This window comes from Callithrix jacchus, chromosome 8 (genome assembly GCF_049354715.1).
Source record: "Callithrix jacchus isolate 240 chromosome 8, calJac240_pri, whole genome shotgun sequence".
Lineage (NCBI taxonomy): Eukaryota > Metazoa > Chordata > Mammalia > Primates > Cebidae > Callithrix > Callithrix jacchus.
The window spans coordinates 45,890,146-46,033,509 of record NC_133509.1 but is presented as its reverse complement, the minus strand read 5'-3'; the positions used below and the strand labels follow the sequence as shown (position 1 = coordinate 46,033,509).

Genomic DNA, 143,364 nt, shown 5'->3' with positions numbered 1-143,364 from the left:
AGAAAAAAAAAAAGAAAATGGGAAGTAGGGAAAAGGAAAGCTAGAATCTTGCCTGAATGACAGAAACTCTATTTTCGGGTCCAGAAACATTCTCTTACTGTCTCATAATCTGCACTTTGGGAGAGTGTTTTGGGACTTCATTGCTTTTTTTTTTTATTTAAATTATTGTTTCTGAGGAAGAATAATTTTTGTTTATCATGCAAGGAGAAGAAAAATTTTAGTTTTTCTTTCTTTAAAAAATCTATCCTGAGCCAGGTGCAGTGGTTCACGCCTGTAATCCCAGCACTCTGGGAGGCCGAGGAAGCTGGATCACCTGAGGTCAGAAGTTCAAGGACAGCCTGACCAACGTGGTGAAACCTCGTCTCTACTAAAAACACAAAAAATTAGCCGGGTATGGTAGCACACCTGTAATCCCAGCTACTTGGGAGGCTGAGGCAGGAGAATCACTTGAACCCAGGAGGTAGAGGTTGTAGTGAGCTGCGATTATGCCATAGCACTCCAGCCTGGGTGACAAGAGCAAAAATAAGCCCTCACACACACACACAAAAATCTATCCTGAAAGCCATCAGATGGCCCTGGAGAGGAGTGAGGCCTGGCATCTGAATTCCAGGTGGAAACGGCAGCCTGCAAGTCTGGACCAGGGCTGGATGACCAACATTACTCTGGCTTCCTCTATGTGCCAAGGGGCTACAGAGAGTCACTCTCTGTGTCACATGTATCCTTCTAATAAAAAGCAGTAGGAGGCCGGGGGCAGTGGCTGTAATCCCAGCACTTTGGGAGGCCGAGGTGGGCAGATCATGAGGTCAGGATATCAAGACCATCCTAGCCAACGTGGTGAAACCCTGTCTCTACTAAAAATGCAAAAAAATTAGCTGGGCATGGTGGAACACACCTGTAGTCCCAGCTACTTGGGAGGCTGAAGCAGGATAATTGCCTGAACCCAGGAGGCAGAGATTTCAGTGAGCCGAGATTGCACCACTGCACTATAGCCTGGGTGACAGTGTGAAACTCTGTTTAAAAAAAAAAAAGCAGTAGGAATAAAGCTACTAAATCTACTAATAAAGGTGTTAACTCAGCCAGGGCAACATGGGGAAATCCCATCTCTACAAAAAATATAAAACATTAGCCAGGCATGGCGGTATGCACCTGTAGTCTCCCAGATACGCAGCAGCCTGAGGTAGGATCACTTGAGCCCAGGAGGTCAAAACTGTGGTGAGCTGAGACAATGCCACTGCCCTTCAGCCTGTTCAACAGAGTGAGACCCTGTCTCAAAAAAAAATTAACCATTAGTCAATGAATAGAGAGGAAAGAGCCAGGCATGGTGGCTTGAACCTTCAATCCCAGCACTTTGGAAGGCCACGGTGGGAGGATAGCTTGAGCCCAGAGGTTCAAGACTAACCTGGACAAAATAATGGGGCCCTGTCTCTACAAAAAAAATTTTTTTAATTAACCAGGCATGATGGCACACGCCTATAGTCGTACCTACTCAGGAGAAGCTGAGGCAGAAAGGATTGAGCCTGGGAGGTTGAGGCTGTAGTGAGCCATGATTGTCACTGCATTCCAACTTGGGTGACAGAGTGAGGAGACCTTTGTCTCAAAAAAAAAAAAAAAAAAAGGAAAGTATATCTGAATATTACAATTAAAATATTCATATCACTAAGCAAGTATATGGAACCACCTAGTTGGTTCCTGTGCTTTTGGGCAAGGAAAATACTTGATTTAGAAATGAGCAAACAGTAGTGGGGTGTGGTGGCTTGCACCTGTAATTCTTCCAACTACTTGGGAGGCTGACGCAGGAGGATCACCTGAGCTTAGGAGTTTGAGGTTACAGTGAACTAGATGATTGTACCACTGCACTCCAGCCTGGGCAACAAAGTGAAACCCTGACTCCAAAAAAAAAAAAAAAAAGAGCAAATGTTTTCAGAAGATTTATTTATTTATTTTATTTTTTCTTTTAGCTCCTCTCTGGATCAGATTTTTATAGCCACCCTACTGATCATTAGGGATTTGTAAACTATTACCCAGAAAGAAGGTCCGTGGAGCTAAGGCCTCAGAATCCTACCCTCAGAACACCAAAGTCTGGACTGTCAGAGGACACATGCTAGTAACAGGAGGCTGGCAAAGGTGGCCAGCTCCCATGCCTTGACATGCATGTGTTTTTACCTCCCGCTGCCTGGGAGCATCCCTCTGGGAGGAGTCGTGTTAAGAGCACCACAGACACTGCTATTCCATGGAGAAAAGTTTTACATTGACAACACATACTGAACATGAACAAAATAAACAGGGAGGGAAGCTCGGGCTCAGCCAGGAAAGCTGCCACAAGGAAGACATTTGGAACTATCCAGGGGTAGTGTCAAACACTAACACCATATTTACAAGTCTAATTTGGAACCTGGCCCTTTTTATTTTTTTGAGACAGAGTCTTGTTCTGTTGCCAGGCGCCAGGCTGTAGTGCAGTGGCGCAATCTCAGCTCACTGCAACCTCTGCCCCCTGGGTTCAAGCAATTCTCCTGCCTCAGCCGCCTGAGTAGCTAGGAAGGACTACAGGCGCACCGCACGCCACCACGCCCAGCTAATTTTTGTATTTTTTAGTAGAGACGGGGTTTCACCACATTGGCCAGGATGGTCTTGATCTCTTGATCTCTTGCTGATGGCTACCTTATCTGGCTGGAGCCACTTCTTGAAACGTTCCAAGGTGCTGAAAGGGCACCTTGATCTGCCCGCCTTGGCCTCCCAAAGTGCTGGGATTACAGGTGTGAGCCACTGCACCCAGCCAGAACCTGGCCCTTTTTAAGTGCAGGAGGAAGTTGGAAGAGAAGCCATGCATGAAATAAAAAAATATTCACACAGACATAAACACCCACATTTTCACACTTCTTTTGCTCGTTTTCTCCATGAGGAACAAATGAGAGAAAGAAGCCCAGCCTCTCTCCCTGGAGTCCCTATACTTACTACACATTTGTTAGAGAAGCACCAGATGGGGCTTGGATTCAAGAAGCAGACTTCACTCTTCCTGGCCCCACTCACCCCTGACAGTTCACCAGGGAATGCTTGGGACACAGGCAATAATGTCCAGAAGAGGCAAGAAAAAATATGGCTCACTTAACTTACACATTACACATGAGGGGCCTCAGTTTCTCCAAGTACTTTCACATTCAATCCTTAGCAAGCTTCTAACCTGCAGTGACAGAGCTCAGCCAAGCTGTGAGACACAGAGGAAAATAGCATTTTGATCCAGCGCGCACTGGGTCAGTCACTTCATCCAAGACAGTCACACATGCCAGCCCCAAGTAAATCCCCAGGGGCTTCCATTATTTGTGGAATGGAAACTTGGTATTTTTCTCTCAGTGGATTTCTCCCTGTTTCTGCTGCCAATCTCCACGCTGCTCCCTCTGGACCTGAGACAGCTGCTCGGCATGGGTGTGTGTGTGTGTAATTTACTGTTCTGCTGCTGCTGGCTTGTCCCCAGCTTCTGGCTTGTCCTCAGCCACTGGCTTCTCAACCTGTGACTCTGGAGGAATCAGATACTGGACCTCTTCTGTGCTGATGGCTACTTTATCTGGCTGGAGCCACCTCTTGAAATGTTCCAAGGTGCTGAAAGGGCAGAAGAAAAGGGTGGTAGTGTCAGACCTCACTGATTAATTACTTAGTGATTATCTCAGTTACTCAAACACTACCTTCCCACCAACTACCAATTTCTTCCTACAGTGGTTTTTTACTGCTAACTTGGGGAGTAGAAGGATATTCCTCTGGTAGCTGTGCACCCTGGCAGCTCTGCACATAATTTACCCCATACTGGGCACTTTGGCTACCGGCAGCACCAGGTAGCACCCCTTAAAATGCAAAGCCTCTGAAGGCTTGATGAGAACAGCTAAAGAGTTTATGCCTCAGTCCTAAAGACCTAAAGATAGGTCTTTTTTCACTCAAAACAGGAGAGGAGAGAAATTGTGAAGGAAAAGAAACACTCAGATAAATACCAAATTATGGCCAGGCACAGTGGCTCATGCCTGTAATCCCAGCACTTTGTGAGGCTGAGGCAGGCAGATCACCTGAGGTCAGGAGTTTGAGACCAACCTGACCAACATGGTGAAACCCTGTCTCTACTAAAAAATACAAAAATTAGCTGGGCGTAGTGGTGCGCGCCTGGAATCCCAGCTACTCAGGAGGCTGAGCAGGAAAATTGCTTGAACCCAGGAGGTGGAGGTTGCAGGAAGCTGAGATCACACCATTGCGCTGCAGCCCGGGTGACAAAGCAAGATTCTGTTGCATAAATAAATAAATACCAAATTATTACTGAGGCAGAAATCTGAGCATCTTTTGCTTCTTATAGCTGAGGCAATCTGGGACTCCATTATACTTATACCACTTTTTTGTGGGTTTATTTTGTTTATTTCATCCTATAGCAAGTCCCTAAGATAAAAACATCTGAGCAGCAAATATCCCCCACAAGGGAATGACTACTATGCCAGAGGCCTCTCTTTTTGTCTGGATCTGTAGAGAGAGGGGAGATGTAATTGTCAAGCTCAAGGTCCCCTACCCACCTTCCTTACAGGACCATATGCCCTAAAGCTATTAGTCACAGTAAAATATAAGTGACTAGAAATAATGTCAACCTTATTCTATGTTCCTCAATAGCACAGAGTCTTAAGAAAGAATACCATAACAGCTGATTTTAGAATCTCTGAATGTATAGGGGAATTATGTTTTGGACAGTTGGATTTCCCAGCCCATTACTCCCTTGCCAAAAGCACACCGCAGGGAGGGTCATGTACCTGGCCCTCACATACCTGAAGACCTATACAACCCCGTTGCAAAATGGCCTCTGCTTAAAAGATAAATTTTGAAGTCTGAAAACAAATGCACAGCTAGTGTTTCCTGGTGTTTGTTCTGAACAATGATAGAAACATTCCCACAGATGTAGGCTCTGGGGAAAAATCCAAATGTGAGAGGGCAATGAGAGCAGCTGATTGACTCTAGTGCCCACAGCTCAGGGGAATCAGGTGTGACAGAGCATTTCATCTTCATTTACCACACTTTTCATAGAATTGTTCAAATTATTTCCATAGAGAAGGAAAAAAACACATTATTTTACATATTGATAAATCCACAGGAACATGCTGATCTGATTTCAGAGAAAGGATTTCTACTTGAGAATGACACAGGAGAAGTTCTGTCTTTTCTTCTCAGAGCTGTAGAGGAGGGAATTATTCAGCGGGAGAGAGAATATAAGTAAATACCAAATTATCAGTGGGTCAGGAGTCTGCATCTTCAAATCTCCCATGTTTGGAGCAATTTAAGACTTAATTAGGTTGGACCTTTAAAGATAGAAAAGAGCAAAATGGATATGATTTCCTGAACCCTCAGAGGGTAGTTGGCCTGAACTTAGATGCTATGCTGATTTCTGAAGCATCTATAGGCATGCTGATTCAGCATTTGAGATAATGTAAGTGCAAGTATTTTGCAAATTGTAAGTAAATGTGCCTATGAAGTTTTGTTCACATACTGTCCTGATTTCAGCAGCATTACTTCCTCTGACATGATGGGACTCTCAACACCAATCTACCAATCTCCATATGTTACAAACTCAAGTTAAATCACATTTTCCTAAGACCTTTTGTTAACATTCAATTTTTTACTCCTCCATTGATTTTTATTTTGAATAATTTCTTATAAAACTCTAAAATTCTGTTGGGAAGAATAATGTCAGTAATAGTCAACACTTCTGTAGTGCTTACCTTGTGCTAGGCATTATTCCCTTTACAAATAGTAACTCATTTAACCTTCGTAACAACTTATGAGGTAAGAGCTGATTGCTCCCATTTCACAGATCAGGAAACTAATGCACACACAGGTTACTTACCCAAGAACATACAACCAGTAAGTGGCAGAGCCAATTTCCTGAGGGTCAAGCCCCTTTCCTGTGTACTGTGCCAGCAGGCTCTCTCTATCCTTCTGCATCTAAACCACCTGCAGATACTGTTCAAGTCCTGCCTCCCTCTATGGCAAAACACCAAAGCCAGGAGGGAGCTCAGTGGTCTTTCAATTCCCAAAGCATGTTCTGTCACTTCTCAACTGGCCTTCTCTTATTGCTGCCTGGTATTGTTAGGTATCTCTTCATATATATTTGTCAACTGCCCGCAAGTAGTTCTGAGGACAAAACCAAATGGGTCTAAAACTTCCTTATACCATTCCCTCCCTGATGCCCCAAGCACAGTGCTATCACACAGTGGATGCTTCATAAATTCATCATTTAGTCTACATAAATTCATTGAGTGAAGGCCGGGCGCGGTGGCTCAAGCCTGTAATCCCAGCACTTTGGGAGGCCGAGGCGGGTGGATCACGAGGTCAAGAGATCGAGACCATCCTGGTCAACATGGTGAAACCCCATCTCTACTAAAAAAAATACAAAAGATTAGCTGGGCATAGTGGCGCGTGCCTGTAATCCCAGCTATTCAGGAGGCTGAGGCAGGAGAATTGCCTGAACCCAGGAGGCGGAGGTTGCAGTGAGCTGAGATCGCGCCATTGCACTCCAGCTTGGGAACAAGAGTGAAACTCCGTCTCAAAAAAAAAAACAAAAAAAAAAAACATAAATTCATTGAGTGGCTACAATTCGACAACAATTCTGTAAGCCAGGCTGCGCACAATGGCCCACGCCTGAAATCCCAGCACTTTGGGAGGCCGAAGTGGGCAGATCACCTGAGGTCAGAAGTTCAAGACCAACCTGGCCAACATGGTAAAACCCCATCTCTACTAAAAATACAAAAAGTAGCTGGATGTGGTGGCGCACTCCTGTAGTCCCAGCTACTTGGGAAGCTGAGGCACAAAAATCACTGGAACCCAGAAGGCAAAGATTGCAGTCAGCTGAGATCGTGCCACTGCAGTCCAGCCTGGGCAACAGAGTGAGATTCCATCTCAAAAAAAAAAAACAAAAAACAAACAAAAAATCTGTAAGGTGGTGGAAATTCAGAGGTAAGAAGAGATAAAGAGATAGTTCCAGAAAATAATCTGAGGAGCAAATGGTTTTTTCTTTTGTTACAGTGACATGGTTTCCAAACCTCATGAGAAAGAATTCGGCTGGGTGTGGTGGCTCACGCCTGTAATCCCAGCACTTTGGGAGGCCGAGATGGGCAGATCACCTGAGGTCAGAAGTTCGAGACCAGTCTGGCCAACATGGTAAAACCCTGTCTCTAAAAAAAAAAAAAGAGAGAGAGAGAAAAAATTCAAGAAAATAAGAGAGATTGATTGATTACTACTTTCTCAAGTGCATCGTATACTTAAAAATGACCACAGGCCAGGCGTGGTGGCTCAAGCCTGTAATCCCAGCACTTTGGGAGGCCGAGGCAGGTGGATCACGAGGTCAAGAGATTGAGACCATCCTGGTCAACATGGTGAAACCCCGTCTCTACTCAAAATACAAAAAAAAATTAGCTGGGCATGGTGGTGCGTGCCTGTAGTCCCAGCTACTCGGGAGGCTGAGGCAGGAGAATTGCCTGAACCCAGGAGGCGGAGGTTGCAGTGAGCCGAGATCGCGCCATTGCACTCCAGCCTGGGTAACAAAAACTCCGTCTCAAAAAAAAATAAAATAAAACAAATGACCACAATGGTTTATCCTTAACTCTATTCAATCTGTGACCAACATGTAGCTACAGCATTTGCCTTTTGGCAAAAAAGTCTGTTCTTAAAAATCCACTGCTGCGCTAAAAACAAATAGAGCAACTGCATAAAGTATGATTTCAGCTGGAACTAGCCTGGGAATCTATTACCTCTCATCAGAATCAAGTCCATCCACAAAGAACTCTGAGGCTAACTTCTCCTGGAGGAACCGATCCCAGCATTCCTTCTTGGCTTGGGCCAGGGTTCGAAGCATGTCCTTAGAAGTCACTTCCTGATTTAAACCTTTGATTCTTCTTAGCTTTTTCTCTAGAGAGAGAAGTAGGGCTTAATAAGGAAAGTGAGTATGAGATGAAATTTTAACTAAATCTAAAACTGAAAATACCAACTTAAAAATTCTCTCACTGATTAGGACATCCACATTCCCTGCAAAAGAGTTCATTTTTTAAGAACATTATTCTTCTTCCCTTTACAAAGTCCTCACTTTGCATTGTATCAAATAATGTTTAACCCCAGAAAAGGGAAAAGCCATAGGTTCTCATAAATAAATCAATGACATGTTTTCTTTGAAATCACATAAGCCCAGCAGGTATCTCTCTGAGGAATGCTTGCTTTCCCTGGTTTGACATATGTACACTACTGTCTTTTTCAACTCCTTGAAAATAATCTCTCTGAGGAGTAAGTGGTTTTTCTTTTTGTTACAGTAACATGAAGTGGTTTCCAAATGTCATGAGAAAGAATTAGAGAAAATGATGAAAGAAATATATGTGTGAGGCCGGGCGTGATGGCTCATGCCTGTAATCCCAGCACTTTGGGAGGCCGAGGCGGGTGGATCATGAGGTCAAGAGATTGAGACCATCCTGGTCAACATGGTGAAACCCCATCTCTACTAAAAATACAAAAAATTAGCTGGGCATGGTGGCACATGCCTGTAATCCCAGCTACTCGGGAGGCTGAGGCAGGAGAATTGCCTGAACCCAGGAGGCAGAGGTTGTGGTGAGCCGAGATCGCGCCATTGCACTTCAGCCTGGGTAACAAGAGCGAAACTCCGTCTCAAAAAAAGAGTTATGCATAGCATACATTTAAGTCAGATTTTAATTACTGCTCTTATCAGTGGATTCTCTTTGATACAGGTTATTTAGCAACAAAAACTTCATATTGTCTGGCCTCAGTTGTCAAGGTGGAAGGTACTCTTTTGGGCTGGAAAAGATCTTCTCCTCTCTAAGTATGCTGAGTCCCTGATCAGGTGTGATTTCAATAGGGCAAGCAGAGATGGGCGTTAACACGTACCTGTCTGCCACTGTCTCCCAGTTCATGCCATAGGCAATAGAAATGACTCTTATTTCCTTCAAGATGAAAACTTCTTAACTGACTTTAGGAAAGATCAGTTAACTTTCCAAGCCAGTCTTCACTCATGAAAATCATCACTGTCTTCATTAAATTTTTCTTTCTTCTTTCTTTTCTTGTTTTCTTTTCCTTTTTTTTGAGACAGAGTTTCACTCTGTGTCACAAGCTAGGGTGCAGTGGCACGATCTCGGCTCACTGCATCCTCCGCCTCCTGGGTTCAAGTGATTCTCCTGCCTCAGCCTCCCAAGTAGCTTGGATTACAGGTGTATACCACCACAGCTGGCTAATTTTTGTATTTTTAGTAGCGACAGGGTTTTGCCATGTTGGCCAGGATTATCTTGAACTCCTGACCTCATGTGATCTGTCCACCTTGGCCTTCCAAAGTGCTCTCTCTCTTTCCTTCTCTTCCTCTCTCTCTTTTTCTTTTTCTTTTCTTTTCTTTTTTTGAGTTTAAATGCATTTTATTTTTAGAGAACCTACATGACATGTTTTTCTTTTTTTTTAATTTTTTATTGGATTATAGGTTTTGGGGTACATGAGCAGAGCATGCAAGACAGTTGCGTAGGTACACACATGGCAGTGTGCTTTGCTTTTCTTCTCCCCTTCACCCACATTTGGCATTTCTCCCCAGGCTATCCCTCCCCACCTCCCCCGACATGTTTTTCTTAAAAACAATGCCTCCACTCCAAATAAATCACGGTCAAAATAAATGAAGAGCTCAAGATCACATCAATCCCATTTGTCTTAAGTCCTGGTGTGTGGATGACAAGCAGAAGCCAGTTATGACGACAGGCGATAGATCCAAAGTAATTGCCATACTTGTTAACATTTTTCCATTTCTAAACCATCCTTAAAGAAAATCATATATGGGGTCACACCATCCTCACAGTAGTCCAATAGAGCAACCATGCCATCTGGATTCATGTTTTCACCAATAAAGAACTGGTAGTTTTTGAAATTAGCAAGGATGTGCTTGATTTGTTCGGCAGCCCCCGTCATAAAAGGTTTTACTCTTTCTGGTCTCTGTTCTTCAAGTTTGCCTTTGATTGATTTCATGTAATCTTTGATGTACTTCTTGTAGGCTTCTTTTGTGAAACTTGTTTCCTGCAGGTGATGGTTCATGACAATATCGACACCAGTGACTACTGTGCTTTCAGTACCTTCGCCCTCGGGGCCTTCGGCGGAGGCATTTCCACCAATGAGCGAGTCATCAATGTTACCTTCTGTCCTACTGACCATCTTCCCCTCCACCTCCAGGCACAGCCCGTCCGCGATCTCCCGGGTCTTGTAGATGTCAGAGAACATCTCATCGTGGCTGATGAGATCCCGGTAGATAATCATGATGGGGGCTGACAGGAGAGGACGGCGGCGCTAGCTTAGCAGGAGCCCAACACTCGGAACCAGCGCTGTGCAGCCGAAGCGGCGCTAGGCGGGAGGGGGGAACGGGCGGAAAAGCTCTTTTTTTTTTTTTGAGATGGAATCTTGCATTGTCACCTGGGCTGGAGTGCAATGGTGCGATCTTGGCTCACTGTAACCTCTGCCTCCCAGGTTCAAGTGATTCTCCTTGCCTCAGCTTCCTAAGTAGCTGGGATTACAGGCACCCATCACAACACCTGGCTAATTTTTTTTTTGGTATTTTTTACTGTAGATGGGGTTTCACCATACTGGCCATGCTAGTCTCAAACTCCTGACCTTGTGATCTGCCTGCCTCAGCCTCCCAAAGTGCTGGGATTACAGATGTGAGCCACCACGCCTGCCTCTCTCTCTTTTTCAACATGGTCTTGCTCTGTCACCCAAGCTGGAGTGCAATGGCATGATTACAGCTAATTGTAACCTCAAACAACTGCTGGGCTCAAGCAGTCCTCCCACCTCAGCCCCCTGAGTAGCTGGGATTATAGGCATCCACCACTTCAGGCTAATTTAAAAAAATATTTTTATAAAGACAAGTCTCGCTATGTTGCCCAGGCTGGTCTCAAACTCTTGGCCTACATGTGATCCTCCCACGTCAGCCTCTCAGAGTGATGGGATTATAGGTTATGAGCCACCATGCCTGACTTTCATGAACGTTTCTTAGAAGCCCTGAGCATAGAAAACCAACAAGCCAAGGATCTGGTTGTTCAGCTTTCTCAGACTGTTGCTTCTTCTCTTTATCATCATTAAACAGATGATCTTGCTACCACATAGAGAATTTTCATCCCCTAGGCCATGGCTGCAAGCATTACTGTCCTATCCTTGGTGGCTTCCTGGCAAATTTCACATTACTTACTATCTTTCTATCATTCCACCTATGTTTATCTCATATCTTTCTCCTCCAGTATATCATTAACAAAATCCCTTCTGTTTTCCCAAGATATTTCTTAGCTATCATGCAAGCTCTCTTCTGACTCCTCTTTCTGTCTTCCCTCAGAAGTTCCTTCTACCTGAATTGCCTTTCCTTCCTCAAATAATTCTTCCCAGGTTTGCAGCTGATCTTTGACAAAGCATACGACAACATAAATTGGGGAAAGGACACCCTATTTAACAAATGACTCTGGAAAAACTGGCCAGCCACATGTAAAAGAATAAAACTAGATCCCTATCTCTCATACAAAAATCAACTCAAGATGGATATAAAACTTGAAATCTTCAAAATTAGAAAACTCTTCCAGACATTGGCCTAGGCAAAGAATTTATGACAAAGATCCCAAAAGTAAATGCAACAAAAACAAAACAAAAATAAATAAATGGGACCTATTAAACTAAAAAGCTTCTGCACAGCAAAAGAAATAATCATCAGAGCAAACAGACAACCCTCAGAATAGGAGAAAGTATTTGCAAACTATGTATCTAACAAAGGACTAATATCCAGAATCTACAAGGAGCTCAAACAAATCAGAAAGAAAAAAACAAATAATCTCAACAAAAAGTGGGCAAATGACAGAGCAAGACCATAGACATTTCTCAATGGGATTTGAGAAGATATGCAAATGGTTAACAAACCTATAAAAAAATGTTCAACATCACTAATCATCAGGGAAATGCAAGTCAAAACCAGAAGATACCATGTTAACCAGAATGGCCACTATCAAAAAGTTAAAAAACAATAGATGTTGGCATGCATGTGGTACAATGATATTGCTTATACACTGCTGATGCGAATGTAAATCAGTACAACCTCTATGGAAAACATAGGGAGATTTCTCAAAGAACTAAGAGTAGATCTACCATTTGATCAGCAATGTTTACCCAAAGGAAAAGAAGTCATTATATCAAAAAGATACCTGCACGCATGTTTCACAATTCACAATTGCAAAATATAAAACCAATCTAAATGCCCATCAAGCGATGAGTGTTTAAAGAAAATGTGGAATATATATACCATGGAACACTACTCAGCCATAAGAAAGAATAAAATAATGTCTTTTGAAGCAAATTAGATGGAACTGGAGGTCATTATCCTCTAAGTGAAGTAACTCAGGAATGGAAAACCAAATGCTCTATGTTCTCACTTATAAGTGGGAACTAAGCTACAGGTACATACACAAAAGTATACAAAGTGGTATAATGGACTTTGGACATTCAGAGTGGGGAGGTTCTGAAGTGGGGAGGAAACCAAGTTTGATGTAACAGAACTTCAATATGCTTCCCTAGAGCCATCAAACTTACCTAGAGATGCTAAATACACTTCTGAATCCTGCAAGGGAGCCCAAGGTTTTACAGCAGTCTGAGCAGCAAAGTTGGCCACCTCCCTCTGGCATTCACCTTCAGGGCAAGAATCCACAAAGGAGTCGGAGAAGGCATTGTTGGCACCATCATCTTGGTCAGGATTTGGCAGACAGGAACAAATTTCAGCCCAGAGATCCTGGCCAGTTCTTGTGGCTGTAGAGTCAGCACTTTCAAACATTTTCATTTGGAATCTAAGCTATAAAACAGAAACTCAAGTGAGTAAGAACTGGCTTTAAGAATACAGCATAGGCCGGGCGCGGTGGCTCATGCCCCTAATCACAGCACTTTGGGAGGCCAAGGTGGGCAGATCACGAGGTCAAGAGATCGAGACCATCCTGGCCAACATGGTAAAACCCCATCTCTACTAAAAATACAAAAATGAGCCGGGCCTGGTGGCACGCACCTGTGGTCCCAGCTTCTCAGGATGCTGAGGCAGAAGAAACGCTTGAACCCAGGAGGCGGAAGTTGCAGTGAGCCGAGATTGCACCACTGCACTCCAGCCTGGCGACAGAGCAAGGCACTGTCTCGGAAAAAAAAAAAAAAAGGCTGGGCGCCGTGGCTCACGCATGTAATCCCAGCACTCTGGGAGGCCGAGGCGGGTGGATCACGAGGTCAAGAGATTGAGATCATCTCTACTAAAAAAAATTAGCTGGGCATGGTGGTGCGCACCTGTAGTCCCAGCTACTCGGGAGCCTGAGGCAGGAGAATCGCTTGAACCCAGGAGGCGGAGGTTGCAGTGAGCCGAGATCGTGCCATTGCACTCCAGTCTGGGTAACAAGAGCAAAACTCCATCTCAAAAAATAAATAAATAAAATTATAATAATAATACAGCATAAAACAGGGAGAGATGAGTGTAAAAAATAAAAAATAATACAGCATAAGGTTGGGCATGGTATAATCTCAGCCCATAATCCCAGCACAGCACTTTGGGAAGCCAAGGTGGGCAGATCACCAGAGGCCAGTTGTTCGAGACCACCCTGGGAAACATTGCAAAATCCCTAAGTAGTCAAATTCATAGATACACAAAGGACAGTGGAAGCTGGGAGGCAGAAAGAATGGAGAGTTATTGTTGAAGGGGTACAGGATTTCAGTTTGGGAAAATGAAGAAGTTCTAGAGATGGATGGTGGTTATGGTTGTACAACAATGTGAACATCACTGCATCATACACACAAAAATAGTTTAAATGGTCAATTTTATGCTACATATATTTTACCACACACACACACACACACACCCCTAGGGCATTACCAGTGTGGACAACCAGCCTGCACTTTTCTCTAAAAATCTCCAAAATGCAACAGTTCTATCCCCAGTCAATTAAATTCTGTTTTCAACAGAACACAAATTAAAGGTCTTTCACAGTTCCACATACGTGAATATCCTGCTTGGTAAAAAGTGTCACAGAGCACTGTCACAATGCAAGGGCTATGTGCTCAGCGCATGCAGTTCAGCCATATGCCTCATGTTCTTATTTTAATACAAACACTGAAAGATATTTTCATCATGTTACAGATGAAAAAATAAGGCTCAGAAGGGCGACTGCCCCAGGGCATATTACTGATATGTGGGGAATCCTTGACTGGAACCAGATCTGTGCTGCTCCAGAATCCATGTTTTTTTTTTAATTATATCAGCAACTGCATCTGCATAGCATCCATGTTTTTATCAAATACCATCCTGCCTGTTTGGAAAACATAAAGAAAGCAGCCCAAGCAAGGGCAGGTAGGAAAAGCTACGCAAAGAGCCTGGAGGCTTTTGAGGGGACTTAGAGATCTGGAAGGCTGCCTGAGGCAAGGTCTGAATAAGGCCAAGGGACGGAGCCCAGCCAGCGTAAAGGCCCGGAAGTAAAAGGGCCAGATATGCCACAGCGGTCCTGGGTGAATTGATGTCTAGGGCGCCAGTGAACACCCACCCAAAATCGTCTCAAGCCACCCAAAACCAAGACTGCTCACACCAGAGCCCCGCATGCCCCCATACCCCAGCGCAGGGCGTCCAGAACCGCGCAGGAAATTCCGGCGTTCAGACCCCAGGCCTCAGTCGCTCAGATCTCTAGGACTGTCTGGATGGGATGAATCGGGTCCCAAGGCTTCTATGTGGTATTTCGGGGCCGGGCCAGAGTAGGAGATCCAAAACGCTAGGCACCTCAAGCCCAACTCACTCACCACAACAGCTGCCCAGCGAACGCTCGGCTCAGCTCAGTCGCCAGCAGTTCAGAGGAAATTGGGAGGGGCGGAGTCTCCGAGTGACGGAGCCTAGGAGTCCTCCAACTACCTTCCTACCCGACGATGTTCTGTGCGTCGATTGGTCAAGAGGAGCTCGGCGGGTGAAGAAGTGCAGAGCCGCGAGCGGTGGGCGGGGCTCTGGTTGCCCGGAAACGGATTGCCCCTCCCGAGGACCGAGTTGATTCCTTGTAGATCCAAGGTTCCAGCCCCCGCTTGAATAGGGAAGACCAATTTCCAAGATTTTTGACTTCCTGGTCTCCGGAGCCAGTTCACCTCCTTCACAATTATCTCTGCCTGTGTTTGTCTTCCAAAAATTTCACCCCTTCGTTACCCAAGTTAGAGCACTTACGTGGCTTCTTTCCTTACTCTGAGGAGACCCCTGTCTCATCAAATTACGAAGCTTTTCTTCATTCATTTAGTCAATTGACAGCAAACTCCTGCTGTGTTCTAAGCATCGTGTCCATGACGGTTCTAAGCATATGTGTCCATAAGCAAGACACATATGATGTGGTATACGTCCCGGATATCCTTACAGCTTAGTTGTTTAGAACGGGGGTCCGCCATGGAGGCATAAAAGTTTACAAATAACAGTAAAGAGTTACAGACGGCTGGGCGCAATGACTCACGCCTGTAACCCTAGTACTCTGGGAGGGCGAAGCAGGTGGATTACCTGAGATCAAGAGTTCGAGACCAGCCCGGCCAACATGGTGAAACCCCATCTCTACTAAAAATACAAAAATTAGCTGGGCGTGCTGGTGCATGACTATAATCCCTGCTACTCAAGAGACTGACGCAGGAGAATCTCTTGAACACAGGAGGCGGAGTTGCACCACCGCCCCCGGCCTGTAATCTTAACACTTTGGGAAGCCAAGGTGGGTGAATTATGTGAGCCCATTTCGAGACCATCCTAGGCAATGTGGCAAAATCTCGTCTCTACTAAAAATACAAAAATTTAGCCAGTGTGGTGTTTCATGTCTGTAATCTCAGCTACTAGGGAGGCTGTGGTGGGAGGATCACCTGATTTGAGAAGTTGAGGCTGCAGTGAGCCAAGATCATGCCACTGCACTCCAGCCTGGATGATGGGAGTGAGATCTTGTCTCAAATTTTTTTTAACGTTAATTAATTTAAATTTCATTAGCCACATGTAGCTATTGTACAGCACATAGCTAATGGGGACCCTATTGTGTTTTGTTTGTTTTGTTTTGAGATGAAGTCTTGCTCTGTCACACAGGCTGGAGTACAGTGGTGCAATCTCGGCTCACTGGGACTCCGCCCCCCGGGTTCGAGCGTTTCTCCTGCCTCAGCCTCTTGAGTAGCTGGGACTACAGGTGCATGCCACCATGTGTAGGGCTGAGGGCCTCACAGTGTCGTGGGGTGTCCCTTATGCTGTCCTGAGGCACAGGATCCGAGAAATAAAGAGACAGGACACAGAAGTACAAGGAGAACGCAGATGGGCTCAGGGGGGCCATGTCACCTATAATCGAAGTTAAGCGAGGCCCCAAATGTCCAGAAGCGTCAGTATTTATTGTGTTTAGGTTAGGGAGCAGGGCAGTGAGTGAAGCTATCTTTAAGGATAGTGATAGGGTCATGAGCAATAAAACAAGGGGTCCATTCCTATTAGGTCACCTAGGCTAGGAGGTGGACAGTGCGCACCAGCAAGGGCTTCATTCCCATTAGGTTATCAAGGCAAGGAAGTGGGCCGTGTGCAGTAAGGGGTCCACTCCCATTAGGTCACCGAGGCATGGAGGTGGGCTGTGTGCAGTGAAGAGGGTGCAGTGTGCAATACCTCTATCTATTGACAAGCTACTTTAAAAAAAATTTATAGGAGAAGGCTTTAAGTCACACAGCAATAACAAAGCTGTCAGAGTTACCGCCACCTGCTGGCAGCTTCCAATGAGTTATATAGGAAAATGCTTTTCAAGCAGCACAGTAACAAGAGCTAATTAAAGTTCACGGTCACCAAGGTGCAATTATCCAGAAGGGTTTTAAGCCCTCATATGGTCAAAGGATTGCCGGTCTGAAGGCAGCCTTCCACAAAAACTAGAGCAAGGTCCTACAACTCCTTTACCAGGAGAAGTGGTTCTTGCCCCAAGCCTGCCATACGACGGGTATCTTTACCATACTGAACGCTGTCGCTTGGGCCATAGCTTCTTGTCCTGGTATAACTGTTTTTCTCTTAAATCATGCTCTGCACTGTGTCTGTTCCAGACATTCCTCCAACTATATTAAGTAGTTCACAGAACCTCAAGGTGGGTGGAGAGTCAGGCTTTAGGTCTATACAGCCAGGAAGAGTATCTAAACCTCACTGAGATACTGCGCAGGGAACACCCTATGGCCACTGAACATATATAGCTGGCATTATTTGCTGTGGTCACTGGACATGCGAACCTCCCCTACTGTTGGCCTCCCAGATTTGATGTCTCCAATGCTATCTTGTTAGACATAGATTTCTCACTGGGCCCTCTTCCTCGACTGTGTGCCTCGAACCAAAGTCTGCCTGAGAGATGGAGCCCAGGTCGGATGCCTCTGTCCAAGCTGCAACAGTGTGGGAAGGCTCTAGCTTCCACCTCTAGGCGGCAGTAATGTAATGTGAGAAGTTCTGGTGTTCAGAAGATGCTGTTTATAGAATATGACAAATGTCTACTCTACATGGTCTATGCCAGTGCTTCTCAAACTTTCACATGCAGAAAAATCACCTGGGGACCATGTTAAAGTGCAGATTCTCATTTAGTGGGTCAGAAGGGGAGGGGGAACAAGATTCTGCTGTTTTCTGTCTTCACAGTTTTGCCAGGCACTATGCAAAGTATTTTACTCATTTAATTATCCCACCCCAATCCTATGGAGCAGAGAAGCTAGCTAAGAATAAATATTTTTCTATTGGATAAGGTTCTATTCTCACTGTAAATATCTTAATAAGATGACAGACTTGAGGGATGATGTCTTTCCTGTGAAGTAATTTGGTTCTTATATACCCCACAATCAATGGAAAATTCTACCTCTTATTTCTGGAGGGAGTCAGAATCAGGCTTTTCAGCATATGGAGTTCTGCAGCTGTGAGTACCTCAGCTGCAGCCCCTCAATTAGTTTAGTGAGACTGACCACTTGAAGAAGAAATTTAGCTAAAATAGATGTTCCTTTTTCCTCTCTAGAATACAAATGCATAGGATAAGAATTAGACTGTGTCCAGTTTTTTTGTTGTTTTTTTTTAAACTAACATTGAAATGCCTCCTTATTTGGAGGAATCCCACTCTGGATACTAACGGGGGTTAGAGTCTTGGCCAGGTACTGTGGCTCATGCCTGTTGTAAGGCCGATAGCCTTGCTAAGAGCCGGATGAACAACACCCACCCCTCTTTATGCCTGATAACAGTTTATCAGGCAGAACACATTACTCAGCATCTGGCTCCTCCATGCGGGCTCCTCTCACCCACTTCTGCATTCTGCCCCCAGGTCTATATTCAGCACTAGACTATGCACTCTTAGCACCAAGCTATGCATTTGAACCTCAGCACTAAACTATACATCTTAACCCGCGAAAATTGAAGAAATCCCGCTAAGCCTTACCCAATGGCAGCCCACCCCATGCATCCTAGGCCACCCCCCTCTAACCCCCATAAAACCCCCTGCCCTGAGAAGTCAAGCGCGACTTCTCTGGCCCCCTTTCCTTAGGACCACAGAACCTCGCCCAGGAGATAAATAAATTGGCATCTGATTGTTCTTATACTGGCCTCAGTTTCCTCATTTTAAACTTGGCAGTAACCATTACACCTGTAATCCCAGCACTAATAATACAAAAATTAGCTGGGCGTGGTGGCAAGCACCTGTAATCCCAGCTACTTGGGAGGCTGAGGCAGAAGAATCGCTTGAACCCAGGAGGCAAAGGTTGCAGTGAGCCAAGATCAAGCCACTGCACTCCAGCCTGGGCAAGAGCGAGACTCTGTCTCAAAAAAAAGGAGGGATTAAATTCTTCCCCAGGCACCTGGAAGTGAGGGCTCAGGCCAATGAGGTTTGCCTGATGGAAATCCTCCCCTGCAGGACTCTGAACCTTGGGAGAGGGACACAGAGACACAAGGAGATTTATGGGCCTCCAAGGGGTGGCAGGGCTGCAGGAAAAAGGGTCCTTTGGCACAGCATAGTGTCTGGTGTTTACAGCACCCCAACTGGGTTTCTTCCCTGACATCCCTGAAGCCAGGCTTTCAAAAGACTTGGTTTTCCTTGATTTGGCCCGTTTCTGAGCCTATTCTCCAGCTGTCTTGTGAATTCTATGAGGCACTAATATTCTTTCCATAATTCCCTCTCTGATGAAGTTAGCCAGAATTGGTTTATTTTGCAATTAAGAACCTTGCAATATATCCTCTAATCTATTTGCAATTTTAATCTCAGGATGGAACCATATGTGAGAAGAATGGGGATCTCTAATCCTTCTCATGCTGTTAGGGGGAAACACAGGTGTGAACACATTGCTTCTGGGGTGCTTGTGTGTGTGTTGTAAATACATATATAACAATCTTGTTGAGATATGTCACATACTATAATATTGACACTTTTAAAGTATACAATACGGTGGGTTTTAGTATATTCGCAGAATTTAGCAATCTTTATTCTGGTTGTTAGTTTTTGTTTTGTTTTAAATAAAGCTCCTTTCAAGTGTTTCTCCATACCCAAGGGACTAATCGGAATCTACACGACCAACTGCTGCCATGGCCTTTACACAGAGCAATTCCAAGGGTTTCCTTTATAAATAACGTCGTATCTCCTAATAGGAAGACATCTGCGTAAGATCACTTTTGGTGAGACATTTACAGTCTTATCGCCACTTACTCAATTCACCTAATTCAACTCGAGTAACTCACTCATTCGCTCACTCAACGCAGACGCCTCGGGACTGGACCTCTCTGATTCGCTGGGGCCTAGTGACGTCCTCAGATCGCGACCCCGGAGTTGGGGCAGCGTGGTTATGTGGCTGAGCCGCCGCGGATGGCCCGGGGTTCTGGGACTGTGGAGCTACGACCTCCAGCGCTCTAGTTTTGCCAGGACTTGGAGTGGCTATAAGGGCCCAATGGCAGAAACACTGTCTACCCAGGTTGGGACAACGGGCGGGCTAAAGGCTCTGCATCAGCAAAACGGTGACGGTGGTGGCGACGCGATAGTTGGGCCTCCCCCAGAGCTCCCGAAGCTAGCGGGCCAGGAAGTGGAGCCGGCCCCAGTTGGCGGGGAGCATGCCTCGACTGCAGCCCAGGGCCCGGGCAAGCGTAAGAAGCGCCGCGGCGCAACCGGGGAGCGTGTCGTGCCGCCCCCGAAGAAGCGGCGGACCGGGGTGAGCTTCGGCGATGAGCACTTCGCGGAAACCAATTATTACTTCGAGGGCGGCCTGCGTAAGGTGCGGCCCTATTACTTTGACTTCCGGACCTACTGCAAAGGCCGCTGGGTGGGCCACAGCTTGCTGCACGTCTTCAGTACCGAGTTCCGAGCCCAGCCCCTGGCCTACTACGAGGCCGCGATCCGGGCGGGCCGCCTGCATCTCAACGAGGAGCCGGTGCAGGACCTCAACATCGTGCTCAAGGTGGAGTCCTGTTGGGGCTGGCCAGAAGCCGGCGAGGAAAGGGGGTGGTTTTTTGTGTTTGTTTTTGTTTTGGCTCAGTAAAGCATAGGTACTGGATTAAAATCATGGCAACTCTAAAGCTTTCGCGCTTTCATTTGGAACACGCTTTTAGACCCCGTTTTCCACCCTCGAAAGTGGACAGAGTCTCTGTGCTTCAGAACTCAGCCTGTTTAGCCTCTTCTTCAGGGCAGCTTCCTTGTTACCAAAGGACAGAAGTTGGAATTGTCATAATTCCTTTAAACACTGTCTTGTGGCAAGGGCACTGATCACTTTATCCTGCGTTGTAGATCTCGGTGCAAATAGTAATAATAGGGGCTATCATTTATGTCTCTTTACTGTGTGCTGGGCACAAAGTTAACCATTTTATTTCCATTAACGTCTAATTCTAATGACAACCTTGTGAAGTAGGTATTGCCACTCCATTTTACCTATGAGGAAACTAAGGAAACTCAAGGAGTAAGACCAAACAGTGCCACTACCAAAGCCCGTGCTCCTTATAACTAAACCTGTTTAACGTAGAGCCTGATACGTTAATAGAGTTGGGAGATGTCAGGTGTCTTTATGACTAGAATTGTTTAGCCTAGTGCTTTGACTCCTTTCAAATTCCATCACAGGTGTGAGATACCAGACACCCCTGTCAGAAGTTACATTGTTTACCTGTGAGTAACAGTGGTTTACCATGTTGTGAGAGGAGGAAAGCATTTGGGGAATGGATGGTTTTAGAGTAACTTGTCCCATTGATCAAGCTATTTGAGTCAATATATAACAGATTTACTTTGACGAATTCCCTCTCCTATCTCAATTCTAAAAGCACAGTTCTGGTCTAACCCTCACATTCCACAGGAAATGGAGACCCAGGGAAGATAAACGACTTGCCCAAGAGCATGTAGTGAGCCTGTGCCAAATCCTGGTCTAGAGCCCACATCCCTGGACTTAAACCTTAGTTTTGTTTGTTCAAGATAGTGATAAGTGATGATTTACGGAGGTTTTCCTCCATTAAAAAAGTTTTGCCTTACCAGGCGCGGTGGTGCCTGTAATCCCAGCACTTTGAGTGAGAGGCCGAGGTGGGTGGATCATGAGTTCAAGAGATTCAGACCATCGTTGCTAACATGGTGAAACCCCATCTCTACTAAAAAAATACAAAATTTGGCTGGTGGCACATGCCTGTAGTCCCAGCTACTTGGGAGGCTGAGGCAGGAGCATTGCTTGAACCCGGGAGGCGGAGGTTGCAGTGAGCGGAGCTCGAACTATTGCACTCTAGCCTGGTGACAGAGCGAGACTCTGTCTCAAAAAAAGTTTTACCTTTAAGATACCTTCATTGTAGAGAAAATACAATCAGCAAAACCAAAAAAACATTCATAATCGCACCATCAGATATCACAGTTAACATTTTTGTGTATGTTCTTCCAGTAACTTCAATGCCTGTGTCTGTCTGTCTTTTTATAAATTGAGTACCTGTGCACACTGCTCTTTCTGCCTAAGGATGTGCTGTCACCATTTTTCCATGTCAGTAGGGAACATGGGAAGCTGGGTATGGAGTTGACTGATTACAAGCTACTGGTCCCTGGGCTGACTTGTTATCTTTGTCTTTGATAGGACAATGATTTCTTGCGAAACACAGTGCACAGGCATGAGCCACCAGTCACAGCAGAGCCCATTCGCCTGCTAGCTGAGAATGAAGATGTGGTGGTTGTAGACAAGCCTTCCTCCATTCCTGTCCACCCCTGTGGCCGCTTCCGACACAACACAGTTATCTTCATCCTAGGCAAGGAGCACCAACTCAAAGAGCTACACCCATTGCATCGGCTTGACCGCCTTACCTCAGGGGTACTTATGTTTGCGAAGACAGCTGCAGTCTCTGAGAGAATTCACGAGCAGGTTCGGGACCGGCAGGTGAGTCACTTTTTGCCTCCTATGGGCCATTTCTTGTGCTCTCGAATGCTCTGTTTCAAAAGGGCATCACGGAGTTCTGAAGTGGGTCTTTATATTTGACCTTTCTTCTTACCTTAAGGCAAGTCAACGCCTAAAGTGCCAAACGCAGGATATCTCATAATGTTTCCAAAAAAATCTTTAGAGATGACTTACACTGCCTCTCTTAGTAGTTTGCTGTTTTGAAGTTTTAAAATGCCGACAGGGCCAGGCACGGTGGCTCACACCTGTAATCCCAGCATTTGGAGAGGCTGAGACAGGAGGGTGGCTTGAGCCCAGGAGGTTGAGACCAGCTTGGGCAACATAGGGAGACCCTGTCTCTACAAAAAAAAAACAACTTAGCCTGGCATGGTGGTACATGCCTGTGGTTTCTGCTACTTGGGAGACTGGGTAGGAGGATCTCTTGGGCCTGGGAGGTTGAGGCTGCAGTGAGCCATGATCGTGTCACTGATGTCCAGTCTGAGCTATAGAGCAAGAACTTGGTCTCAAAAAAATAAAATAACATAAAAAAATAAAAGGCTGACAGGCTGAGCAAGGCTTTTAAGATTGTTGGGAGAGCCTGCCCTGTGGAAATATTCTAGATGTAGTTGGAAAAAGCTTGATACAGGAGTTTAACGGTAATAAGTGTTGTCTTGAGACTTGTAATTTTGGATCTGAATCGTGATACATTTATTGAATGCATACTGTATACCAGGTTTAGTACCATACACACTAGAGCCGAATTTACTAAATGCTTATCAGAGCCCAATGAGGTAAATGCTTTTCTTTTCCTTTTTTGAGACAGAGTTTCACTCTTTTTTTTTTTTTTTTTTTTGAGACGGAGTTTTGCTCTTGTTACCCAGGCTAGAGTGCAATGGTGCAATCTCTGCTCACCGCAACCTCCGCCTCCTGGGTTCAGACAATTCTCCTGCCTCAGCCTCCTGAGTAGCTGGGATTACAGGCACGCGCCACCATGCCCAGCTAAGTTTTTGTATTTTTAGTAGAGACGGGGTTTCACCATGTTGACCAGGATGGTCTCGATCTCTTGACCTCGTGATCCACTCGCCTCGGCCTCCCAAAGTGCTGGGATTACAGGCTTGAGCCACTGCGCCCAGCCCAGAGTTTTACTCTTGTCGCCCAGGCTGGAGTGCAATGGTGCAGTCTCAGCTCACCGCAACTTCCGCCTCCCGGGTTCAAGCGATTCTCCTGCCTCAGCCTTCCAAGTAGCTGGGATTATAGGTATGAACCACTATGCCTGGCTAATTTTGTATTTTTTAGTAGAGACGGGGGTTTTTCCATGTTGATCAGCCTGGTCTGGAACTCCCAACTTGAGGTGATCCACTCAACTCTGTCTCGCAAAGTGCTGGGATAACAGGCATGGACCACTGCACCCAGCCAGTAAATGCTTTTCTAATTTCACATTTTCTAGATGAGTTAGTAGGATTTAGAGGGTAAGTAATGTAACCAAGATCACAAAACTGGCAAATGATAGAGCTGGAATTGGAATCTTCTGTCTGACAATGGTCCTTATCACCCCACAGAGGGTTTGGACTCCATGAATTTAGGCTTTGTACTGACTTTTTTTCCTCTTTCCTCCTATGTAGCTGGAGAAGGAGTATGTGTGCCGGGTAGAAGGGGAGTTCCCTAACGAGGAAGTGACCTGTAAAGAACCCATCTTAGTGGTGTCTTACAAAGTAGGGGTGTGCCGTGTAGATCCCCAGGGCAAGCCCTGTGAGACAGTGTTCCAGAGGCTCAGCTACAATGGCCACTCCAGTGTGGTACAGTGCCGGCCACTCACAGGCCGCACACACCAGATTCGAGTCCACCTTCAGTTCTTGGGCCATCCCATTCTCAACGACCCCATCTATAACTCAGCTGCCTGGGGTCCCTCCCGAGGCCGGGGTGGCCACATTCCCAAGACAGATGAGGAATTGCTACGGGACCTGGTAGCAGAGCACCAGGCCAAACAGAGCCTGGATGTGCTAGATCTCTGTGAGGGTGACCTGTCCGCAGGACTCACAGACTCTGCGGCCCCCTCCTCAGAGTTGGGCAAGGACAACCTGGAAGAGTTGGCTGCTGCTGCCCAGAAGATGGAGGAAGTAGTTGAGGCAGTGCCTCAGGATTTGGGCACAATAGCATTGGCACCAGAGAAGGCAATTGAAACAGACGTCATGAATCAAGAGACAGACCCACTCTGTGCAGAGTGCCGGCTGGTACGACAGGATCCCTTGCCCCAAGACCTTGTGATGTTCCTACATGCCCTAAGCTATAAAGGGCCAGGCTTTGAGTACTTTTCGCCAATGCCTGCCTGGGCACAGGATGACTGGCAAGAAGACTGAGGGCTGTGGGCATTGGAGAGATTGCTTCTTGGGTTGTGACAAGAATGGGCCATAGGGGCAAGGGCTGACCCCATGGGCTGGTACTTGGGGTTTCTTCGAGGGACCTGCTCCCACTTGCTACCTCCTTCCAACAGGAATTTCGAGACTTTTTGGTTTGTAAATAGATCCCTTTTTCTAACATCTTTTGCGTCTGGTTTTCTTACTTCTGGTTTCTTTTTTATTATGATTGATGTAAAATTCACATAACGTAACATTAACCACTTTAACTGGCCAGGCACTGTGGCTCATGGCTATAATCCTAGGTCTTTGGCCGGGCATAGTGGCTCACGCCTCTAATCCAAGCATTTGGAGGCCAAGGCGGGCGGATCACCTGAGGTTGGGATTTCAAGACCAGCCTGACCAATATGGTTAAACCCCATCTTAAAAAAAAAAAAAATCCTAGGACTTTGAGAGAAAGAAGTAAAAGGATCACTTGAAGCCGGGAGTTCAAGGTTAAAGTCAACTGTGTGCTGCTGCACTCCAGAACCTGGGTAACAGAATGAGACCGTGACCCTTAAAACAAAAAAAACAGCTCCTCGTGCGATCCACAGCCTCTGGTCGTGTTCTACCTCGCCATGACTTCCTACAGCTATTGCCACTCATAAGCCACATCGTCCTTCAGGGGCCTGGGTGACGGCTCCATGTGATCTCCTACCAGGAGGAGGTACACACACTCAAGGTGGCCAGTGGTGAGCTGGAGGTGAAGATCTGCGACTGGTACCAGAAGCAGGGACCCTGGCCTTCCTGTGACTACAGACACTACTACAAGACTATCTAGGACCTGTGGACCATGCCCAGCCGGAATTGTTTTCTTAATTTCATGTTTAGAGTATTTATTCATTGCTACTGTATAGAAATATGATAGATTATTGGTTGGGCACAGTGGCTCATACCTGTAATCCCAGCACTTTGTGAGGCTGAGTGGGGTGGATCACCTGAGGTCAGGAATTCAAGACCAGCCTGGCCAACATGGTGAAACCTCGTCTCTACTAAAACTACAAAAATTGGGGTCCAAAGTGGCTCCCGCCAGATGTCGTGGCACTTGCGAAGGCGAGGTCATGAGTTCAAGGCTAACCTGAGCAACCTTACAAGCTCACACTGATTGGCAAAAAAAAAAACAAAAATTAGCCGGGCATAGTGGCATGCACCTGTAGTCCCAGCTACTCAAGAGGCTGAGACAGGAGAATCACTTGAAGCCAAGAGGTGGAGGTTGCAGTGAGCCAAAATCATGCCACTGCACTCCAGCCTCGGCGAGACTGAGATGCTGCCTCAAAAAAAAAAGACTGATTTTTGTATGTTGATTTTGTACTCTGCAATTTTGCTGAATTTGTTTATTAGCTTTTTTTGTGGATTCTTGAGGGATATAAACGTATTATATAATATATAGATTATACTATGTATAGTATATATATTTTTATACATATATAATCCATGTCATCTGTAAATAGAGATAATGTTACTTCTTCCCTACCCATTTAGATGCCTTTTGTTTCTGTTTCTTGTCTAATTGCTATGGATAGAACTTCCAGTACAATGTTGAATAGAAGTAGCATAGGGAAAGTAGGAGTCTTGCTCCTGATCTTAGGCGGAAAGTTTTCAGTTTTCACCATTGTGTGTGATGTTACCTGTGGGCTTTTCATAAATGCCCGTTACCATATTGAAGATGTTCTTGCCCTGAATTTCTACCTAGACAGCCCTTCAACTTCTGCTCAGGCAGAAACCTTTTCTGTCCTATTCTTTCTGTTGTACATCTGTCATGTATGTTCTGTTTTTTTGGAGTACTCATAAAGAGGACCATGGAGTTTTGTTTTCAGGTAACTACCTTGTGAATAACAAAGGCTTATTCATACCAAATCCATTGTCTTTGACCAGCACATAAGGAGCAGAAGTAGTGTTGGGGAAAGCGATTGTGTTTATATTCTTTTAGTGGTTCATAGTTGTCGTTAACCACCTTCTATATGCCAAACATCATTGCTGGGATACAGAGATAAATGTCGGGCCCCTGCCCTTTTAGAATACACATAATGAAATGTGCAAGTACAAAGGGAACCAGTGGAAATGATATAATTCTGTCTGAAAGTACCAGTACAGATTTCCCAGAGAAAGAGGCATTTCACAGTGACTTAGAATTTGCCTAGTAGAGATATAAGAATTCCCAATAGAGGGGCAATTTGAGAGAATGTAGTCATATTCCAGAACTTGAGAACGCAGAGGAGATACCCAAGGAGAGCATTTAACCCTGGGGTTCCAGTATATGGCTCTATCACTTACTATTTGAAGCCTTTGAGTGACTTTTATATCACAAGGCATAGAAACAACCCCAGAGATACAGGGTTCTCTTTTTAAAAAAATTTTTGCCTTTTGGACCTGAAGAAAGAGATACAGGATTCTCATGGATCTGAATATTTGCTCAGCTTCAAGGAAACTCTGTTTATTCCATGAGCCCACCAACTCCCTTTATCACCGAGACCCTCCATAACTCAGGAGCTATGGAGACTAGGACTGGAAAGAATCAGATACCCAGTAAATTCATCTGGCAGATATTTGAAAGCCAACTATGCTGGATTCATACTAGGCTCCGGGTATATAATGGTGAGTAAGACAGATACGGTCTCTGCTCTAATGAAGTTTGCAGTCTGAATGTCCAGCACAATGTGGTAAAGTAACAAACAATGTGTTAAACGTTCTGTGTAACAAGAGAAGGAGAGAGGCAGAGGCTACCTTCACACCTAGTGCAGTTCCTTCCAGGATCCCAGGGTTCTGAATGGGGGGGCATTAGCATTTGCCCGTTTTCTATCTCATCTCTTCAGTTCTGAATTTTGCCCTCTAGTGCTGTTTATTCCATTCTCATTATTTCAGAAGTTCTTGAGCTAGAGACACATGGATGGACTTGAGAGGATCCCTGGATCTCATGAAATTTTATGTAAAATTTTGTATATGTGTGTACTTTTCTTTCTTTATTTTTTGAGACGAAGTTTTGCTGCTGTTACCCAGACTGGAGTGCAATGGCACAATCTCGGCTCACCGCAACCCCCGCCTCCTGGGTTCAAGCAATTCTCCTGCCTCAGCCTCCTGAGTAGCTGGGATTACAGGCACGCGCCACCACGCCCTGCTAGTTTTATTGTATTTTTAGTAGAGATGGTTTCACCATGTTGACCAGGATGGTCTCGATCTCTTGACCTCGTAATCCACCCGCCTCGGCCTCCCAAAGTGCTGGGATTACAGGTGTGAGCCACCACGCCCAGCCTATATATATATATTTTTTTTTTATGCAGATGGGGTTTCACTATCTTGGCCAGGCTGGTTTTGAACTCTTGACCTCATGATCCACTTGATTTGGCCTCCCAAAGTGCTGGGATTACAGGCGTGAGCCACCATGCCCAGCTGTATTTTTTTTCAGTAGAGAGGGTTTCATCATGTTGGGCCAGGATGTCTCTATCTCCAGACTTCATGATCTGCTCACCTTCGCCTCTGAAAGTGCTGGGATTACAGGTGTAAGCCACCATGCCTGGCCATGTGCATACTTCTCTGAGAAGAGTCTTATATATTAATATTTCAACATTTTTTTTTTTTTTTTAAAGACAAAAGTCTCACTATTGCCAGGCTGGAGTGCATTGGCGCAATCTCTGCTCACTGCAACCTCTGCCTCCCAGGCTCAAGCTATTCTCACTATTGCCTCAACCTCCTGAGTAGCTAGAACTACAGGTGTGCACCACCGTACCCAACTGATTTTTGTATTTTTAGTCAAGACAGGGTTTCACCATGTTGGCCAGGTGGATCTCGAACTCCTGACCTCGGGTGATCTGCCTGCCTCAGCCTCCCAAAGTTCTGGGATTATAGGCATGAGCCACCACGCTCGGCCTTCAGCATATGCTGGCCACATATGGCTATTTAATTAAAAATAAATAAAATTAGCTGGGTGCCATGGCTCACGCCTGTAATCCCAACACTTTGGGAGGCTGAGGTGGACAGATCACAAGGTCAGGGGTTTGAGATCAGCCTGACCAACATGGTGAAAACCCGTCTCTACTTAAAAAATACAAAAATTAGGCCAGGCACGGTGGCTCACGCCTGTAATCCTAGCACTTTGGGAGGCCGAGGCGGGTGGATCACAAGGTCAAGAGATCGAGACCATCCTGGTCAACATGGTGAAACCCTGTTTCTACTAAAAATACAAAAAATTAGCTGGGCATGGTGGCACGTGCCTGTAATCCCAGCTACTTGGGAGGCTGAGGCAGGAGAATTGCCTGAACCCAGGAGGCGGAGGTTGCGGTGAGCTGAGATCGCGCCATTGCACTCCGGCCTGGGCAACAGAGCGAGACTCCATCTAAAAAAATTTTTTTAAATTTAATTTAAAATGCCTGGGAGGCTGAGGCGGGCAGATCACTTGAGTCTAGGAGTTCTAGACCAGCCTGGCCAACATGGCAAAACCCTGTCTCTATTAAAAATACAAAAATTAGGCGTGGTGGCATGTGCCTGTAATCCCAGCTACTCAGGAGGCTGAGGCAGGATAATCACTTGAACCTGGGAGGCGGAGGTTGCAGTGAGCTGAGATCATGCCACTGAAGTCCAGTCTGGGCGACAGAGGAAGACTATCTCGAAAATAAAAATAAATAAAATGCAGTTCTGCTGCTGCATTTGTCCCATTTCCAGTGTTCAAAGCCACTTGGTCTGGTGGCCACCATTAGACAGCACAGATATATAATACTTCCATCACCTTGCAAAGTTCTATTGGGTGGCATTGCTTCAAAGGATTGCTACATGAAACGAGTTCCTGACTACAATTACTTCACTAGCCTGCAGACACCTAAAACACGGGATGTGTTTGTGTGTGTGTGTGTTCTTCCACCTTGCACGTATTAATTGAATAGAGCTGGTCTTTGTGTATTAATTAAATGCTGTGCTAGGATAATACAAAACCTGTGACAAAGGTACTGCCTGTAAGGAGCTCAAGTTGAATCTAGTTGGCCTTTGCTATGGTTAACAGCTGTTCCTTTTTTTTTTTTTAATGGAGACGGATTCTCACTGTCGCCCAGGCTGGAGTGCAGTGGCTCAATCTTGGCTCATTGCCACCTCTGCCTCCCATGTTCAAGTGATTCTCCTGCCTCCGCCTTGTGAGTAGCTGGGACTACAGGTGTGAGCCACTGTGCCTGGCCTACAGTTGGCTGTTCTTGAATGTGTTTTTTACCCTTATAAAATGGTCGCCTTTTAAAACTTTTATTATAGCCCTCTTCCCTTGCCCCTACTCTGGAGGTAACCACTATTAGTAACTAAAGGGTCTCAAAGGGGTGGGGGTGACGCAGGAGAATAGGGTTTAGAGGCAGGGAACCTAAGGCGGTCTCACAGTGACTTCCTAGAACTAAATTGATAGGAAAGCCCTAACTTTCCACTCCTAAGTAACCAAAGGCCCAGAGGTTACTCCCTTTGCAAACCCCCAACTTTTCCCGGCAGATGGGAAATGTAAGAATCTCTGACTGGTTACTTTTTGCAGTCTATCAGATCTTTGCATAGGAGTGTGACCTTTGTAACTTCATTTCAGCCTCTGATTGGTTGCTGTGCAACCAACTTGTTCTGGGCCAAGTCTTCATTTGCATAGAAGTGCAACTTTGTAACTTCACTTTAGCCTCTGACTGGTTGCTTTCTGCAACCAATAGATGTTTGCATAGGAGTGTGACCCCTGTAACTTCACTTCAGCCTCTGATTGCCAGCCACCACTTCATTTACATGAGGTGAACACCAAGTGGCCAATGGGAAACCTCTATGGGTATTTGGATCTGAGAAGATTCTGTATCGTGGACCCTTGAGCCACTGCCCATCCCATTCCCACGCTGCGGAGTATACTCACGTTTTCAATAAATCCCTGCCTTTATTTCGTTTTTTTCGCTGCTTCATTCTTTCCTTGCTTTGCTGTGAGTTTTGTTCAATTATTTGTTAAAAATGCCAAGAACCTGGACAACTTGCAGTCAAAACCAGTAACAGAAGGAGGGGGGAACAATAATGATAAAAATTCAGGGTTCTTCTGCGTGTTTTCTATTCATAGATACACAAATCTACATGTATTTCCTTTAACAAAAATGAGATCGTGACTTACAAATTATTCCACAACTTGATTTTTTTTAATAGCTGCATTGTGTTCCATTGTACTATAATCCTGTTGGTGGAATTATAGGTGTTTGCAGTTTTTCACTATTTTCAGACCATAGTAAACATCCCTATACCCTTCCAGACTTGTAGTGTAGTTTCTATAGTACAGTTTTTTTTAGGGTAATTATGGGGTCAATGGCTTTAAATATAAATAGGTAATAGGAAACTGCCCTCCAAAAAGAATATAACAATTTTCATTCGCTCCAGTTGTGTGAGAGGCTGAGGCAGCTGAATGTAGCAACTGAAAATGCAGCTGGTCCAGCAGCTGCATTATCAAAGTTGGCATTGGTTCCAGCCAGGGGTTGGAACCAGGGGTTTCCCTGAATGTCTGTATCTTTTCGTGGACGACCTAGACTTGCTCCAGTCAATCTTGCCTCCACAGACTTCAGAGAAAATGGACTCATTTCAAAGCCATTTTGAGCTTTGGATTATTGATCCTCAAGACTCACATACTCTAAAACATAGGATTATTGAAAACCAAAGATAGAAGCAGAGCAGCCATGGAATGTGACCAGCTTTTAGGTGGATAAGTTTACTGTGGTCCTGATGAGGTATCAGCAAAGGCACTCCTTCTGCATAGAATACTGTCTTGTACATGGTAAACAATATTGTCTATGTTATGATTATTGTTTTCTTTCCCTCCAAGTCCTCTGTCCCTCTCTTCTTTTCATTTGAAGCTTGTCCTCATTTTCAAAACTGCAATATTATAGTCAACCGTTAACTGTAGTGTTCGCGCCAAGGGCTCGAGACAGCTAGTTGACTTGCCCCAGTTTGGCTGCTGGACCTGTCTGCATTTCCCCACCTCGAGGGCTGTCGAGTGAGACAAAGGGCCACAAGCTGAGTCACTGAAGCAACAATAGAATGCAAGGCAAAGGTCTGCAGTTTATGAGGACATTGTGCTGTCTGCTTCCATGTCCCCATCAGTCTCTATGTAAGCAATAAACTTACTGCAATTGAGATGCCTGAGAGGAGCAGAGACCTCTGCCCATATTTTCCTTGGAGCCAAGCCTTTGTTTTAGCTCCTGGTGAAAAACAGGTTTAACAAGCCACCTAAAGGGTGCCATTGTATCTTTGAAATGTAAAATCTTTGAAATGTAAATTACTACCACAAGCCCCCTTAAACTGCTTTCTGAGCGGATATCAGAAGCCCCTGATAACTATTTCTATGGAGTTTCTATTTCCCTTCTGTTTACCCCTTTTTTTCTTTCTACTGAGATAAAGTAAATGTAAACAAGAAAAAAGGTATAAAAGCTGTAACCCACAAAAATAAATTTGCTGCGTTTTGGCCATAATTTTCATGCAGCCCTCCAGACTCCACTTTTCTATATTCTTTCACTTCCGTGCACTCTCTCTCTCAGGTTGAACGAGACATCTACGTTGGCGGTCTCGGGGACTCCCGCAGGTCGGTAGCCCCCCTACAGACGTGCCGGACCCCAACAATTAACCAGGTCAAAACAGTTAAGAATTGCCGACTAAGGGTGAACATGCCATAACCAACGACTCTACTTCTAGCTATCTACCTACAGAAACATTTCTACACGTGCCCCAAGAGACATATAAAAACAGTCACGGCAGTATTCTGGTAGCAAAAAAGTGGAGATAACAAAAATATCCATCAATAAAAAAATTGATATCTATTTGTATGTTCAGACAATTGTAAACTAAACAGCAGTGAAAATGAATGAATTATGTGGATAAAACAGTGTCGAGTGAAAGAAGTCACAGAAGAATATATTATTTAAGATGAATATATTATATAAAATTCAAAACAGACAAAACATATTTTAGGACTACAAATTTGAATATTTGGTAAGAAAAACAAGATGATTAATATGAAATTCAGAAAAGTAGTTATCTTTTTGGTGGGAGGATGCCTTCAGGAAGGGACACACAGGAATCATCAAAGGTGCTAGTTGGCTGGGCACAGTGGCTCACGCCTGTAATCCCAGCAATTTGGGAGGCTGAGGCGGGTGGATCACAAGGTAAAGAGATCGAGACCATCCTAGCCAACATGATGAAACCTGAAACCCCATCTCTCCTAAAAATACAAAAATTAGCGAGGTGTGAAGGTATATGCTTGTAATCCCAGCTACTTGGGAGGCTGAGGCAGGAGAATCGCTTGAACCTGGGAGGCGGAGGTTGCAGTGAGCCAAGATCATGCCAGTGCACTCCAGCCTGGCAACAGCGAGTCTCTGTCTCAAACAAAAAAAAGAAGGTGCTAGTAATCTGGCAACTGCCAAAAGGTTAGGATAAAATAATAGTAATAATATATTTTTTTGAGTCACAGCCTTGCTCTGTTGCCAGGTTGGAGTGCAATGGTGGCATCTCGCTCACTTCAACCTCCACCTCCTATGTTCAAGTGATTCTCCTGCCTCAGCCTCCCAAGTAGCTGGGATTACAGACACAAGCCACCTCGCCCAGCTAATTTTTGTATTTTAGTAGAGACTAGGTTTTACCATGTTGATCAGGATAAGCTGGTCTCGAACTCCTGACCTCATGATCTGCCTGCCTCGGCCTCCCAAAGTGCAGGGATTACAAGCATGAGCCAACGTTCCCAGCAAATAAAAATCATTAAAAAGAATTAAAAAAAAAGAAACAAAGGGACTGGTAATACTCTATTTCTCAATTTGGGTTGTATATATTTCTCAAGTTGGGTTGCTTTTTCTTTATCTATTTCTTTATTTTATTTTATTTTATTTTATTTTTTGGAGACAAGCCTTGCTCTGTCACCCAGGCTGGAGTGCAGTGGCACGATCACAGCTCACTGTAGTCTTGGCCTCTCAGGTTCAAGTAATCCTCCCACTTCAGCCTTCTGAGTAGCTGGGACAACAGGCACACACCACTAAGCCCAGCTAATTTTTGTATTTTTGGTAGAGACAGGGTTTTTGCCATGTTTCCCAGGGTGGTCTGGAACTCTTGGGCTCCAATGATTCACCCATCTGAGCCTCTTGAGTAGCTGAGAATATAGGTGCATACCACCACACCTGGCTAATTTTAATTTTTTTTTGGAGACAAGGTCTTACTGTTACCCGGGCTGATCTTGAACTACTGGCCTCAAGCAATCCTCCCCCACCTTGACCTCCCAAAATGTTGGGGTTACAGGTGTGAGCCTGTGCATCTGGACTTATTGTTATTTTTAAACTGTACATACATATTACATTATACACGTATGTGTTGTTTCATTGTATAATACTTTAAAGATAAAACTTTTTTCTTTCATTTTTGTTCAAGATAAAACTTTTAAACAACAAACATTAAAATATCTCACCTCTTTTTTTAACCTTTGGTTATCTCTGAAATAATGACTCTCCTCTTTCAGTCCCCCACTGCACAACTCTTTTTTTTGAGACAGAGTCTCACTCTGTTGCCCAGGCTGGAGTGCAGTGGTGTGATCCTGGCTCACGGCAACCTCCGCCTCCCAGGTTCAAGCGTTTCTTCTGCCTAAGCCTCCTGAGTAGTTGGGACTATAGGCTCATGGCACCATGCCCGGCTATGTTTTGTATTTTTAGTAGAGACAGGGTTTCTCCATGTTGGTCAGGCAGGTCTCGAACTCCTGACCTCGTGATTCACCTGCCTCAGCCTCCCAAAGTGCTGGGGTCACAGGCATGAGCCACCATGCCCGGCCAGAACTTGCATTTTCTAACACTTCATTACCAAAGCATCTAGACACAAGATTATTGAAAATGTTTCAGTAATTCAAGTAAATAATAAGCGATGCAATTATTCTGGTTCTTTTTTCTTTCCAACATTCCAAATTTTGAAGTTAAGGTATATTAGAAACTTTAAAAGAAAAGCTTTATATCTCATCTAAATGCCAAATCTTCCAGAAACACAACTGATGCAAAATTGCAAGGATTAGTAATTTTATAAGCCAAGACACACCAGAGACTGCCAATAAACTGCAGAATCCAGGAGAAAGATATGAAATAGATTCTCCCTCTCCCTCCTATGGAAACAACTGTGTTGATACCTTGGTGTCAGACTTCTAGTCTCCAGAACTGGGAGACAATATTCTTGTTTAAGCAAAATTTTTTGTTTTTTATGGTTTTCTTTTTTTGAGACAGAGGCTCATTCTGTCACCCAGGCTGGAGTGAGTGGCATGATCACGGCTCACTGCAGCCTGGAATTCCCGGGCTCAAATGATCCTCCTACCCCAGCCTTCTGATTAGTTGGGACCACAGGTGTGCACAACCATGCCTGGCTAACTTTTTTTTTTTTTTTTTTTTGAGACAGAGTCTCACTCTGTCTCCTAGACAGGAGTGCAATGGCATGATCTTGGCTCACTGCAACCTCCATCTCCTGGGTTCAAGCAATTCTCCTGCCTCAGCCTCCCAAGTCCCTGGGATTACAGGCACATGCCATCACCCCTGACTAATTTTTGTATTCTTTTTTTCTTTTTTTTTTGAGACGGAGTTTCGCTCTTGCTACCCAGGCTGGAGTGCAATGGCGCGATCTCGGCTCACCACAATCTCCGCCTCCTGGGTTCAGGCAATTCTCCTGCCTCAGCCTCCCGAGCAGCTGGGATTACAGGCACGCACCACCGTGCCCAGCTAATTTTTTGTAATTTTAGTAGAGACGGGGTTTCACCATGTTGACCAAGATGGTCTCGATCTGTTGACCTCGTGATCCACCCGTCTTGGCCTCCCAAAGTGCTGGGATTACAGGCTTGAGCCACCGCGCCCGGCCTATTTTTGTATTTTTTAGTAGAGACAGGGTTTCTCTATGTTAGCCAAAATGGTCTCAAACTCCTGACCTCAAGTGATCCGCCTGCCTCAGTCTCCCAAAGTGCTGCGATTACAGGCATGAGCCACCGTGCCCTGCTGCCCAGCTAATTTTTTTAATTTTAATTTTATTTTTTGTAGAGACAGGGTCTCACTGCATTACCCAGGCTGGTCTCGACCTCTTGGCCTCAAGCAATCCTTCTGTCTTTGCCTCTCAACATGCTAGGATTACAGGCATATGCCACAGCACCTTGCCTCAAAAAAGAATTTTAAAGTCTTGCATCTTGGGCTGAAAGAAAGGTCACCTCTGATACTCCTAGGTTATATAAAAAATGACTACTGACAGTCATTGAAAGGAGAGTTGATTGGAAGTGATCTTTTCTGTGACTACCCAGAAACCGACATTAAGGAACAATTCTAGTTTTTTGCTGTTTTGTTTTGTTTTGTTTTGAGACAGAATCTTGCTCATCACCCAGGCTGGAATACAATGGCACAATCGGCTCACTGCAACCTTTGCCTCCTGGGTTCAAGTAATTCTCCTGCCTCAGCCTCCCAAGTAGCTGCAGTTACAGGTGCATGCTGTAGCCGGAGCGGCAGGGAACAAACCTTTTGAACACCGAACAAGGGAAGGAAGTGGCTTTTTATTTGGCCAGGAACTGCAGAGTGCTTCAGCCTTATTTACTGAGCTCCCCAACCTACAACTTCTTTTCCTTTTATAGGCTTACAATACTAACGGGGAAACTGAGGTGAAACTATGTTGTCCATTTGCTGGACGTCTGACCTTACAATCTTTTGGCTTCATTGATTTGCTAATTTATATGCAGCGCAAGCGAGGACCAGCAAGGGAGGGGGGCTTACAGAGACAAGACAAAAGCAACAAGCTGTTTATTGGCAGAGGTGGCACCAGAAGGGAGCAGGAGGGAGCCTGGTCTGTGGAGACATTGGGGCATGAACCAGTGCTGGGCTCCAGCTGGTAGAGATAGCTTTCACTTGCAGCTCTTTCAAGGTTAACAGATAGCAGAGAAGCTGGGAACTAAAGAGGGAGTTATTTTCCCAGCTCTTTGGTATTTTATTTCATTTTTTTTTTCCTTCTTCACTCTCTTTCCCATCTGGAAGGTGGGGGAAGAGGTGAAATTGAAGGAGGTGAAGGGGTCTCCCCTCTCAATGCCACCACACCTGGCTAATTTTTGTATTTCTAGTAGAGACGGGGTTTTGCCAGGTTGGCCAGGCTGGTCTCAAACTCCTAACCAGCTTCGTGATCCGCACTCCTTGGCCTCCCATAGTGCTAGGATTACAGGTATGAGCCACCATGCCTGGCCTGGTTTTTTTTTTAAAGCTAAAACAAAACAAAACACATTTTTTCAGATGTCGAGTTTCTGTGTTATTTAATAATTTAAAAATCCGAATTCTAGGCCACGTACGGTGGCTCACACCTGTAATTCCAGCACATTGGGAGGCCAAGGCGGGTGGATCACCCGAGGTCAGGAGTTTGAGACCATTTTGGCCAACAACCTGGCCAACATGGTGAAACCCTGTTTCTACTAAAAATACAAAAATTAGCTGGGTGTGGTGTACACCTGTAATCCCAGCTACTTTGGAAGCTGAGTTGAGAGCGTCGCTTGAACCTGGGAGGTGGAGGTTGCAGTGTGCTGAGGTTGTGCCACTGCATTCCAGCTTGGGTGACAGAGTGAGACTCCATCTCAAAAAAAAAAAAAAAAAAATCAGAATTCTAAGTCCATAGCTATTATTCGATATCAACAGAAAGTTGACAACTGGCCGGGTGTGGTGGCTCACACCCATAATCCCAGCACTTTGGGAGGCTGAGGCAGGTGGACACAAGGTCAAGAGATCGAGACCATCCTGGTCAACATGGTCAAACCCCGTCTCTACTAAAGATACAACAATTAGCTGGGCATGGTGGCGCATGCCTGTAGTCCCAGCTACTCGGAAGGCTGAGGCGGGAGAATCACTTGAACCCAGGAGGCGGAGGTTGCGGTGAGCCGAGATCGCACCATTACACTCCAGCCTGGGTAACAAGAGCGAAACTCCGTCTCAAAAAAAAAAAAAAGAAAAGAGAAAAAGAAAGTTGACAATTGAGATGACTTGATTTTTTTTATTGGCCTGTTTTAAACAACTGTCTAACTATCCATCACTACCTCACCATGAGATATACCATCAAGTGTTACAGTGTTATTCCCTATTTCCCTGAGTCTTTGGCATTTACTCATTTGTCTTGGCTTTCCTAAACAACGTTACTAAAACTGGATTTCAGTTTTGCTTTACTGTTCTTCAATATGAAAATGCTAGTTTTCAGCTCAGTAGACATTCTTAGAAGCTGTTGTAGTGTTTTCACATGATGGCATGCAGCTCAGGGAATGATTTTAGCAAACAAAAATGTTTTGGGTTGGTGTTGCAGATGCAGAGAAGAATGCCTGGATTCACTATGGAACCTTTCCAGATCATGTCATTACTGTCTTCCCAGAGATGGTTCTCCAGTGAGAGAACCTAATGGTAAGGAACAAACTGACTTCACTCCTGTCATTGACTGCCTGTCAAAACAAGTCTTTGCAACCCTTGGACACTGAGATCTGGGATTTTATTGCAAGAGTTAAGAAATAAACTTTAGACATGTCAAAAAAAAAAAGAGCCAAACCAAACCAAAACAAAGCATTGATTTCAATTCTTCCTTCAGAGCTATATGTCATATAAGGGCTGTTGACACATAACAACCTATCTGGGCTTTGGACCAATTTATTATTTCATAATAAATAATGAATACTGTTTATTATTTCATTATTTCATAATTGATTGGCCATTGATTTCCAGAGAACCTCATTTTCAAAATATAGAATTGATCCTCTTAATGCTGGCCCTAGATAATGAAGTCCCATTCCGGACACTAAGTAGTAAAAGAGCTGCAATATCTTGGTAATATATTTAACTATGCAACAGTCCTTTCTTGTGGCCTTCCAGAGGTTGAGGTGTCTGCAGTAGTTCAGGATAGTACTTGCAAGAAAGAACCTTGGTGTTAGTAGAGAATGGTTTCTTTGAGCTGGGGTTTGTTGAAGAATTTGGGGAGTTAATGGAGATCTCCGTAGATTAGAACATCCATCCATCCTTGTAGATAAGAACATCTTGTCCAAGTTTTGCAGTTGCAGCTGCTCCAGTAGATGGCGCCTCTAACTCTTTTACTGTCAGCTTCTTACAAGTTTCTCTTCCGTTTCTAATTCAAATATTTCTTTCCTTGACTTTTATTTTATTTATTTATTTATTGACACGGGATCTCTCTCTGTTGCCCAGGCTGGAGTGTAGTGGAGTGATCATGGCTTACTGCAGCCTCAACCTCCGGGGCTGAAGCTATCCTACCACCTCAGCCTCCGTAGGACTATGGGCGCTAGCCACCGCACCCGGCTCTTTTTTCTTTCTTTTTCTTTTCGTTCTTTTTTTTTTTAAGTAGAGACGGGTTCTCCCTATGTTGCTTGGGCTGGTCTTGAACTCCGGGACTCAAGCAATCATCCCACATCAGCCTTCCAGAGTGCTGCAGTTACAGGTGTGAGTTACTGTATCCACCCTAAAAAAGTGAGTTTTCAACTCACAATTCTTTCCCTTTTTTTTTTCCTCTAGACTCTGTCAGTACATTTCATTTTCACAACTTCTATAGCTGAAGATTTTCCTTTTATTTTATTTTTCTTTTTTTGGGTGGGGAGGAAGGCAGGAAGGGAGGGAAGAAGGACAGTAGGGAGGAAGGAAGGGAGGAAGGAAGGAAGGAAGGAAGGAAGGAAGGAAGGAAGGAAGGAAGGAAGGAAGGAGGGAAGGGAGGAAGCGGGGAGGGAGGGAGGGAGGAAGGGAGGGAAGGGAAGGAAGGAAATCAAGCAATGAGAAAGACATTGCCGACCTGGATCTAGAGGTTTACAAGTTGATTTCTTTTTTTTTTGAGAGAAGGAAAGAAAAAAAAATAAGTAAAGGAGAGGAAGAAAGAGGAAGAGAAAGAGGGAGAGTAAATGGAAATATTGCTTTATTTTGAAAAAAATTGGGTATTAATGATGGCCAATCAATGTTTCATTTAAGCTTATGGGTAGGTGTGATGTGGTATTGACAAGAATGTATATTTTGTGTATTTGAAGTGGAGAGCTCTATAAATATTTATTACGTTTACTTGTTCCGGATCTGAGTTCAAGTCCTTGATATCCTTATTAATTTTCTGTCTCATTGAATCTAAGTTTCTATGTATCTGGGTGTTAGGATCATTAGCTCTTGTTGTTGCATTGATCCTTTTACCACTATATCTTTGTTGCTTTAAAATCTATTTTATCCGATATGAGAATTGCAACTCCTGCTTTTTATTTATTTATTATTTACTTTTGCTCTCCATTTGGTTGGTAAATCTTTCTTCATCCCTTTGTTTTGAGTCTTTGTGTATCCTTGCATGTGAAACAGGTCTGGATGTAACATGCCATTGGGTTTTGGCTGTGTCTTTTGATTGGGGGATTTAGTCAATTTAAATTCAGGGTTACTGCCATTTGATGTTAACTGGCTGTTTTTTCCATTCGTTGGTGTAAATTCTTCTTTATGTTGGTGCTCTTTACTTTTTGGTGTATTTTTAGAAAGGCTAATACTGGTTGTCTCTTTCTGTGTGTAATGTTTCTTTCAGAAGCTCTTGTAAAGCAGGCCTGGTGGTAATAAAATCTCTGAGTTCTTGCTTGTTCATAAAAGATTTTATTTTTCCTTCAGTTGTGAAGCTTAATTTGGCTGGATATGAAATTCTGGGCTGAAGGTTCTGTTCTTTGAGGATGTTGAATATTGGCCCCCACTCTCTTCTGGCCTGTAGAGTTTCTGCTGAGAGATCTGCTGTAAGTCTGATAGGCTTGCCTTTGTGGGTAACCTGACCTTTCTCTCTGGCTGCCCTTAGTATTTTCTCCTTCGTTTCAACCCTGGTGAATCTAACGATTATGTGCCTTGGGGTTGCTCTTCTTGAGGAATATCTTTGTGGTGTTCTCTGTATTACCTGGGGTTGAATGTTGACCTGCTTTACTAGTTTAGGAAAATTTTCCTGAATAATATCCTGAAGGGTATTTTCCAGCTTGGATTCATTCTCTCCGTCACATTCAGGTACACCTATCAAACGTAAATTTGGTCTTTTCACATAGTCCCACATTTCTTGGAGACTTTGCTCATTCCTTTTTATCCTTTTTTCTCTAATCTTTTCTTCACATTTTATTTCATTAAGTTGGACTTTGACCTCTGATATCCCTTATTCTGCTTGAACAATTCGAGTGTTTAAACCTGTGCATACTTCTCGGAGTTCCTGTATTGTATTCTTCAGTTCCATTAATTCACTCATACTCCTCTCTAAGTTGTCTATTCTCAATAGGATTTCATCAAACCTTTTTTCAAAGTTCCTAGTTTCTTTACGTTGGGCTACAACATGGTCTTTTAACTCACCGAAGTTTGTTATTATCCATTCCTTGAAGAGTGATTCTGTCATCAGGATGCGCTCATTCTCCATCAAGCCTTGTTCCATTGTTGATGTGGAACTGTGATCATCTTTAGAGGGAGAGGCGTTCTGACTTTGAGTGTTCTCAGCTTTTTTACTGTGGTTTCTTCCCGTCATTGTAAATTTATCCTCCTGTCATCTTTGAAATTACCAACTTTCAGATTAAGTCTCTTGAGTGGGCGTCCAGGTTGTTAGTTCCCGGGCCAGAGCAGCGGCGTTAAAACTGATGGTGCTTTTCTGCCCAGGATTCTCCTATCTGGCTTCCTTCTTGTGTCCGTGGTAGGCGACTCTGCCTTCCCAGGGCTCCAAACCTCGGTCAGAGGGGAACCGGTCCCGTTTACTCTGTGCGGAGCGCTGCGCGCGGAGGTGCTGTCGCAGCCGCTTCGCCGGGCTCTGGTGTCCTGCTGGGGACCCGTGCGGGTCCTCCGAACCTGTTTACTCTGCTCAGAGAGCTGCTGCGACGAGGTGCCGGCGGAACCGCTGCGCCAGCCACGATAGTCGCGCTGGCCACCCGTTTTTCCTCCACTGGGGGATCTTCTGCTCCCTGAGCGACCAGAATTTGTCTGAAAGTGTGGCGTCCTCTAGTTCTCCGCACCTTCCCTGAGAGCTGCAATCCTGGGATGTTAGTGATCGGCCATCTTGGATCGTTCCGATTTTCCTTTTAAAAATAATCTTCCCAGTCCATGCAGCATGTCATGCCATCCAGCTTGGCCAACATGGTGAAACCACGTCTCTCCTAAAAATACAAAAATTAACAGGGCATGGTGGCAACACGAAATCTCAGCTACTCGGGAGGCTGAGGCAGGAGAACTGCTTGAACGTGGGAGTTGGAGGTTGCAATGATTGGAGATAGTGCCACTGCACTCCAGCCTGGGTGACAGAACGAGATACTGCCTCATTTAAAAAAAAAAAAAAAAAAAAGTCTGGCGGGGCGTGGTGGCTCACTCCTGTAATCCCAGCACCTTGGGAGGCCAAGGCGGGTGGATCACGAGGTCAGGAGATCGAGACCATCCTGGCTAGCACAGTGAAACCCTATCTTTGCTAATAATACAAAACATTAGCCGAGTGTGGTGGCATGCGCCTGTAGTCCCAGCTACTTGGGAGGCTGAGGCAGGAGAATCATTTGAACCCAGGAGGTGGAGGTTGCGGTGATCCGAGATCATGCCATTGCACTCTAGCCTGGGTGACAGAACAAGACTCTGACTAAAAAAAAAAAAAAATCCACCAGTACTCTGCACAGACATTGATAGACCTATAGTCATCACTCCAAGAAGCTGGCAAACCTCAGGAAATGATGCGGTCGTGGAGTCTTTGTTTTGTTTTGTTTCATACCCAATTCCTGCAGAGCAGTCGTGGATTCTCTAGAGAAGCTGCAGCACTAATGGGCAACATAAATAAAAATGTATTTACAAATGCATTCCTAGTACTTCCCTGGCAAGTGCTGGGAAAAGCCCAGCAGGCTACAGAAGCATCTAGGAGGGTTACAAAGGTGCAGAAGCAAGAAAGAGCACAGGGGCTAATTGAGGGAAATGCAAGAGGGAGCTGTAGGCCACAGGGCTTGTTGATGGGGGTGACCTCTAAGTTGAGATCTGAAGGTGGAGCAGGAGCCAGCCAGGCAGTGACCTGATGGGAAAGAAGAGGGGTGGGTCAGGGGTATGTTGCAGGGAGAGGAGCAGAGACAGTATCTACTGTTGAGAAAAGAGAAAAAGTCCTAGTTCAAGGAAAGGTAAAATCTGTGTCTCCAGGGAATTTTAGAAATTTCTCACCAGGTACAGTGGCTCCTGTCTGTAATCTCGGCTCTTTGGGAGGCCAAGGTGGGCAAACCATCTGAGGTCAGGAGTTCAAGACCAGCCTGATCAACACTGAGAAACGCCATCTCTACTAAAAATACAAAAATTAGCTGGACATGGTGGCACATGCCTGTAATCCCAGGTATTTGGGAGGCTGAGGCAGGAGAATCGCCTGAACCCCGGAGTCAGAGGTTGTAGTGAGCCCAGATCACGCCACTGCATTCCAGCCTGGGTAACAAAGCAAGACTCCATCTGAAAAAAGAAATCTGTTATTTCTATTGGTGACAAAATAATGGATAAGGCTAATATTACTGTAGTTAGTTGCTTACCATTTTTGAAGAATGTGCTTTCAATTAGAGAGTATGGAAATAAGGATGAAATTTTTTTTCTGAACCAAATAACCCACTGAATTCTATCCATGGATCGTTTGGAATGTGTGGAACTGGCAGAAACCCTTCCTAGTAGCAGGGTGAGCAAGGCTAAGGATGGGTATCTCAATGTCCTGAGCCCAAGGAGGTATCAACATTCCCAACGGATTTGGATCTATAACTGGAAGGAGCCACTGGAGCCAGCAGAGAAAGGGCCACTGCCTTCCACACAGTGCCCAAACCTTGCTGAAGCACCTGTCAAGTGCTGGGTTGTGGAGCATGATGTAATGCAGACAGCCTCATGGAGAAGAGAATCTATAAACCATTACTGCAAGAGATTGATAAATACTGATTTTTCTTTTGTTTTCTTTTTTTTTTTTTGAGGCAGAGTCTTGCTCTGTTGCCAGGCGCCAGGCTGGAGTACAGTGGCGCAATCCCGGCGCACTGCAATCTCCGCCTCCTGGGTTCAAGCAATTCTCCTGCCTCGGCCTCCCTAGTAGCTGGGACTACAGGCGCACACCACCGCGCCCAGCTAATTTTTGTATTTTTTAGTAGAGAAGGGGTTTCATCATGTTGGCCAGGATGGTCTTGATCTCTTGACCTCATGATCCACCTGCCTCAGCCTCCCAAAGTGTTGGGATTACAGGCATGAGCCATGGTGCCCGGCCTGATAAATACTGATTATTAATCTACAGCACAGTATAGGTGGGTGATTCAGCCAGTATTCAATAGATTTGGATTACACTGTCCTTCTGCAATTTAGAAGCTGTATAACCTTGGGCAAACTAATGTTTTAGTCTCCTCATCTGTAAAATGGAGTGATAAATATATCTTTCATGATCATAAAACATGTGGTGCCTGTAGATTAAAAATACTAGGTAAAGTGTCTCACGGTAGCTTTTGAAGTGAAACCTGGTATTTCGTAATCAGGACAGGTATTAAACACCCCAGAGTAACAGTCCACAATAATTGAAACTCCTCAGTGAGGAGCTAGGTTAAAGTTGGAACAGAGCAGCATTGAAACATATGGGATGGTAATAATTGTGGAATTCTATGCACTGCTGTTAACTTCATATAAAAAGAAATTAAATCCAGTACATTTTCTGATTCCCCAAATGTCTCTTTCCCTCCCTTTTTTCTTATCTGTGATGTCAGTGTTCCAAATACTGTATTTCAAGCATTTCAGACCTGAGATTGATGTCAGATTAATTGGGCAATAAATAATGAGTGGAATATTTAACATTTTCCACTCTGCTAATTTACATTGATTATAAGCAGGAAAAAAAAAAAAAAAAGCTCACACACCGACGAGGATGGGATTCGAACCCACGCGTGCAGAGCACAATGGATTAGCAGTCCATCGCCTTAACCACTCGGCCACCTCGTCCCGAAAACCTACTGTTTCCTGATTGCTATAGGGAGTAGTATCAAGGGGATGTGACGCAATGTTATGGAAACCGCCATTTTGTACGGAAGCCAAGGTTCAAAAACCGTAGCAAGCAATCGAAAGAAGATGGCGGCTCCCATGATTGTAAGGAAGGTCTGCACTGGGGAGAGGCAAAGGAAATTCGGTCGAAAATGAGATAAACTTGAAGCAAATGAAATTGGCACGGAGGCTGGGAAACTAGTTTGATTTAAGCAGTCTTAGAAATGGGGTTCATCTGGCCCCTAAGGGGCGGAGCCGAAGCGTAGAGCTGCTTTGCGCGTGCGCAACACCTGGGCGGTTAGATTTGAATACTTCACTAAGGCAAGCTGGGCGTTGTGGGCTGACGGCGAGAGGCGGCGGTGACTTTCCGCTCTGAGAAGCGTGTAGACCCCAGACAAGTCTGCGCAAGATTTATCGGGCGTGTGAGCCGCGGCAGGTAAGGAGAGTGACCCTTTAGTTCTGGGCTCCTGGGAAGGCTTCGGGTTTTGTCTGGACCCCCAGAAGTTCCGGCGGTGGGAGGTGGGGGACGCTCCTTCAGCCTGGCGGCCTCTGTGAGCGCCGGGCGAGTAGACCCCTCTGTCCCCGGCCGGGCCTTCGGCTTTCTCCTCTCTTCGGCCTGCACGTCCTGCCGCCTCCCTCTTCCCTAACACTTCTCCGCCCGCACCTGAGCCCCTCCGGCCACCCGGCTCCGGTTTCGTGTCCGTCGCTCTCTCGGCTCCCCTTCCGCTCTGCCCTGCTGTCTTCTGTTAGGGCTCGCGAACTCTTCTTGCACCCCTGCCTCTCTTCCCTAGGGACCTCTCGGCTGTTTGTATTTGTCACTTAAGCTTTTCTTGGCTCTAAATGAAATGACACCAATGAGTGATTTTTAAATTTTCAGCCTTTTGTGGTTTAAGATGTCTGCTCAGAGTGCCGGCAGCACGTAACAGATTTTTCATTTCCTGCAGATATAATAGTATTAACAAATAAAGTAAATATTAGTACGCCGCACATTAGTTTTTAAAAATCCTCCTCTGTTCATTATTCCTCAGGATTTAAGCCCCTATTCTTGATGTTTACTAGAGTTTGAGGGGAGAAAAATATTGCTAATTGTAATTTTACAGATAGGTTTAATAGGCATTAATAGATGAAGGATGTGGATGAAGACCAAAGAAGACTCTTACTTCCAGTCGGGATATGAAGATTGAAGTTTTCACTAACGTTGAATTCCGTAGATATTTATTGCGTTCGTTATCTTGTGATAGGGCTGGGGACATATGATGCAGAGTCCCAAACCTAGAGGGGTTTACAGTCCAGAAAGGAAAATAACTAGTATACACAAATAACTATAATACAAGACAGAACGTAAAAGATAATAGGACATTCTAAAGTGGTGTGGGAGCACAGAAAAGGGAAAGCTTATTTGAGAGCTTATTTGATGCTTTTGGAGATAGATTCTTGGAGAAGTCCATATTTGAGGTGGACCTTGGAGAGATGATTTACAGATAGGAGTTAATATATGATAAAATTTTGGTAATTAACAGTTAGGTTCAATGCAGTATAATTCTGACTTTGAATGGCTGGAAATGTTTACAAGATGATAAATACATGTAAATTAAATTAAAATGTTTAGAATGGTAGAATTATGGATGTGTTCAATGTTAAACAATAGACTGTAAAAAATACTCTAGATATTGACAGTAAAGCAGTGCTGTCCAGTAGGACTTCCTGTGAAAATAGTAATGTTATATCTGCACTCCAACATGGTATCCATTAGCCACATGGGACTATGGAGCACCTGAAATGTGATTTTTGTGATCGGAGAACTGAATTTTAAATTTTAATTTATTACTATTATTTTTTAATAGAGATGGGATTTCACCATGTTGGTGAGGCTGGTCTTGAACTCCCGACTTCAGGTGATTCACTCGTCTCTGCCTTCCAAAGTGCTGGGATTACAAGCATGAGCCACAACCCCCGGCCTATTTTATTTTATTTTAATTAATTTAAATATAAATAACTACTGTATTAGCACAGGTCTATAGTCTATCATTTCACTCTTTTTTTTTTAATTTTTTATTGGATTTTAGGTTTTGGGGTACATGAGCAGAGCATGCAAGACAGTTGCATAGGTACACACATGGAAGTGTGCTTTGCTTTCCTTTTCCCCTTCACCCACATTTGGCATTTCTCCCCAGGCTATCCCTCCCCACCTCCCCCTCCCACTGGCCCTCCCCTTTGCCCCCCAGTAGACCCCAGTGTTTAGTACTCCCCTTTCTGTGTCCTTGTGTTCTCATTTTTCATCACCTGCCTATGAGTGAGAATATGCGGTGTTTCATTTTCTGTTCTTGTGTCAGTTTGCTGAGGATGATGTTCTCCAGATTCATCCATGTCCCTACAAACGACACTGGAAAAATGTGGCACATATACACCATGGAATATTATGCAGCTATCATTTCACTCTTATCCTCCTATAGTCCTGAAAAATACTAACTCTAGATATTGGTTTCATAAATGCAGGAGTGGGGAAAGAGCCAGAGAGTAAATATTTCAGGCTTTGCAGCCTACATGGTTTTTGTCACATATTCTCTGCTTGTTTGAAGATTATTTAGATTAGTGGTTCTCAAACTTTCTTGATGCATGGCACCCTTAGATAAAAAAAGATGTCTAACAGTTCTATTTATTGAGTACAGTGGTTGTTGGGTCCAAACATTAAGTACATATGTCACAAACTTAGTAGCCATTTTAAAAAATACATAAATTGAAGGAAAAGATGATTTTGAAAATTTTATTCCTTTTTTTTTTGAGATGGAGTTTCGCTGTTGTTATCCAGACTGGAGAGTGCAATGGCACGGTCTCGGCTCACCGCAACCTCTTCTGGGTTCAAGCAATTCTCCTGCCTCAGCCTCCTGAGTAGCTGGGATTACAGGCACGCACCACCGTGCCCAGCTAATTTTTGTATTTTTAGTACAGACGGTGTTTCACCTTGTTGACTAGGATGGTCTCGATCTCTCGACCTCGTGATCCACCCACCTCGGCCTCCCAAAGTGCTGGGATTACAGGTGTGAGCCACTGCGCCCGGCCTGAAAATTTTATTCTTAAATAATCACACTTACTCATTGGATACATATGCCTGTTGGACACTGCACAACTTCCCAAACTTTGGAATCAGTTTATACCCTGCCACCCTCATTTCCTGTACCACTTTAATAAAAGTACTTGTTTTTTATCACAGCAACTGTGAACAATTTATCTTTACAGTGATGTTATTAAAACTAATGTAATGCACATGGTACTATTTTGAGATAGTAGTTTATACAGTACCTGACAGATGTTCAGAATTGCTGTGCATCTCTCAATTTTTAAATATCCTAGGACATCACTGTGAGTATGCTGCAGCACCCTTGGGTGCCAGGTACACAGTTTGGAACCAGTAACTTTTTTTTTTTTTTTTTTTGAGATGAAGTCTCACTTACCCTGTTGTCCAGGCTGGAGTACAGTGGTGCCATCTCAACTCACTGCAACCTCTGCCTTCTGGGTTCAAGGTATTCTGTCTCAGCTTCCCAAGTAGCTGCAAGTAGGTGGGATTACAGGAGCATGCTACTACACCCAGCTACATTTTTTGTATTTTTAGTAAAGACAGAGGTTTTGCCATGTTGCCCGGGCTGATCCTGAACTCCTGGCCTCAAATGATCCGCCAGCCTCAGCCTCCCAAAGTGCTGAGATTACAGGCGTGAGCCACTGCACCTGGTCCCTGGAACCAGTAACTTAATGTGTCAATAACTAAGAGTTTGGCCATAACAGTGTTTTATAAATGAAGCTTAATCTATGAGTCTGGAGTCTCCTATTTGTGTTGAAAGTGTAACTTTGGCTGGGCATGGTGGCTCACACCTATAATCCCAGCACTTTGGGAGGCTGAGGTGGGCAGATCACCTGAGGTCAGGAGTTCGAGATCAGCCTGGCCAACATGATGAAACCCTGTCTCTACTAAAAGTACAAAAATTAGCCAAGTGTAGTGGCGTGCGCCTGTAATCCCAGCTACATGGGAGGCTGAGGCAGGAGAAATGCTGGAACCCGGGAGGCAGAGGCTGTAGTGAGCCGAAATTGTGCCGCTGTACTCCAGCCTTGGTGACAGAGCAAGACCTTGTCTCAAAAAAAAAGAAAAGAAAAATAGAACTTAACAGTTATAGAATATTTAAAAAGGGGGACTTCAGTAACCTCTGAATTTCATCAGTTAAGTGCCAACTGATTGGTCTACAGATTGGACAGGAATTATGCTTTTAATGACTATTTTAAACAGCAAAGATCTTTAAGTGATCTTGAGTTGATAGTAGTTAATATTTTTATCTGTGAATTTTGAACATGTACACTGAATTTGAAAATATTTTCAAAGGAGAAAAATGCAAGTTGGTGGTCAAATAATTGTTTCTTTTTTTTTTTTTTGAGATGGAGTTTTCGCTGTTGTTACCCAGACTGGAGTGCAATGGCACGATCTCGGCTCACCGCAACCTCCGCCTTCTGGGTTTAAGCAATTCTCCTGCCTCAGCCTCCCGAGTAGCTGGGACTACAGGCGCACACCACCATGCCCTGCTAATTTTTGTATTTTTAGTAGAGACGGGTGTTCATCTTGTTGACCAGGATGGTCTCGATCTCTTGACCTCGTGATCCACGTGCCTCAGCCTCCCAAAGTGCTGGGATTATAAGGGTGAGCCACCGCGCCAGGCCCAAATAATTGTTTCTTAATTGCTCATTCAGCAAATGTTTATTGAGGCGAGGCCTGCTGGTTTATACTTGTAATCCCAGCACTTTGGGAGGCAGAGCTGGGAGGATCACTTGAGCCCAGGAGTTCATCACAAGCCTGGGCAACCTAGTAGACTCGAACTCTACAAAAAAAGAAAAAAAAAAATTTAGCCAAGCATGGTGGCAGATTCCTGTAACCCCAGCTCCTCAGGAGGCAGGGGCAAGAGGATTACTTGAGCCCAGGACTTTGAGCCTGCAGTAAGCCGAGGTCACACTACTGCACTTCAGCCTGGACAACAAAGCAAGATCCTGTCTCCCTGACCCCCAACAGAAAAAAGAAATGAGTGGATTGGGGATATTGGGAGCATTTATTGGAAATAAAATTACATGAGAAATTGAATAGACGTAAGTGGGTGTCATATTTTTTGGGTCTTAGAGGGAAAGTTTTCAAAGTTTAGCTATTAAGTTGGTCTTTGCTATTAGTTTTTTGAATAGCTACTGTTAATTTACCTTCTATTTGTAGTTTGCTATATTTTTTTAAAGTATTTTTTAAAAATTTGTTTTCAAGACAAGGTATAGCTCTGTGGCCCAGACTGGAATACAGTGGCATGATCATGGGTCACTACAGCATCTACCTCCCAGGCTTAAGCTCTTCTTCTGCCTCACCCTCCCAAGTAGCTGGAACTACAGGTGCGTGCTACCACGCGTGGTTAATTATTTTTATTTTTAGTAGAGACAAGGTCTCACTATCTGGCCACTCTCAAACTCCTGGAGTCAAGTAGTCCTCCCGCCTTGACTTCCCACAGTGCTGGGATTACAGGCATGAGCCACCATGCCTGGCCCATTAAAAGAATTTTTTTTTTTTGCCAGGTGTAGTGGCTGACGCCTATAATCCCAGCATTTTGAAAGGGCGAAGCAGGCAGATCACCTGAGGTCAGGAGTTTGAGACCAGCCTGACCAACATGGTGAAACTCCGTCTCTAATGAAATGCAAAAATTAGCTGCGTGTAGTGGTGGGTGCCTGTAATCTCAGCTGCTTGAGAGGCTGAGGTGGGAGAATTGCTTTAACCCGGGAGGTGGGGATTGCAGTGAGCCGAGATCGCACCACTGCACTCCAGCCTGGACAACAAGAGTGAGACTCCGTCTCAAAAAAAAACAACTATAGCACAACTATAGCTTTGAAAAGAAAGTATTTTTTTTAAAACAGGTAAGGATGTTAAAATTCATTAAGCATCCCCTCCACCTTCCCCCAGAGTCTCTCTGTTGCCCAGGCTGACATCCGGTGGTGTGCTCTCTCTGCTGGCTGCAGCCTCTGCCTTCCAGCCTCAAGCAATCCTCCCACCTCAGCCTCCGGGGTAGCTGGGACTACATGTGGGAGCCACCATGTTTGGCTAATTTTTGTGCTTTTTGTAGAGATGGGGTTTTGCCATTTTGTCCAGGCCCCTCCTGAACTCCTGAGCTCAAGTGATCAGCCTGCCTTGGCTGCCCAAAGTGCAAGGATTACAGGTGTAAGCCACCACACCCAGCCCTAAACTTTTTTCTTCATCTGTTGAGATGATCACATCATTTTTATCTTTTTTTGGGGGGGGCGGGGCAGAGTTTTGCTCTTGTTGCCCAGGCTGGAGTGCAATGGTGCAGTCTTGGCTCACTGCAGCCTTTGCCTCCTGGATTCAAGTGATTCTCCTGCCTCAGCCTCCGGAGTAGCTGGGATTACAGGCATTTACCATCCCACATGGCTAATTCTGTATTTTTAGTAGAGATGGGGTTCCTCCATGTTTATCAGGCTGGTCTTGAACTCCCAACCTCAGGCAATTACCCGCCTTAGCCTCCCAAAGTGCTGGGATTACAGGTGTGAGCCACCATGCCCGGCCCCATTTTTAACTTTTAATCTGTTAGTGTGGTAAATTGCAAGGTTGATTTTCTGATATTAAACAAATTGTGCATTCCTTTTTGGATCTTTTTTTTTTTTTTTTTTTGAAACAGAGTTTCGCTCTTGTGGCCTAGCCTGGCTCAATCTCGGCTCACCACAACCTCTACCTCCCAGGTTCAAGCGATATTCCTGCCTCAGCCTCCCTAGTAGCTGGGATTACAGGCATGAGCCACCATGCCCGGGTAGAGACGGCATTTCTCCATGTTGGATAGGCTGGTCTTGAACTCCTGACCTGAGGTGATACGCCCACCTCAGCCTCCCAAAGTCCTGGGATTACAGGTGTGAGCCACCACACCTGGCCTTTTTTCTTTTTTTAAAGAGACGGGGTCTCACTATGTTGCCAAGGCTGGAGGACAGTAGCTGTTCACAGTTGCCATGATAGTGCACACAGCCTGAACTCCTGGGTTCCAGAGATCCTTCTGCCTCAGCCTCCCAAGTAACTGGCACTGCAGTCACACTGCCCCATATCCGCCCAACCAATTTTGCATTTCTGAAATAAAACCACTTGACCGTGATATATTATCCTTTTTTACAAATTGCTGGATTCTTTTTGCTGATATTTATTTGGGATTTTTATATTTTTAAGAATGGCATGTAATCTTTCCTTGGTATGTGTGTGTATGTATGTCTCCAAGGTGGTTGCAGGAAAGGGAGTTAAATTTTTATCTCCCATGGTGGGAAGACAAACATTTTAATAGCTAAAAGTAGAAAAATAGCTGGCTTAGTGACTTGTGCTTATAATCCCAGCACCAGCACTTTGGGAGGCAGAGGCAGGTAGATCCCTTGAGTCCAGGAGTTTGAGACCAGCCTGGGCATCATAGTGAAACCCGTCTCTACAGAAATTACCCAGGCATATTGGCACATGACTGTGGTCCCAACTACTAGTGGGGCTGAGGCACAAGAATCATTGGAGCCAGAGAGGCAGAGGTTACAGTGAACTGAGATGGTGCCCCTGCATTCCAGCCTCAGCGACAGAGTAAGACCCTGTCTCAAAAATAAATAAATTATATTCAATAAAACTGTAAAAATTGAAAACTAGCAATATAAATGAGTTATCTGTTAACAAGGTAAATGGAAAAATAGTCAGCTAATAGTAAAAGTGGTTGCTTTGGGGAAGGAGGAAATTAGGGTGCAAGAGCTGCTAATTTTTTTTTTTTTTTAGATGAAGTCTCAGCTCTGATGCTAGGCTGGCTGGAGTGTGGTGGCACGATATCAGCTCACTGTAACCTCCACTTCCCAGGTTCAAGTGATTCTCTTGCCTCAGTCTCCCAAGTAGCTGGGACTACAGGCACACGCCACCACGCTCAGCTAATTTTTATATATTTTTTAGTACAGACAGGGTTTCACCGTGTTGGCCAGGATGGTCTCCGTCTTTTGACCTCGTGATCTGCCTGCCTTTGCCTCCCACAGTGCTGGGATTGCTGGCGTGAGCCACCACATCCGGCCGGAGATGCTAATTTAAAAACAGCAACTTAGCCAGTCTTATGTAATCAGCTCCTTATACTGGTACATGAAAGCTAAAATTAAAACTGTTATTTGTGAACAGGAGGTAAGTAAAACCAGAAGAGTGGAAAAGCATACTGAGAAAATGATCAAGAACAAGAGGAGAGGATCAGAGATTAGATCCTAGAACATCATCTTACTTACCTTAGTAGTTGATTGAATTCAGAGATACTAGAAAATAAGCAGGCTTTTATTTCAGTTGGAATTTCAGGTTCACTGTGAAGTACTGTTCCCTAATTTGGCCTTTGTTATATATGACCGAAGCACCTAAAACATCTTCCAGTTACCTGTTTACTTATTGCTAAAACCAAGAACATTGATCCTGTTTATGTGTATTGTATTAATTTAGTGTTGTGGTGGAAATGCTAATATGGTTGAGTCAAAATGTCTAGCTATTCTTTTTTGAAATTTGCAGTTGCATTTTTTTCTTACCCAAGGATGAGGTTCTAAAGTTAATACATAAAGTGAAAATCAAATATAGTTATAGGGAGGCAGAAACTGAGACCAGTTGAGGAAACTTCTCATTATGCCTCTTAGTTCATATTCTTTCCAGGGCAAATACTCACTGAGTGAAATTTAAAGCATTATTAGCTGCACTAATAATATGTTATTTTCATGTCTCAAATTTTTTGGCCAGGTGCGGTGGCTCACCCCTGTAATCTCAGCACTTTGGGAGGCTGAGGTGGGTGGATCACCTGAGGTTAGCAGTTCCAGACCAGCCTGGACAACAAGGTGAAACCTCTTCTCTACTGAAAATACAAAAACTAGCTAGGCATGGTGGTGTGCATCTGTAATCCCTGCTACTCAGGAGGCTGAGGCAGGAGAATTGCGTGAATCCAGGAGGTGGAGGTTGCAGTGAGCCAAGATCGTGTCATTGCACTACAGCCTGGGTAACAGAGGAGACTCTGTCTCAAAAAAATAATAATAATTTTTTTTTTTTTGCTGAGTACTTAAAGTTGACTTTTCCTCAGATAAATATACATATGATGCAAATGCACTGTATTTAGATATCTAATTCAGATGTCCCCAGCCCCCCGGGCCTCAGAACAGTATAGGTCCACTGACTGGGTGGCACAGCAGTAGGTCAGCAGCAGGCAAGCATTAGCGCCTGAGCTCCAGCCTCTGTTGGATAGCAGTCGCATTAGATTCTCACAGGAACACAAACCCAATTGTGAACTGCGCACGCAAAAGATCTAGTTTGTGGGCTCCTATGAGAGTCTAATGCCTGATGACCTGAGGTGGAACAGTTTCATCCTGAAACCATCCCCCACCACACCCTCATGGTCTGTGAAAAAATAGTCTTCCACAAAACCAGTCCCTGGTTCAGGAAAGGCTGGGGACCACTGACCTAATTGCCGTCCTTTTTGGGAGTGAATTATTAGATAATACGCAAACTCTTAGAAGCTAGGCCAAATTTTTATTTGAACCAGTAAAGTCCCTATTATCCTGATCAAAGTTAGTCACTGATTTTATTTTGAGTATGAAAATTTTCCAGCAATATTAATTATAATAGTGATTTAAACTCCTTAAAATGAATCATGTTTTATATCCTCATAAGTATAGTTTTTTCCTTCCCATTTTTTGGTCTTCTCTCAGAAGGTAACTCTGAAGTCACCAACTGTATTCTTTTTTTTTTTTGAGACAGTCTTGTTCTGTCGTCAGGCACCAGGTGCCAGGCTGAAGTGCAGTGGCACGATCTCAGCTTACTGCAACCTCTGCCTCCCGGGTTCAAGCAATTTTCCTGCCTCAGCCCCCGAGTAGCTGGGACTACAGGCGTGTGCCACCACGACCAGCTAATTTTTATATTTTTTTAGAGAGATGGGGTTTCACCATGACCAACTGTACTCTTAATCTCTTCATAGATTGTAGTTGCTCTTCCTTTTTTCTCACCTTTTCTTATATTGTATATTTGTTACAGAAGAGTTTTCTTCAAAAATGGATGGGGTGTCTTCAGAGGCTGGTGAAGAAAAGTAAGTTCATTTAATGTAGCTAAAAATGTTATATTCTATCAGAGAAAGATATTTTTCTAACTAGTAAGACCTGTCCATAACTTCTGAGATCTTTTTCCATTGCGTTGCAAGAAAAAGAAGTAGATGTCCATCCTGGTCAGCATGGTGAAACCCCGTCTCTACTAAAAATACAAAAATTAGCTGCATGTGGTGGCATGAGGGAGGCTGAAGCAGGAGAATCCCTTGAACCGGAGAGGTGGAGTTGCAGTAAGCCAAGATCGTGCCACTGCACTCCAGTCTGGCAATAGAGACTGCCTCTCAAAAAAAAAAAAAAAAAAAGAGGTAGATGTTACAGACTCATAGCTCCCCTTGCCATTACCATCTTTGTATAAACTCATCTACTCTGAGCACCATGGTTTACGCCTGTAATCCCAGCACTTTGAGAGGCTTAGGTGGGAGGATATCTTAAGCTCAGTAATTTGAGACCAGCCTGGGCAACATAGTAAGACACCTCTACCCCATTTCTACAAAAAATTAAAAAAAATTTTTTTGCCCCCCCACTCCCCCCAAAAAATAAAATTTTAAAAATGGAGGGCTTTTGGCTTTACCAGCCAGGGAGGGTGTTTGGCTTTGCCCAGGAAAGAATTCATGGGCCAGCAAGTGGTGCTATATGGTACTTTTATTGAAGTGTTAGTGTAAAGCAGCAGCACAGGTAAAGCTCCTTACAGAGCAGGGCTACCCCATACACAGTGCTCAGAGGCAGTTCTGCACTCATTTACACCCACTTTTAACTATATGCAAATTAAGGGGTGTTTTATGCAGAAATTTTTAGAATGAGGGTGGTAACTTCCAGGTTGTCAGGTTATTGCCATGGAAAGGGCAGGTGACTGCTGGGTTTTTGCTGTAGCAGTGGTAAACTGACAAGGCACACTGGTGGGCATGTCTTGTGGGGAGGTGCTTCTGCCCCAGACCTGTTTAGCTAGTCCTCAATTTGGTCCTGTGTCCTAGCCCTACCTTGGAGTCAAGTTCTGCCTCCTGCATCAAGAGTCTGTCTCAAAAATCATGATCATCCTCATCATCTCATCTAGAGTCAAATCTGAGAGGGATTTTAGACACTACCTCCCATCTCTTTATGTAAGAATGAGAAAATTGAGGACTAGGAAGATAAAATGATTTGTCTAAAATTGCCATTACAATCTGTTGGCTTGTTTGCAGCTTGCAGTCATAAGTTGTTGGCTCACACATAGTATTTTTTGGTCGTTGTTTTTTAAGAGACTGTGTCTTGACCAAGCTAGATTTGGACTCCTGGGCTCAAGTGATTCTCCTGCCACAGCCTCCTGAATAGCTGGAACTATAGATGTGGGGGCAACTGTGGCTGGCTTTGGCCTATACACGTTTTTTAGTTTTTTAATTAGTTGCCAAAATTTCAAAATCTTAAAATTTTGTACAACAATTGGGTTTTCAGCTTCTCTTGAAAAATCAAGCGTGGCATCATTGGGCTCCTATTCTTGTTTGGCAGCAACTAACCACAGCAGAGCAATGACTGACCTTAGGGTGAGAGAGGAATTCTCTAGGTCATTATAATCTCACACTACCTATTTTTCTTACTCCTAAAAAATTATCCGTTTATTAGCCTCATAGGCATTTGAATTTTCAAAACCTGGTCTAAAAATCACAGTAGTAAAACCAAAACTAGAGCCCATTTATCTTATTATTATACCTCTATAAATATGGTAAATTATGTTGTACATGATTATTATTCAGGAGATAGTCTTGTAGTATATATTATGTATTTTAAAACACTCAATTCCTAACTGAATTTAAAGTCTTGTAATATAAATTTTGCTTGCTGGAGTGCTAAGTGAAAGTGGTGACCAGTTTGAAAGCATGTACGGGGTGCTGTGATGATGGCTTTGGGAATTCAGTTTTTTATCAACGTATGTTTAAGTTGTTTTTTTTTTTTTCAGTGGCAATATAGAGAGACCTGTTAGAAGACAGCATTCCTCAGTAAGACTTACTTGAATTAATAATTATCAGTTTTTATTTAATAATAACTATATGTCATGGTAGTTTTGACTGTGGCTTCACCATCCTACCCTAACTGGCTTCCCGTTGCTCTCTGGATAAAGACTCAAATATTTAACATGGTCATACAATTCTGTAAACATACTAAAATTCATACTTTATGAATTTTTTTTAGTAATTTTATGAATTTTATGGTATATAAGTTATACTTCAATAAAGCTGTTTAAAATATATGTTTAACCTGTTGTACAAAGCTGTTGCAAGAGATTAAATCCAACCTAAACTGCTTTTGTTTTTTGAGACAGAGTCTCACTCTGTTGCCCAGGCTGGAGTGCAGTGGCCCAGTCTTGGCTCACTGTAACCTCCACCTCCTGGGTTCAAGCGATTCTCATGTTTCAGCCACCCAAGTAGTTGGAATTACAAGCATGCACCACCACACATGGCTAATTTTTGTATTTTTAGAAGATACAGGGTTTCAACCTGTTGCCCAGGCTGTTCTCAAACTCCTGGCCTCAAGTGATCCTCCCTCCTCAGCCTCCCAAAGTGCTGGGATTACAGGTGTGAGCCACTGCGCCCAGCCCAAACTGCTTTAAGCACAAGATGTATTGGGTTATGATAGTAAAAAATCCAAAGAAGGGATGGCTTTAGGCACAACTTACTGACCAGCAGTTCCAACAGTGACAACAGTACTAGGATTTCCTTTGTCTTTTTCTACTCTTAGTGCTTTCTCTGGGTAATCTTACGCAGATAGATTCTTTTCCCATAATTACTGTGGTATGTTTAGCTATCTTACGTCCAGGCTCAACTCCCATATGAAGAATAGTGAGTATCTTTCCGCAGACAGAAACAACTCAGAATTGAATCATGTTAGCTCGATTATCTTGATGTGGGTCAAGTCCTCATTCCTGAAGCAGTCATCGTTGACAAAAGCATATCAGATTGTTCTAGATAGGGCTGTGTGTTTTAACCTAGAGTTGGTGTGGAGTTCACTCAGACCACATGGGATGAGAGTGGGTAAAATAATAGGGGAGGATGGGCAGGTAGAAGGGAATAGATGTCTATTACTTAAATCTGCCACACAGTATAATATTGAGCAGAATGAATATGAGGAGTTTCAGAGGTTTTTATGAAAATTTTAGCTTTCTATCTATAACTTGAAATAAATGGATTCTAATGCATATGCCAGATTTTTTTTTTAATAATTCTAATTGTTAACCTAGATTTTGAAACCCCCAAGAAGTCCTCTTCAGGACCTCAGAGGTGGGAATGAAACAGTTCAGGTAAGTCTCTAGTGCAAACATTTGATAGATGACTATTTTTAGTGATACTTATAAGTCAGGAACTTCATTAGCTATATGAAGAGGCAATATCATAAATGATTACAAGTTGAATGTGTAAGCATCCCATGGCTTTTAGGTTAAAATCCAAACTTAAATATATTGGCATTCATTATTTTTCTTTTTTTTTTCTAGAAATGGTATCTCCCTCTGTTACCCAGGTTGGAGTGCAATGGCATGATCATAACTCCCTGCAGCCTTGAATTCCTGTGCTCAATCAGTTTCCCCCCCATCAGCCTCCTGAGTGGCTGGGACAATGGCGAATGCCACCATACCTGGCTATTTATTTATTTATTTAGAAATGGGGTCTCACTCTGTTGCCCAGACTGTAGTGCAATGGTGTGATCATGGCTTACTGCAACCTCCTCCTCCTGGGCTCAAGAGATCCTCCCACCTCAACCTCCTGAGTAGCTGGGACTACGGAAATGCACCACCATGCTTGACTAATTTTTGTATATTTTTAGAGACGGGGTTTTGCCATGTTGTCCATGCTGATCTTGAACTCCTGGGCTCAAACAATCCACCCACCTTGGTCTTCGAAAGTGTTGGGATTACAGGTGTGAGCCACTGTGCCCAGCCCTTTAAAACAGTGTTTTTTTAGTAGAGACAGGGTCTTGCTATGTTGACCAGGCTGGTTTTGAACTTCTGGGCTCAAATGATCCTGCCTACGCCTCCCGAAATAGGGGTATTACAGGCATGAGCCACTGTGCCGAGCCTTTCTTTTTTCATGCCAGATGTATAATATGCCAACATTGTAACAAAATTTGAGGAAAGCACATCTCACACATGCATGTAAAAACCCATAATCACACTTATGAACTATGAGAAGATCAGTTTTCTTTTTTTTAGTAAGAAATATATTAGTCTCTGTTAGTCCCAGTATTTTTCCCATGTCAGTATTATAATTGTCTTGTTAAGCTTAAGGCTACTACCTGTAGTGTCTTTCGGGGCTTTAACCAGGTACACTGCTTTCATGCAGAGGTGATACATTCCTGATTCTTTATTATAATAAGACTTATGGTCAGGTATTCAGAATTAACCCAATATAATTCTCTGTGGATTTTGTTTGTTGCTGTCTTTTGGTTTATTACTATTATTTTATGCTTTTACTTAAGCCCGGCAAGCTTAGGCCGGGCGCAGTGGCTCACGCCTATAATCCCAGCACTTTGGGAGGCCAAGGCAGGTAGATCAAGAGGTCAGGAATTCAAGACCAGCCTGGCTAACATGGTGAAACCCCATCTCTACTAAAAACACAAAAAAATTAGGTGGGTGTGGTGGCAGGTGCCTGGTGCCTGTAATCACAGTTAATCGGGAGGCTGAGGTAGAGAATCACTTGAATCCGGGAGGCGGAAGTTGCAGTAAGCCAAGAACATACCAGTGCACTCCAGCCTGGGCAACAGTGAAACTCTGTATCAAAAAAAAAAAAAAAAGCAAGTTCGTCCTTAATGTCTTTTGGCGTTTGTGTGTGCTGTTTATGTGAGTAGAAATGCTTGCTCTTGTTAAGGAAGGTGGGGAAGGAAAGTAAAAATAGTATATTCTAATGAAAATATGCTCAACATCATTGGCCATTAGGGAAATACAAATCAAAACCGCAATGAGATACCACCTCACTACTTCCCATTAGGATAGCTAAAATAAAAAACAGATGGCCAGGCACGGTGACTCACACCTGTAATCCCAGCATTTGGGGATGCCTAGGCAGGTGGATCATGAGGTTAGGAGATTGAGACAAGCCTGACCAACATGGTGAAACCCTGTCTCTACTAAAAATACAAAAGTTAGCCAGGCACAGTGGTACACACCTGTAATCCTAGCTACTTAGGAGGCTGAGGCAGGAGAATTGCTTGAACCCAGGAAGCGGAGGTTGTAGTGACCTGACATCACACCAGTGCACTCTAGCCTGGGTGACAGAGTGAGACTCCCTCTCAAAAAGAAATAAAAGACAATAACAAGTGTTGATGAGGATGCAGAGAAATAGGAACGCTTGTGCTCTGTTGGTGAAGATATAAAATGGTACAGCTGCTATTGAAAACAGTATGGCAATTCTCAAAAATTGGAAATAGAAGTACCATATGATCCAACAATTCCACTTCTGGATATATATCCAAAAGAATTGAAAGGAGGGTTTCAAAGAGATATTTTTACACCCATGTTCAAAGCAGCATTAATCACAGTAGCCAGAAGGTGGAAGCAACTCAAGTGCCCATTGATGGATGAATGGATAAACAAAATGTGGTCATATATACATAAAGTAAAATATTCAGCCTTGAAAAAAAGGAAATTCTGACACATAGTACAACATGTGAAGAAGTAATTCAGAATAAGACTTGATCTCTGGCCAGGGGCAGTTTCTCACTTTGGAAGGGCAAGGTGGAGGATCACTTGAGGTCAGTTAGAGACCAGCCTGGCCCACATGGTGAAACCTTGTGTCTACTAAAAATACAAAAAATTAGCTGGGTATGGTGGCGTACTCTTGTAATCCCAGCTACTTGGGAGGTTGAGACGTGAGAATTGCTTGAACCGGGGAAGCAGAGGTTGCATTGAGCTGAGATTGAGTTCTTGCACTCCAGCCTGGGCGACAGAACAAAACTCTTGTCTCAAGATGAGAAAAAAAAAAGACTTAATCTCTGTCTATAATACTCTGAGATGTAATTCACAGTGATTTTTCTAAGACTTATAGCATATATTCTCTGCCCTCAGGAATCCAATGCTTTGAGAAATAGGAAAAACTCGCGTCGAGTCAGCTTTGCAGATACTATAAAGTAAGTTGAAAGCAGAAGTAACTAAAATATTACAGGTACTACCAGTATTTTACGTGTCAAACCAAATGTATTGGTACTGACTCGATTAATTGTTTTGATTAAACATTAGTTGTTATTTAAAAGGTTATTCAGTATTATGTTTAAAAGAGAAACAATGAAAAAATTGCCTCTAAAGTCAGGAACAAAACAATGATATTCAACTGTTGTTTAACATTGTACTAGGGGCCAGGCGTGGTTATTATTTTTGGCAGATCCCATCTCTGCCAAAAAAATAAAAATTAGCCAGGCATGGTAATTTTTTGCGCCTGTAGTTCTAGATATTGAGGAGGCTGAGGCCACAGGATTGCTTCAGCTTAGGAGTTCCAGGCTGCAGTGAGCCATAATAGTGTCATTGCACTCCAGCCTGGGCAAGAGTGAGACCCTGTCTCAAAAAAGGAAAAAGAATAGCCTCTTTATAGTGAGTGATACTTCATATTGGCAGAATTAGAATTAACTGGTCAAATTCAAGGCATGTGTCAAATGCTCAACAAAGCTTATTCTTATTCATCCTAGTGGAAAGGGATCCTTTCCTGTGGAGTCCATGCTACTGTACCTTAACTGTTAATAACAAAAGCCAGTGAAATAATATTTATAATCACTGTTCCACCTCTGTACTTACAGTGGAAGCCCCTTGAGTCAAGGATCATGTGTTTGTATCCCAAACTCTGGTATAGTACCAGGTATATAGTGAGTGTTTAATAAATACTTGTTGAATTAAATTAATGTTTTAGGTTATTGAAAGAGAAAAAATAATTACTAAGTCAGAGCTCATTTAAAAACTATAACCTCTGCAGTAACAAATGGCCCAGAATCTTAGTTAAAAATTAAAAAATAGGGCCGGGCGCAGTGGCTCATGCCTGTAATCCCAGCACTTTGGGAGGCTGAGGCTGGTGGATTACGAGGTCAGGAGTTCAAGACCAGCCTGGCCAAGATGTTGAAACTCCATCTCTACTAAAAATAGAAAAATTAGCTGGGCATGGTGACATGCACCTGTAATCCCAGCTACTCAGGAGGCTGAGGCAAGAAAATCGCTTGATCCTGGGAGGCAGAGGTTGCAGTGAGCCGAGATCACACCATTGCACTCCAGCCTAGGTGACAGAGTGAGACCCCGTCTCAAAAAATAAAAATAAAAAATAAGGCTGGGGCGGTGGCTCACGCCTGTAATCCCAGCACTTTGGAAGACCGAGGCAGGTGAATCACGAGGTCAAGAGGTCAAGACCATCCTGGCCAACATGGTGAAACCCTGTCTCTACTAAAAACACGAAAATTAGCTGGGCATGGTGCGCCTGTAGTCCCAGCTACTTGGGAGGCTGAGGCAGAAGAATTGCTTGAACCCTGGAGGCAGAGGTTGCAGTGAGCCAATATCCTGCCACTGTACTCCAGCCTGGCACCTGGCGACAGAGCAAGACTCTGTCTCAAAAAATAAATAAATAAAATAAACAAGTAATTATAACAGCCTTGTCTCTACTAAAAATAAAAAAAATAAACCAGGTATGTTGGTGAGGCTATTTGGGAGGTGGAGGTGGGATGATCAGTTTAGCCTGGGAGATTGAGGCTACAGTGAGCTGTGATTGCACCATTGCAATCTAACCTGGGCAACAAAGCGAGACAAAACAAAACTACGATAGATTCTATTGTAGTAAACTAATTTTGGCATTTGAAATATTAAGAGTATATGGTATAGCAAAGAGGCAGCTAAAATCAAAGTATTATCTTTACCTATAAATAAGTGTTAATTTGTAGTCTGTGTTGAGTCAGTGGCTCAAGCCTGTAATGCAGGCAGATCACAAGATCAGGAGTTCGAGACCAGCCTGGCCAACATGGTGAAACCCCATCTTACTAAAAAAAATATAAAACTTAGCCAGACATGGTTGCATGCACCTGTAATCCCAGCTACTTGGGAGGCTGAAGCAGGAAAATTGCTTGAACCTAGAAGGTGGAGGTTGCAGTAAGCCGAAATCATGCCACTGCACTCCATCCTGACTGACAGAGCAAGACTCCGTCTCAAAAAAAAAAAAAAGATTACAAATTGCAGGTTTTTAATAAGCTTTATTTTCTTTTCTAGGGTATTCCAGACAGAGTCTCATATGGAAATAGTGAGAAAGTCAGAAATGGCAGGTAAGTGTGTTACTGTAATTCCTGCTAAGTCTGCTTTCTTTAAAATTCTGCTGTGGCTATCTAACCAGGCAACTGATACAACTTATTGTCTATCTTACTGCTTAAAAAGTATATGATGGGCGACGCATAGTGGCTTACACCTGTGATCCCAACACTTTGGGAGGTTGAGGTGGGAGGATCGCTTGAGCCCAGGAGTTCAAGGTCAACCTGAACAACATGGTGAAACTCCATCTCTACAAAAAATAAAAAATTAGCCAGGTGTGGTGGTACATGCCTGTGGTCCCAGCTACTTGGGGGGCTGAGGTGAGAGGATCACTTGAGCCCAGGAGATTGAGACTGCAGTGATTACACCACTGCACTACAGCCTGGGCAACAAGGCGCAAACCTGTCTCAAAAACAAAAAAAGTATACCTTGAGTCTTGGGGGTATAGAGTAGAGTGGACAGTTAATAATTTTTTTTTTTTTTTTCTGAGACAGAGTCTTTCTCTGTCGCCAGGCTGGAGTGCAGTGGCTTGATCTCAGCCCACTGCAACCTCCACCTCTCGGGTTCAAGCATTTCTTCTGCCTCAGCCTCCTGAGTAGCTGGGCCTACAGGCATGTGCCACTATGCCCAGCTAATTTTTATAGTTTTAGAAGAGATGGGGTTTCACCATGTTGGCCAGGGTGGTCTCGATCTCTTGGCCTCATGATCTGCCTGCCTCATCCTCCTGAAGTGTGGCTGGGATTATAGATGTCAGCCACTGCACCCAGCCCTTTTGTTTTTTTGAGACGGAGTTGCTCTCTTGTCCCCCAGGCTGGAGTACAATGGCAAGATCTTGGCTCACTGCAACCTTCGCCTCCTGGGTTCAATTGATTCTCCTGCCTCAGCTTCCCTGGTACCTGGGATTACAGGCATGCACCACTACACCCAACTGATTTTTGTATTTTTAGTAGAGGTGAGGTTTCACCATGTTGGCCAAGCTGGTCTCTAACTCATGACCTCAAGTCACCCAAAGTGCTAGGATTACAGGTGTGAGCCACCGTGCCTGGCAGTTAATAATTTTTTAAAACATTTTTAATGTCCTTAAGTAATTTTTCTAATGCTTTATCAGTGTGTCCTTGGACAAATTTAATTTTTATTTTATTTTTAGAAACAGAAGCAGGAGAAAGTCTCTCGATACAGTAAGTAATATTCAAATTATATTTAAAAAGTTATGTTAATATTTTTGTGTTTCTTTTATGGAATACCTAGAATTAATTCAGAAAACAAGTGCTTTGCAGAATCTAGTATACTACTATATCTGATTAATATGGCCATTGTACAGTTTATAGTTTTTTTGTTTGTTTTTCCAGACAAATTCTCAACTCTGTTGCCCCGGCTGGAGTACAGTGGCACCATCTCAGCTCACTGTAACCTCCGCCTCCCAAGTTCATGTGCTTCTCCTGCCTTAGCCTCTGGAGTAGCTGGGATTACAGGCACCCGCCACTACACCCAGCTAATTTTTTCTATTTTTAGTAGAGATGGGGTTTCACCATTTGGCCCTGCTGGTTTCAAACTCTTGACCTCGCCGCCTCGGCCTCCTAAAGTAGGGGAATTACAGGCATGAGCCACTGTGCCCAGCCTAGTTTATAGTTTTAATAGTGATGAAACCATATAATACATAAATCCTTATATTTATTAACTAATATAAAACAATAGATAGCAAGTCTTTAGTTTTTGATTAAATTCATTTTTCTTATTATAATATTATTACATAGAAAAGCCAATACCAGTAGCTCTTTAACAAACGAAAAGATGTTTTTTATTTATCATAAGAGAAGTATAAATTTAACTATATTGAGATATTTTTGGCCAGATGTGGTAACTCATGCCTATAATCCAAGCAGTTTGGGAGGCCAAGGCGGGTGGATCACCTGAGGTCAGGAGTTCGAGACCAGCCTGACCAACATGGTGAAACCCTGTCTCTACTTAAAAAATACAAAAAGTTGGCCAGGCATGGTGGCTCACACCTGTAATCCCAGCACTTTGGGAGGCCATGGCAGGTGGATCACGAGGTCAGGAGAATGAGACCATCCTGGCCAACATGGTGAAACTCCGACTCTACTAAAAATGCAAAAATTAGCAGGTTGTGGTGGCGGGCACCTGTAGTCCCAACTACTCATGAGGCTGAGGCAGGAGAATTTCTTGAACCCTAGAGGTGGACGTGAGTTGAGATCACGCCACTGCACTCCAGCCTGGGTGACAGAGCGAGACTCCATCTCAAAAAAAAACAAAATTAGCCAAGTATGGCGGCACTGTGCCTATAATCCCAGCTACTTGGGAGGCTGAGGCATGAGAATCGCTTAAACCCAGGAGGTGGAGGTTGCAGTGAACTGAGATCATGCCACTGCACTACAACCTGGGTGGCAGAGCAAGACTCTGTCTCAAAAAAAAAAAGATACTTTTATCTAATCAGTTAAGGAAATAGGCAAAAAGTCACTCTTTGCTAGTGGGAGTGTAATTTGTAGACAGCAACCTGGTAATATTCAAAATTTTAAATGCACATGTCCTTTGAATTCAGTTTTTTGTCTGAAAATTATCTCACCAATATACTTTTAAATGTTTGAAATGATGAATAGATAAGGTTATTCACTACATTGTTTTTTATAATAGTAAACATTGTGAAAGGTCCTGAAAGTCCAATAAGAGACTGGATAAATAAATTGTACATTTTTCATATAATTGACTACTGTGCAGCCAGAAAAAAAAAATTTATGCTAAATAGAGAAATCTCTAAGCTATATTACCTTTTTTTTTTTGGAGACGGAGTTTCGCTCTCGTTACCCAGGCTGGAGTGCAATGGCGCGATCTCGGCTCACCGCAACCTCCGCCTCCTGGGTTCAGGCAATTCTCCTGCCTCAGCCTCCTGAGTAGCTGGGATTACAGGCACACGCCACCATGTCCAGCTAGTTTTTTTATATTTTTAGTAGAGACGGGGTTTCACCATGTTGACCAGGATGGTCTCGATCTCTTGACCTCGATCCACCCGCCTCGGCCTCCCAAAGTGCTGGGATTACAGGGTTGAGCCACTGCGCCCGGCAAAGGTACAGAATTAAGTCCAACAGAGCTTAGAAGAAAAATATTTTAAAATAAAAACATACGGAAGTGTATACATTGAAAAGTAAACATTATTTCCTCTTTCCCTCTTCTTATTTTTTTTTTTTTTTTGAGACAGGCTGGAGTGTAATGGCACAATCTCAGCTCACTGCAGACTCCGCTTCATGGGTTCAAGTTATTCTCCTGCCTCAACCTCCTGAATAGCTGGGTCTACAGGTGTATACCATTACACCTGGCTAATTTTTTTTTTTTTTTTTTGAGATGAAGTCTTGCTCCGTCGCCCAGGCTGGAGTGCAGTGGCACGATCTCGGCTCACTGCAACCTCCACCTCCTTGGGTTCAAGCGATTCTCCTGCCTCAGGCTCCTGAGTAGCTGGGATTATGGGATTGCAGGCATGTACCACCACACCTGGCTAATTTTTGTATTTTTAGTAGAGAGGGGGTTTCACCATGTTAGCCAGGACAGTCTAGATCTCTTAACCTCATGATCTGCCCACCTTGGCCTCCCAAAGTGCTGGGATTACAGGTGTGAGCCACCACGCCCAGTTGATGAGTCTTTTTAAAAAGGATGTCTTTATCATTTTCTGCATTAGTTAAGTCTTTTTTAAAAAAATGTCTTTATAATTTTTTGCTAGTCATTCTATGAAAGTCTTTTATCTTCCCTACTCTTTCAACTGTTACTAAAAGATTCTTGGTAATTGTTTTGTTTTTTTTTTTTTTTGGTAATTGTTTGGGGTATAGATTATAACAATACTTCTTAATTTCTAGGAATAAGAAATTAGAAGATAACAACTGTGAAATTACTGGTGAGTATGACTAGACTACTATTCTTACAGTAAGATAGTCTCTTTATCTAGGTTCCACAAACCATGAAAATTAAGCAAACTGAGGTTGGGCACAGTGGCTCACGCCTGTAATCCCAGCACTTTGGGAGGCCCCAGGCGGGCAGATCACGAGGTCAGGAGATAGAGACTATCCTAGCCAACATGGTGAAACCTGTCTTTACTAAAATACGAAAAATTAGCTGGGCGTGGTACACACTTGTACTCCCCAGCTACTCAGGAGGCTGAGGCAGGGGAATCTCTTGAACCTGGGAGGCGGAGATTATAGTGAGCTGAGATCATGCCACCGCACTCCAGCCTGGACGACAAAGTGAGACTCTGTCTCAAAAAAAAAAAAAAAAAAAAAGCAAACAGAGCTTTGTTCTTTACACAATGTCTTCACTTTAAAATTTCACAGACTCACTATCATGTCTTTTTTTTTGAGACGAAATTTCACTCTTCTTGCCCAGGCCAGAGCGCAATGGCTCGATCTCGGCTCACCACAGCCTTCGCCTCCCAGGTTCAAGTGATTCTTCTGCTTCAGCCTCTTGAATAGCTGGGATTACAGGCACCTGCTACCACACTTGGCTATTTTTTTGGTATTTTTATTAGAGATGGGGTTTCATCATGTTGGCCAGGCTGGTCTCAAACTCCTGACCTCAGGTGATCGATCCACCCACCTCAGCCCCGCAGAGTGCTGGGATTACAGGAATGAGCCACCACACCTGGACGACTCACTATTCTTTCTTTCAAATCTCTGTTTCTCTTGTTTTTTCTGTCTTGGATTCGCGCTCATTCAGTTATTCACTTAGGAATCAAGAAGTCATCTGGCCTACTTTCTATTTTTGTCTCCTAAATGTCTTGAAAATCTATTACCTGTTCTCTATTCCTTCTGCCACTGCTTTAATTCAAGACCTCATTTTTTCTTGGGCTATTGTATTTCATGTATTATCCTTCCCAATCCATTCTCCATATTTATTTATTTATTTATTTTTTGAGACAGAGTTTCGCTGTTGTTACCCAGACTGGAGTGCAATGGCACGATCTTGGCTCACGCAACCTCCGCCTCCTGGGTTCAGGCAATTTTCCTGCCTCAGCCTCCCAAGTAGCTGGGACTACAGGCGTGTACCACCATGCCCAGCTAATTTTTGTATTTTTAGTAGAGACGAGGTTTCACCTTGTTGACCAGGATGGTCTCGATCTGTTGACCTCGTGAGCCACCACCCCCAGCTATTCTCCATATTTCTAAATTTGATTATATTATCTTCCAGCTTAAAATGATTTGATGACTCTTTTTTGCCTGCAGAATAAAGCCCATGCTCCTTAGCAGTGAGTTAGAATGAACTTGATCGTTTGGCCTGTCTTCTCCCAACTTATCTCCTGCCCTTTATAGGTATCCTATGCTCTAGCCAATGTTGAATTATTTGCAATTCACCATATGAACTCTCTTTCTGCCTATATGCATTTGATTTTTATTTTATTTTATTTTATTTTATTTTTTTGAGACAGAGTCTCACTCTTTCACCCAGGCTAGAATGCATTGGTGCAATCTTGGCTCACTGCAACCTCCACCTCCCGGGTTCAAGTGATTCTCTTGCCTCAGCCTTCCAAGTAGCTGTGATTACAGGTGTGTGCCACCACACCCAGCTACTTTTCTATTTTTAGTAGAGATGGGGTTTCACCATGTTGGCCAGGCTGGTCTCGAACTCCTGACCTCAGATGATCTGCCTGCCTTGGCCTCCCAGAGTGCTGGGATTACAGGCATAAGGTACTGCACCTGGTCCCTATATGCATTTATAAATGCTATTTTCTCTATCTAAAGTGATCTTTCTACCCCTGTTTGCCTGCCAGGCTTTTCATTTTTCACTTCACTTAGTTTAACTTCAATGCTATTCAAAGAAGCCAGTCCACAAATTAACTGCTCAGTCCATGACAGAAAAGGAACTTGCACCATAATGTGCATTAACTGTGGCACTAAGCCACTGTTTTGTTTAGCTTATACTTTTTTTCTAGCAATTATTATTTTATGATTTATGTTTGCCTCAAGTTCCTTATCTCATTATGTATTGGTAATAAGCAGTTCACAGTCTGGCACTATACTTCAAGTAGCACTGGCTTAAATGACAAAAGTAAGGAGTTAGTCACATGTTCTGTGCTTCCATAACACCTCTTTTATTTCTCAATATATTTTAGAATTTATCACATTATATTTTAAGTATTTCTGACTCTCTTACTAAAGAAGCTAAAATTTTTTTGGGGGGTGGGGGAGTACTGCTCCTTGAGGAGCAGGGCTACCCCATAGACAGTGTGCTCGGAATAGCTGAACCACCATCTCTGGGAGTCCAGAAATTTTGTCTTGTTCTTCTTTGTACCTTAGTAGACAGTTGAGGTTTGTATTTTTTTTTTCCCCCATGTAATAGGTTCTGAATCATTATTTGTTGAATGAATGGAAGCCTGACATATAAATAAGGCTCTTTTTTTTTTTTTTTTTTTTTGAGATGGAGTCTCACTCTGTCACCAGGCTGGAGTACAGTGGCTCATGGCAGCCTTGGCCTCCCAGGTTCAAGCAATTCTCCCACCTCAGCCTCTTGAGTAGCTAGGACTGCAGGTGTGGCCACCACGCCCAGCTAATTTTTGTGTTTTTAGTAGAGACGGGGTTTCATCATGTTGGCCAGGATGGTCTTGCTCTCTTGACCTCATGATCTGCCCACCTCAGCCCCCAAAGTGCTGGGATTACAGGTGTGAGTTGCTGTGCCTGGCCTAAAAAAGGCTTTTAGTAAAAAAAAGCTTATAATTATTTCATTGTATGTACTCAAGGTTGCCATAAATTCTTTAATATGTTCTAAAGATTTGCCTTTAAACTTAAGTATTTTAAAATGTATTTTCTGTTTTCATATATCCTTTTCAATCCCTTCCTTATTTACGAAGTCTAATTTGTAGTTCTAAAATAAATCTTGAGTCTAATCCTTTATTCCCTTTTTAGTTGCTCTGTTGCCCTAACATGAACTCGTTTGTTAATCTGAACTATTATAGTAACTTCCCAATTGGTTTATCTTCTCTTGAATCTACTTTCTTCTCCTTATTACTTTTTGCTATTTTTCTAAAACGCATTATATGTTATAAGGGGATTAATTTTATAAAGCGCATATGTCTTATCATGGGAACGTCTAGATGCCTTAACACAGAATAAAAGACCCTTTAGAATCCTCCCCTAACCTTTCAGTCTCATCACCTGATGCTCTTCTCCATGGGACTTCTATCCAGGAAATAAAAATAGAGAAATAAAAAATAATAATTAGTAGTCCAAACTTTCCACCTTTAAAGTCACTGCCACATTATAAAAAGATTTCAACCACACAGAGGATGTATAATAATTATTGATCTCTCTGTCACTAACATAGGACAATTAAAAGTTTTATGAAATTTAAAATGTTCCCAACATAAGAGATAAATGTTTGAGGTGGTGAATATTCCAATTACTCTGATTTGATCATTACACATTGTATACAGATATCAGAATATCACATGTAACACAAATATATGTACAACTATTATATATCAATTTTTAAAAATTAAAAAAATTAATAACATAAATTCTTAAGGGCTTAGTTACCAATAAATTCTTTTAAATACTTGTAACTGATGAAGAACCTAAGAAAGGGAAAATGAGGCTCAGTAATATATTTTCTGACTACAGTTTTTTCTTTTTCTAAATAGGGATGAACACATTGCTTTCTGCTCCCATTCATACCCGGATGCAACAGAAGGAGGTATAAGTTCATGCAAATGCCTTCATATTTTAATGTCTTCTGATTGTTAAAACAGAAAACATAATTCAGTGATAATGGCATAATTTAGGGATGACTTAATAAAATGAATCAGCCTAAACTGGAAACGCGTCCCACCTTTCCAGTTAACTTAAGGATAGTTGAATCACTGCCAGTTTAAATAATGGGAGATACAGTATACCTCTCAAAGTTTAAAGAGCATATGAGTCTTTATTTCTGTTTCCTGAGTGATACTAGTATACAAGTCCATAGGCAGTGTTTTCAGTAGCAAGGAGTTAATCTTGTCCTTGTCAAAAAAAAACTGTTGTAGCATAGAATGTAATATGCATATATGTCTGTGTGTGTGTGTGTGTGTGTATATTTTTTTAAGCTATCTCCTACAGGAAGGATTTTGTTTTTGTTTTTTTTGAGACAGAGTCTTACACTGTTGCCTAGGCTGGAGTGCAGTGGCACAATCTTGGCTCACTGCAACCTCAACCTTCTGGGCTCAAGCACCTCCCACCTCTGCCTCCTGAGTAGCTGGGACTACAGGCATAGGCTACCATGCCTAGCTAATTTTGTTCATTTTTTGTAGAGACAGGATCTCACTATGTTGCCCAGGCTGGTCTTGAACTCCTGGGCCCAAGAGGTCTTTCTGCCTCAGCTTCCCAAAGTGCAGGGATTACAAGTGTGAGCCACCACACCCAGTCTAGAATGTAATATAGATTAGCCACCATGCGCTTAATGCCTTTCCTAGTCTTTTAAAATTTAGGATAAGAATGACCTTCTATTCAGTATAGTAATTAGAATTTTCATTATGTTTACATTTGGTGCTGTCAGTATTTTTCATTTTTTAGTCATTCTAGTGGGTATATAATTAACCTTGAATTTTTAATTTGTCCCCAAACACTAAAAAGTAAATTACTCACAGATTCACAGATTTTAGAATTTTTCTTTTCTTTTTCTAAGAGACTGGATGTTACTCTGTTGCTGAGGTTGGAGTGCAGTGGTGTGATCCTAGCTCACTACAGCTCAAACTCCTAGACTCAAGCAGTCCTCCCACCTCAGCCTTCCTAGCAGCTGGGACTACAGGCATCCACCACTGTGGCTAATATTTAAATGTTTTTTGTATAGACAGGATCTTACTTTGTTATTCCTGGCTTCAGGCAATCCTGCCTTAGCCTCCCAAAGTGCTTAGATTACAGGCCTGAGCCACTGTGCCCAGCCTAGAATAATTTTAAATGGCAAATTTTAGGCAACATACTACTTTATTGATTCAAACAAACTAATGTGTTATGAAACCATCACTGAGGATTTTTTATATAATACATGTTACAAAATACCTTTTTAAAAGTTTGCATTTGTTCTGATCTCTTACATTTTCTTTTCATTATAGTTTTCAGTTATAGAACATAACCATGAAAGGAAACATGCAAATGACCAGACAGTCATCTTTTCAGATGAAAACCAGATGGATCTGACATCAAGTCACACTGTAATGATTACCAAAGGCCTTTTAGATAATCCCAAAAGTGAAAAGTCCACCAAGATAGATACCACATCATTTCTAGCTAATTTAAAGCTTCACACTGAGGACTCAAGAATGAAAAAAGAATTAAATTTTTCCATGGATCGAAACACTTCTTCAGAAAAGAAAATAAATTTCAATGACTTCATAAAAAGATTGAAAACAAGAAAATGTAATGCTTTTCCTAATGGGCCTGATAAAGAAAATTTTGAGATACCTGTTTATTCTGATGAATCACGTAACGCCTTTTCTACACGTCATGTGCATGTATCTCTTAATGAAGATGAGAGTAACAGTAACATTACTAGGATCTTTAGAGAAAAAGATGATGGGATGAATTTCACTCAGTGTCATACAGCGAATATTCAGACATTGATTCCCACATCCAGGGAGACCAACTCACAGGAATCTAAAGGTAATGATATTACAATTTATGGCAGTGACATTATGGACTTGACATTGAACCACACTATACAGATTTTACCCGCAACAGATAATTTTTCTAAAATAGAAAATCAAACTCAGAATGCCATAATGGATGTAACAACAGGTTATGGGACTAAAGCTTCAGGAAAGAAAACAATTTTTAAGAGTAAACAAAATGCTGCTTTTCAAGACCCTTCCATAAACCCTGCAGACAAAATACATATTACCAAAGGTCATATTATGGGAGCGGAAACTCACATAGTCTCACATACTTGTAATCAAGATGCCCCAATATTAGCCAGGACCCCAGAATCTATATGTTCTAATTCAGCTATTCAAGGTTGTAAGACAGTTTTCTATTCCAGTCGTAGTGATACCATGGAAATGACCAAGTGTGTCTCAAGTATGAGAGAAGAGAAAAATTTGCTAAAGCATGACAGTAATTATTCTAAAATATATTGCAATCCAGATGCTATGTTTTGTCTCACAGAGAAAACTATTTATTCTGGAGAGGAGAACATGGATATCACCAAGAGTCACACAGTTGAAATAGATAATCAGATTTTTAAACAAGATCAATCAAATGTGCAGATAGCAGCTGTACTACCACCTGAAAAAGAAATGATGCTCCAAAATCACATGACCATATCAGAAGATGGGAAAACAAATGTAAATTGTAACTCAATTCCTCGTGTATCTAAGGAAAGAATACAGCAGAGCTTGTCAAATATTTTATCTATTTCATTGACTGGTAGAAAGACTGAACTTTTAGCAGGTGAAGATATGGATTTGACTGAAAGTCACACAAGTAACTTAGGAAGTCAGGTTCCTCTTGTAACTTACAGTCCAGCACCGGAGAATACCAGTGAATCTCACTCTCATAGTAAAAGCTGTTCAGATAAATGTCAAAAAATGACCAAAAGTCATACTGAACCATTTCAACAACCAGACATAATATCTAAAAACAGCCTAAGCGATGCCTGTAACAAAGACAAAGAGCAGATTTTGAAGATTTTGCCATACCTTGATAAAGATTTTCCTCAGTCAGCTGATTGTAATCAGGACATAGCAACAAGCCATAATATAGTCTACTCTGGTGGAGTTTTTGATAAACAAGTAGCTAATAGAAATACAATTTCATGTGAACAATCTTTGTTTTCTACTACAAAGCAATTCTCTTCATCAGGACAATCTTCTATGAAAATTCATGATACTACTATTAGTAGTCATACGGTGAAATCTCTACTAGGTCAGAATTCTAAACTGGCTGAGCCACTGAGGAAAAGTTTAAGTAATCCCACACCTGACTATTGTCAGGACAAGATGCTTATGTGTTCCGAGGAAGAGCAAAATATGGATCTAACAAAGAGCCACACTGTTGTCATTGGATTTGGTCCTTTTGAACTACAGAAACTTGGCAAAACTAATTTAGAACACACTATTAGCCAGCTAACAACAGCAAGCAGACAGACAGCTGTAAAAGTTGAAAAATGTGGTAAAAGTCCCATAGAAAGAAGTGGAGTACTTGTATCTAACAGTATTATGGATGTGTTAGAGGATGAAAGTGTACAAAAACCTGAATTTCCTGAGGAAAAGCAAAATGTCAAAATTTGGGGAAGGAAAAGTGTTGGTGGACTAAAAATTGATAAGACTATTGTATTTTCAGAAGATAAGAATGATATGGATATCACTAAGAGTTATACAATGGAAATAAACCATAGACCTTTATTAGATAAACATGATTGTCATTTGGTGCCATTGGCAGGAACTTCTGAAACTATTTTATATACATGTGGGCAAGATGACATGGAAATCACTAGAAGTCACACAACTGCCTTAGGATGTAAAACTGTCTCACCAGACGAAATAACTACTAGGCCTATGGACAAAACTGTATTGTTTGTAGATAATCATGATGAACTAGAAATGACAAAGTCCCATACTGTTTTCATTGACTACCAAGAAAAGGAAAGAACTGTTCTTCCAAACAGTCCTAACTTTGAACTATCCGAAAGGAAAAGCCTAGGAACACCAAAAGTGTTATGTACTCCTATTGAGGAGAGCGTTTTCTTGCCAGAAAATGGTGAAAGTGATGGTCTAGTAGCAAGTGACAGCCAGCTAACACCTCTGGAGGAATGGCCCAATAATAGGGGTCTTGTAGAGGTTGCTGATAACATGGAAGTGTCTAAATCAACCACTTGGAAAAACATCAAAGATGTACAAAATCCTGGATTTCTGAATGAACTTCTATCAGCCAAAAGTCAGAGAAGAAAAAGCCTTAAGCTAAAAAATGACAAGACCATTGTATTTTCTGAGAATGACAAAAATGATATGGATATTACCCAGAGTTGTATGGTGGAAATAGATAACAAAAGTGCCCTGGAGGATCAAGAGGACTTCCATTTGGTGCCTTTGGCAGGGGCTTCTAAAACTGTTTTGTATTCATATGAGCAGGATGACATGGAGATCACTAGAAGTCACACAACTACCTTAGAATATAAAACTGTCTTGCCAAATGAAATAGTTACTAGGCCCATGGACAAAACTGTAATATTCACAGATAATCACAATGATCTGGATGTCACCACATCCCATACTGCTTTTATTGAATGTCAAGCCACAGAGAAAATACTTGAGGAGAACCTTAAATTTGGAATAGCAAAAGGAAAAAACTTGGGTGTTTCCTTTCCTAAGGATAATAGCTGTGTTCAAGAAATCGCTGAAAAACAAGCACTGGGTATAGAAAACAAAATTGTTCTTTACACTGAGCAAAAGCAACAACGCTTTGCTTCTACTAATACATTGTCTGGGAATCAAGGTGAAATGGAAATCATCAAATTCCATAATGCTGCTATGGATGAAAAAGTCATAGGGAAAGTTGTAGACCAGGCCTGTACGTTGGAAAAAGCCCAAATTGAAAGCTGTCAGTTAAATAATAGAGAGAGAAGAAATGTAGATTTTATAAGCAGTCATGCAATTGCTGTTTGTGGATCCAGTGATAATTATTCCTGTTTTCCAAATGTTATTAACTATACTGATAATTTGGAGGGTAGTGCCATGCCCTTATGTGATAAAGATAAGGAAAAAGCCAATAATTGCCCAGTGCAGAATGATCTTGCACCCATATGTGAAAACAAGCCTAAAATGCTCAATAATGAGAAGTGGTTTGCTGCAGCCTATAAAGAAGAACTGAAGGAAAATACTCAAACAACTAACTGTAATTCAGCTCTTGATTTCCACAGTAACTCAGATTTGACTAAGCAAGTCATTCAAACTCATGTGAATGCTGGAAAAGCACCAGATCCTGCAATGACATCTAATATTCACTGTTTTCTTAGAGTCAAACCAAATCTGAATGATTTGAATGGAAAAACTGAAGCTTTTCAAACTGTTCATGTACCACCTCCTCCAGAGCAATTACTTGAATTGGGAAATAAGGCACACAATGGTATGAGTGTAGTGCAAGCTACAGAAATACTTAATATTAACATAATCTCCAGCAATGCTAAAGATAGTAGAGATGAAGAAAATAAAAAGTCTCGTAATGAAGCTGAAACCACCTCTCTACCATTAAAGACAGTTGTTAAAGATAAAGTGAGGAGATGTTCTTTGGGAATCTTTTTGCCTAGATTGCCAAACAAGAGAAATTGCAGTATCACTGGTATTGAAGACCTGGAACAGATTCCAGCATACACAACTGATTTAAATCACATAGAAACTCAGCCAGTCTCTAGCCAAGATTCAGGCATTGGATCTGTTGCAGCTAAACTGAACCTAAGTCCTTCTCAATATATAAATGAGGAAAATCTTCCTATAGATCCTGATGAGATCAGTTCCTCAGACTCTATTAACATAGAAACTGAGGAAAAGGCTTTGATTGAGACATACCAAAAAGAGATTTCACCATATGAAAATAAAATGGAGAAAATTTTCATTAGCCAAAAAAGAACCTGGGTACAAGAAGAAGAAGATACTCAGAAGGAGAAAAAAATCAGAAAAAATGAGATTAAGTTTAGTGATACTGCACAAGATCAGGAGGTAAGCTCTGTCTTGAATCAAGGAATGTTCTTGAGTTTTGGGTTTTTAGTTTTTTTTTTTTAATTGTGGGTATTCTCAAATTTTAATCTGTCTTGGGTGGCAGAAAATGATTATTTCCACTTACAGGGCTGGAGAAATATTCTTTTGTAGAACCTTCAGGAATTAATTGCCTAACAGCTAGACTTCAAAGCAACTTAAAAGTGACAAATAGTCACAAGAAAATTAAATGAAAAATTGTACAGGAAGTGTTAAAGTTGTATGATTTCAAAAGGCAAATATTGTCACCTCTAGTGTTTGTTAATTTGGCTTTATATAAGACTCTCTAGGGAGGGTATATATAGTTTGAAAAGTCATCTTCAGTATTGTTATATTTGGGGAGTAAAAAGCCTTTCTGTTTTGTAAACTGCATGAAATAAAGCTTGACTGAATTTTCTTGGCTGACGAGGACATGTAGAAGTTAAGGGTGAGAGTCCATTTCTTTTTATTTTATTTTATTTATTTATTTTTGAGACGGAATTTTGCTCTTGTTACCTAGGCTGGAGTGCAATGGCACAATCTCGGCTCACCGCAACCTCTGCCTCCGGGGTTCAGGCAATTCTGCCTCAGCCTCCTGAGTAGTTGGGATTACAGGCACACACCACCACACCCAGCTAATTTTTTGTATTTTTAGTAGAGACAGGGTTTCACCATGTTGACCAGGATGGTCTCGATCTGTTGACCTCGTGATCCACCCGCCTCAGCCTCCCAAAGTGCTGGGATTACAGGCGTGATCCACCGCACCCGGCCCCTATTTTATTTTATTTTTAAGACAGAGTCTCTCTCAGTTGCCCAGGCTGGAGTACACTGAAACGATCATGGCTCATTGCAGCCTCCGCCTCCCAGGTTCAAGCGATTTTCCTGCCTCAGTCTCCTAATTAGCTAGGGTTACAGGCGCCCACCACCATACCTGGCTAATTTGTGTGTGTGTGTGTGTGTGTTTTTAGTAGAGATGGGTTTCCCCATGTTGGCCAGGCTGGTCTTAAACTCCTGACCTCAAGTGATCTGCCTGCCTCAGCCTCCCAAAGTGCTGGGAACACAGACATGAGCCACTGTGCCTGGCCTTAGAGAGTCCATTTCTTTAGTGGGCAGGAGAATGCCCAGGTCATTTTGTATGAAAAGAAGCACTATTTTTTTAAGAAGACAAATGTTTTTAAGTCAAGAAGCACATTTCGATAACTTGGGGAGAAAAAAATCTGTCACTTAGATAAAATTTTATAGGTGGAAAAATAAAGATTAGGAAGTATCAGAGGTTCATAGAAAACAAGGCTTCAACTCTGTTCAGTACATAAGTAAGCAGAGAAGGTAATTTGAGTGACTCAATAAGATAATGTCATGAGCCAATGATTAGTCATAAAATTATGAGAAAGTAGTAATATAAAATTTAACAATAGCTTTTATGGAAATTTGCATTCTATTTTTTTTTTGGAGATGGAGTTCTGCTCTTTCCCAGGCTGGAGTGCAATGGTGCCATCTCAGTTTACTGGATCTTCCGCCTCCTGGGTTCAAGGGATTCTCTTGCCTCAGCCTCCTGAGTAGCTGTGATAACAGCGTTACTAAAAATACAAAAATATGTCCAGAGTAGGTAGGATAGAGTCTCTACTAAAAATATAAAAAATAGCCGGATGTGGGTCTACCACCATGCCTGGCTATTTTTTGTACTTTTAGTAGAGACTTGGTTTCAACATGTTGGCCAGGCTGGTCTTGAGCTCCCGACCTCAGATGATCTGCCCACCTCAGCCTCCCAAAGTTCCAGGATTATAGGAGTGAGCCGCTGTGCTTGGCCTGCATTCTATTTTCAGTAAATATATAGAGTATCTGCTATGTCTTTTTTTGTGTTTGTTTTTGTTTTTGAGACAGAGTCTCTGTTACCCAGGCTGGAGTGTTGTGGTACAGTCTTGGCTCACTGCAGCCTCTGCCTCCCGGGTTGAAGCAGTTCTCCTGTCTCAGCATCCTGAGTAGCTGGAACTACCGGCGCTGCTGCCTTGCCCAGATAATTTTTGTATTTTTATTAGAGACGGGGTTTCACCATATTGACCAGGATGGTCTTGATCTCCTGACCTCATGATCCACCCACCTCAGCCTCCCAAAGTGCTGGGATTATGGGTGTCAGCCACCACGCCCAGCTGAGTATCTGCTATGTCTTAGGCACTGTTGTTTTTTTTTTTTTTTTTTTTTTTTTTTTTTTTTTTGAGATGGAGTTTCGCTCTTGTTACCCAGGCTGGAGTGCAATGGCACGATCTCAGCTCACTGCAACCTCCGCCTCCTGGGTTCAAGCAATTCTCCTGCCTCAGCCTCCCGAGTAGCTGGGACTACAGGCGCGTACCACCATGCCCAGCTAATTTTTGTATTTTTAGTAGAGATGGAGTTTCACCTTGTTGACCAGGATGGTCTCGATCTCTTGACCTCGTGATCCACCCGCCTTGGCCTCCCAAAGTGCTGGGATTATAGGCGTGAGCCACTGCACCCAGCCCAGGCACTGTTCTATATGCTAGGAATGCTGACAAAAATCTGCTCTCATGGAGCTTACATAATAACTTTATTTATTTATTTATTTATTTATTTAGAGACAGAGTCTCACTCTGTCGCCCAGGCTGGAGTGCAGTGGTGTGATCTCAGCTCACTGCAACCTCTGCCTCCCAGGTTCAAGCAATTTTCCTGCCTCAGGCTCCTGAGTAGCAGGACTACAGGTGTGTGCCACCACGCCTGGCTATTTTTTTGTATTTTTAGTAGAGACAAAGTTTCCCTGGGTTAGCCAGTATGGTTTCGATATCCTGGCCTCATGATCCACCTCAGCCTCCCAAAGTGCTGGGATTACAGGCGTGAGCCACCACACCTGGCTATTTATTTGTTTTTGAGACTGAGGCTCACTTTATCATCCAGGCTTGAGTGCAGTAGAGTGATCTTGACTCACTGCAACCTCTGACTCCCTGGTTCAAGTGATTCTGATATCTCAGCCTCCCAATTAGCTGGGAGGATGGGTGTATGCCAACACACCCTGCTAATTTTTGTATTTTTGGTAGAGACGAGGTTTCACCATGTTGGCCAGGCTGGTCTCAAACTCCTTGCCTCAAGTGACCCACCCACCTGGGCCTCCCACGGTTCTGGGATTACAGGCATGAGCCACCACAACCAGCCCATAATGGCATTTGTTTATTTATTTGTTTGTTTATTTTTTGCTTGTTTGTTTTGAGATCGAGTCTTGCTCTCTTGCCCAGGCTGGAGTGCAGTGGTGCAATATCAGCTCACTGTAACCTCTGCCTCCCATGTGCAGGAAGTTCTCCTGTCTTAGCCTCCTGAATAGCTGTGATTACAGGCATGCACCACGACACCTGGCTTTTGTATTTTTATTAGAGACAGAGTTTCACAGTGTTGGCCAGGCTGGTCTTAAACTCCTGACCTCAAGAGATCTGCCCTCCTCAGCCTCCCAAAATGCTGGGATTACAGGCCTGAGCCACTGCACCCAGCCCCCATAATAACATTTAGATAATAGAATATATTTTTTCCAAAAAACATGTAAGAAGGTAGATGAAGATGGCATTTAAAGTGGTGAAGTCAAATGGTTAAAATGATAAAAGCAGGACCACGTAACTTATTCAGCCAAAGAAGTCTTGGTCAGCTGGGTAGGAAAGTAGAAGAACTGGGAAATAAGTTTATTGTCTGGATTCTAGCCAAGGCCACCACATGCAGCTGATACTCGAGTCTGGTTTTCTGCAGTGTGGTAGACCTGCTATTGGTGGCTAGTAGTTGAATAACTAGATATGTCAACATTTGGTAGCTTACAGGATCTAATTATAACTTAGATACATAATGAGAAATAATTTGCATACACAGTATAAACCATAAAGTTATTTTCATATATTTTTAATAAAATTACTTTTAAACTATAAAGGCCTAAGATGCTTGTTACTTCTTTACTGAGATTATTTCACATGAATTATAGATAAATTATATGTTAGAAGTAGTATTTCTGTCAGTGTTCATCATAAGTATACAGTGTATACTTTATTCTGATGATATTCCTTAATTGACAATTTCAGATTTTTGATCACCATACTGAAGAGCATATAGATAAAACTGCTAACAGTGTATTGATAAAAAGCCTGAGCAGGACCCCATCTAGTTGCAGCAGCTCTCTGGATTCGATCAAGGCTGATGGGACCTCCCTGGACTTTAGCAGTAAGATCTTCATGAAGGCTAAATAATACCAGCCATCTGCTTACTTGACTAATAATAAATATATCTTAGTTCAGGAAATATTTGAATGTTGTATATGCCATTTTGGGATTATAAAAAGTTGATTAGTAAAATAATATTTGGTTTATTTTTAATTCTTAGTTATTTTAATGCATTGAGAAGTGACATACTGCTGAGAAATAGAGTGATTTCCTTCATGGGCTTATAATTAGTGGATAAACATTGGATTTTAAAACTATGTGTACTTTGCTCTGCTACATGACTTCCTTCCCAGATAGATCACAGTGGGTGGCTTCAGGATTACAAATGATCTGAATGATAACTACAGTTAAGTTCACAGTTACTTTTGACTTGTTCCTCACCAGAATTTCCTTTTCTTTTAGCTTACCGCAGTAGTCAAATGGAATCACAGTTTCTCAGAGATACTATTTGTGAAGAGAGCTTGAGGGAGGTATGTTAAAATTATTATTATTTTTATTTATTTACAAAGAAAAGAAGTTTAAATGTCTCTAATACAAGTAATTTTCTTGGTTTAAATTTTTTTTTAAATTATGAAATATTTTAGATCTACAGAAGACTACTTTTCTTTGTTAAAGATCCAACATAGCAATTAATTAAATGGAGTAGAAGTCATGATTAAAAGGAATTTGTTTTGGCTGGGCATGGTGGTGCATGCCTGTAATCCCAGCAACATGGGAGCCTGAGGCCAGAAAAATCACCTGAGCCCAAGAGTTCAAGGCTGCAGTGAGCCATGATCACACAACTGCTCCCCAGGCTGGGCAATAGAGTAAGACCTTGTCTCAAAACAAGGAAAAAAAGATGTATGTTTTGGGTTTTTGGATTTTTTTTAAACTCTATTGTTATTTTAATAACCTTAAGAAATAATCTTAGATAAAATCTGATTTATAGCCTGCAGATATCTGGATAATATTTTCATAAATATATACAAGGTACTTTAAGCTTTTAGAAACAAAAATGAGCTGGTTATATCAAAGTGAGATCATATTGAATGGTCACGCGAACTTTTTTTTTCTTTTCTCAGAAACTCAAAGATGGGAGAATAACAATAAGAGAGTTCTTTATACTTCTCCAGGTCCACATCTTGATACAGAAACCCCGACAGAGCAATCTTCCAGGCAATGTAAGTTCAGTTTCTTGGCAAACTAGTTATCTCAGTTAAGATATATTGCACTTTTTTTTTTTTGAGATGGAGTTTCGCTCTTGTTCCCCAGGCTGGAGTGCAATGGTGCGATCTCGGCTCACCACAACCTCCACCTCCTGGGTTCAGGCAATTCTCCTGCCTCAGCCTCCCGAGTAACTGGGATTAGAGGCACGCGCTACCACGCCCAGCTAATTTTTTGTATTTTTAGTAGAGACGGGGTTTCACCATGTTGACCAGGATGGTCTCAATCTCTTGACCTCGTGATCCACCCGCCTCGGCCTCCCGAAGTGCTGGAATTACAGGCGTGAGCCACTGTGCCCAGCCAACAAACTCAATTTAATAGAAAAACTTGTATTCCTTATGTGGGAATATTTTTTCTCGTAAGTCTATCAAACATTTCCAAAAGTTAGTTATACTCTTGGCCACAAAGAAAACATTAACACATTGGAAAAAATGGAGGTTTTACAGAGACGACATTTAATCTTGATCCAATAAAATTAAAACTAACAAAAGAACCAAAATATTCTGAGATTCTTAAAAATTAAGAAACACACTATCTTTTAGACGAAGGGTCCTGAAACCCTGGGGTTAGGAACTGGGTCACACAGCAGAAGGTGAATTGTGGTGAGCTAGCAAAGCTGCTATATTTACAGCCACTCCCCATTGCTTGCATTACCACCTGAGCTCTGCCTCCTGTCAGATCAGCAGTGGCATTAGATTCTCATAGGAGTGTGAACCCTGTTGTAAACTGCACATGCAAAGGTCCCATCTAGGGGTGATGAGAGGCACTGACAGATCATCACACATTAGATTCTCATGAGAAGCTGGGACTACAGGCGCCCGCCACCACAGCCTGGAAAACAGAGCAAAACTCTTTCTCAAAAAAAAAAAAAAATTATAATGGAGCTGGAAAATTTCCATTGCCTGGTGACACTGTAATGTAGCACAAGGCATTACTCACATGTTTGTTGTGATGCTAATGTAAACAAACCTGTGCTGCCAGTCCTGTTAAAGGATAGTACATATAATTATGTACAATAACATAATACTTAATAATGATAACAAACCATTAAGTTACTGTATTATGTATTTACTATAGTATACTCTTTATTGTTACATTATTTTATTTTTTTGAGCCAGAATCTCACTTTGTCACCCAGGCTGGTTGGCTCACTGCAGCTTCAACCTCCTGTGCTCAAGTGATTCTCTTGCCTCAGCCTCCCAAGTGGCTAGGATTATACATACAAGCCACTATACCTGGCTACTTTTTAAATGTTTTGTAGAGAGAGGGGGTCTCACTATGTTGACCAGGCTAGTCTCAAATTCCTGGCCTCGAGCAATCCTGTCTTGGCTCTCAAAGTGCTAGGATTGCAGACTCAAGCCACTGTGCCTGGCCTTTATTGTTACTTTAGAATGTAATCCAACTTATAAATAAAACAAGTTAACTATAAAACAGCCTCAGGCAAGTCCTTCAGGAGTTATTTCAAAAGAAGGCATTGTTATCATAGGAGATGATAGCTCCATGGGTGTTATTATTTTTTAAGACCTTCCAGTAGGACAAGAAATGGAGGTGGAAGACAATATTAATGACTTTGACCCTGTGTAGGCCTAGGCTAATATGTGTGTTAGTATCTTAGTTTAAGTTTGAAAAGCTTTAAAAAATTTTAAATTTTAAAATTGAAAAAAGTTTATAGAATAAGGATATAAAGGAAAAATATTTTGTACAGCTGTACAGTGTGTTCATGTTTTAAGCTAAATAGCAATATAAAAGAGTCAAAAAGTTGAAAAGTTTGGAAGTAAAAAGTTATAGTAAACTAAGTGTTAATTTATTCTTAAAGAAATATAAGGCCAGGCATGGTGGCTCATGCCCGTAATCCCAGCACTTTGGGAGGCTGAAGCAGGTGGATCACGAGGTAAGGAGTTCAACACCAGCCTGGCCAAGATGGTGAAACCCTGTCTCTACTAAAAATAGAAAAATTAGCTGGGCGCAGTGACAGGCTAAAATCTACTAAAAATACTACTAACATCTACTAAAAATACAAAAATTAGCTGGGCGTAGTGGCACATGCCTATAACCCCAGCTAATTAGGAGGCTGAGGCAGGAGAATCACTTGAACCCTGGGGGCTGAAGGTTGCAGTGAGTCTAGATCAGGCCACTGCACTCCTGCCTGGGTGACAGAGTGAGACTCCGTCTCAAACAGTAGCCTGAGAATACAGTGTTTATAAAGTCTACAGTAGTGTACAGTAATCTCCTAGCCCTTCACATTCACTCACTGACTCACCTGGAGCAATTTTCAGTCCTGTAAGCTCCATTCATGGAAGTGCCCCATACAAGTGTAAAGTTTTTTTTTTTAAGTCAGGGTCTCCCTCCATCACCCAGGCTGGAGTGCAGTGATGCAATCTCAGCTCACTGCAACCTCCAGCTCCCGGATTCAAGCAATTCTTTTGCCTCAGCCACCCAAGTAGCTGGGATTATAGGTGTGTGCTACTATGCCCAGGTAATTTTTTTATAGTTTTAGTAGAGAAAAGGTTTCATCACATTGGCCAGGCTGTTCTTGAACTCCTGACCTCAAATGTTCCACTCACCTCTACCTCCCAAAGTGCTGGGGTTATAGGTGTGAGCCACCACGCTGGGCCTGTTTTTTTCATTTATACCATACCTTTACCTTTTCTATGTGTAGATATGTTTAGATATACAAATACTTAACGTTATATAACAATTGCCTATAGTATTCAGTATAGGACAGATTTGTAGGCAGTAGGCTATACCGTATAGCCTAGGTGTGTGGTAGGTTGTACAACCTAGGTTTGTGTAAGTATACTCTGAAATCACCTAACAGAGGATTTCTCAGAACTATCCCCATTGTTAAGCAACACAACTGTATACAAATGGTCATTTAACACATTATAATATCTTCAGCATCATGGGCTGGGCACAGTCTTACACCTGTAATCCCAGCACTTTGGTAGGCTGAGGTGGGCAGATCACGAGGTCAAGAGATTGAGACCCTCCTGGCCAACATTGTGAAACCCCATCTCTACTAAAAACACAAAAGTTAGCTGGGCGTGGTGGTGTGTGCCTGTAGTCCCAGCTACTTGGGAGGCTGGGGCAGGAGAATGAATTGCTTGAACCCGGGAGATGGAGGTTGCAGTGAGCCAAGATCACACCACTGCACTCCGGCCTGGTGACAAAGCAAGACTTTGTCTAAAAAAAAAAAAAAAAAATGGCTAATGATGCTGAAGATATATGTCTTCAGCATCACTAGCCATTAGTAAATGGTAGTGAAAACAAGTTACAACTTCATAGCCACTAGGGTGGCTATAATAAAAAAGACAGAAATAACAAGTGTCAGCAACAATATAGAGAAACAGAAACCTGGCCAGGCACAGTGGCTCATGCCTGTAATCCTAGCACTTTGGGAGACCAAGGTGGGCAGATTGCCTGAGCTCAGGAGTTTGAGACCAGCCTGGGCAACACTGTGAAACCCTGTCTTTACTAAAAAAAAATAGCCAGGCATGGTGGTGTGCACCTGTAGTCCCAGCCACTCAGGAGGCTGAGGCTGGACAATCGCTTAAACCCAGGAGGTTGCAGTGAGCCAATATTGTGCCACTGCACTCCAGCCTGGGCAACAGAGCTAGTCTCTGCCTTTAAAAAACAAAAAAAAAGAGAGAGAGAGAGAGAAATGGAAACCTTTATACTTTGCTGGTGAGAATGTAAAATGGTGCAGACACACTGGACAATTCCTCAAAAAGTTAAACATGAAACAGTAATTCCATTTCTAAATATATACCCAAGAGATACGAATAACTAAATTCACTCAAAAAATTGTACACAAACACTCATAGCAGCCAAAATAGCTATCATAGCCAAAAAGTAGACTAATTAGTGATTACTTAGGGCTGGGTTTAGGAATAGAGGAGAATGGAGAGTGGAAGCTAATGGACACAAAGTTTCTTTTGCGGGGAGGAGGGGGATGAAAATGCTTTATAATTAAATTGTGGCCGATGGTTGTACAACCTTATGAATATACTTTAAAATTCATTTAATTGTATTACATTATATGTGAATTATAGCTCCATAAAGCTATTTAGAAACAAATCAATTCCAGGGGAATTATATGTTTGAAAACAAAAGGTAAATTAAGGATAGAAATTAGCAAGATGGACACAGTTCTTTTAGGCCTCAGCCTCATTACCATGACAGCTCCCCCTTCCCAGTAGAGCTTTCTTGCCTCAGCTGTAGCTAGCGAGGAGAAAGGAGCTTAGGTGTGCATCCAGGGTCTGATACTCTTTCTACTTTCCCTTTATAAGAAAAGTAGAAAGAGTATCAGGGGACCAAGAGCAAACAGGAGCGCACCAGGAAAGGATAAGAGTAGAGAGGATGCTGGCAGGGCAAAGGAGGGAGAGGAAGCTCTAGGAATTGATCCTTTACAAACTGATGTTATGAATCTTTCTCTTTCCTCCCAGGTCTTACTGAAGTCAAGAGGGTCAGTGATAGGAAATTATATCTGGGAACAAACCCATAAAAATGGAAAGAAAGTTCATGGTACTTCAGGAAAGAAGTTTGAAAATCCCAAAATAGGAAAAGGCCAAAGAGATTAATTATGAATGGACCACAGGAAATGAGGTTCATGGCGCTGGGCATCTGTTTGAGGATTTGAATGACTGTGGCTCTTTTAGGGTGGAGGAATTGGGGAACGTATTCCTGAGGCAGGGGGAAGATGTGTGCCAGCCCTCATAGACATGTAGTACACAGATCCCATATATATGTCCAGTTGCAGGAACTCAGTTTGCAGCACCAGCAGAAGGTGCTAGTGTAGAGGCCCATAACCCCCTGCATGTTCATGGAGTGACTCAGGCCAAAGCACTATAACTCACATCCCATAGTAAGGTTGAGGAACTATTTTGTTTATTCATTTATTCATTCATTCATTCATTCATTTTGAGATGGAGTCTCCCTCTGTCGCCCAGGCTGGAGTGCAGTAGCATGATCTCAGCTCACTACAACCTTTGCCTCCCAGATTCAAGTGATTCTCCTTGCCTCAGCCTCTCGAAGAGCTGGGATTACAGATGCCCACCACCATGCCTGCCTAATTTTTGTATATTTAGTAAAGACAGGGTTTCACCATGTTGGCCAGGCTGGTCTTGAACTCCTGACCTAAGGTGATACCCCCACCTCGGCCTCCCAAAGTACTGGGATTACAGGCGTGAGCTGTCATGCCCTGCTGGTTGAGGAACTATTGCAGGTGCTCCTTCTAGACTTGAAGTTCTCAGGTGCTGATTATGCGTAAGTTGTATACTACTTAATTGTAATAAGTCCAGTAGAGGATGTTGGCTTTACACATGGTGCTGAATTCAAGGTGCCACAGTTAATCCACCCACTGCATACAGCATGGGCAACTACATCCAATATGTGCCCACTGTGCATGAGCATAATATTCATTGGCATTTTTATTCTTGGCAGATCTCTGGTAACGTGGTCTTGTACTTCACTTTATGTGTTATGAAAGTGTGATGAAACCTCCTTTTTAAAAAAAATTTAGTCTCATAGAAAATTTCAAACATATCCAAAAATAGAGTAGTTTTATTAATCCTCGTGTGTCTGTCACCCAACTTCAAAAATTATCAACTCTTGGCCTGGTGCTGTGGCTCATACCTGTAATCCCAGTACTTTGGGAGGCCTAGGCAGGAGGATCATTTGAGGTCAGAAGTTCGAGACCACCAGCCTGGCCAACATGGTAAAACCTCCCTCTACCAAAAAAGTATAAAAATTAGCTGAGAGTGGTGGTGCATGCCTATAGTCACAGCTACTTGGGAGGCTAAGGTGAGAGAGTCACGTGAACCCAGGAGGTGGAGGCTGCAGTGAGCTGAGACCACTCCAGTGCACTCTAGCCTGAGTAACAGAGTGAGATCTTGTCTCAAAATTTTAAAAACTTATCAACTCCCAAAAAAAAAAGAAACACAGGAAAAAAAATCTACTCTCATTTTTTCTCTACCTAACCTATTTCCCCTCTCCCATTATTGTGAAGCACATCCCAAGCATCATCAATCAATCTGTAAGTATTAAAATATGTATCCCTAAGAAGATGAAGACTCTTATTTTAAAAGCATATCCAATACCATAGTCATACCATAAAATGGTTATTCAGTCAGTGTTTATATTTCCCTGATGATCTTATGCCTTTTTTTGTTTCCAGTTTGTTATCTTGGGATCCAAATGAGATTCAAACATTGCAGTTAGCTGAACTTTCTCTAGTCTTATAATCTCTTAAGGTCCTTTTCCATCTCTCTTTTTCTTCTTTTTCTTATTTTGTATTTAAAATTTTTTTAATCTTTATTTTTTCTTCCTTCCTTCCTTTTAATGAAGAAACCAGATTTTTCCTGTAGAGTTTACCACAGTCTGGATTTTGCTAATTGTCCATACCCAATATTTCTCTGCCCTTGTGTTTTTTGTAAATCGATAGAGGCTTGATCAGATTAAGAGATTTTGGGTTTTTTTTTTTCAAGTTTACTTTATAGTTGTAATTCCATTAGAAGATAGATAATATAATGTCTCGTGATGATATGTATGCAGCCATTAAGTCATTAGGGGTTGTAAAGCAGTGATATGCTCCAGGTTGAGCATCCCTGATCCAAAAAATCAAAAATCTGAAATCACTAAAACTGAAAATTTTTGAGTGCTGACATGATGCCACAAGTGGAAAATTTCATACTTGACCTCATGTAATGGGTTGCTGTCAAAATGTTCTGTGAGTCAGGAATGATGGTGATGCCTAACAACCACAGATAGTCCACATGGGTGGCTGAGATAGTGATACCTTTGCTTTATGATGGTTCAATGTATATAAGCTTTGTTTCATGCAAATTATTTAAAATATTGAATGAAATTACTGTCAGGCTATGTGTATAAGATATATATGAAACATAAATGAATTTAATGTATAGACAGGTTCCATACCCAAGATATCTCATTATGTATATGTAAATATTCCAAAAATTTGAAAAAAATCTAAAATACTTGGCCAGACGTGGTGGCTCATACCTATATTCCCAGCACTTTGGGACGCCAAGGTGGGCGGATTGCCTGAGCTCAGGAGTTTGAGACCAGCTTGGGCAACATAGTGAAACCCCGTCTCTACTAAAAATACAAAAAATTTAGCCAGTGTGGTGGCATGCACCTGTAGTCACAGCTACCCAGGAGGCTGAGACAGGAGAATCGCCTGAACCTGGGAAGCAGCAGTTGCAGTGAGCCAAGATTGCGCCACTGCACTCCAGCATGGGTGACAGAGCAAGACTCTGGCTCCAAAAAAAAAAAAAAAAAAAATCCAAAATACTTCTGGTTCCAGGCATTTTGGATAAGGGATACTCAACCTGTAATTCTGTAATTTCTTATTTATTGTCTAAATACTTCTATAAAGACATATTTCTTCATGAATTGTTTGGTTCCTGTAGGAAAGGCAGTCCATTTCTCCAAGGACTCCTGATTTCTTTTTGTGGGGGAAATGGTATTTAGAAAGCCCAATCTGTCATTTATTTATATTTAGAGATGGCTCACTTCGTCACCATGCCCAGCTAATGTTTAAAGACTTTTTTAAAGACAAGGTCTTTACAGTACAGGGATCTGGGAAATAAAAAAAGATAATAAAAGTAAATAAATAAATAAAGACAAGGTCTTGCTATGTTTCTCAGCCTGGTCTCAAGTTCCTGGCCTCAAGTAATCCTCCCATCTCAACCTCCTGGGATTACAGCATGAGCCACATGCCCAGGTCTGCATCTCTTTTTTTTTTTTTTTTCCCCAGACAGAGTCATGCTCCAGGTGATCTGCCCACCTTGGCCTCCCAAAGTTTTGGGACTATAGCTGTGAGCCTCCGTACCCAGCCACGATTTCTTTTTTAACCAGTACATATAGTTTCAGTTTTTATGTATAATTCTAACCTTAAAAACTTTTTTTTTGCTGGGTGCAGTGGCTCATGCTCATAATCCCAGCACTTTGGGAGACCAGAGCAAGAAAATCACTTGAGCCTAGGAGTTTGAGACCAGCTTGGCAACATAGCAAAACTCCATACCTAAAAAAAATCTTTTTGGCCAGGTGTGATGGCTCACACCTGTAATCCCAGTACTTTGGGAGGCTGAGGCAGGTGGATCACCTGTGAGGTCAGGAGTTCGAGACCAGCCTGGCCAACATAGTGAAACTTTGTCTCTGCTGAAAATACAGAATTAGCTGGATGTGGTGGTGCACACCTGTAATCCAAGCTACTCAAGAGGCTGAGGCAGTAGAATCACTTGAACCCAGGACGTGGAGGTTGCAGTGAGCCATGACGGTGCCATTGCACTCCAGCCTGGGCAACAAGAGGGAAACTTTGACTCAAAAAAAAGGGATGGTAGCTGGCATGCACCTGTAGTCCCAGCTACTTGGCAGGCTGAGGTCGGGGATTGCTTGATCCAAGAAGGCTGAGGCTGCAGGGAGCCATAATCACGCCATTAAACTGCAGCCTAGGCGACAGCCAGACCCCGACTCAAAAAAAATAAAAGGCTAGTTGTAGCTGGGCACAGTGGCTCACATCTGTAATCCCAGTGCTTTGGAGGTTGAGGCAGGAGAATCATTTGAGGCCAGGAATTTGATACTATCCTGGGCAACATAGCAAGACCCCATCTCTGCAAAAAATTTCAAAATTATCACCATGCCTGCATGGTGATACACACGTGTAGTTCTAGCTACTGGAAAAGGTGAGCAGGGAAGATCACCTGAGCCTAGGAGTTGGAGGTTCAGTTGTGGGGTTTTGTTTGATTTTTGTAAATAAAGAGCTGACTTGATTTTTTCTCTTTCTCTTTTTCTTTCTTTTTTTTTTAATGAGATAGAGTCTTGCCAGTTGCCCAGGCTGGAGTGCAGTGACATAGTCTCGGCTCACTGCAACCTACGCCTCCTGGACTCAAGCAATTCTCCTGCCTCATCCTCCCAAGTAGCTGGGACTACAGATGTGTGCCATCACGCCCAGTTAATTTTTGTATTTTTAGTAGAGATGGAGTTTCACCTTATTGGCCAGGCTGGTCTCAAACTCCTGACCTCAAGTAATCCGCCTACTGCCTCCCAGAGTGCTAGGAATACAGGTGTGATCCATCATGCCTGGCCCCAACTTGATTTTTTTCAATACTGCGTCAAGGACATCAAAGCCATTGGATTAGTGCTATAAAACATTTTTAAATAACCCAGTTTTCACTGCCTTATTTTATAAATGGAGGATATGTCAGAAAAGCTTGAGTTCAGCCTGGGGTAGAGTAAGGATTATGGCTAGAGAATGGGAATAGTTACAAGGAAACTGGCTTAAAAAGAAAAATTAAAAAGGGTTCCTGGTTGAATTTTTAGGTAGTATTTATTTTCTAAACACATAGCCGTTTTTTGAACTACTTTCATTCCCTTGTAGTTTTATAAACATCTATGGGTAAATGGACTTAGAAGTCAGAGACTTGAATTCAGACTCAAATTTTTTGTTTACTAGCATTATGAACTTAATGGAGTATTCAAATTTTTCTTTGTAGAATGTTTTAAAATAGGTACTCTGAAATTTGAGTTACTTCTTATATATGTTTTTTTCTGCAAGATACCAGTTCACAGGCACTGATTTTTTTTTTCCAGTTTACCGTAAACACACCTCCTACTCCAGAAGACCTGATGTTAAGTCAATATGTTTACCGACCCAAGATACAGATTTATAGACAAGATTGTGAAGCTCGTCGCCAAAAGATTGAAGAGTATGAAAGCTTTAATGTTTACATGTGGTGTTTTTTTTAGGGGAGGGATCAGTGAACAGTTTGCGTGGTAAGGTTTTGATTAGAATAACACTGGCACGGGGAAAAGTGAATGGTATTAGTTGGCAGTTTGATAGCATTGATTGGCCATGTGATGTGGGGGCAAGAGTTTGGGTCTTGTAGTCAGACCGAAGCTCAGTCTTGGCTTCGACACTAGCTGTATTCCCTCGGGTAAATCATTTAACCTTCATGTCTAAATCCATAAAGTGGAGATAATAAAAGCTACTCAGCCAAAAGATAAGAACAATAGAAATGGCATACATAAATTGTTTTCATACCATTCTTAGGAAAAGGTAGGTCCTTAATAAGAATAAACAATAATTATTAGATTACAATATTATAAGTTGATTGCTAGAGAACTTCTTTGAAAGAAAATATCTTTTAGAGATTTATGTAAGTTGAGTATCTCGAATCTGGAAATTGAAAATTTGAAATGCTCCAAAATCCAAAATGTTTTAGCCACCAATATGATGTAGGTAGAAAATGCCACACATAAATATAAATGCTTTACACAAACTTTGCTTCATGCACAAAATCGTTTAAAATATTGTATAAATTGCCAGGTGCGGTGACACATGCCTGTAGTCCCAGCTACTTGGGAGGCCAAGGTGGGAGGATGGCTTGAGCCCAGGAGTTCTGGGCTGTAGTGCGCTATGCCAAGTGGGTATCTGCACTAAGTTCGGCATCAATATGGTGACCTCCTGGGAGCGGGGGACCCCCAGGTTGCCTAAGGAGGGGTGAACCAGCCCAGATTGGAAACAGAGTAGGTCAAAACTCCTGCGCTGATCAGTAGTGGGATTGTGCCTGTGAATAGTCACTGCACTCCAGCCTGGGCAACATAGCAATACGCTGTCTCTTAAAAAAAAAAAAATTGTATAAATTTACCTACAAACTATGTGTACAAGGTATATATGGAACATAAATGAATCTCATGTTTAGGCTTGGGTTTCACCTGCAAGATATCTTGTATATTTAAATATTCCAAAATCCAAAACACTTCTGGTCCCAGGCATTTCAGGCAAGGGATACTTAACCTGTATGCAGTGCCTGAAATCAGATTGCCTTTGACTTTATAATTTTACCATATTTACCCTTGTTTACGTGTATAAAAGAACATGGTTTTACTTAGAAGATAGCTCATTGTTATGGTATCTGTAAATACTGCAGACTGATTTACAAATTAGATATATCTAGATTCCCTTCAGCAAATCAGACTTTAAAACTCAAAATAATGTTTATGTCATACTTATCTGGGACTATCCAATTAAATTTGAACCAGTCTAACAAACAGAAAAGAAATAAAATAATCTTTAAGAATTATCTGGGTTTTGGAAGTAGAAGAAAAATAATATTTAAAATTTTATTTTATTATTATTTTTTCAAGACGGAGTTTCGCCCTTGTTACCCAGGCTGGAGTGCAATGGCGCAATCTCGGCTCACCGCAACCTCCGCCTCCTGGGTTCAGGTAGTTCTCCTGCCTCAGCCTCCTGAGTAGCTGGGATTACAGGCACGCACTACCATGCCCAGCTAATTTTTTGTATTTTTAGTAGAGATGGGGTTTCACCATGTTGACCAGGATGGTCTTGATCTCTCAACCTCGTGATCCACCCGTCTCGGCCTCCCAAAGTGGTGGGATTACAGGCTTGAGCCACCGCGCTCGGCTAAAATTTTAAAAATAATTATGCAGTTTTAAAATCAGAAATTTAAGATATTTCAGATTTGCCTGATTCTATTCATTTAACAGATATTTATTTGAGCACCTACATCTGCCAGGCATTATACTATGCACTGGGGTTCGTCACTGAACAAGGCTGACGAATTTTGTATCTTCGTGTTGTTTAAAAGAGTTGGCTGTGTCAGGATTTCCCTGAGAATTTTGTTTCTTTTAATTGAGACACAGTCTTGTACTCTTGCCTGGGCTGGAGTGCAGCAGCGTCCTCTCAACTCACTGCAGCCTTCAAATCCTGGGTTCAAGTGATTCTCCTCTTTCAGCCTCTTGAGTAGCTGTGATTACAGGCTCCCACCAACACGCTGGGCTAATTTTTTATTTTTAGCAGAGATGGGGTTTTACCTCATTGGCCAGGATGGTCTTGAACTTCTGACCTCAAGTGATCAACCTGCCTTGTCTTCCCTAAGTGTTGGGATTACAGGCATGAGCCACTGTGCCTGGCCAAGAATGTTTATTTTGAATGAAATGGGATCTTACACTCAATGAACAGTATGTTTAGGTGTGCTTTACTGTTTGATTTTGCATCTACGTGCCTGCCTATATACTCTACAAGAGATCTGTCTCTGTTATAAATGTATTTTCTCCATTTATTAACAAAAGACCAAGATTATAATAGCTTTGCTGCTTTTATAAATGCTATTCTAAAAATGTGAACTAAGACTTTTAACTAAAGTGGGAACTTTTATTAAGATAATAGCTACAACTTCATAGCATAGATAATTGATAGACCTTAAGGATTCTTTATAAGCAAAATGTTTCACATTGGAACAAGTTGGTATGTTGAGATGAGAATTCTGTTAGTGATAGAAGGTTTTTTGATTTATGACATTCTTAAACTGCTCTTCTTCAAGTGAATAATCAGATTGAATAATCAGGCATTTATAGAGCGAATTCCCCTCTTTTTTTTCCTTTTTGAGACCGAGTTTCACTCTAGTTGGCCAGGCTGGAGTGCAATGGCGCAATCTTGGCTCACTGCAACCTCTGCCTCCTGTGTTTAAGCAATTCTCCTGCCTCAGCCTCCTAAGTAGCTGGGATTACAGGCATGCTCCACCATGCCCGGCTAATTTTTTTTTTTTTTTTTTTTAGGAAGGGAGGGAGGGAGAAAAGAAGGGAGGGAGAGAGGGAGGGAGAGAAGGGAAAGAAGGAAATCAGGCATTGAGAGAGACATTGCCGACCTGGATCTAGACGTCAACAAGTTGATTTCTTTTTTTCTTTTTTTGAGAGAAGGAATGAAAAAAAAAGGAGTGAAGGAGAGGAAGAAGAAGAGGGAGAGAGAACAGAAATGTTGCTTTACTCTAAAAAAAAATGGGTATTAATGGCCAATTAATATTTCATTTAAACCTATGAGTAGGTTTGATGTGGTATTGACAAGAATGTATATTTTGTGTATTTAAAGTGGAGAGCTCTATAAATATGTATTAAGTTTACTTGTTCCAGATCTGAGTTCGAGTCCTTGATATCCTTATTAATTTTCTGTCTCATTGAGTCTAAGTCTCCATGTATCTGGGTGTTAGGATCGTTAGCTCTTGTTGTTGCATTGATCCTTTTACCACTATATCTTTGTTGCTTTAAAATCTATTGTATCAGATACAAGAATTGCAACTCCTGCTTTTTATTTATTTGTTTATTTTTGCTCTCCATTTGGTTGGTAAATCTTTCTCCATCCCTTTATTTTGAGTCTTTGTGTATCCTTGCATGTGAAGTGGGTCTGGATGTAGCATACCCTTGGGTTTTGGCTGTGTCTTTTGATTGGGGGATTTAGTCGATTTAAATTTAGGGTTACTGCCATTTGATGTTAACTGGCTGTTTTATCCATTCGTTGATGTAAATTCTTTATGTTGATGCTCTTTACTTTTTGGTATATTTTTAGAAAGGCTAATACTGGTTGTTTCTTTCTGTGTGTAATGCTTCTTTCAGAAGCTGTTGTAAAGCAGGCCTGGTGGTAATAAAATCTCTGAGTACTTGCTTGTTCATAAAAGATTCTATTTTTCCTTCAATTGTGAAGCTTAGTGTGGTTGGATATGAAATTCTGGGCTGAAAATTCTGTTCTTTAAGGATGTTGAATATTGGCCCCCACTCTCTTCTGGCTTATAGAGTTTCTGCTGAGAGATCTGCTGTAAGTCTGATAGGCTTCCCTTTGTGGATAACTTGACCTATCTCTCTGGCTGCCCTTAGTATTTTCTCCTTCGTTTCAACCCTAGTGAATCTAACGATTATGTGCCTTGGGGTTGCTCTTCTTAAGGAATATCTTTGTGGTGTTCTCTGTATTACCTGAGGTTGAATATTGACCTGCTTTGCTAGTTTAGGAAAATTTTCCTGAATAATATCCTGAAGAATATTTTCCAGCTTGGATTCATTCTCTCTGTCACATTCAGGTACACCTATCAAACGTAAATTTGATCTTTTCACATAGTCCCACATTTCTTGGAGACTTTGCTCCTTCCTTTTTATCCTTTTTCCTCTAATCTTGTCTTCTCATTTTATTTCATTAAGTTGGACTTTGACCTCTGATATCCTTTCTTCTGCTTGAACAATTCGAGTGTTTAAACCTGTGCATACTTCTCGGAGTTCCTGTATTGTATTCTTCAGTTCCATTAATCCACTCATACTCCTCTCTAAGTTGTCTATTCTCATTAGGATTTCGTCAAACCTTTTTTCAAAGTTCTTAGTTCTTTACGTTGGGCTACAACATGTTCTTTTAACTCACAGAAGTTTTTTATTATCCATTTTCTGAAGCCTGATTCTGTTAATGGAATGCGCTGGTTCTCCATCAAGCCTTGTTCCCTTGTTAATGAGGAACTGTGTTCCTCTTTAGAGGGAGAGGCATTCTGACTTTGAGTATTCTCAGCCTTTTTACGCTGGTTTCTTCCCATCGTTGTAAATTTATCCACCTGTCGTCTTTGTAGTTACCAACTTTCAAATTAGGTCTCTGAGTGGACCAAGTTGTTAATTCCCAGGGCCGAAATATGAGCAACCCACTGCTCCAGGCAAAACAGCGGTGTTCAGACTGATGGTGCTTTTCTGCCCGGGAATCTCCAGTCTGGTTTCCTTCTTGGGTCTGTAATAGGCGACTCTGTCTTCCTGGAGTTCCAAACGTCGGTCAGAAGGGGAACCAGTCCCATTTACTCTGCACCAAGAGCTGCCGCGCCGAGGTGCCAGCAAAACCGCTGTGCCGGCCGCAAGAGTCACGCTGGCGACCCGTGCAGCTCCTCCAAACCTCGGTCAGAAGGGGAACCAGTCCTGTTTACTCTGCACCAAGAGCTGCCGCGCCGGGGTGCCGGCAAAACCACTGTGCCGGCCACAAGAGTCGCACTGGCGACCCGTGCAGCTCCTCCACTGGGAATCTTCTGCTCCGTGAGCGACCAAAATTTGTCTGAACGTGTGGCGTCCTCTCATTCTCTGCGCTTTCACTGGGAGCTGCAATCCCGAGATGTTAGCCATCAGCCATCTTGGATCGTTCTTGCCCGGCTAATTTTTGTGTTCTTAGTAGAGATGAGTTTCTCCACATAGGTCAGGCTGGAGTTGAACTCCCGACCTCTAATCCACCTGCCTCAGCCTCCCGAAGTGCTATGATTACAAGCATGAGCCACCAAGCCTGGCCAAATTCCCCTCTTTTTATGTAGGAAAAAACTAGGAAGAGTTAAGCTAAGCATGACTGTAGATCAGAGCTGGTTCATTAAAGCTGGGTTTGAATCCTGTACTAATTAACTTTTTTGTATTTTAGGTTAAAGCTTTCTGCATCAAACCAAGATAAACTGTTGGCTGATATAAATAAGAACCTGTGGGAAAAAATGAGACACTGCTCTGACGAAGAGGTACTTCTGTCTTATTTTCTGAATGGGAATCAGTAAAGACATTCTGAACAGTGTCTATTTTGAAATAAGTAACTATTACTTGGTCATTAGTCATGAGTTATTTAACTTATTTTTTAGGTGTAATGTGGTACCAAGGTCTTATTTAATTATATGCAATTGTTAATGTGTAATATTTACAAACCTGCGGTGTTCAATTAATCAATTTAATTTATCAATTTAAACTTCAATATATAGTTTAAGTTTATTTAGAGTTCCCTCCTTCCTATTTGCCTTTCACTTAGATTTAGACGAAGAAAAGATTTGCTTTAATTGATTAAATAGTAATCGGCCCATTTTATATGTGCCCTAATATATTAAAAAGTTTCTTTAAGAGCCTGTCATTTTCTAATTAATAATATGAATAAATCAATTAAAGGCAGGAATCAAAACTAAATCTTTTTTTCTGGTCTTAGACAATTATACAGAATTAAATTTGCAAATGACAAATATCCTGCCTTAGGATAGGCAAGGTGTAGCCTTCCTAGACCATTTACCTCTTCTGACTCATTTGTTTTAGTACAATGTACTATGTAATTTTCCCTTTCAGCTACAGGCCTTTGGAATTTACCTTAACAAGATAAAATCGCGTTTTACCAAGATGACTAAAGTCTTCACTCACCAAGGAAAAGTGGCTCTGTATGGCAAGCTGGTGCAGTCAGCTCAGGTAATTTGAGACAGTTAACATCATACAAAGAAAGAGATACTAAAAATACTTCATAGTGGTTATAGAATATGAAGAATCTTCCTTAGAAGACATGTGAATAAGACTTGGGCAGAAACTTAAGAGGTACGGTTCAATTGTCAAAAGTGGCCAATCCTGGCATCTTGAGGAATACTGGAATATAATTACCAATGTGGATCTATGTTTCATCTTAAATACTATTATCCATCATACATACTGAAATAAAATATATAGGATTCTGGTCTCCCATTGCTAAGGACTGTACCATAGTATTATCTTCTTCATAGTCCATACCAAGCTCTTTATGTATGTACATGTGTTTAAAGTAGCATTTCCAAAAATAATTAGCTTTTTTTAAAAGCTCTGGATAAAAAAACTTTCCACCAGGTGTGGTGGCTCACACCTGTAATCCCAGCACTTTGGGAGGCCAAGGCGGGTGGATCACAAGGTCAGGAGTTTGAGACCAGCCTGACCAACATGGCAAAATCCCATCTCTACTAAAAATACAAAAATTAGCCAGGCATGGTGGTGTGCACCTGTAATCCCAGCTACTCGGGAGGCCGAGGCAGGAGAATCGCTTGAACCTGAGAGGCGGAGGTTGCAGTGAGCTGAGATTGCACCACTGCATTCCAGCCTGGGCAACAGAGTGAGACTAGTGAGACTCTGTCTCAAAAAACAAAACAAAACAAAACAAAACTTCCCATTGACAGATAAGTTTGTAAATGTTGCAAGCAATATGCCCTTTCAGAGACATACAAATTTTTTAAGTCTAAACATAAATGCTAAGTTCTTTGACCAGTGTTTCCCATGTTCAGTTCATCGTAGAAATATTTTTAAGTAATAAATATTAATATATTCCATGGAACACATATAAAAATGCTAAAATAAAGTACCAAAATTAGTTTTATGTCAATATACTTTTTATATTTTATTTTTTAATGGAATATTTTATTAAATTTATAAAATAAACTTATTTTCCAGAGTTCTTTTGGCTGAAACTTATTTTAATAAAATTTACGTTTGTTTTTTTAAGTTCCAGCTTAAAGCTTTGACTTTCATTTTAAGATTTGCCAGTTCATGATACTGATAGAGCAATTATGTGAGCAATTTGAACCATTTGTAATGCTTTGGAGGTTTAACTTGACAGTCTATAATCTTTTGTATTTAGAATGAGAGGGAAAAACTTCAGACAAAGATAGATGAGATGGATAAAATACTTAAGAAGATCGATAACTGTCTCACTGAGGTGGAAATAGGTAAAGTATTTTAAATTCTTTTCCAAAAGAAAATTTAATTTTATATAAATGCTTTTCTGCAGTAGAGTGTTGGAGTCACTGTATTGAAGACTTGTATTAGCAGCTTGAGATATTAAATTAGAGCAACTTGGCTGGGTGTGGTAGCTTATGCCTGTAATCCCAGCACTTTGGGAGGCCAAAGCAGGCAGATCACCTGATGTCAGAAGTACGAGACCAGCCTGGCCAACATGGTGAAACCCCATCTCTACTAAAAATACAAAATTAACTCTGGGTGGTGGTACATGCCTATAATCCCAGCCACTTGGGAGGCTGAAGCAGGAGAATTGCTCGAACCTGGAGAATTGCTTGAAGCCGGGATGCGGAGGTTGCAGTGAGCTGGAGGTTGCAGTGAGCCGAAATTGCACCACTGCACTTCAGCCTGGGCAACAGAGCAAGACTCCATCTAAATGAATGAATGAATGAATGAATTCAAATTAAAGTTGCTTTACTATAGTCATCTGTAATACAGTCAACAAGAGCTGCTCAAGATAACCTAGACTAGTTTTGTGTGTTTTTGTTTTGTTTTGTTTTCTGAGACAGAGTCTCACTCTGTCACCAGGCAGGAGTACAATGGTGTGATGTCCCCTCACTGCAACCTCCACCTCTTGGGTTCAAGCGATTTTCCTGCCTCAGCCTCCCAAGTAGCTGGGACTACAGGCGTCCGCCACCATGCCTGGCTAATTTTTGTATTTTTAATACTGCTAGGGTTTCACCATGTTGGCCAGGATGGTCTCGATTTCCTGACCTCATGATCCGCCCACCTCAACCTCCCAAAGTGCAGGGATTACAGGCGTGAGCCACCATGCCCAGCCAGTTTTGTGTTTTTTAACAGATGAATTTATCTCAGTTTGAAAACTGTCTATCCTTTCAGTTTGGCTTTTCAGAAGCTCAAGTTGTTAGTGTTACTCTGAAACTCCTTTCTCAAAAATCACATAATTCTGCATAGTCATCAAATTTTGTTCTTCCCAGTCCTTAGCCATTTTGACCTCTTTCAGATTGATGAATGTTCTTTTTTGCCCGAATTGTTCATCCCCTTAACCTGTGTGATAGTGTACTACCTTGACTCCGTTGTTTTCTCTTGGCTGCTGCATCCAACTTCTTTGTTGGTCTTTTTTTTTTTTTAAGATGGAGTCTCGTTCAGTCGCCCAGTCTGGAGTGCAGTGGCATAATCTCCAGCTCACTGCATCCTCCACCTCCCAGGATTAAGCGATTCTCCGACCTCAGCCTCTTGAGTAGCTGGGGTTATAGGCACCTGCCATTGAGCCTGGCTACTTTTTCTATTTTTGTAGAGATGGGGTATCACCATGTTGGCCAGGCCAGTCTTAAGCTCCTGACCTCAGGTGATCTGCCTGCCTCAGCCTCTCAAAGTGCTGGGATTACAGGCATGAGCCACTGTGCCTGACAGCCTCTCTTTCTCTAACCCACCCTTTGTGGGGATTTATTATCATCTATTATTTTCTATATTATCTCTCCCAGTGCTTTCATCTGCCTTAATAATTATGTGACTTATTCCCAAATTTAGTTAAATCTCCAAGCATTTGTTGAGCATCTACTGCTTGCCAGATACTGTACTTAGTATCAGAAAAGAAATAAAAATATTTAAGACACAAATTTTGCCCTAAAGTAGCGTGTAATCATTTCAAGTGAGGACATCTTTAGCCTCTCACTCGAGTTCCAGGCCTAATTTCTAGCTTCCTTCTGAACCTCTAAACAGAAGTATCCTTAAGCACCTTAAACTCTGTGAATAAAATGAAATGTATTAGCCTGGCAACATAATGAGACTCTATTTCTACAAAAAAAAAGTTAGCTCAGCATGGTGGCACATGCCTGTAATCCTAGCTACTTGGGAGGCTGAGGTAGGAAGATCTCTTGAGCCCAGGAGGTCAAGGCTACAGTGAGCCAAGATCATACCACTGCACTCCAGCCTGTGTGACAGAGTGAACTAAATAAATAAATACATTTAGGCCGGGCGCGGTGGCTCAAGCCTGTAATCCTAGCACTTTGGGAGGCCAAGGCGGGTGGATCACGAGGTCAAGAGATCGAGACCATCCTGGTCAACATGGTGAAACCCTGTCTCTACTAAAAATACAAAAAATTAGCTGGGCACGGTGGTGCATGCCTGTAATCCCAGCTGCTCAGGAGGCTGAGGCAGGAGAATTGCCTGAACCCAGGAGGCGGAGGTTGCGGTGAGCCAAGATCGCGCCATTGCATTCCAGCCTGGGTAACAAGAGCGAAACTCCGTCTCAATCAATCAATCAATCAATCAATAAATTTAAATACATTATCTTCTCCCAGCTCCAAAATAAATCCAAAAACTTGTTCTCTCTTATGATGTTTATCATCTTTATTTATAGCAGTCACAATTCTTACACATTATAAAAGGCTCAATACTTTCATTGTCTTTGATGCTCTCTTAACAAGTCTGTCACCTCAGCAGCTTCGGCATCTCGTGTTTTTTTCCCTTTCGCATTAAGGCTCTCATTAATTCTGAAATGTGCTATTTCAGTCTTCTAACTCATCTTTATACATTTTTACCATTATTCTGCCTCCTTCTAGTCCAACCTGCGCGTTGCTGCCAAATTAATAATAATGAAAGACAGTTTTCATTAATGTTACGCCTCTGAAAAACTTCTGTCCTTCCATTTATTACAAAATAAAATCCAAACTTAACTCTCTGTGGTTGGCTTCAAGAAAAAAGAAGGCCAGGTGCAGTGGATCAAGCCTGTAATCCCAGGAGTTCGAGACCAGCCTGACCAACATGGTGAAACCCCGTCTCTGTTAAAAAAAGAAAAAGTAGCTAGGTGTGGTGGTGTGAGCCTGTAATCGCAGCTACTCAGGAGACTGAGGCAGAGGAATCGCCTGAACTCAGGAGGCAGAGGTTGCAGTGAGATGAGATCGCACCACCGCACTCCGACCCGGGTGACAGAGTAAGACTCCCTCCCAAAAAAAAAAAAAAAAAAAAAGAAAAAGTCCAAACTTCTGAGCTGGACATTTCATGTTTTCTATAGTTGTATTCAGATTTATGTGGTTTGTTACTGCTCCCGTACACATTCTAAATTCCAATCAAACATTGCTGTTTTTATGCAGTTCTGCCACTTTTTTGAGATAGATTCTCTGTCGCCCAGGCCAGTGGTATGATCTCTACTCACTGCAACCTCTGCCTCCTGGGTTCAAGTGATTCTTGTGCCTCAGCCTCCCGAGTAGCTGAGATTATAGGCATGCATCACCACCCCCAGCTAATTTTTGTAGTTTTAGTAGAGATGGGGTTTCACCATATAGGCCAGGCTGGTCTCAAACTCCTGGCCTCAAATGATTGCCCACCTCAGCCTCCCAAAGTGCTAGGATTACAGACATGAGCCACTATGCCCACCTTTTTTTTTTTAAAGAGAGAGAGTCTCACCCTGTTGCCTAGGCTGCAGTGTAATGGCATGATCATAGCTCACTGCAGCTTCAAACTCCTGGAATCAAGGAATCCTCCCTCCTCAGTAGTTGAGACAACAGGCACACACCACTGGCCTGACCATTTCTATCACTTTTGTCTTTGCTACTACATTCTCTTCTGTTTTTCACCAAAAGAAATAGTCTATATTCCTTGAGCTCCCATGGCTATTTTGTTAGTAGTTTTCTTTTTTTTTAGATGGCCATTCGTCTGGATTTGTTAGTACTTTTTTTTTGAGACAGAGTCTCACTCTGTCACCAGGTGCCAGGCTGGAGTGCAGTGGCACAATCTCGGCTCACTGTAACCTCCGCCTCCCGGGTTCAAGCAATTCTCCTGCCTCAGCCTCCCGAGTAGCTGGGACTACAGGCGCACGCCACCACGCCCAGCTAATTTCTGTATTTTTAGTTGAGACGGGGTTTCACCATGTTGGCCAGGATGGTCTTGATCTCTTGACCTCGTGATCCGCCCGCCTCGGCCTCTCAAAGTGCTGGGATTACAGGCTTGAGCCACCATGCCTGGCCTTGTTAGTCCTTTTTATATCACCCATCACATCATCTACTTGTATTATAGTTATTTGGATGGTTTTTCTACCTGATTAAATTATGATCTCTGTGTAGTCAAGAATTAGCTCTTCTTTTTCTGCATATCCTTCAGAGTCCCTAGTTTCATACAGAATAAGTGCCTAGTACATGTTTTTGGCACTGAATTGACAATGAGTACATGAATTCCATGGTCTAAACTTCACCCCTTTGTTGACTACCTTTCTTTTTCTTTCACAGAAAAAAAAAAAAAAACAGAAGCCATCAGACTGGAACCTCTAAACTTCCTGCTACTAAAGAAACAACCTCTTGTTGTTTAGTAAATTGTTTTTGACAGAATTATTCTTTTTTTCCTTATTTTGTTTTCTGTTTTACTTATTTTTTATTGAATTATTCTAACACATGTTATCTACTTTAGAAACTAAGAATTCGGAGGATGAAGAGAAAGTTTTTGACTGAATAGTTCTATTTTTTCTTATTTTGTTTTCTTTTTTACTGAATTATTATAACACGTGTTGTCTACTTTAGAAACTAAGAATTTGGAGGATGAAGAGAAAGACAGTCTTGTGGAAGAATGGGATTCTGAAATGAGAACTGCAGAGAAAGGTAAATGAAGTAGTTAAGGAGATAAATGGGTGTGGGGGAAACCGTTCTGAGTTTGTTTATATACTTAAATGAGATTAAGTCAGATAGACTTTTTAGTAAAACAGATTAATTTTTTGGCAACATTCTAATGTGTTTGTTCTGGTTTTTTTATCTTTTTCCAAAGAACTGGAACAGCTGAAAACTGAGGAGGAGGAGTTTCAAAGGTCAGCCTTCAATCCAACTGTCAGAAAATATAATGCCAAACTACAGAAGGCTAGATGACTTCCTGCTTCTAGAGACTGATGGGACTGGGGACATGAGTCTTGACTTAGGCTGACTCAGTGCTTCTCCACTTTGAATGGAACCGTAGAGTCCATCTTAGTCAACAATAGTTTTGAAGCACTTATTGTTTGCAGGGCATTTATCCAAAACAGTGTTTCTAAAATTTGAAAACTACCAGTATCCTTTTTGTTTAATACATATAAAAATAAAGAAGCGTAAAATGAAGTATATCTTTCTTAGGCCTATGACTCTTATTCAGCTGTCAGTCTAAAATCAAGTAAATAGAAATAATGACTAAATCTCTAAAATGCTAGTTGACAACATTGATTTGACAGGGGATAGTGTTTGGCTGAAATTAAATTAACTGTGACATGTCTCAGTTTTAAGGTAGATCTTATGATCTACATTATGCTTAAATTTTTATGTTTTTGCTTTTTATCAAAAATAAAAATGTAATGTTTAATAATTATCTTAACATGTGAATCCCAAGGATATCTTCATGGATCCTAATTTGAAACACAATGATTTATGCCTTTCCCAGGTAGACACACTTCTAGATTAATACTTATTAAAAAAAAAAAAAAACCTAAACAAAGAATGCAGAAATGGATGCCATACACCTAACATTATTGCCTCAATGGGGAGTCATGTAGCATGTGACTTCTTATCATAAACCTTTTATATTGATAGAGTTTAAATTCTCTAAGAAAAGACTTATCTCTCTGTGAATACCTGCTTTTTTTGGCAGAAATCTCTTAGAACTGGAGGTACAAAAAGAGCAGACCCTTGCTCAAATAGACTTTATGCAAAAACAAACAAATAGAACTGAAGAGCTACTGGATCAGTTGAGGTAAGGAAATGCAAGTGTCATTGTTTGTGTTTTAATCTGTACCTTGTGGTTGTGTGAAACTACTGGAGCAGCTGATGTATTAGTGTGTTGCTGTTTTTAACCTATACAGTGCAGTCTCAAAAAGAGTCAGTGTACTCAGCAGTAAGCTGAAAATGGAGTCGAAGAACTATGGACTTATAATTTTTCAGTAGTTTACATCGTTCATTGCCTAGACTTGGTGTTTCTCCAATATACAACTCAAAATTGGGTTCTTTCTTCTTTCAAAAGCTTAAGTTTGGACATTCAATATTTGAATTGAAATATTGATTGTCTCCCAATCCAGTGGAAAAACATTAGCAGCTGCTATTGGTACTGTTTGGGTGGTATCAGAAGTTTGGTTTTATCTTGATTCCAAAAATGCTTTTTAAAAATCCTGTTTCTCTCTCTTCAGCTTGTCTGAGTGGGATGTTGTTGAGTGGAGTGATGATCAAGCTTTATTAACCTTTGTTTATGATTCGATAGAACTCACCATTACCTTTGGAGAGTCAATTGGTAAGGAGCCAAAGTGAGATAATTCTCTACAGAAAAATGAATGGCTGTACTAACTAAAGATTCAAATCTTTATTTAGCTATACTGATAACTATTGACTTGATGAGAGCACTGCTGAAAGTCTTAGAAGAGTCATCTTTAGTGATAGAATTTTATTTTGTAAAGAAAAGAAAAATGCAGTTAGTGAAAGTTGCCCTTTGTTGAATTACATTAAATGATAAAAATTTTGCTATCCAAATAATGGATAAACATGCTACTCATTTCCATTTACTGTGAGCTTCTTTCTTTTAATCTCCATCTTTTGTTATAGAGAATAGGAGAATTTACTTTAGTGGCTATGGCTAGTGTTTCTTCTTTTTTTTTGAGACAGAGTTTCGCTCTTGTTACCCAGGCTGGAGTGCAATGGTGCAATCTTGGCTCACCACAACCTCTGCCTCCTGGGTTCATGCAATTCTCTTGCCTCAGCCTCCCGAGTAGCTGGGACTACAGGTGCACACCACTACACCTAGCTAATTTTTGTATTTTTAGTAGAGACGGGGTTTCATCTTGTTGACCAGGATGGTCTTGATCTCTTGACCTCGTGATCCACCCACCTCGGCCTCCCAAAGTGCTGGGATTATAGGCATGAGCCACCAGGCCCGGCCATGTTTCTTCTTTTTTTTTTCTTTTAACTTAAGAGTGAAGCCAAATAACAAGTTATTTGGAAGTTGTGTGTATAGGTGGGTTTTTCATCTAAAAGAATGAAATCACTGTATATGGGAGAAATCACCATATGGTAACCGGACAGAGGCCCGGCTGTTTTGTTGGAGTCTCCTAATTGTCAAGTGTTCTTTCTCTTTAACCAATCAGCTTCAAATGGCCAACCAGGGGCAAACATGGCCGTTTTAGAATTTAGGATCGTCACAGTCTCTGGGCCTTTAAAACTGATTCTCCTTGAAAGTTTCTTTTCTCAATGATTAGCATTACTTTCTGTCCAGGTTCAAAATTAAAACTGAGGAATCACTCTATACCTCTTTCTCCCTCAATGTATATATTCAAATCATCAGTAAGATATACTGTTTTTGTTTTGTGTTTTTGAGACAGAGTCTCACTTATTCTGCCAGCTAGGTTGGAGTGCGCTAGTGCAAATCTCTGCTCACTGCAACCTCTGCTGCCGGTCCAAGGGATTCTCCTGCCTCAGCCTCCCAAGTAGCTGGAATTACAGGCATGCGCCACCACGCATGGCTAATTTTTGTGGAGATGGGGTTTCACCATGTTGGCTAGGCTGATCTTGAACTCCTGACCTCAAGTGATTCTCCCACCTTGGCCTCCTAAAGTGCTAGGATTACAGCACCCAACCTACTGGTTTTAATTTCCTAATATTCATCCACTATTTTTCATCTATTCTGTCGATAATCATCTCTAACCTAGATGACTGCAGTAACATTCCAACTGGACTTTATGGATCTTCTCCTTCTCCTCCCTGAAACTATGAAGCTATAGGGATTATTGAAAATTTGACTATGCACCTACTACTCTTAGGCTAATGATCAAAGTATTTGATCTAGCCTGTGAAACCCTGCCTGGATTGAATTTTTCTCCTTTTCCTATCTCATACTACCTTCCTACCTCTGCATGTTGGCCACATTAGGCTTCTTTTATTTCCTTAAATGATTGTGGTCTTTCCTGCTCAGTCATATTCATCCTATCTCAACGCCTTCGTGCTGTTGTTTCTTATGCCTGAGAGCTCTTTTCCCCTGCTTCACTAATCAACTCCTACTAATAATTATAATAACTCAGCTCTCAGTGATCACTTTTTTTTTTTTTGAAACGGAGTCTCGCTCTATCACCAGGCTGGAATGCTGTGTCACAATTTCAGCTCACTGCAACCTCTGCCTCCAGAGTTCAAGTGATTCTCCTGCCTTAGCCTCCCAAGTAGCTAGGACTACAGGCACACACCACCACACCTAGCTAATTTTTGTATTTTTTTTTTATTATTTATTTATTTATTTTTGAGGCGGAGTTTTGCTGTTACCCAGAGTGGAGTGCAATGGCACGATCTCGGTTCACCGCAACCCCCACCTTCTGGGTTCAAGCAATTCTCCTGCCTCAACCTCCCGAGTAGCTGGGACTATAGGCGCGCACCACCATGCCCAGCTAATTTTTTGTATTTTTAGTAGAGACGGGGTTTCACCTTGTTGACCAGGATGGTCTCGATCTCTTGACCTTGTGATCCACCCACCTTGGCCTCCCAAAGTGCTGGGATTATAGGCGTGAGCCACCGTGCCCGGCGCTAATTTTTGTATTTTTAGTAGAGATGGGGTTTCACCAGGTTGGCCGGGATGGTCTCCATCTCTTGACCTCATGATCCACCCACCTTAGCTTCCCAAAGTGCTGGGATTTCAGGCATGAGCCACCTCACCCAGCCTCACTGATCACTTTCTCACCCTTCTATTACATGTTCTTCTTGCTTCCTGTGATTTTCCTTAATAGTGCTTATTATAGATTATAGTTCTTGCTGTGTTTATGAGTGCAGTTATCTGTATGTCTCCCTGAATTGTAAGCTTCTTGAGGGCACAGGTTGAGTATATCTGTTTTTCTCATGGTGTCCACGGTGCCTAACACATAGAAAATATTTAACAAAGCATTCAACAAAGAGAAAAGAATCAATTTAAGAGAGAGAGATAACCCTAGGCTGGAGGAGTGAGCAGCTATCTTACCTACCTAAAACATGTTATAGCAATGCTAAAAGCATAACTCATTTTTACTGTATCTATACAAGGAGTGTAGGTATAGGGAGGTTATAGCCTTTTTTTTAAAATATGCAATTCCTAAAAAGTAAATTTATCTTTGCACAGAAGTTAGGGGTTAAGGGAGGAGGCCTTAACAAATATAGCTGTGTACTACATATTAAATTTCCTTGAAAGACCTACCAATCAATGTAGTTGAACAGTCTCAGAGGAGCCTTTACAATATACAGAGAATAATGATTCAAGGATAAACCTTCAACTTCCTGTGAAAAAAACTATGCTACACAGAAGGAATAGGATTCTAAAGTACTGTGTTTTATATGGCTTCAAATTAGGTAGTTAAAAAAAAAACACATCAATCATGTAGCATTATTCTGGTTCTTTCTAGTTGGTCTCCCTTTCCTGGACAACAATATAAGGAAGATTATTGATGTGAATTTTCAATCTCTGTTAGACGGTAAGTTGAAAACATTTAAGCCTCTAAAAATTTGTTGGGGCCGGGGACTGTGGCTCATGCCTGTAATCCCAGCAGTTGGGGAGGCCAAGGCGGGCAGATCACTTGGGGTCAGGAGTTCAAGACCAGCCTGGCTAACATGGTGAAACCCCATCTCTACTAAAAATACAAAAGTTATCAGGGCCTGGTGGCACCTGCCTGTAGCCCCAGCTACTCTGGAGGATGAGGCAGGAGAATTGCTTGAACCCAGGAGGTGGAGGTTGCAGTGAGCCAAGATTATGCCACTGCACTCCAGCCTGGTGACATAGTGAGACCCTGTCTCAAAAATAAATAAAAATACAAATAAAATAGATAAATAAATAGAAATTAGTGGGTCATGTGCAGTGGCTCACGCCTGTAATTGCAGCACTCTGGGAGGACAAGGTGGGCAGATCATTTGAGCTCAGGACTTTGAGACCAGCCTAGGTAACATAGGAAGACCCTGTTTCTACAAAAATAAAAACGAGGTGTTTTTTGTTTTTTTTTTTAATTAAAAAATAAATTTGGCCAGCTGCTGTGGATCACACCTATAATCCCAGCACTTTTTGAGGCTGAGGCAGGCGGATCACCTGAGGTCAGGAATTGGAGACCATCCTGGCCAACATGGTGAAACCCTGTAAAAATACAAAAAGTAGCCAGGTATGGTGGTGAAGGCCTATAGTCCCAGCTATTTGAGAGGGTGACACAAGAGAATCCCTTGAACCCGGGAGGCGAAGGTTGTAGTGAGCCAAGATTCCACAACTGCACTCCAGCCTGGGCCACAGAATGAGATTCCATCTCTAAATAAATAAATAAATAAATAAAAATTTATTTATTGGTGATATACAGGTATAAATTGCTCCTTGAGAACTCTTTAACAAAGTATATTAAATATAAGCAAAAACAACAGTAATAATATTTTCTTAGAAATGTGTATTAAACATAAAACTGCTTTGAGTAATGTTCCAAATTTGGGGTAGATTTTAAAAGAAACGATTTTTTTGGCCAGGCACGGTGGCTCACACCTGTAATCCCAGCACTTTGGGAGGCCGAGGCAGGCGGATCACAAGGTCAGGAGTTCGAGACCAGCCTGGCCAACCTGGTAAAACTCCGTCTCTGCTAAGGATACAAAAATTAGCTGGAGGCAGTGGCGGGTGCCTGTAATTCCAGCTACTCGGGGCTGAGGCAGGAGAATTGCTTGAACCTGGGAGGTGGTGGTTGCAGTGAGCCGAGATCATGCCACTGCATTCCAGTCTGGGTGACAGAGCAAGACTCTGTCTCAGGAAAAAAAAAAAAGATTTAAAGAACAAGATTACTAGGTCTTGAGCAATGATTAATATTAGCTGTTTTCATAATATAAAAATTATGAGCACTTAATCTGTATTGGGCATGTGTATTAACACTGAAGTCCATGTGAACTGTTCTCCATTTTACAAATTAGGAAACTACAGAAAAAACTTAAGTGTTATGTCTAGGGTCACTTAGGTATGAAAGAAAGCCAGGATTTAAACTTAGGTCTATGTTACATGTAAACCCACACTCTTAACTCAAGTACTGTTTCTCTATGTGATACAGGCTTGAGTTTTTGTGGAAATGCTTATCTTCACCATATATGTTATAATCATGTTTGAAAGTAAGAATGGAGACCAGGCATGGTGGCTCACACCTGTAATCCCAGCACTTTGGGAGGCCAAGGTGGGCAGATCACAAGATCAGGAGATCGAGATCATCCTGGTCAACATAATGAAACCCCGTCTCTATTAAAATACAAAAAATTAGCCAGGCATGGAGGCTCGTGCCTATAATCCCAGCTACTCGGAAGCCTGAGGCAGAACCCGGGAGGGGGAGGTTGCAGTGAGCTGAAATCGTACCACTGCATTCTAGCCTGGCAACAGAGGAAGACGAGTCTCAAAAAAAAAAGAAAGAAAATAAGAGTGGAGAGAATATGCCCAGGCACGATGGCTCGTGCCTGTAATAATCCCAGCATTTTGGGAGGCTGAGAGGCAGGTGGATTACCTAAAGGCAGGAGTTCAAGACCAGCCTGCACAACATGGTGTAACCCCATCTTTACTAAAAATACAAAAATTAGCCTGGTGTGGTGGCAGACACCTGTAATTCAGCCAGTTGGGAGGCTGGAGTGGAAGAATCGGTTGAGCGTGGGAGGTGGAGGTTACAGTGAGCCGACATCTCGCCATTGCACTCCAGCCTGGGTGACAGAGCGAGACTCCAAAAGAAAAAAAAAGTGACCAGGTGTAGTGGCTCACGCCTGTAATCCCAGCACTTTGGGAGGCCAAGGCAGGTGGATCACGAGGTCAAGAGATCAAGACCATTCTGGTCAACATGGTGAAACCCTATCTCTACTAAAAATACAAAAAACTAGCTGGGCATGGTGGTGCGTGCCTGTAATCCCAGCTACTCAGGAGGCTGAGGCAGGATAATTGCCTGAACCCAGGAGGCGGAGGTTGCGGTGAGCCGAGATCGTGCCATTGCACTCCAGCCTGGGTAACAAGAGCGAAACTCTGTCTCAAAAAAAAAAAAGGAGGGGGGAGAGAATGCTTAAGTACCTGGTAGTTTGAGAGTATTTCTAGCTTATATGTTATGGTATTTTTTGCTTATATATGAATCATAAGTAATATCCTGCTTTTGCTTTTTTTTCCTTCCCCAGAGGAGAAAGCTCCTCCTTCCTCCCTTTTAGTTCATAAGCTTATTTTCCAGTACATTGAAGAAAAGGAATCCTGGAAGAAGACATGTACAACACAGCATCAGGTACCCAAGGTAAAGTCTGATTGAAGTATTTAAAGGAAAATTTGTATTATCTTTCCGAAAAAAAAAAGCAGAATTGAACTTTACATATATAATAGTGAATCCTGAAATGATAAATGTATTCAATTGTTTAACTTGTTTGAGTTCTTTATAAGTGAGCCACTAAGCATTGAAATGTTTTCATAATTTCATTGGATTTTTATTTTCATTTTTTCTAGATGCTTCAAGAATTCTCACCGGTAGTGAACCACTGCAGACTCCTTGGAGAGGAGATTGAGTATTTAAAGACATGGGGACCAAATTATAACCTAATGAACATAGATGTTAATAATTTTGAGTAAGTGTATTAGTTCCTAAGGACTACCATGACAGAGTACTACAAATTGGGTACCTTGCCGGGTGCGGTGGCTCACGCCTGTAATCCCAGCACTTTGGGAGGCCGAGGAGGGTGGGTCATGAGGTCAAGAGATCAAGACCATTCTGGTCAACATGGTGAAACCCCGTCTCTACTAAAAATATAAAAAATCAGCCGGGCATGGTGACACATACCTATAATCCCAGCTACGCAGGAGGCTGAGGCAGGAGAATTGCCTGAACCCAGGAAGCAGAGGTTGCGGTGAGCCAAGATCGCGCCATTGCGCTCCAGCCTGGGTAACAAGAGCGAAACTCCTTCTCAAAAAAAAAAAAAAAAATTGGGTACCTTAAGCAACAGGAATGTATTGTCTTACGGTTCTGGAGGCTGGAAGTCTAAGATCAAGGTGTAAGCGGTGTTGTTCTTTCTGAGGGCTGTTAGAAGGAATCTTCCATACCTTCTCCCAGTTCCCAATGCCTGGTGGTTTGCTGGCAATCTTTGGCTTGTAAATGCATAACCTTGATCTCTGCCTTCATCTTCACATGGTGTTTCTTTGATTGTGCACGTCTGCATTCACATTCCTCACCCCCCTGCCTTTTGTTTCTTTTTTTGAGACAGAGTCTTTCTCTGTTGCCCTTGCTCTGTCACCCTGGGTAGAGTGTAATGGCACGGTCTCCTCTCACTGCAACCTCCGTCTCCTGGATACAAGTGATTCTCCTGCCTCAGCCTCTAGAGTAGCTGGGATTACAGGCGCCAGCCACCATGCCTGGCTAATTTTTGTATTTTTAGTAGAGACGGGGTTATACCATGTTGGCCAGGCTGGTCTCAAACTCCTGACCACATGATCCGCCTACCTCAGTCTCCCAAAGTGCTAGATTACAGGTGTGAGCCACCGTGCAGCCAGCCCACATTTCCCCCCCTTTTGTTTTAGTTTTGCTCTTGTTACCCTGGATGGAGTGCAATGGTGCGATCTCAGCTCACCGTAACCTCCGCTTCCTGGGTTCAGGCAATTCTCCTGCCTCAGCCTCCTGAGTAGCTGGGATTACAGGCACGCGCCACCATGCCCAGCTAATTATTTGTATTTTTTTAGTAGAGATGGGGTTTCACCATTTTGACCAGGATGGACTCGATCTCTTGACCTCGTGAACCACCGCGCCCGGCCCACATTTCCCCTCTTTATAAGGACACTAGTCATAGTGGATTAGGGGCCCACCTTACTCTAGTAGGACTTCATGTTAACATATTACTTGTGTAGTGTCCCAATTTCCAAATGTCACATTCTGAGATGTTAGGGGTTTGGAATTCAACATATGAATTTTGGGGAATACAGTTCAACCCAACAGTAAGTACTTGGTCAACAGTTTATTAAATGAATATATATATATATATATATATATATATATATATATATATATATTCATTTTATTTAATAAAAAATAACATATAATAAATAATATATACATATTTTTTGAGTCAGAGTCTCGCTCCGTCACCCAGGCGGGAGTGCAATGGCCTAATCTTCAGCTCACTGCAACCTCTACCTTCCGGGTTCAAGCATTTCTGCCTCAGCCTCCCAAGTAGCTGGGATTACAGGCTCCCACCACCATGCCCAGCTAATTTTTGTATTTTTAGTGCAGATAAGGTTTCACCATTACACAATATTGGCCAGGCTGGTGTCTTAACCAGGCTGGTCTCGATCTCCTGACCTCATTATCTGTCAACCTCAGCCTCCCAAAGTTCTGGGATTATAGGCATGAGCCACTGCGCCTGGCCTTAAATGAAAATATTAATGCATTTCATGACTAGCAATGAAAAAGCAGTCTTTATAATACCTTGTTCCAGATGTTTTGCCCTTGCTCACTAGATAAGGATAAGAAATAATGGGCCAGGCATGGTGGCCCACACCTGTAATCCCAGCAAGGTGGTCTAATCGCTTGAGGCCAGGAGTTTGAGACCAGCTTGGCCAACATGGCAAAATCTGGTTTTTGGCTGGACTCAGTAGCTCATGCCTGTAATCCCAGCACTTTGGGAGGTGAGGCAGGTGGATCACTTGAGGTCACGAGTTTGAGACAATGTGGCCAACAAGGTGAAACCCCATCTCTACTAACAATGCAAAAATTAGCTGGGCGTGATGTCGCACACCTGTAATCCTAGCTATCAGGAGAATCGCTAGAACTGGGGAGGTGGAGGTTGCTATGAGCTAAGATTATGTGCACACCAGCCTGGGTGACACAGCAAGACTTCATCTCAACAAAAAAGAAATTGTGTTTCATGCTATGATTGTACTGCATTTTTAATTATGGATTTTGTCTTTTACAGATTGAGACTTTTATTCTCTAGCTCTGCAGCATTTGCAAAGTTTGAAATAACTTTGTTTCTCTCAGCCTATTATCCATCTGTACCATTACCTTTCACCATTCGGAATCATATTGGGAACACTAGGTAAGTAAAGGGCTGAGACACTGGACTACTTTTTAATGTTGTTTATTTTATTTGAAAGATTCCTCAAAGTGGTCAGCAAATCAGTGGATCATAGTGGAGCTAAAAATCAGTTCTCTGACTTCATTTTGAGGAATTTTTTCTTAAAGTCAGTGACCTTCATTGCTGTCTCCAGTGGATGCTAGAGACCATTGGTCTGTTCTTTTTTTTTTTTTTTAAGACGGAGTTTCACTCTTGTTACCCAGGCTGGAGTGCAATGGCGCAATCTCGGCTCACCGCAGCCTCCACCTCCTGGGTTCAGGCAATTCTCCTGCCTCAGCCTCCTGAGTAGCTGGGATTACAGGCACGTGCCACCATGCCCAGCTAATTTTTTGTGTATTTAGTAGAGGTGGGGTTTCACCATGTGATGTGGAGACCATTGGTCTGTTCTTTTATACCTGCTTCACTTTTTGAACACTCCCACCTAAAATATGAATCAAGAAGGAAAAAATTCAATGTAAGAGTAGTACAGATAATATGTAAACAACTTTTATGGCCTTAAAAACAGAGTTAGGGTTAGATATGATGGTTCATGCCTGTAAGCCCAGCACTTTAGGAGGCCAAGGTGGGCAGATCACTTAATCTTAGGAATTCCAGACCAGACTGGCCAATACAGTGAAGCACTGCCTCTACTAAACATACATAAATTAGCTGGGTGTGGTGGCGAGCACCTTTAGTCCCACTAATCATGAGGCTGAGGTGGGAGGATTGCTTGAGCCTGGGAGGTGGAGATTGCCATCAGCCAAGATCATGCTACTGTCTCAAAACAAAACAGTCTGTGGAACCAGACCTAAAAATATTTCATTCCTCCTAGGCTGTGATGTATTTCGTGAATTTTTAGACTCACTGCTGACAGATTGGAAGATAGCAGAGTTAAAAATGTGCTCATCTAGACCGGGTGCAGTGGCTCACGCCTGTAATCCCAGCCCTTTGGGAGGCTGCGGCAGGTAGATCATGAGGTCAGCAGTTTGAGAACAGCCTGGCCAACATGGTAAAACCCTGTATCTATTAAAAATACAAAAAATAGACCAAGGTGAGTGATCACCTGAGGTCAGGTGTTCAAGACCAGCCTGGCCAACATGATGAAATCTTGTCTTTACTAAAAATACAAAAATTGGTTGGGTGTGGTTGTGGGAGCCAATAGTCCCAGCTACTAGGGAGGCTGAGGCAGGAGAATCACTTGAACCTAGGAGTCAGAGGTTGCAGTGAGCCGGGGTCACACCACTGCACTCCAGCCTGGGCAACAGAGTGAGATTCTGTCTTAAAAAAAAAAAAATCCAGGCCAGGCGTGGTGGCTCACGCCTGTAATCCCAGCACTTTGGGAGGCTGAGGCGGGTGGATCATGAGGTCAAGAGATAGAGACCATCCTGGTCAACATGGTGAAACCCCGTCTCTACTAAAAGTACAAAAAATTAGCTGAGCACGGTGGCGCGTGCCTGTAATCCCAGCTACTCAGGAGGCTGGGATTTACTCTGCCTCAAAAACAAAACAAAACAAAACAAAAAACAGGCATGGTGGCAGGCATCTGTAATCCCAACTACTCAGGAGGCTGAGACAGAAGTCTCAGGAGGCTTGAACCTCAGAGACGGAAGTTGCAGTGAGCCGAGCACGCCACTGCACTGCAGGCTGGGCAACAGAGCAAGACCCTGTTTGAGGGGAAAAATGTGCTCACCTTACATTTGTCAGCAAAATCCAAGACGGCCAGGCGCCGTGGCTCACGCCTATAATCCCAGCACTTTGGGAGGCCGAGGTGGGTGGATCACAAGGTCAAGAGATCGAGACCATCCTGGTCAACGAGGTGAAACCCCGTCTCTACTAAAAATACAAAAATTAGCTGGGCATGGTGGTGCACACCTGTAGTCCCAGCTACTCGGGAGGCTGAGGTAGGAGAATTGCTTGAACCCAGAAGGTGGAAGTTGTGGTGAGCCGAGATCATGCCATTGCACTCCAGTCTGGGTAACAACAGTGAAACTCCATCTCAAAACGAACAAACAAACAAAAATCCAAGACTAAGATTTTTTATGACCAACAAAAGTAGCTAGGTTAAGATACTTCGCAATTACATATAGAATTGATTCTTAGGCCCTCTTCGAATCCCATTTCAAACTGAACAGTCTGGCTATTTTCAAAAATATCATTTGTACCTCCTAGGAAACAGAGACCAAGAACATAAATTCCACTGAACTGGAGACAAGTGTAAGATTTAAAAACAAAAATTGATGAAACTTTGTTCTTTACAGCCAAGATGATATTGCTACCATTCTATCTAAAGTGCCCCTGGAGAACAACTACCTGAAGAATGTAGTCAAGCAAATTTACCAAGATCTGCTTCAGGACTGCCACTTCTACCACTAGACCCTTGGACCACCATTAGAACAGCCCAGCAGAATGTCGTCGATATTATGTCAGGATCCCATTGCTCTGTAGCCTTTGTCTTTAGGTCATTACAAGCTGAGTAAAATTCCTTCTGATGATGTTATAGTTAATCTGTATGCTTTTAGATCTCTGCAAAATGATGGTGATGAAGGCTGGAATGATGAAAGGCCTGTTATCAACTTATTCATCTTTGTACCAAAGGTTTAAGTAATAGGACACTGAGGAAAAATTTCTTCTAACTAAACTAATGCTTTCTGCTTTAGTACAAGCCCTAAGGATTAACTTTTAAATATAAGAGGAAGTTTTACCACGGACAAAAACATTAGCCATTTTTTCACAAAATTTCTTTTTGTTTTCCCACACTAAAACAAAAAGAGAGAAAGCAATAGCACTCAGCCATAAATCCCAAAGATAGAACTATGATTTTTAAGTAGCCTGGCTTCTGCCTAGCCACTATTTCTTCAGTAGAGATGTATCTGTCTACAAACTATTCATCTTTTTTCTCCATTACTAAAATGGTATTAACAGAAAGCAGGGCCAGGTGCAATGGGTTGCTCACACCTGCAATCCCAGCAGTTTGGGAGGCCAAGGTAGGCAGATAGCTTGAGTCCAGGAGTTCGAGACCAGCCTGGGCAACATGGTGAAACCCCACCTCTACAAAAAAAATAGAAAAATTAGTCAGGCATGGTGGCTCGCACCTGTGGTCACAGCTACTTGGGAGTTTAATGCAGAAGGATCACTTGAGCCCAGGAGGAAGAGGTTGCCGTGAGCCAAGACCGTGCCACTGCACACCAGCGTAGGCAACAGAGCAAGGCCATGTCTCAAAAAACAAAGAGAGACAGCAATAGCACTCCAGCTATTGAAATGGTTGCCATTTTTTTGAGGGCCTTGCTTTTTATTCTTTGGTGTCCATTAATGTTTTCTTTTTTTTTTGAGACAGAGTTTCGCTCTTGTTACCCAGGCTGGAGTGCAATGGTGCGATCTCGGCTCACCGCAACCTCTGCCTCCTGGGTTCAGGCAATTCTCCTGCCTCAGCCTCCTGAGTAGCTGGGATTACAGGCACGCACCACCATGCCCAGCTAATTTTTTGTATTTTTAGTAGAGACGGGGTTTCACCATGTTGACCAGGATGGTCTCAATCTCTTGACCTCGTGATCCACCCGCCTTGGCCTCCCAAAGTGCTGGGATTAGATCTCTGCAGAATGATGAGATCTAATTATTGAGCCACCGCGCCCGGCGTAGTGTTTTCTTAATAAGTATGGTTTTTCTAGGCAAAGTGAATTCATTTTTGTCTAGTATATATATGTAAATATATTAATGTTGTTTTTGTGTTGGTGATGTAGTAAGGAGACGTATATAGAAATTCATTGAGATATATAGATATTCATCTGCCTAGCCAGTTTCCATCTTTCTGAGGAATGTTTCAAAGCAAAATTTCCTATTTTCTTTTATTACATAATGATACATCAAACAATATTACATCCAAATCACTAGTTTTATTAATTTCTAGCCGTGATAGACTTACTATTGCTCTATTCTTTTCTGATGCCTACCCTTGTTATACATATTGTTAAATGACCAATATTATGTATGAAGTAGACTAAAAACATTTTACTCAAACTTCAGTCATATCCTAATTGTGATAATTTTTGTTTTATATTCTAAACCAAAATATATTTGCATTCTTAAACTAACTTGTCTCAGAATTTTGCTTCATGCTTTAGGATCAGTTTAATGTCCTGTGGGTCCCATGAATATTATTGTCCCTCTTTCTGAGCTATACATCAAAACACACATAATCTTCAAAAGTCAACCCAAAACTCATTTGCCATAAAAATCAAGATACAGGCCGGGCGCGGTGGCTCAAGCCTGTAATCCCAGCACTTTGGGAGGCCGAGGTGGGTGGATCACGAGGTCAAGAGATTGAGACCATCCTGGTCAACATGGTGAAAGCCCGTCTCTACTAAAAATAAAAAAAAATTAGCTGGGCATGGTGGCGCGTGCCTGTAATTGCAGGTACTCAGGAGGCTGAGGCAGGAGAATTGCCTGAACCCAGGAGGCAGAGGTTGCGGTGAGCCGAGATCGCACCATTGCACTCCAGCCTGGGTAACAAGAGCGAACCTCCGTCTCAAAAAAAAAAAAAAAAATCAAGATACAGATGTTCTGTTTCCATAAATTCCTTGAAAAACTTTAAAGTCATCAATATGGTCTGTTTCCCTTGAAACTTAAGTTAGCTTTCTTATTGGAGTTGTTTTATTTATTTTCTATTAGTCTGAAAAGTAAAGATTTTGTTTTATGCATTTTAGTAACCTGCAACAACCAGCTCTAAGAATGATTTGGCTTGTGATGACCGTCTGTGTTTTTTGGGATTTGGAGTACGTAATCGTAATATTTACTTAATTATGTGTTTTTCTTTGTTCAAGGTATTGGCTAGTTTCATGAATTTTTTGGAAGTTTTTCTTTCATTAGTTAGAAGATTACATTTTACACTATTAAAATATGTCTATTACTTGAAATCTTTTGTTAGTAGTGTTTCTTTATAAAGAGTATTTTAGCATTTATCCAATAGACCTTTGAAGATATACCAAAGAAACCTTCCTTTAGGGACAGCCACCTATTTCAAAACTGAATTTAGGTAAAGTGTAATTGTTCACACCTGTAATTACCAGCACTTTGGGAGGCCAAGTTGAGCAGGTAGTTTGAGGCCGGGAGTTCAAATCCAGCCCAGGCAACATAGCAAGACCCTATCTCAAAAACATTTTTTTCTTGGCCAGGTGCAGTGGCTCACGCCTGTAATTCCAGCACTTTGGGAGGCCAAGGCAGGCAGATCACCTGAGGTCAAAAGTTCGAGACCAGCCTGACCAACATGGAGAAACCCTGCCTCTATTAAAAATACAAAATTAGCTGGTCATGGTGGCACATGCCTGTAATCCCAGCTACTTGGGAGGCTGAGGGAGAAGAATCACTTGAATCCAGGAGGCAAAGGTTGCGGTGAGCTGAGATTGCACCATTACACCCCAGCCTGGGCAACAAGAGTGAAACTCCATCTCAAAAAAAATGAAACCAATTTTTTTGTTGTTTTTGAGATGTGGTCTCACTATGTTGCCCAGGCTGGTCTCAGACTCCTGGGCTCAAGAGATCCTCTGACCTCAGCTACCCAAATTGCTGGGATTACAGGTGTTAGTCACTGTAACCAGTTTGCTATTCTTTTTCTAATTTCTTGTGATAGTAGATGTCTAGCTCATTTATTTTCATACTTTTTTTTTTAATGGGAAATCGCAGGGGTCAGCACATCCAGAGTACGATGGATAAGTCTCGCAATGGGAAAACCACCTTCATGATCATGGTATCTCCCCTGCCAGATAAGTTTATTTTCATACTTATTTTTTGAGACAAAGAAGTCTCACTATGTCACCCAGGCTAGAGTACAGTGAAGCAATCACGGCTCACCACAATTTTCACCTCCCGAGTTCAAGCAATTCTGCCTCAGCCTCCCAAGTAGCAAAGATTACAGGTGTGTGCCTCCACACCCAGATAATTTGTGTATTTTTAGTAGAGACCCGGTTCCACCATGTTGGCCAAGCTGGTCTCAAACTTCTGACCTCAGGTGATCCATCTCCCTCGGCCTCCCAGAGTTCTGGGATTACAAGCATGAGCCATCACGCCTGGCCTATTTTCATTCTTTTAACAAATACTTAAGGTGATACAGTTACTTCTTTTTTTTTGAGACAGAGTCTCTCACTCTTGTCGTCCAGGCTGGAGTGTAATAGTGCGATCTCGGCTCGCTGCAACCTCCGCCTTTAGAGTTCAAGCCTCCCAAGTAGCTGGGTATAGGCGCCTGCCACCACACCCAACTAATTTTTGTATTTTTAGTAGAGACATGGTTTCACTATGCTGGCCAGACTGGTTTCAAACTTCTGACCTCATGTAATCCGTCTGCCTTGGCATCCCAAAGTGCTGGAATTACAAGTATGAGCCATCACACCCGGCCCAATATATTTGTTTCTAAGTAATGTTTTTACCACTCATTCTCCTAATCCAATGTTTTTAAATATATATGTCTTTTTTTTTTTTTTAATTTCAAGAGAGACCAAGTCTCACTGTGTTGCTCAGGCTTGCCTCAAACTCCTGAGCTCAAGTGATCCTCCCACCTCAGCCTCCCAAAAGGCTGGAATTATGGAATTACAGGCCTGAGTCATTGTGCCAAGCTTTAAATATATATATATATATATTTTATATATATATATATATATATATTTTATATATATATATATATATATTTTATATATATATATATATATATATTTTATATATATATATATGAAATAATCTTATTTTCTTATTGACCAACACAATATATATATATATAAATACATATATGTATTTTTTTTTTTTTTAGAGAGACAGTGTCTCACTCTGTCACGCAGGCGGGAGTACAGTAGCACAATCATGGCTTACTACAGCCTTGACTCAAGCAATTTTACCACATCAGCCTCTCAAATAGCTGGGACTACAGGTGCACACTACCACCCTGAGCTAATTTTTGTAGAGATGTGATTTAAACATGTTGCTCAGGATGGTCTCAAACTCCTGGGCTCAAGCAATCCACCCACCCCGGCCTCCTAAAGTGCTGGGATTACAGGTGTGAGCCACCACACCTGGTCTAAAATTTTCTTCAGTTCTAAGGTTTGTGAAAAGGAACAGTGAGTAACAAGTCAAACGGAGCCTGGTAGGACCTATAGCTGAGAATAATTATACTCACAGTTGAAGAAGGTGTTTAGACTAAATAAAAGAATAAATCCCAAGTGGAAAAAATACACATTTCACTCCTTTAAAAATATTTCCCCTGAAATATTTAGGAAAAAAAGTAATGATGTAAGAGGATTTTTTTTTTTTTTTGAGACTGAGTCTTGCTCTTGCGGCCTAGGCTGGAGTGCAATGGTGCAATCTTGGCTTGCCGCAACCTCAGCCTCCTGGGTTCAAGCAATTCTCCTGCCACAGCCTCTCAAGTAGCTGGGATTACAGGCATGTACCATCATGGCCGTCTACTTTTTGTTTTGTATTTTTAGTAGAGACGGGATTTCTCCATATTGGTCAGGCTGTTCTCGAACTCTGACGTCAGGTGATCCGCCCATCTTGGCCTCCCAAAGTGCTGGGATTACAAGCCCTAGCCACCACACCCAGCTGTAAGAGATTTGAATCAGGATATTATCTTTTTTGGAGAACACTCTCAAAACCAGAGTATTATCCTCAGGTTTGCTGCCACGGTTGTCTATGGATAAATACGCAGATTTCACAATGCATAAGCAGATTCTGTCTAAAATCTTTTCCTGCATCAAACCTTTACTGGAGCTCCATAAGGTGTTCAGACTTGCACTAAGCAGCTCTTATCTAATGTAACACCACCACAGCATTTTATTGTTATTAATAAAACTTTAACAAATGTATCCATATACTTTATTGTACATACAACTAGCATTCACATTACCAGAACAGCCTTGCTGCAGGAATCAATGTTAGGAGAAAGCAAAAGCTGTGATTTGAATGTTTTGTCTCCTCCAAAGCACTTGTTAAGACTTAATCCCCAATGTGCCAATATTGAAAGGTCAGGCCTCATGAATTGACTAATGTGTTACTATCAGACTGGGACTGATGGCTTTATTAGAAGAGGAAGACAGGCTGGTCAGGCATGGTGCCTCACATCCATAATCCCAGCAGTTTGGGAGGCTGAAGTGGACAGGTCACTTGAGGTCAGGAGTTGGAGACCAACCTGGCCAACATGGTGAAATGCTGTCTCTAATAAAAATACAAAATTAGTTGGGCGTGGTGGCACCTGCCTGTAGTACCGGCTACTTGGGAGGCTGAGGCAGGAGAATCGCTTGAACCCGGGAGGTGGAGGTTGCAATGAGCCAAGGTTGCACCACTGCACTCCAGCCTGGACAACAAGATCGAGACTCCATTTCAAAAAAAAAAAAAGGAAGAGAGGGCCAAGTATGGTGGTTCAGGCCTGTAATCCCAGCACTGTGGGAGGCTGAGGAGTGGTGGGGGGATTGCTTGAGCTGAGAAGTTTGAGACTAGCCTGGGCAATATGGCAAAACCCTGTCTGCACAAAAAATACAAAAATTAGCAGGATGTGGTTGTGCATGCCTGTCGTCCCAGCTACTTGGGAGGCTGAAGTGGGAGTATCACTTGAGCCCAGGAGGCAGAGGTTGCAGTGAGTCAAGAATCATACCACTCCACTCCAGCCTGGGTAAGAGTGAGACCCTGTTCCCTACAGAAAAAGAAGAAAAGAGAACTGAGCTAACACTCTCAGCCCTCTCGACCTGTGATGCCCTCTGCCAACAGGCGCCCCCATCAGAGTCCCTGTCAGCAAGAAGACCCTCATCATATGTGTCTCATCAACCTTGGACTTTTCAGCTTCCAGAACTGTAAGAAATACATTTTTGTTTCTTTATAAATGACTGAGTTTTAGGTATTCTGTTATCAGCAACAGAAAATGGACTAACATGGAAATATTGTTGTCCATGGCTAATATATTTCATGATATATAAGCTGATTCTGTCTAAAATCTGTTTGTATGCTAAACTCAGTATCACATACAATTCTTTTTTTAATTTTAATCACCTTGTATTATATGCTAGATTTTATTCTAACTGTATTTTTGTGCCCATTAACTATCCACGTTTGCCTCCATCCCCACTACCCTCCAAGTCACTGGTAGCCATCATTCTACTGTCTTTCTCCTTGAGTTATTTAAATTTTTAACTCCCACAAATAAATGAGAACATACAAAGTTTGCCATTCCATGTCTGCCATATTTCATTTACTGTAATGACCTCCAGTTGCATCTATGTTGTTGCAAATGATAGGATCTCATTCTTTCTTACGGCCAAATAGTACTCCATCGTGTGTATGTGCCACATTTTCTTTCTTTCTTCTTTCTTTCTTTCTTTCTTTCTTTCTTTCTTTCTTTCTTCTTTCTTTTCTTTCTTTCTTTCTTTCTTTCTTTCTTTCTTTCTTTCTTTCTCTTTCTCTTTCTCTTTCTTTTCTTTTTTCTTTTTTTTTTTGAGACCGAGTTTCGCTCTTGTTACCCAGGCTGGAGTGCAATGGCGCGATCTCAGCTCACCACAGCCTCCGCCTCCTGGGTTCAGGCAATTCTGTCTCAGCCTCCTGAGTAGCTGGGACTACAGGCACGCGCCACCATGCCTAGCTAATTTTTTGTATTTTTAGTAGAGACGGGGTTTCACCATGTTGGTCAGGATGGTCTCGATCTCTTGACCTTGTGATCCACCCGCCTCAGCCTCCCAAAGTGCTGGGATTACAGGCTTGAGCCACCGCGCCCGGCCCGCCACATTTTCTTTATCCACTTGTCTGTTGATGGGCACTTAGGCAGCTTCCAAATATTGTCTCTTGTAAATAGTGCTGCAATAAACATGGAAGTGCCAATATCTCTTTGATATACTGCTTTTCTTTCTGCTGGGTATAGCCCTAGCAGTGGGATTGCTCGATCCTATCTATGGTAGCTTTATTTTTGGTTTTTAAGGAACCTCTGAAGTGTTGTACATAGTAGATATACTAACTACATTTCCACCAAGAGCGTACATGGGTTCCCTTTTTCTCTTTTTTTTTTTTCTTGAGACGTTGAGACGGAGTTTCGCTGTTGTTACCCAGGCTGAGTGCAATGACACGATCTCTGCCGCAACCTCCGCCTCCTGGGTTCAAGCAATTCTCCTGCCTCAGCCTCCCAAGTAGCTGGGACTATGGGCACGCACCACCATGCCCAGCTAATTTTTGTATTTTTAGGTAGAGACGGGGTTTTATCATGTTGACCAGGATGGTCTCAATCTCTTGACCTCGTGATCCACCTGCCTCGGCCTCCCAAAGTGCTGGGATTATAGGGGTGAGCCACTGCGCCCAGCCAAGGGTTCCCTTTTCTCTAGATTCTTGCTAGCATTCATTATTGCCTGTCTTTTAGATAAAAGCCATTTTAACTGAAGTGATATGATTCTCATTGTAGTTTTAATTTGCATTTCTCTAATGATCAATGATGAGCACTTTTTTATATACCTGTTAGCCATTTGTATGTCTTTTGAGAAATGCCTATTCAGATTTTTTTTGCCCAATTTTTTTTTTTTTTGAGATGGAGTTTTGCTCTTGTTACCCAGGCTGGAGTGCAATGGTGTAATCTCGGCTCACCGCAACCTCCGCTTCCTAGGTTCAGGCAATTCTCCTGCCTCAGTCTCCCGAGTAGCTGGGACTACAGGCACTCACCACCATGCCCAGCTAATTTTTGTATTTTCAGTAGAGATGGTGTTTCACCATGTTGACCAGGATGGCCTCGATCTCTTTTTTTTTTTTTTTGCCCATCAGTTTGAGCTTATAAGGTTGCTCAGGTTAGCCTTGAACTCATGACCTCGCCTTCGCAAGTGCCACGACCTCCGGCGGGAGCCACTTTGAGCCCCCAGCCTCGATCTCTTAAGCTCGTGATCCACCTGCCTTGGCCTCCCAAAGTGCTGGGACTACAGGCGTGAGCCACCGCGCCCGGCCTTTTTGCCCATTTTTAAAAATTATTTTGAGACTGAGTCTCACTCTGTTGCCCAGGCTGGAGTGCAGTGGCACACTATCTTGGCTCACTGCAACCTCCGTCAGCTGGGGTTCAAGCGATTCTCCTGTCTCAGCCTCCTGAGTAGCTGGGATTATAGGTGCCTGCCACCGTGCACAGCTAATTTTTGTATTTTTAGTAGAGCCAAGTTTTACCATCTTGGCTAGGCCGGCTTTGAACTCCCGACCTCGTGTCCACCTGCCTCAGCCTTCCAAAGTGCTGGGATTACAGGCGTGAGTCACAGTGCCTGCACTTTTGCCCATTTTTAATTGGATTGTTAGATTTTTTTCTACTGAGTTGTTTCAGCTCCTTATATATTCTGGTTATTATTATTGCTATTGAGATAGATTCTTGCTCTGTTGCCCAGACTAGAGTGCAGTGGCCTGATCTTGGCTCACTGCAACCTCCACCTCCTGGCCTCAAGCAATTTCCCTGCCTCAGCCTCCTGAGTAGCTGGGATTACAGGTGCAAACTATCACACTCAGTTAATTTTGTTTTTTGTTTTGTTTTGTTTTGTTTTTGTAGAGATGGGGTTTCATCATGTTGGTCAGGCTGGTCTTGAACTCCTGACCTCAAGTGATCCACCTGCTTCAGCCTCCTCAAGTGCGGGCATTACAGGTGTGAGCCACTGTGCCTGGCCTATATTCTGATTATTAATCCCTTGTCAAATGGATAGTTTGCAAATATTTTCTCACATTCTGTGGGTTGTCTCTTTACTTTGTTGATTGTTTACTTTGCTGTGCAGAAGCTTTTTAACTTGATGTGTTCCCATTTGTCCATTTTTGCTTTGGTTGCCTGTTTTAATCATTTCATAGTTTGAGGTCTTAGATTTAAATCTTTAATAGATTTTAATTTGATTTTTGTATATGGTGAGAGACAGGGGTCTAGTTTTGTTCTTATACATATGAATATACAGTCTTCCCAGCACCTTTCATTGAAGAGACTGTCTTTTCCCCAGTATGTGTTCTTGGCACCTTTGTCAAAATGAGTTCCTTGTAGATATATGGATTTATTTCTGGGTTCTCTATTCTGTTCCATTGGTCTGTGTGTCTATTTTTATGCCACTACCATACTGTTTTTGTTATTATAGCTCTATAATATAATTTGAAGTAAGAAAATGTGATTCCTCCAGTTTCGTTCTTTTTACTCAGGATAGCTTGGCTATTCTGGATCTTTTCTGGTTCCATCCATATAAATTTTAGGCTTGTTTTTTTCTATTTCTGTGAAGAATGTCATTGGCATTTTGATAATGATTGCGTTGAATCTGTAGATTGCTTTGGATAGTATGGACATCTTAACAATATTGATTCTTCCAATCCATGAACATGGAGTAACTTTTTTTTAATGTGTCCTTTTTAACTTCTTGTGTCAGTGTTTTATAGTTTTCATTCCAGAGATTTTTCACTTCTTTGGTTAAGTTTGTTCCTAGGTGTTTTATTTTATTTGTAGCTATTGTAAATGGGATTACTTTCTTGATTTCTTTTTCAGATGTTCACTGTTGGCATATAGAAATGCTGCTGCTTGGCTGGGCACGGTGGCTCACACCTGTAATCCCAAAACTTTGGGAGGCCAAGGCAGGTGGATCATGAGGCTAGGAGATCAAGACCACTATCCTGGCTAACATGGTGAAACCCTGTTTCTACTAAAACTACAAAAATTAGCTGAGTGTGGTGACATGTGCCTGTAATCCCAGTTACTTAGGAGGCTGAAGCACAAGACTTGCTTGAACCCAGGAGCCGGAGGTTGCAGTGAGCCGAACACGCCACTGCACTCCAGCTGGGTGAAAGAGCAAGACTCCATCTCAAAAAAAAAAAAAAAAGAAATGCTGCTGCTTTTTGAATGTTGATTTTGTATCCTGCAACTTTACTGATTTTGTTTATCAGTTCTAATAGTTTTTTGGTGGAGTCCTTAGGTTTTTCTAAATGTAACAGCCTATCATCTGCAAACAGAATAATATGACTTCTTCCTTTCAATTTTGGGTTCCCTTTATTTCCTTCTTTTGTCTGATTGCTATAGCTAGGACTTCCAGTACTATGTTGAATAACAGTGTTGAAAGTGGTCATGCTTGTCTTATCCTAGACCTTAGAGAAAAGGTGTTATCAAAACACCAGGGGTTAAACCAGGCACATGGTTCACAGCTATAATCCCAGAATTTTGGGAGGCCAAGGTGGGTGGATGACTTGAGCTCAGGAGTTTGAGGCCAGCCTGGCCAATATAGTGAAATGTTGTGTTTACTAAACATACAAAAATTAGCTGAGCATGGTGTTGTGTTTACTAAACATACAAAAATTAGCTGAGCTGTGGTCCCAGCTACTCAGGTGACTAAGGCAGGAGAACCACTTGAACATAGGAGGCAGGGGTTGCAGTGAGCTGATCATGCCACTGCATTCCAGCCTGGGCAACAGAGAGATAATCTGTCTCAAAACACACACACACACACACACACACACACACACACACACACACACGCCAGGGGTTTGGTCTAGGTCCTTCTGCTTGTTGCAGAAGGCCAATCACTGAGACAAGTATTGCCAAGGAAGAATGCTTTAATCAGGTTCTGCAGCCAAGGAATTGGGAGGTCAGTCTCAAATCTATCTCCCTGGCTGACGTGGTAGCTCATGCCTGTAATCCCAGCACTTTAGGAGGCTGAGGCGGTTGGATCACAAGGTCAAGAGTTTGAGACCAGCCTTGCCAACATGGTGAAACCCTGTCTCTACTAAAAAACTACTAAAATTAGCTGGGCATGGTGGCGCGTGCCTGTAATCCCAGCTACTTGGGAGGAGGAGACAGGAGAATTACTTGAACCCGAGAGGCGGAGGTTGCAGTGAGCCGAGATTTCGCCATTGCACTCCAGCCTGGGCAACAAGAGCGAAACTCTGTCTCTAAAAAAAAAAAAACAAAACTATCTCCCTGATGAAAATTAGGTGATTATACAGCAGGGAAGAAATGTAACTATATGTGGTATATGTGGGAAAACAGGAACTAGGGAGTAGTAAGGAAGCAATTATGACATATGAGGAGTCTGGCATCTCATATGGATGTGGTGATCTGGTGAGTTTCAGTTATTTGATACTTGTTTTTTTTTTTTTTTTAGACAGGGTCTCACTCTGTGAGTGGGTCACCCAGGCCAGAGTGCAGCAGTGTAATCACAGCTCACCACAGACTCACACTCCGAGGCTCAAGTGATCTTTTCAACTCAGCATCTGGAGTAGCTGTGGCTACAGGGGTACACCACCACACCTAGATAATTTTTTAAAATTTTTTTGTAGAGATAGGGTCTCCCTCTGTGGCCCAGACTGGTCTAAAAATTCTAGGCTCAAGCAGTCTGCCAACGTCAGTCTCCCAAATTGCTGGGCTTACAGATATGAGCCTACAGACACCCGCCAGTTCTTTGATACTTCTTGAGAAGCCTAAGGTTGTTTCCCTTTAAGACTAAAAGGGGGCCGGGTGCGGTGGCTCACGCCTATAATCCCAGCACTTTGGGAGGCCAAGGCAGGTGGATCACGAGGTCAAGAGATCGAGACCATCCTGGTCAACAAGGTGAAACCCCGTCTCTACTAAAAATACAAAAATTAGCTGGGCACGGTGGCGCGTGCCTGTAATCCCAGCTACTCAGGAGGCTGAGGCAGGAGAATTGCTTGAACCCGGGAGGCGGAGGTTGCAGTGAGCCGAGATCGCGCCATTGCACTCCAGCCTGGGTAACAAGAGCGAAACTCTGCCTCAAAAAAAAAAAAAAAAAAAAAAAAAAAAAGGCCGGGTGCAGTGGCTCAAGCCTGTAATCTCAGCACTTTGGGAGGCCGAGGCGGGTGGATCAAGAGGTCAAGAGATTGAGACCATCCTGGTCAACATGGTGAAACCTCATCTCTACTAAAAATACAAAAAATTAGCTGGGCACGGTGGCACGTGCCTGTAGTCCCAACTACTCAGGAGGCTGAGGCAGGAGAATTGACTGAACCCAGGAGGCGGAGGTTGCCGTGAGCCAAGATCGCGCCATTGCACTCCAGTCTGGGTAACAACAGCAAAACCCCGTCTCAAAAAAAAAAACTTTTTGTTTTCTGGATCTTTTGTATTGTTTCCTTCATTTCGAATTCATTTATTTCTGCTCTGATCCTTATTATTTTCTTTTCCTAATCGTGGGTTTAGTTTGCTCTTACTTTTCCAGTTTTTTTTTTCTGAGACAGAGTCTCACTCTGTCACCCAGGCTGGAGTGCAGTGGTGCAATCTTGGCTGACTGCAGTCTCCGCCTCTAGGTTCAAGGGATTCTCCTGCCTTGGCCTCCTGAGTAGTTGGGATTATAGGTTCTCACCACCACACCCAGCTAATTTTTGTATTTTTAGTAGAGACAAGGTATCGCCATGTTACCCAGGTTGGTCTCAACCTCCTGACCTCAGGTGATCCACCCACCTTGGCCTCCCAAAGTGCTGGGATTACAGGCCACCATGCTCAGACATTACTTTTCCAGTATTTTAAGATGTATCATGAGATTATTTACTTGAAGAAGTTTTTCTTTTCTTTTTTTTCTTTTTTTTTGATGTAGGCACTTATAGCTATAAATTTCTCTTTTAATACTGCTTGCACTGTATCCCATAGGTGTTGGTATGTTGTGTTTCCATTATCATTCGTTTCAATACATTTTTTAAATTTCCTTCTTAATTTTCGCATTGACCCACTGTCAGGAGCATATTGTTTAATTTCTGTGTGTGTGTGTGTGTGTTTGTGTATAGTTTCCAAAATTCCTGTTGTTATTGATTTCTAGTTTTATTCCAGTGTGGTTAGAGAAGATACTTGAATTTATTTCAATTTTTTGCATGTTTTGAGACTTGTTTTGTGGGGTTTTTTTTTTTTTTTTTTTTTTTTTTGAGACAGAGTCTGGCTCTTGTTAGCCAGGCTGGAGTGCAATGGTGCGATCTCGGCTCACCGCAACCTCCACCTCCTGGGTTCAGGCAATTCTCCTGCCTCAGCCTCCTGAGTAGCTGGCATTACAGGCATGTGCCACCATGCCCAGCTAATTTTTGTATTTTTAGTAGAGACGGGGTTTCACCATGTTGACCAGGATGGTCTCAATGTCTTGACCTCGTGATCCATCCGCCTTGGTCCCCCAAAGTGCTGGGATTACAGGCTTGAGCCACCACACCTGGCCTTGTTTTGTGTTCTAACCTTCTATCTTCATTCTGTCCTTCAGAATGATCCATGTGCTGAGGAGAAGCATGTGTATACTGCAGCCATTGGATGAAATGTTTTATAAATACGTCTTAGGTCCGCTTTTTCTATAGTGTATTAAGTCCAATGTTTCTTTGTTGATGTTCTGTCTGGGAGATCTGTCCAATGCTGAAAGTGGGTGTTCAAGTGTCCAGCTACTATTATATTTAGGTCTAGTTCTCTCTTTTGCTCTAATAATATTTGCTTTTTTTAATCTGGGTGCTCCTGTGTTGGGTGCATATATATTCATAATTGTTGTATCCTCTTGCTGAATTGGCACCTTTATCATTATATAATGACCTACTTTATCTCTTCTTACAGTTTTTGTCTTTAAATCTATTTTGTCTGATATAAGTGTAGCGATTCCTGTTCTCTTTTGGTTTCCATTATTATGGAATATCTTTTTCCATCCCTTTATATTAAGTCTATATGTATCTTTATAAGTTAAATGTGTCTCTTGTAGGCAAGAGATCATTGAGACTTGTTTTTTTATCGCTTCAGCCACTTTGTGTCTTTTGATTGGAGTGTTTAGTCCATTTATATTCAACGTGATTGGAAAGTAGGGACTTACTCTTACCTTTGTTTTCTGGTTGTTTGGCAGTCTTATCTTCCTTCTTTCCTATCCTCCTGTCTTCCTTTTAGTGAAGGTAATGTTCTCTAGTAGCATGCTTTAAATTCTTGCTTTTTATTTCTTGTGTATCATTATATGTTTTTCTATCTGAAGTTACTATTAGGCTTGCAAATACTCTCTTACAACCCGTTATTTAAAATTGATGACAACATTGATTGCATATGGAAACACACAAAAATAAAATAAAAACTATACACTTTCACTTTATTTCCCTGCTTTTTAATATTTTGTCTTATTGTACTATCTATGTCTTGAAAGTTGTGGTTATTCTTTTCTTTCCTTTCTTTTTTTTGAGACAGAGTCTTGCTCTGATGCCAGGCTAGAGAGCAGTTGCGTGATCTCAGCTCACTGTAACCTACTTCTCCTGGGTTCAATCGATTCTCCTGCCTCAGCCTCCTGAGTAGCTGAAACTACAGGTGCACACCACCACGCCCAGCTAATTTTTGCATTTTTAGTAAAGACAGGGTTTCACCATGTTGGCCAGATAGTCTTGATCTCCTGACTTTGTGATCAGCCCGCCTTGGCCTCTCAAAGTGCTGGGATTACAGGTGTGAGCCACTGTGCCTGGCTGCAGTTATTATTTTCGATTGGCTCCCTCCCTCCCTCCCTTCCTTCCCTTCGACAGAGTTTCACTTCTCTTACTCAAGCTGGAGTGCGATGGTGCGATATCAGCTTACTGCAACCTCCACCTCCTGGGTTCAAGTAATTTTTCCTGCCTCAGCTTCCTGCAACCTCCACCTCCCAGGTTCATGTGATTCTCCTGCCTCAGCTACTCTCCTGAGTAGATGGGATTACAGGTACCCACCACCATGCCTAGCTAATTTTTTGTATTTTTAGTGGAGACAGGTTTTCCCATGTTGGCCTGGCTGGTCTGAGACTCCTGATTTTTTGTGTGTGAGCTTACTATTACCAGTAGGTTCTGTACCTTCAGCTTTCTTTCCTTCTTCCTTTCTTTTTCTTTCTTTCCTTCCCTCCTTTCTCTTTCTCCCCCTTCCCCTTCCCTTCCTTCTTCCCTCTTTTCTTTTTTGAGACAGAGTCTCACTCTATCAACTAGGCCAGAGTGCAGTGGTACAATCTTGGCTCATTGCAACCTCTGCCTCCTGGGTTCAAGTGATTCTCCTATCTCAGCCTCCTGAGTAGCTGGGATTACAGGCACCCGCCACCACGCCCAGCTAATTTTTGTAATTTTAGTAGAGATGGGGTTTCGCCACCACGTAGGCCAGGCTGGTCTCAAACTCCTGAACTTGTGATCTGCCCACCTCGGCCTCCCAAAGTGCTGGGATTACAGGCGTGAGCCACTGTACCTGGCCCAGATGATTTCTTTTTGCTCATCAATGTCCTTTTCTTTCAGATTGAAGAGGTCCCTTTGGTATTTCTTGTAGGACAGGTCTGGTGTTGATGAAATCTCTCAGCTTTTGTTTGTCTGGGAAGGTCCTTCTTTCTTTCCAGTAGAAGCCTTATAAGCAAGGAAAGAATGGCATGACAAAGAACACTTTAAATACGTCATGCCATTCTCTCCTTGCCTATAAGGTTTCCACTGAAAAGTCTGCTGCCAGATATTGGAACTCCCTTGTATTTTTTTTTTCTTTCCCTTGTCGTTTTTAGGGCCCTTTCTTTAACCTTGACCTTTGGGAGTTTGATTTTTAGTAGTAGTCTTATTTGGATTAAATCTGCTTGGTAGGCCAGGCGCAGTGGCTCAAGCCTGTTATCCCAACACTTTGGGAGGCCAAGGCGGGTGGATAACGAGGTCAAGAGATCGAGACCATCTCGGTCAACATGGTGAAATCCCGTCTCTACTAAAAACACAAAAAAATAGCTGGGCATGGTGGTGCGTGCCTGTAATCCCAGCTACTCAGGAGGCTGAGGCAGGAGAATTGTCTGAACCCAGGAGGCGGAGGTTGCGGTGAGCCGAGATCGCGCCATTGCACTCCAGCCTGGGTAACAAGAGCGAAACTCTGTCTCAAAAAAAATAAAATAGAGACCGATCCAAGATGGCCGATCGTTAACATCTCGGGACTGCAGCTCTCAATGAAGGCGCGGAGAACTAGACGAGGCCACACTTTCCAACAAATTCTGGTCGCTCACGGAGCAGAAGATCCTCAGTGGAGGAATCACACGGGTCGCCAGCGCGACTTTCCTGGCCGACGCAGCGGTTCTGCCTGCGCCTCGCCGTGGCAGCTCTCGGAGCAGAGTAAACAGGGTCGGAGGACCCACAAGGGCCCCCAGCATGACACCAGAGCCCGGCTCAGCTGCTGTGATGGCACCTCGGCGCAGAGGCGCAGAGTAAACGGGACCGGCTCCCCTTCTGACCAAGGTTTGGAGCCCAGGAAGGCAGAGTCGCCCACTACGGACACAAGAAGGAAGCCAGACAAGAGAATCCTGGGCAGAAAAGCACCATCAGTTTTAACGAGGCTGCTCTGGCCCTGGGAACTAACAACCTGGACGCCCACTCAAGAGACCTAATCTGAAAGTTGGTAAATTCAAAGACCACAGGAGGATAAACTTACAATGACAGGAAGAAACCAGCGTAAAAAAGCTGAGAATACTCAAAGTCAGAACGCCTCTCCCTCTAAAGATGATCACAGTTCCACATCAACAACGGAACAAGGCTTGATGGAGAATGAGCGCATCCCAATGCTAGAATATCGCTTCAGGGAATGGATAATAACAAACTTCGGTGAGTTAAAAGAACATGTTATGTGGCACATATACACCATGGAATATTATGCAGCAATCAGAAATGATGAGTTCGTGTCGTTTATAGGGACATGGATGAATCTGGAGAACATCATTCTCAGCAAACTGACACAAGAACAGAAAATGAAACACCGCATATTCTCACTCATAGGCGGGTTTTGAAAAATGAGAACACATGGACACAGAGAGGGGAGTACTAAACACTGGGGTCTATAGGGGGAAAAGGGGAGGGCCAGTGGGAGGGGGAGGAGGGGAGGGATTGCCAGGGGAGAGATGCCAAATGTGGGTGAAGGGGAGAAAGCAAACAAAACACACTTCCCTGTGTGTACCTATGCAACTGTATTGCATGCTCTGCACATGTACCCCAAAACCTAAAATGCAATTAAAAAAAAAAAAAAAAAAAAAGAACATGTTGTAGCCCAACGTAAAGAAACTAGGAACTTTGAAAAAAAGTTTGATGAAATCCTATTGAGAATAGACAACTTAGAAAGGAGTATGAGTGAAATAATGGAACTGAAGAATACAATACAGGAACTCCGAGAAGTATGCATAGGTTTAAACACTCGAATTGTTCAAGCAGAATAAGGGATATCAGAGGTCAAAGTCCAACTTAATGAAATAAAACACGAAGAAAAGATTAGAGAAAAAAGGATAAAAAGGAATGAGCAAAGTCTCCAAGAAATGTGGGACTATGTGAAAAGACCAAATCTACGTTTGATAGGTGTACCTGAATGCGACGGAGAGAATGAATCCAAGCTGGAAAATACCCTTCAGGATATTATTCAGGAAAATTTTCCTAAACTAGCAAAGCAGGTCAACATTCAACCCCAGGTAATACAGAGAACACCACAGAGATATTCCTCAAGAAGAGCAACTCCAAGGCACATAATCGTTAGATTCACTAGGGTTGAAACGAAGGAGAAAATACTAAGGGCAGCCAGAGAGCAAGGTCAGGTTACCCACAAAGGCAAGCCTATCAGACTTACAGCAGATCTCTCAGCTGAAACACTACAAGCCAGAAGAGAGTTGGGGCCAATATTCAACATCCTTAAAGAACAGAACTTTCAGCCCAGAATTTCATATCCAGCCAAATTAAGCTTCACAACTGAAGGAAAAATAAAATCTTTTATGAACAAGCAAGAACTCAGAGATTTTATTACCACCAGGCCTGCTTTACAAGAGCTTCTGAAAGAAGCATTACACACAGAAAGAAACAACCAGTATCAGCCCTTCTAAAAATATACCAAAAAGTAAAGAGCACCAACATAAAGAAGAATTTCCACCAACGAATGGCTAAAACAGCCAGTTAACATCAAATGGCAGTAACCCTAAATTTAAATCGACTAAATCCCCCAATCAAAAGACACAGCCAAAACCCAACCGGCATGTTACATCCAGACCTGTTTCACATGCAAGGATACACAAAGATTCAAAACAAAGGGATGGAGAAAGATTTACCAACCAAATGGAGAGCAAAAATAAATAAATAAATAAAAAGCAGGAGTTGCAATTCTCGTATCGGATAAAATAGATTTTAAAGCAACAAAGATATAGTGGTAAAAGGATCAATGCAACAATAAGAGCTAACGATCCTAACACCCAGATACATAGAGACTTAGATTCAATGAGACAGAAAATTAATAAGGATATCAAAGACTCGAACTCAGATCCGGAACAAGTAAACTTAATAAATATTTATAGAGCTCTCCACTTCAAATACACAAAATATACATTCTAGTCAATACCACATCACACGTACTCATAGGTTTAAATGAAACATTGATTGGCCATTATTAATACCCATTTTTTTTAAGAATAAAGCAATATTTCCACTCACTCTCCCTCTTTCTCTTCCTCTTTCTTCCTCTCCTTTACTCATTTTTTTCTTCTTTCCTTCACTCGAAAAAAAAAGAAATCAACTTGTAAACCTCTAGATCCAGGTCGGCAATGTCTCTCTCACTGCTTGAATCCCTCCCCTCCCCTCCCCTCCCCTCCCCTCCCCTCCCCTCCCCTCCCCTCCCCTCCCCTCCCCTCCCCTCCCCTCCCCTCCCCTCCCCTCCCCTTCCCTCCTTCCCTCCCTCCCCCCTTCCTCCCTTCCTTCATCCCTCCCTTCCTCAAAAATAAATAAATAAATAAATAAAATAAAATAATAAATTTGCTTGGTATTCTATAACCTTCTTGTACGTGAATATTTATTTATTTTTCTAGGTTTAGAAAGTTCTCTGATAACCCTTTATTTGAGTAAATTTTCTTTTTTTAACTTTTTTTTAGATAGTTCATTCTGAATATTTTTCTATCTTTATCTCTTTCTCTACCTCCTCTTTCAGGCCAAGAGTTATTGAATTCAGATTTTCCCTTTTGAGGCTATTTTGTAGAGCTCGTAGGTGTGCTTTGTTGGTTTTTCTTCTTTTTTTTTTGTCTTTTGCCTTGATTTTCTTTGAGTTTTCTCAAAAGAACTGTTTGAAATTTTGTGTCTAAAAGGTCAGAGATATATCTGGTTCCTCCAGGATTGGCCCTTGTGCCTTATTTAGTTTGTTTGGTGAGGTCATATTTTCCTAGATGGAGATGATGCTTGTAGATATTTGTCAGTGTCTGGGCACTGAAGAGTTAGATACTTTTTGTAGTTCACAGTCTCGCTTTATTTGTAGCTGTCCTTTATGGGAAGGCTTTCCAGGTATTCAAAGGGACTTGGGCCCCAAGCCCAATAGTGCTGTGGTTTTTGCAGACTCATAGAGGTACTGCCTTAGTGGTCTTGGATGAGATCTGGAAAAATACTCTAGATTACCAGGCAGAGACCCTTGTTCTTTTCCCTTACTTCTCCCAAACAAATGAAGTCTCTTTCTCTCTCTATCCTGAGCCATCTATAGCTGGCAGTGTAGTGATGCAGACACCTGTGGTCACCACCGCTGGGACTGCTTGAAACCAGCAATCACAGCACTGAGTTTTTTTTCTTTTCTTTCCTTTTCTTTTCTTTTTTTTTTTTTGAGACGGAGTTTCGCTCGTTACCTAGGCTGGAGTGCAATGGCGCGACCTCGGCTCACCGCAACCTCCGCCTCCTGGGTTCAGGCAATTCTCCTGCCTCAGCCTCCTGAGTAGCTGGGATTACAGGCACGTGCCACCGTGCCCATCTAATTTTTTGTATTTTTAGTAGAGACGGGGTGTCACCATGGTGACCAGGATGGTCTCGATCTCTTGACCTCGTGATCCACCCACCTCGGCCTCCCAAAGTGCTGGGATTACAGGCTTGAGCCACCGCACCTGGCCTCCTTTTCTTTTCTTTTCGAGATGGAGTCTCACTTTGTTGCTCAGGCTGGAGTGCAGTGGCATGATCTCAGCTCACCGCAACCTCTGCCTCCCGGGTTCAAGTGTTTCTCCTGCCTCAGCCTCCTAAATATCTGGGATTACAGGTACCCACCACCACAACCAGCTAATTTTTGTAGTTTTAGTAAAGACAAGGTTTCACCATGTTGGCCAGGCTGGTCTTGAACCCCTGACCTCAAGTGATCTGCCCGCCTCAGCCTCCTAAAGTGCTGGAATTACAGGTGTGAACCACCATGCCTGGCCAGCACTGGGTCTTGCCCAAGACCTTTCCCTTCAGGGCAGTGAAATCCCCCAGGTCCCAGGTGCATCCAGAGATGTTATCTGGGAGCCTGGGATCAGAGTAACAAATTTTAGCAGTTTACCAGATGTTCTATTCTACACAGCTAAATTAGCCCACTTCTAAGCCCAGCCTAGCACTAGGAATTGCCTACAAATTGCAGTCCTTGTGTCCTAGATTGCCTCTCAAGTTTACCTAGGACCCAAGAGAAACTCAAGTTCCAACCACTGGGATGGGCAATTCCCCTTGGCTGGGACTGGTCCAAATGTTTTTTGCATGTGTGAGTGCTGGCTGAGCCCAGCATGGCTTTATTCTCTGCCATGACGGGGTAGGACTGAGTTCAATGTAAAGTACCCCAGTCACTGTATTTTGCCACCCCATATTGCACAGTCTCTCTTCCACATGGCTGCTGCCAGGGGATGGGGTGGGGGTGACATTGGTGATTCAACACTGCCCTCCTCAATTGCCTTTTTAGTGATTTGAGTTAAAACCATGTACTAGCTCAACTGACTTTTTGGTTCTTGTTACGCTGCTTTTCTGTGTGTTGATAATTATTAAAATTTGGTGTTCCAGCAGAAAGGATAAACAGTGTCGCTTTCTATTCTGCCATCCTGCTCTGCCTTTTCACTAGTGAGTTTTGTACCTTCAGATGATTTCTTCTTGCTCATCAGTATGCTTTCTTTCAGAATAAATGTCCTTTAGGATTTTTTTTTTGAGACGGAGTTTCGCTCTTGTTACCCAGGCTGGAGTGCAATGGCGCGATCTCAGCTCACCACAACCTCCGTTTCCTGGGTTCAGGCAATTCTTCTGCCTCAGCCTCTGGAGTAGCTGGGATTACAGGCACGCGCCACCATACCCAGCTAATTTTTTTGTATTTTTAGTAGAGACAGGGTTTCACCATGTTGACCAGGATGGTCTCGATCTCTTGACCTCATGATCAACCTGCCTCGGCCTCCCAAAGTGCTGTGATTACAGGCGTGAGCCACCGCGCCCAGCCTGGATTTCTTATAAGATAGGTCTGGTGTTGATGAAATCCCTCAGCTTTTGTTTGTCTCGGAAAGTGTTTATTTCTTCTTCATGTTTGAAGGATATTTTCAGTGGACGTACTAACCTGGCATAAAAGTTTCTTCCTTCAGCACCTTCAATATGTAATGTCATTCTCTCCTTGCTTGTCAGGTTTCCACTGAGAAGTCTGCTGCCAGATGTATTAGAACGCCTTTGTATGTTGTTTCTTTTCTTTTTTTTTTTCCCTGAGACGGAGTCTCATTCTGTTGCCCAGTGCAGTGGTATGATCTTGCCTTACTGCAACCTCTGCCTCCTGGGTACAAGTGATTCTTGTGCCTCAGCCTCCTGAGTAGTTGGAGCTATAGGTATGTGCCACCACGCCTGGCTAATTTTTGTATTTGTAGTAGAGACAGGGTTTTGCCATGTTGGCCAGGCTGGTCTTGAACTCCTGACCTCAGGTGATCCGCCCACCTCAACCTCCCAAAATGCTAGGATTATAGGCATGAACCACTGGGCCTGGCCTGACTGTGTATTTTCAAATAGCCTGTCTTCAAACTTACTAATTCTTTCTTCTGCTTGATCATTTCTGCTGTTAAAAGACTCTGATGCATGCTTCAGTATATCAACTACATTTTTCAGCTCCAGAACTTCTGTTTGATTCTTTTAGATTATTTCAATTTCTTTGTTTAATATATCTGATAAGATTCTGAATTCCTTCTCCGCATTATCTTGAATTTTATTGAGCTTTCTCAAAAGATCTATTTTGAATTTTCTGTCTAAAAGGTCATATATCTCTGTTTCTCCAGGATTGGTCCTTGGTGCTTTAGTTTATTTGGTGAGATAATGTTTTCCTGGATGGAACTGATGTTTGTGGATATTCGTCAGTGTCTGGACATTGATGAGTTAGGTATTTGTTGTAGTGTTCACAATCTGGGCTCATTTGTACCTGCCCTTCTTGAAAAGGCTTTTCAGGTATTCTAAGCGGCTTATGTGTTGTGATCTAAGTATTTGGTCACTGTAGCTGTATCTGGATTAAAGGGCAGCCCAAGCTCAGTAATACTGTGGCTCTTGCAGACTCTTAGAGATACTGACTTGGTGGTCTTGGGTAAGATCTGGGAGAATTCCCTGGATTACCAGGCAGAGACTCTTGTTTTCTTCCCTTACTTTCCCCCAAACAAACAATCTCTGTTTCTCCGTGCTGAGTTGCCTGGGTCTGAGGAAGGGTTGACACAATCACTCCTGTGATCACCACCATTGAGACTGCACTGGGTCAGACCCAAAGCCAGTAGAGCACTGGGTTTCACCCAATGCCCATGGTGACCACTGCCTGGCTACTGCCTATGTTCACTTAAGGCCCAAGGGTGCTACAATCAGCAGGTGGTAAATCCAGCCAGGCTTGTGTCCTTCCCTTCAGGGCAGTGAGTTCCCCTTGGCCCCAGGTGGGTCCAGAGATGCCATCAAGGAGCCAGGGCCAGAAGTCAGGAATCTTGGGACTCTACTTGGTACTATATTGTACTACAGCTAAGCTGGCACCTAAGTTTCATGATGAAGTTCTTCCCGTTCTTCCCTCCTCTTTCCTCAAGCAGAGGAGTCTTTCCCCATGACCACTACTGCCTCAGTCCCATGATAAGTGCTCCCTGGCTACCACCAAAGTTCACTCAAGGCCCAAGGGCTCTTCAGTCAGGTCATGGTGAATGTTGCCAGACCTGGTTCTCTCCCTTTAGGGTGATGGATTCCCCTCTGGCCCAGAGCAGTTCCAGAAATGCTTTCCAGGCCAGGCCTGGAACTGGGGACCCTGCTTGTCACTGTGACTAAGCTGGTATCTGAGCTGCAAGACAAATAAAGTCCCCTTTATTCTTCCCTCTCCTTTCCTCAAGCAGAAAGAGTGTCTACCACCCATAGCCACCACAGCTGGGAATGTGCTGGGTCACACCTGAAGCCAGTGTGGCTCTGAGTCTTACCCAAGGCCTGCGGTGAGTACTGCCTAACTATTCAGGGCCCAGTGGCTCTTTGGTAAGCAAGTGATGAATGCTGCCAGGACTGGATCCTTCTCTTCAAGGCAGCAGGCTCCCTTCTAGCCCAGGATGTGTCTAGAAATGTCATCCAGCAGCAAGGGCCTGGAATGAAGCCTGAGGACTTTGCCTGGTGCCTGATTCTATGGTAGTTGAGCTGGTATCCGAGATGAAAGACAAAGTCCTTTCTTTACTCTTCCCTTTCCTCTCCTCAGTCAAGAAGAAGGAGTCTCTCCCAGAGCTGTGAGCTGCATTGCCTGGGGTTCTGGGATGGGTGATGCAAGTACTCCTTTGGCCACCCAGCTGGTATCTCACTAAGTTGTGTGCACCCCAAGTCTACTGGCTCTGAGCCTGGCACAGCAGCAGGACTTGCCCAGGAATTGCAGTCCCCATGGCCTACACTGCCTTTCAAGTTTACCTAGGCCTCCAAAGCACTTTAGCCTGTGGGGCCTGCCAGAACTCAGCTTCCAACTGCTGGAATGGACAATTCCCCTCTGGCTATGGCTGGTCTCAATGCTCCCTCTGGGTTACTGGCTGAGTTCTTCCCTGTGTTGTTTTCTGCTGTGCCAGGGGAGCACTGAGTTCAGATGCAGAGTCTCATAATCCTTGTATTCTTCCTCCCTCAGGAGCACAGATTCTCTCTTCATGCCAAATGCCCACTACCAGGGGATAAGGAGGGATGATGCTGACAATTCAAGACTGTATTTCTTACCCTCTTCAGTTCCTGTTTCCTTAATATAATAAAACCAGGTACTGTGATCACTCACCTGATTTTTTTTTTTTTTTTGAGACGGAGTTTCACTGTTGTTACCCAGACTGGAGTGCAATGGCACGATCTCGGCTCACCGCAACCTCTGCCTTCTGGGTTCAAGCAATTCTCCTGCCTCAGCCTCCTGAGTAGCTGGGACTACAGGCGTGTACCACCATGCCCAGCTAATTTTTGTATTTTTAGTAGAGACAGGGTTTCACCATGTTGACCAGGATGGTCTCGATCTCTTGACCTTGTGATCTGCTCGCCTGGGCCTCCCAAAGTGCTGGGATTATGGGTGTGAGCCACCGCCTGGCCTAGTTTGTTTTTGTTTTTTTTTCTTTGGAGACAGTCTTGCTCTGTCATCCGGCTGGAGTACAGTGGAGTGATCTTGGCTCACTGCAACCTCCAACTCCCTGGTTCAAGCAATTCTCCTGCTTAAGCCTCCTGAGCAGCTGGGATTACAGGTACATGCCACCATGCCCAGCTAATTTTTGTATTTTTAGTAGAAACAGGGTTTCACTATGTTGGCCAGGATGGTCTCCATCTCCTGACCTGTGATTCACCCACCTTGGCCTCCCAAAGTGCTGGGATTACAGGCGTGAGCCACCACACCCAGCCCAGTACTTAAAAGTTTAATGGATGTGAAATTGAATTTTAAGGAATCATAGCAAACTATATTCAGTTGAATCTTGGGGAAATATACTTGCAGAAAGATATTAATTTAGGCCAGACGTGATGGCTCACGCCTGTAATCCAAGCACTTTGGAGGCCAAGGCGGGTGGATCACCTGAGGTCAGGAGTTCAAGACCAGCCTGACCAACATGGTGAAACCCCATCTTTTAAAAAAAAAAAAAAAAAAAAATCATTTATTTACAATGCGTGTCTGCTACTCAAGGACTCTCATTTTATAAGCATACTAGTGGAGTTGAATTAGTAAGGAGCAGATTAGATCACTTGATACACATCACCTACATAATACTCTTTTTTTTTTTGAGATGGAGTTTTGCTGTTGTTACCCAGACTGGAGTGCAATGGCACGATCTCGGCTCACCACAACCTCCACCTCCTGGGTTCAAGCTATTCTCCTGCCTCAGCCTCCCGAGTAGCTGGGACTACAGGCGCGCGCCACCATGCCCAGCTAATTTTTTGTATTTTTAGTAGAGATGGGGTTTCACGTTGTTGACCAGGAGGTTCTCGATCTCTTGACCTCGTGATCCACCCGCCTCGGCCTCCCAAAGTGCTGGGATTATAGGCGTGAGCCACTGCGCCCGGCCCATTCAATTTTTTTTTTTTTTTGAGAAAGAGTCTCACTCTGTCGCCAGGCTAGAGTGTCGTGGCACAATCTTGGCTCGCTGCAACCTCCACCACCCAGGTTCAAGCAATTCTTGTCTGAGCCTCCCCAGTAGCTGAGACTACAGGCGTTGTGCCACCACGCCCAGCTAATTTTTGTATTTTTAGTAGAGATGGGGTTTCACCATGTTGGCCAGGATGATCCCCCTGCCTCAGCCTCCCAAAGTGCTTGGATTACAGGCGTGAGCCACTGTGCCCAGCCAGTTTCTCAATTTCTTAATCTTTCAGCAGATGTGTTTTCTCTGATTTGACATTCACACACACCTATCTGTGTACTTAGCCCCATAAATTCCTGAGGTCAGACTTCAATATAAAACCCAAGTTCAATTTTCCAGGAGTAGGAGTATGATTGGCTGATTTTGGGCCAGGTGAACACTGCTGGTACAACTGGTGGCCAGAAAGGTAAAAGTCACATGACTACAGTCAGGAGGAGGGTTGTAGGTCTGCAGATGCTCTAAGGGTATGTGAAGAACTGGAGGCAAAGGTGGGTAACTTCGATATGGAAGAAAGTTCACTATTATCCCAGGTACTATCTATAATCACTAAGTTAGGTTGTTTCTACATCCAGAAAGCTGCCTGAGTCTGTTCTGTCATTCCTCTAATTCAGGGGACCC

General features: G+C 42.6%; 4 protein-coding genes and 2 non-coding genes across 19 annotated transcripts in view; 2 read left to right on the top strand and 4 right to left on the bottom strand.

The window, feature by feature from the left end:
• The window catches only part of CCDC32 (coiled-coil domain containing 32), a 17,960-nt gene extending 3,084 nt beyond the window's left edge, over nt 1-14,876 (bottom strand). Inside the window, exons 1-4 of one of the 4 annotated variants that reach the window (XM_009005550.6) lie at nt 14,642-14,876; nt 12,604-12,859; nt 7,764-7,920; nt 1-3,594 (exon numbers count right to left, since the gene is read on the bottom strand). The exon at nt 1-3,594 is cut by the window's left edge and continues 3,084 nt beyond it. In XM_009005550.6, coding sequence (XP_009003798.1) covers nt 3,438-3,594; nt 7,764-7,920; nt 12,604-12,847 — 558 coding nt within the window. In that variant the 5' untranslated portion in view covers nt 12,848-12,859; nt 14,642-14,876 and the 3' untranslated portion in view covers nt 1-3,437. Of the gene's footprint in view, nt 3,595-7,763; nt 7,939-12,603; nt 12,860-14,641 lie in introns of all 4 variants that reach the window. The other 3 variants (XM_009005548.5, XM_009005549.5, XM_009005551.6) reach the window with 3 other exon arrangements.
• On the bottom strand, nt 9,641-10,414 carry LOC100413585 (translationally-controlled tumor protein-like). Its single transcript, XM_035259819.3, has one exon. The coding sequence runs from the start codon at nt 10,297-10,299 to the stop codon at nt 9,781-9,783; it is 519 nt and encodes a 172-aa protein (XP_035115710.1). The 5' UTR covers nt 10,300-10,414; the 3' UTR covers nt 9,641-9,780.
• A 4,946-nt stretch (nt 14,877-19,822) lies between the features above and the next one.
• On the top strand, nt 19,823-25,897 carry RPUSD2 (RNA pseudouridine synthase domain containing 2). The gene is made up of 3 exons (XM_009005547.5): nt 19,823-20,448; nt 22,084-22,380; nt 24,000-25,897. The coding sequence occupies exons 1-3, from the start codon at nt 19,843-19,845 to the stop codon at nt 24,732-24,734; spliced, it is 1,638 nt and encodes a 545-aa protein (XP_009003795.3). The 5' UTR covers nt 19,823-19,842; the 3' UTR covers nt 24,735-25,897.
• Nucleotides 25,898-44,595: 18,698 nt separating this feature from the next.
• On the bottom strand, nt 44,596-44,677 carry TRNAS-GCU (transfer RNA serine (anticodon GCU)). The gene has a single exon. It is a non-coding gene; the product is annotated as a tRNA-Ser (tRNA).
• Nucleotides 44,678-44,791: 114 nt separating this feature from the next.
• On the top strand, nt 44,792-118,596 carry KNL1 (kinetochore scaffold 1). Of its 11 annotated transcripts, XM_078334355.1 has the most exons (28): nt 44,792-45,152; nt 53,502-53,596; nt 54,783-54,834; nt 56,781-56,820; nt 58,059-58,118; nt 60,876-60,937; nt 63,042-63,094; nt 64,225-64,255; nt 66,938-66,975; nt 70,708-70,760; nt 72,154-76,749; nt 80,826-80,964; nt 81,366-81,433; nt 82,025-82,123; nt 91,779-91,894; nt 97,405-97,495; nt 98,082-98,198; nt 99,385-99,472; nt 104,018-104,095; nt 104,259-104,298; nt 105,105-105,206; nt 105,637-105,737; nt 108,853-108,921; nt 109,946-110,038; nt 111,602-111,711; nt 111,918-112,036; nt 114,371-114,493; nt 116,770-118,596. In XM_078334355.1, the coding sequence occupies exons 3-28, from the start codon at nt 54,800-54,802 to the stop codon at nt 116,882-116,884; spliced, it is 6,636 nt and encodes a 2,211-aa protein (XP_078190481.1). In that variant the 5' UTR covers nt 44,792-45,152; nt 53,502-53,596; nt 54,783-54,799; the 3' UTR covers nt 116,885-118,596. The 11 variants fall into 11 exon arrangements, 10 of the variants coding, with proteins under 10 accessions (XP_078190481.1, XP_078190480.1, XP_078190483.1 ...); XM_078334354.1 differs by lacking the exon at nt 53,502-53,596; XM_078334352.1 differs by lacking the exons at nt 44,792-45,152; nt 53,502-53,596 and adding an exon at nt 49,960-50,122.
• On the bottom strand, nt 58,904-59,006 carry LOC118145434 (small nucleolar RNA U13). The gene has a single exon (XR_004730548.1). It is a non-coding gene; the product is annotated as a small nucleolar RNA U13 (small nucleolar RNA).
• Nucleotides 118,597-143,364: the final 24,768 nt, after the last annotated feature.

Excerpts from the sequence above, each read along its gene's own strand:
- LOC100413585 (XM_035259819.3), bottom strand. The coding sequence starts at position 10,299 with ATGATTATCTACCGGGATCTCATCAGCCACGATGAGATGTTCTCTGAC.
- RPUSD2 (XM_009005547.5), top strand. The coding sequence starts at position 19,843 with ATGTGGCTGAGCCGCCGCGGATGGCCCGGGGTTCTGGGACTGTGGAGC. Across the intron at positions 20,449-22,083 it reads ACCTCAACATCGTGCTCAAG|GACAATGATTTCTTGCGAAA; the intron begins GTGGAGTCCTGT and ends TGTCTTTGATAG. Across the intron at positions 22,381-23,999 it reads AGCAGGTTCGGGACCGGCAG|CTGGAGAAGGAGTATGTGTG; the intron begins GTGAGTCACTTT and ends CCTCCTATGTAG.
- KNL1 (XM_078334352.1), top strand. The coding sequence starts at position 50,041 with ATGATCATGGGTCACTACAGCATCTACCTCCCAGGCTTAAGCTCTTCT. Across the intron at positions 66,976-70,707 it reads TAACAACTGTGAAATTACTG|GGATGAACACATTGCTTTCT; the intron begins GTGAGTATGACT and ends TTTTCTAAATAG. Across the intron at positions 91,895-97,404 it reads CGTCGCCAAAAGATTGAAGA|GTTAAAGCTTTCTGCATCAA; the intron begins GTATGAAAGCTT and ends TTTGTATTTTAG.